At 43.5% G+C, this 126193-nt stretch overlaps 1 protein-coding gene and 2 long non-coding RNA genes across 3 annotated transcripts; 1 reads left to right on the forward strand and 2 right to left on the reverse strand.

Moving 5' to 3' along the window:
- Window positions 1-35284: 35284 nt before the first annotated feature.
- On the reverse strand, window positions 35285-106480 carry LOC127313777 (uncharacterized). The gene is made up of 4 exons (XR_007859201.2): window positions 106025-106480; window positions 81523-81587; window positions 81223-81369; window positions 35285-35619 (listed from the first exon to the last, which is right to left on the reverse strand). It is a non-coding gene; the product is annotated as an uncharacterized lncRNA (long non-coding RNA).
- Window positions 81365-82396, forward strand: LOC127313778 (uncharacterized). The gene is made up of 2 exons (XR_007859202.2): window positions 81365-81885; window positions 82023-82396. It is a non-coding gene; the product is annotated as an uncharacterized lncRNA (long non-coding RNA).
- Window positions 106481-106795: 315 nt separating the features above from the next.
- LOC127313779 (uncharacterized) lies at window positions 106796-108582 on the reverse strand. Its single transcript, XM_071824219.1, has 3 exons — window positions 108236-108582; window positions 107568-108039; window positions 106796-107492 (listed from the first exon to the last, which is right to left on the reverse strand). Exons 1-3 carry the CDS (start codon window positions 108580-108582, stop codon window positions 106857-106859), a joined length of 1455 nt encoding a protein of 484 aa, XP_071680320.1. The 3' UTR covers window positions 106796-106856.
- Window positions 108583-126193: the final 17611 nt, after the last annotated feature.

The following is a 126193-nucleotide window of genomic DNA, read 5'->3' on the forward strand; positions in this document are numbered from 1 at the left end:
TCAGGTTATCATCCGAACCCCCTCCAGTATTAAGTTGCTAACAACAGACAATTGCATTAAGTATTGCGCGTAATGTAATCAGTGACTATATCCTCGAACATAGCACTAATGTTTTATCCCTAGTGGCAATAGCACATCCATAATCTTAGAGATTTCTGTCACTTCCCCAGATTCACGGAGACATGAACCCACTATCGAGCATAAATACTCCCTCTTGGAGTTACAAGCATCTACTTGGCCAGAGCATCTATTAGTAACGGAGAGCATGCAAGATCATAAACAACACATAGACATAACTTTGATAATCAACATAACAAGTATTCTCTATTCATCGGATCCCAACAAACGCAACATATAGAATTACAGATAGATGATCTTGATCATGTTAGGCAGCTCACAAGATCCGACAATTAAGCACAATGGGGAGAAGACAACCATCTAGCTACTGCTATGGACCCATAGTCCAGGGGTAGACTACTCACTCATCACTCCGGAGGCGACCATGGCGGCGTAGAGTCCTCCGAGAGATGATTCCCCTCTCCGGCAGGGTGCCGGAGGCGATCTCCTGGATCCCCCGAGATGGGATCGGCGGCGGCGGCGTCTCTGGAAGGTTTTCCGTATCGTGGCTCTCGGTACTGGGGGTTTCGCAACGGAGGCTTTAAGTAGGCGGAAGGGCAGGTCAGGAGGCGGCACGAGGGGCCCACACCACAGGGCCGCGCGGCCAAGGGGTGTGATACGTCTCCGACGTATCGATAATTTCTTATGTTCCATGCCACATTATTGATGTTATCTACATGTTTTATGCACACTTTATGTCGTATTCGTGCATTTTCTGGAACTAACCTATTAACAAGATGCCGAAGTGCCAGTTGCTGTTTTCTACTGTTTTTGATTTCAGAAATCCTAGTAAGGAAATATTCTCGGAATTGGACGAAATCAACGCCCAGGGGCCTATTTTTCCACGAAGCTTCCAGAAGACCGAAGACGAAACGAAGTGGGGCCACGAGGCGCCCAGACTACAGGGCGGCGCGGCCTAGGGTTTGGCCGCGCGGCCCTGTCATCTGGGGCCCTCGTGTGGCCCCCTGACTTGCCCTTCCGCCTACTTAAAGCCTCCGTGATGAAATCCCCGATGCAGAGAGCCACGATACGGAAAACCTTCCCGGAGACGCCGCCAACGCCGATCCCATCTCGGGGGATCCGGAGATCGCCTCCGGCACCCTGCCGGAGAGGGAAATCATCTCCGGAGGACTCTACGCCGCCATGGTCGCCTCCGGTGTGATGTGTGAGTAGTCTACCCCTGGACTATGGGTCCATAGCAGTAGCTAGATGGTTGTCTTCTCCCCATTGTGCTATCATTGTCGGATCTTGTGAGCTGCCTAACATGATCAAGATCATCTATCTGTAATTCTATATGTTGCGTTTGTTGGGATCCGATGAATAGAGAATACTTGTTATGTTGATTATCAAAGTTATATCTATGTGTTGTTTATGATCTTGCATGCTCTCCGTTACTAGTAGATGCTCTGGCCAAGTAGATGCTTGTAACTCCAAGAGGGAGTATTTATGCTCGATAGTGGGTTCATGCCTGCATTGACACACAGGACGGTGTGAGAAAGTTCTAAGGTTGTGTTGTGCTGTTGCCACTAGGGATAAAACATTGATGCTATGTCTAAGGATGTAGTTGTTGATTACATTACGCACCATACTTAATGCAATTGTCTGTTGCTTTGCAACTTAATACTGGAAGGGGTTCGGATGATAACCTGAAGGTGGACTTTTTAGGCATAGATGCAGTTGGATGGCGGTCTATGTACTTTGTCGTAATGCCCAATTAAATCTCACTATACTCATCATGATATGTATGTGCATGGTCATGCTCTCTTTATTTGTCAATTGCCCAACTGTAATTTGTTCACCCAACATGCTGTTTATCTTATGGGAGAGACACCTCTAGTGAACTGTGGACCCCGGTCCAATTCTCTTTCTTGAAATACAATCTCTTGCCAATACTTGTTCTCTTGTTTTCTGCAAACAATCATCTTCCACACAATACGGTTAATCCTTTGTTACAGCAAGCCGGTGAGATTGACAACCTCACTGTTTCGTTGGGGCAAAGTACTTTGGTTGTGTTGTGCAGGTTCCACGTTGGCGCCGGAATCCCTGGTGTTGCGCCGCACTACATCCCGCCGCCATCAACCTTCGACGTGCTTCTTGACTCCTACTGGTTCGATAAACCTTGGTTTCTTGCGAGGAAACTTGCTGCTGTACGCATCACACCTTCCACTTGGGGTTCCCAACGAGCGTGTGCTTTACGCGTCATCAAGCTAAATTTCTGGCGCCGTTGCCGGGGAGATCAAGACACGCTGCAAGGGGAGTCTCCACTTCTCAATCTCTTTACTTTGTTTTTGTCTTGCTTAGTTTTATTTACTACTTTGTTTGCTGCACTAAATCAAAATACAAAAAAAATTAGTTGCTAGTTTTACTTTATTTGCTATCTTGTTTGCTATATCAAAAACACAAAAAATTAGTTACTTGCATTTACTTTATCTAGTTTGTTTTATTTACTGTTGCTAAAATGGCCAACGCTGAAAATACTAAGTTGTGTGACTTCACAACCACAAATAATAATGATTTCTTATGCACACCTATTGCTCCACCTACTACTACAGCAGAATTCTTTGAAATTAAACACCTTTCTTGAATCTTGTTATGCGAGAGCAATTTTAAGTGTTAGTTCGATGATGCTGCTGCCCATCTTAATAATTTTGTTGAACTATGTGAAATGCAAAAATATAAAGATGTAGATGGTGATATTATTAAACTAAAATTGTTCCCTTTCTCATTAAGAGGAAGAGCTAAAGATTGGTTGCTATCTCTGCCTAAGAATAGTATTGATTCATGGACTAAATGCAAGGATGCTTTTATTGGTAGATATTATCCCCCTGCTAAAATTATATCTTTGAGGAGTAGCATAATGAATTTTAAACAATTAGATACTGAACATGTTGCTCAAGCTTGGGAAAGAATGAAATCTCTGGTTAAAAATTGCCCAACCCATGGACTGACTACTTGGATGATCATCCAAACCTTCTATGCAGGACTAAATTTTCTTCACGGAATTTATTGGATTCAGCTGCTGGAGGTACCTTTATGTCCATCACTCTTGGTGAAGCAACAAAGCTTCTTGATAATATGATGATCAACTACTCTGAATGGCACACGGAAAGAGCTCCACAAGGTAAGAAGGTAAATTACTCGAAACCTCTTCCTTGAGTGATAAGATTGATGCTATTATGTCTATGCTTGTGAATGGTAGGCCTAATGTTAATTCTAATAATGTTCCGTTAGCGTCATTGGTTGCTCAAAAAGAATATGTTGATGTGAATTTCATTAAAAATAACAATCACAATGATTCTAGGCCATATCCTGCTAATGGTAACTCTTATGGTAGATATGTTTCACCTAATGAAGAAAAGATGCTAGAAATTGAAAGATCCACCAAGAGCTTTATGCAATCACAATATGAGCAAAATAAATTGTTTATTAAAACTATGAATGAGCAATCTACCTTGTTGAAGAATATAGGGAATCAACTTGAAAATCTGAATAGGGAGATCTCGGGGTTGCAAACTAAACTTGCTAATGCTGAAAACCGAATCCCATACATGTCTGCATCACAATCTTCTTTAATTAATAAAATGGCTGCTAAACCTGAGGATTTAGATGACAAAATTACTACTACAGCAAATGCCATCCAAGTTAGAATTAATGAGAATATAAGATTAATGGCTGAACTGCGTGCTAGGTGGGATAGAGAAGAAAATGAAAAACTAGCTAAAGTTTGGACTATTACCACCACTAGTAATGCTAATGCTACACATGTTGCTGCACCTCCTACTAATACTAATAAAAGAATTGGTGTTAGCAATGTTTCCACTTCTAATGCAAAGCGCGAAAAACTGCTAACTGCTAAAGCTATTTGAAACTGCTGTGATAAAGCTGCTGAAATTTTTTCCAACATTGGGGATGATGATCCCATTGCTTTAGATTATAATGGTTTGAATTTTGATGATTGCCACATCTCTGAAGTTATAAAGTTCTTGCAAAAACTTGCTAAAAGTCCTAATGCTAGTGCTATAAATTTGGCCTTTACACATCATATTACAAATGCTCTCATAAAAGCTAGAGAAGAGAAACTAGAGCGTGAAGCCTCTATTCCTAAAAAGCTAGAGGATGGTTGGGAGCCCATCATTAAGATGAAGGTTAAAGATTTTGATTGTAATGCTTTATGTGATCTTGGTGCAAGTATTTCTGTTATGCCTAAGAAAATTTATGATATGCTTGACTTGCCACCGCTGAAAAATTGTTATTTGGATGTTAATCTTGCTGATCATTCTACAAAGAAACCTTTGGGGAAAGTTGATAATGTTCGCATTACCGTTAACAATAACCTTGTCCCCGTTGATTTTGTTGTCTTGGATATTGAATGCAATGCATCTTGTCCCATTATATTGGGAAGACCTTTTCTTCGAACTGTTGGTGCTATTATTGATATGAAGGAAGGTAATATAAAATATCAATTTCCTCTCAAGAAAGGTATGGAACACTTCCCTAGAAAGAGAATGAAGTTACCTTTTGATTCTATTATGAGAACAAATTATGATGTTGACACTTCGTCTCTTGATAATACTTGATGCACACTTTCTGCGCCTAGCTGAAAGACGTTAAAGAAAAGCGCTTATGGGAGACAACCCATGTTTTTACCTACAGTACTTTGTTTTTATTTTGTGTCTTGGAAGTTGTTTACTACTGTAGCAACCTCTCCTTATCTTAGTTTTGTGTTTTGTTGTGCCAAGTAAAGCCGTTGATAGAAAAGTAAGTACTAGATTTGGATTACTGCGCAGTTCCAGATTTCTTTGCTGTCACGAATCTGGGTCCACCTCCCTGTAGGTAGCTCAGAAAATTAATACAATTTACGTGCATGATCCTCAGATATGTACGCAACTTTCATTCAATTTGAGCATTTTCATTTGAGCAAGTCTGGTGCAATTTTAAAATTCGTCAATACGAACTGTTCTGTTTTGACAGATTCTGCCTTTTATTTCGCATTGCCTCTTTTGCTATGTTGGATGAATTTCTTTGATCCACTAATGTCCAGTAGCATTATGCAATGTCCAGAAGTGTTAAGAATGATTGTGTCACCTCTGAATATGTTAATTTTTATTGTGCACTAACCCTCTAATGAGTTGTTTCGAGTTTGGTGTGGAGGAAGTTTTCAAGGATCAAGAGAGGAGTATGATGCAACATGATCAAGGAGAGTGAAAGCTCTAAGCTTGGGGATGCCCCGGTGGTTCACCCCTGCATATATTAAGAAGACTCAAGCGTCTAAGCTTGGGGATGCCCAAGGCATCCCCTTCTTCATCGACAACATTATCAGGTTCCTCCCCTGAAACTATATTTTTATTCCATCACATCTTATGTGCTTTTTCTTGGAGCGTCGGTTTGTTTTTGTTTTTTGTTTTGTTTGAATAAAATGGATCCTAGCATTCACTTTATGGGAGAGAGACACGCTCCGCTGTAGCATATGGACAAGTATGTCCTTAGTTTCTACTCATAGTATTCATGGCGAAGTTTCTCCTTCGTTAAATTGTTATATGGTTGGAATTGGAAAATGATACATGTAGTAATTGCTATTAATGTCTTGGGTAATGTGATACTTGGCAATTGTTGTGCTCATGATTAAGCTCTTGCATCATATGCTTGCACCCATTAATGAAGAAATACATAGAGCATGCTAAAATTTGGTTTGCATATTTGGTTTCTCTAAGGTCTAGATAATTTCTAGTATTGAGTTTGAACAACAAGGAAGACGGTGTAGAGTCTTATAATGTTTTCAATATGTCCTTTATGTGAGTTTTGCTGCACCGGTTCATCCTTGTGTTTGTTTCAAATAAGCCTTGCTAGCCTAAACCTTGTATCGAGAGGGAATACTTCTCATGCATCCAAAATACTTGAGCCAACCACTATGCCATTTGTGTCCACCATACCTACCTACTACATGGTATTTTCCGCCATTCCAAAGTAAATTGCTTGAGTGCTACCTTTAAAATTCCATCATCCACCTTTGCAATATATAGCTCATGGGACAAATAGCTTAAAAACTATTGTGGTATTGAATATGTAATTATGCACTTTATCTCTTATTAAGTTGCTTGTTGTGCGATAACCATGTTCACTGGGGACGCCATCAACTATTCATTGTTAAATTTCATGTGAGTTGCTATGCATGTCCGTCTTGTCTGAAGTAAGAGCGATCTACCACCTTATGGTTAAGCATGCATATTGTTAGAGAAGAACATTGGGCCGCTAACTAAAGCCATGATCCATGGTGGAAGTTTCAGTTTTGGACATATGTCCTCAAATCTCAAATGAGAAAATTATTAATTGTTGTTACATGCTTATGCATAAAAGAGGAGTCCATTATCTGTTGTCTATGTTATCCCGGTATGGATGTCTAAGTTGAAGAATAATCAATAGCGAGAAATCCAATGCGAGCTTTCTCCTTAGACCTTTGTACAGGCGGCATAGAGGTACCCCTTTGTGACACTTGGTCAAAACATGTACATTGTGATGATCCGGTAGTCCAAGCTAATTAGGACAAGGTGCGGGCACTATTAGTACACTATGCATGAGGCTTGCAACTTATAAGATATAATTTACATGATACATATGCTTTATTACTACCGTTGACAAAATTGTTTCATGTTTTCAAAATCAAAGCTCTAGCACAAATATAGCAATCGATGCTTTTTTCTCTATGGAGGACCATTCTTTTACTTTCAATGTTGAGTCAGTTCACCTATTTCTCTCCACCTCAAGAAGCAAACACTTGTGTGAACTGTGCATTGATTCCTACATACTTGCTTATTGCACTTATTATATTACTCTATGTTGACAATATCCATGAGATATACATGTTACAAGTTGAAAGCAACCGCTGAAACTTAATCTTCTTTTGTGTTGCTTCAATGCCTTTACTTTGAATTATTGCTTTATGAGTTAACTCTTATGCAAGACTTAATTGATGCTTGTCTTGAAGTGCTATTCATGAAAAGTCTTTGCTTTATGATTCACTTGTTTACTCATGTCATATACATTGTTTTGATCGCTGCATTCACTACATATGCTTTACAAATAGTATGATCAAGATTATGATGGCATGTCACTCCAGAAATTATCTGTGTTATCGTTTTACCTGCTCGGGACGAAAGTAGAACTAAGCTTAGGGATGCCGAGACGTCTCCGACGTATCGATAATTTCTTATGTTCCATGCCACATTATTGATGTTATCTACATGTTTTATGCACACTTTATGTCATATTCGTGCATTTTCTGGAACTAACCTATTAACAAGATGCCGAAGTGCCAGTTGTTGTTTTCTGCTGTTTTTGGTTTCAGAAATCCTAGTAAGGAAATATTCTCGGAATTGGACGAAATCAACACCCAGGGGCCTATTTTTCCACGAAGCTTCCAGAAGACCGAAGAGGAGACGAAGTGGGGCCACGAGGCGCCCAGACAACAGGGCGACGTGGCCTAGGGTTTGGCCGCGCGGCCCTGTCATCTGGGGCCCTCGTGTGGCCCCCTGACTTGCCCTTCCGCCTACTTAAAGCCTCCGTGACGAAATCCCCAGTACCGAGAGCCACGATACGGAAAACCTTCCAGAGACGCCGCCAACGCCGATCCCATCTCGGGGGATCCAGGAGATCGCCTCCGGCACCCTGCCGGAGAGGGGAATCATCTCCCGGAGGACTCTACGCCGCCATGGTCGCCTCCGGTGTGATGTGTGAGTAGTCTACCCCTGGACTATGGGTCCATAGCAGTAGCTAGATGGTTGTCTTCTCCCCATTGTGCTATCATTGTCGGATCTTGTGAGCTGCCTAACATGATCAAGATCATCTATCTGTAATTCTATATGTTGCGTTTGTTGGGATCCGATGAATAGAGAATACTTGTTATGTTGATTATCAAAGTTATATCTATGTGTTGTTTATGATCTTGCATGCTCTCCGTTACTAGTAGATGCTCTGGCCAAGTAGATGCTTGTAACTCCAAGAGGGAGTATTTATGCTCGATAGTGGGTTCATGCCTGCATTGACACACAGGACAAGTGACGAGAAAGTTCTAAGGTTGTGTTGTGCTGTTGCCACTAGGGATAAAACATTGATGCTATGTCTAAGGATGTAGTTGTTGATTACATTACGCACCATACTTAATGCAATTGTCTGTTGCTTTGCAACTTAATACTGGAAGGGGTTCGGATGATAACCTGAAGGTGGACTTTTTAGGCATAGATGCAGTTGGATGGCGGTCTATGTACTTTGTCGTAATGCCCAATTAAATCTCACTATACTCATCATGATATGTATGTGCATGGTCATGCTCTCTTTATTTGTCAATTGCCCAACTGTAATTTGTTCACCCAACATGCTGTTTATCTTATGGGAGAGACACCTCTAGTGAACTGTGGACCCCGGTCCAATTCTCTTTACTGAAATACACTCTCCTGCAATACTTGTTCTACTGTTTTCTGCAAACAATCATCTTCCACACAATACGGTTAATCCTTTGTTACAGCAAGCCGGTGAGATTGACAACCTCACTGTTTCGTTGGGGCAAAGTACTTTGGTTGTGTTGTGCAGGTTCCACGTTGGCGCCGGAATCCCTGGTGTTGCGCCGCACTACATCCCGCCGCCATCAACCTTCGACGTGCTTCTTGACTCCTACTGGTTCGATAAACCTTGGTTTCTTACTGAGGGAAACTTGCTGGTGTACGCATCACACCTTCCACTTGGGGTTCCCGACGAGCGTGTGCTTTACGCGTCATCAGGGTGGGCCGCGCCGCCCTAGGGTGTGGCCACCTCGTGGCCCCACTTCGTCTCCTCTTCGGTCTTCTGGAAGCTTCGTGGCAAAATAGGACCCTGGGCGTTGATTTCGTCCAATTCCGAGAATATTTCGTTACTAGGATTTCTGAAACCAAAAACAGCAGAAAACAAAGAATCGGCACTTCGGCATCTTGTTAATAGGTTAGTTCCAGAAAATGCACGAATATAACATAAAGTGTGCATAAAACATGTAGATAACATCAATAATGTGGCATGGAACATAAGAAATTATCGATACGTTGGAGACGTATCAGCATCCCCAAGCTTAGTTCTGCTCGTCCCGAGCAGGTAAAACGATAACAAAGATAATTTCTGGAGTGACATGCCATCATAACCTTGATCATACTATTTGTAAAGCATATGTAGTGAATGCAGCGATCAAAACAATGTATATGACATGAGTAAACAAGTGAATCATAAAGCAAAGACTTTTCATGAATAGCACTTCAAGACAAGCATCAATAAGTCTTGCATAAGAGTTAACTCATAAAGCAATAATTCATAGTAAAGGCATTGAAGCAACACAAAGGAAGATTAAGTTTCAGCGGTTGCTTTCAACTTGTAACATGTATATCTCATGGATAATTGTCAACATAGAGTAATATAATAAGTGCAATATGCAAGTATGTAGGAATCAATGCATAGTTCACACAAGTGTTTGCTTCTTGAGGTGGAGAGAAATAGGTGAACTGACTCAACAATGAAAGTAAAAGAATTGTCCTCCATAGAGGAAAAGCATCGATTGCTATATTTGTGCTAGAGCTTTGATTTTGAAAACATGAAACAATTTTGTCAACGGTAGTAATAAAGCATATGTATCATGTAAATTATATCTTACAAGTTGCAAGCCTCATGCATAGTATACTAATAGTGCCCGCACCTTGTCCTAATTAGCTTGGACTACCGGATCATCACAATGCACATGTTTTAACCAAGTGTCACAAAGGGGTACCTCTATGCCGCCTGTACAAAGGACAATGCACATGTTTTAACCAAGTGTCACAAAGGGGTACCTCTATGCCGCCTGTACAAAGGTCTAAGGAGAAAGCTCGCATTGGATTTCTCGCTATTGATTATTCTCAACTTAGACATCCATACCGGGACAACATAGACAACAGATAATGGACTCCTCTTTTATGCATAAGCATGTAACAACAATTAATAATTTTCTCATATGAGATTGAGGATATATGTCCAAAACTGAAACTTCCACCATGGATCATGGCTTTAGTTAGCGGCCCAATGTTCTTCTCTAACAATATGCATGCTTAACCATAAGGTGGTAGATCGCTCTTACTTCAGACAAGACGAACATGCATAGCAACTCACATGAAATTCAACAAAGAGTAGTTGATGGCGTCCCCAGTGAACATGGTTATCGCACAACAAGCAACTTAATAAGAGATAAAGTGCATAATTACATATTCAATACCACAATAGTTTTTAAGCTATTTGTCCCATGAGCTATATATTGCAAAGGTGAATGATGGAATTTTAAAGGTAGCACTCAAGCAATTTACTTTGGAATGGCGGAAAATACCATGTAGTAGGTAGGTATGGTGGACACAAATGGCATAGTGGTTGGCTCAAGTATTTTGGATGCATGAGAGGTATTCCCTCTCGATACAAGGTTTAGGCTAGCAAGGCTTATTTGAAACAAACACAAGGATGAACCGGTGCAGCAAAACTCACATAAAAGACATATTGTAAACATTATAAGACTCTACACCGTCTTCCTTGTTGTTCAAACTCAATACTAGAAATTATCTAGACCTTAGAGAGACCAAATATGCAAACCAAATTTTAGCATGCTCTATGTATTTCTTCATTAATGGGTGCAAAGCATATGATGCAAGAGCTTAAACATGAGCACAACAATTGCCAAGTATCACATTACCCAAGACATTTATAGCAATTACTACATGTATCATTTTCCAATTTCAACCATATAACAATTTAACGAAGAAGAAACTTCGCCATGAATACTATGATTAGAAACTAAGGACATACTTGTCCATATGCTACAGCGGAGCGTGTCTCTCTCCCATAAAGTGAATGCTAGGATCCATTTTATTCAAACAAAACAAAAAACAAAAACAAACCGACGCTCCAAGAAAAGCACATAAGATGTGATGGAATAAAAATATAGTTTCAGGGGAGGAACCTGATAATGTTGTCGATGAAGAAGGGGATGCCTTGGACATCCCCAAGCTTAGACGCTTGAGTCTTCTTAGAATATGCAGGGGTGAACCACCGGGGCATCCCCAAGCTTAGAGCTTTCACTCTCCTTGATCATGTTGCATCATACTCCTCTCTTGATCCTTGAAAACTTCCTCCACACCAAACTTAGAACAACTCATTAGAGGGTTAGCGACAATAAAAATTAACATGTTCAGAGGTGACACAATCATTCTTAACACTTCTGGACATTGCATAAAGCTACTGGACATTCATAGATCAAAGAAATTCATCCAACATAGCAAAAGAGGCAATGCGAAATAAAAGGCAGAATCTGTCAAAACAGAACAGTTCGTATTGACGAATTTTATCGAGGCACCAGACTTGCTCAAATGAAAATGCTCAAATTGAATGAAAGTTGCGTACATATCTGAGGATCACTCACGTAAATTGGCATAATTTTCTGAGTTACCTACAGAGAAAACAGCCCAGATTCGTGACAGCAAAGAAATCTGTTTCTGCGCAGTAATCCAAATCTAGTATGAACTTTACTATCAACGACTTTACTTGGCACAACAAAACACTAAACTAAGATAAGGAGAGGTTGCTACAGTAGTAAACAACTTCCAAAACACAAAATAAAAACAAAGTACTGTAGGTAAAAACCATGGGTTGTCTCCCATAAGCGCTTTTCTTTAACGCCTTTCAGCTAGGCGCAGAAAGTGTGTATCAAGTATTATCAAGAGACGAAGTGTCAACATCATAATTTGTTCTAATAATAGAATCAAAAGGTAACTTCATTCTCTTTCTAGGGAAGTGTTCCATACCTTTCTTGAGAGGAAATTGATATTTTATATTACCTTCCTTCATATCAATGATAGCACCAACAGTTCGAAGAAAAGGTCTTCCCAATATAATGGGACAAGATGCATTGCATTCAATATCCAAGACAACAAAATCAACGGGGACAAGGTTATTGTTAACGGTAATGCGAATATTATCAACTTTCCCCAAAGGTTTCTTTGTAGAATGATCAGCAAGATTAACATCCAAATAATAATTTTTCAGAGGTGGCAAGTCAAGCATATTATAGATTTTCTTAGGCATAACAGAAATACTTGCACCAAGATCACATAAAGCATTACAATCAAAATCTTTAACCTTCATCTTAATGATGGGCTCCCAACCATCCTCTAGCTTTTTAGGAATAGAGGCTTCGCGCTCTAGTTTCTCTTCTCTAGCTTTTATGAGAGCATTTGTAATATGTTGCGTGAAAGCCAAATTTATAGCACTAGCATTAGGACTTTTAGCAAGTTTTTGCAAGAACTTTATAACTTCAGAGATGTGGCAATCATCAAAATTCAAACCATTATAATCTAAAGCAATGGGATCATCATCCCCAATGTTGGAAAAAATTTCAGCAGCTTTATCACAGCTTTCAGCTTTTAGCGATTTAAGCTTTCTCGCTTTGCATTAGAAGTGGAAACATTGCTAACACCAATTATTTTATTATTAATAGTAGGAGGTGCAGCAACATGTGTAGCATTAACATTGCTTGTGGTGGTAATAGTCCAAACTTTAGCTACATTCTTCTCTTTAGCTAGTTTTTCATTTTCTTCTCTATCCCACCTAGCACGCAGTTCAGCCATTAATCTTATATTCTCATTAATTCTAACTTGAATGGCATTTGCTTTAGTAACAATTTTATTTTCAATATCCCTATTAGGCATAACTTTCGATTTCAAAAGATCAACATCAGCAGCAAGACTATCGACTTTAGAAGCAAGTATATCAATTTTCCCAAGCTTTTCTTCAACAGATTTGTTAAAAGCAGTTTGTGTACTAATAAATTCTTTAAGCATGGCTTCAAGTCCAGGGGGTGTGTTCCTATTATTGTTGTAAGAATTCCCATAAGAATTATCATAGCCGTTGCCATTATTATAAGGATATGGCCTATAGTTGTTACTAGAATTGTTCCGGTAAGCATTGTTGTTGAAATTATTATTTTTAATGAAGTTTACATCAACATGTTCTTCTTGTGCAACCAATGAAGCTAACGGAACATTATTAGGATCAACATTTGTCCTATCATTCACAAGCATAGACATAATAACATCAATCTTATCACTCAAGGAAGAGGTTTCTTCGACAGAATTTACCTTCTTACCTTGTGGAGCTCTTTCCGTGTGCCATTCAGAGTAGTTGATCATCATATTATCAAGAAGCTTTGTTGCTTCACCAAGAGTGATGGACATAAAGGTACCTCCAGCAGCTGAATCCAATAAATTCCGCGAAGAAAAATTTAGTCCTGCATAGAAGGTTTGGATGATCATCCAAGTAGTCAGTCCATGGGTTGGGCAATTTTTAACCAGAGATTTCATTCTTTCCCAAGCTTGAGCAACATGTTCAGTATCTAATTGTTTAAAATTCATTATGCTACTCCTCAAAGATATAATTTTAGCAGGGGGATAATATCTACCAATAAAAGCATCCTTGCATTTAGTCCATGAATCAATACTATTCTTAGGCAGAGATAGCAACCAATCTTTAGCTCTTCCTCTTAATGAGAAAGGGAACAATTTTAGTTTAATAATGTCACCATCTACATCCTTATACTTTTGCATTTCACATAGTTCAACAAAATTATTAAGATGGGCAGCAGCATCATCAGAACTAACACCAGAAAATTGCTCTCGCATAACAAGATTCAGTAAAGCAGGTTTAATTTCAAAGAATTCTGCTGTAGTAGCAGGTGGAGCAATAGGTGTGCATAAGAAATCATTATTATTTGTGGTTGTGAAGTCACACAACTTAGTATTTTCAGGGGTAGCCATTTTAGCAACAGTAAATCAAGCAAACTAGATAAAGTAAATGCAAGTAACTAATTTTTTTTTATTTTGATTTAGTGCAGCAAACAAAGTAGTAAATAAAACTAAGCAAGACAAAAACAAAGTAAAGAGATTGGGAAGTGGAGACTCCCCTTGCAGCGTGTCTTGATCTCCCCGGCAACGGCGCCAGAAAAAGAGCTTGATGGCTTGTAACTCACACGTTCGTTGAGAACCCCAAGAGGAAGGTATGATGCGCACAGCAGCAAGTTTTCCCTCAGAAAGAAACCAAGGTTTATCGAACCAGGAGGAGCCAAGAAGCATGTTGAAGGTTGATGGCGGCGGGATGTAGTGCGGCGCAACACCAGGGATTCCGGCGCCAACGTGGAACCTGCACAACACAACCAAAGTACTTTGCCCCAACGAAACAGTGAGGTTGTCAATCTCACTGGCTTGCTGTAACAAAGGATTAGATGTATAGTGTGGAAGATGATTGTTTGCAGAAAACAGTAGAGAACGATATTGCAAGAGATTGTATTTCAGTATAGAGAATTGGACCGGGGTCCACAGTTCACTAGAGGTGTCTCTCCCATAAGATAAACAGCATGTTGGGTGAACAAATTACAGTTGGGCAATTGACAAATAAAGAGGGCATGACCATGCACATACATATTATGATGAGTATAGTGAGATTTAATTGGGCATTACGACAAAGTACATAGACCGCCATCCAGCATGCATCTATGCCTAAAAAGTCCACCTTCAGGTTATCATCCGAACCCCCTCCAGTATTAAGTTGCTAACAACAGACAATTGCATTAAGTATTGCGCGTAATGTAATCAGTGACTATATCCTCGAACATAGCACTAATGTTTTATCCCTAGTGGCAACAGCACATCCATAATCTTAGAGATTTCTGTCACTTCCCCAGATTCACGGAGACATGAACCCACTATCGAGCATAAATACTCCCTCTTGGAGTTACAAGCATCTACTTGGCCAGAGCATCTATTAGTAACGGAGAGCATGCAAGATCATAAACAACACATAGACATAACTTTGATAATCAACATAACAAGTATTCTCTATTCATCGGATCCCAACAAACGCAACATATAGAATTACAGATAGATGATCTTGATCATGTTAGGCAGCTCACAAGATCCGACAATTAAGCACAATGGGGAGAAGACAACCATCTAGCTACTGCTATGGACCCATAGTCCAGGGGTAGACTACTCACTCATCACTCCGGAGGCGACCATGGTGGCGTAGAGTCCTCCGGGAGATGATTCCCCTCTCCGGCAGGGTGCCGGAGGCGATCTCCTGGATCCCCCGAGATGGGATCGCCGGCGGCGGCGTCTCTGGAAGGTTTTCCGTATCGTGGCTCTCGGTACTGGGGGTTTCGCAATGGAGGCTTTAAGTAGGCGGAAGGGCAGGTCAGGAGGCGGCACGAGGGGCCCACACCACAGGGCCGCGCGGCCAAGGGGTGGGTCGCGCCGCCCTAGGGTGTGGCCACCTCGTGGCCCCACTTCGTCTCCTCTTCGGTCTTCTGGAAGCTTCGTGGCAAAATAGGACCCTGGGCGTTGATTTCGTCCAATTCCGAGAATATTTCGTTACTAGGATTTCTGAAACCAAAAATAGCAAACTTGACAAGCGGCACTTCGGCATCTTGTTAATAGGTTAGTTCCAGAAAATGCACGAATATGACATAAAGTGTGCATAAAACATGTAGATAACATCAATAATGTGGCATGGAACATAAGAAATTATCGATACGTTGGAGACGTATCACGCATCATATTACCACTGTTTTCACATCACCCTTGTTGCTAGTACTTTTCCAGGTGCATCTAAATTGATAACTCCGCTGTCTAGGCTTATAAGTATTCTTTGGCTCCCCTTGTGTCGAATCAACAAATTTGGGTTTTACTTCCCTCGAAGACTGTTGCGATCACCTATACTTGTGGGTCACCAAGACTATTTTCTGGCGCCATTTCCGGGGAGCATAGCTCTACTTATAAGTTCACCTGGGGAGTACACTCCACCTCTCTCGCTGTTTTTATTTCATTTTGTTTTGTTTTGTTTATTTTTGTCTTGTTTTATTTTTCCTATATATCTGAAAATCCATAAAAATTTGAAAAATCGAAAAACTAAAAACTGTTGCTATGGAAGGACCTGCTTTATACTCTATGGAACTTGTAGAATTATTTATGAAGTATAGAGAATCATATAAGGGAAAAGTAATGAGTGGCATGTTGAAAAAGTTGGATACAATTGCTAAAATTTTGCTTAAACGACTCTAAACAGGATATGGAAGATAGAGATATATTAGGAATAGAGACTTGTAATTATACGGGACTGATGACCCACAAGTATAGGGGGTGTATCGTAGTATCTTCGATAAGTAAGAATGTCGATCCCAACGAGGAGCGGAAGGTGTTGACAAGCAGTTTCGATGAAGGATTCACTGTAAATGCTCACAGACAAGTATTCAGGGAGTTTTGATGTAACAGGTGAATAAAGTACGAGTAAGTAAAGTGCGAGAGTAACAATTGCAGTGAGTGGCCCAATCCTTTTTAGCACAAAGGACAAGCCGGTTTGTTTACTTATAATGACCAAACGTTCTCGAGGACACACGGGATTTTAGTCTAGTGCTTTCGCTACATACGGCTAATTAATCTTCATTGTTTTGATAAGTGTTGTGTAGGTGAACCTGTGCTAATGTACCGCCCTTCCTAGGACTAATACATACTTGTGATTATACCCCTTGCAAGCATCCGCAACTACAAGAAAGTAATTAAGATAAATCTAACCACAGCCTTAAACTCTGAGATCCTGCTATCCCTCCTGCATCGATATACCAACGGGGGCTTAGGTTTCTGTCACTCCGGCAATCCCGCAATTGGCAAACGAGTACAAGATGCATTCCCCTAGGCCCATAAAGGTGAAGTGTCGTGTAGTCGACGTTCACACGACACCACTAGAAGAATAACACTGCAACTTAAATATCATAACATTGAATATTACTCAACCATACTTCACTACTAACATTTAGACTTCACCCATGTCCTCAAGAACTAAACGAACTACTCACGAGACATCATATGGGACATGATCAGAGGTGATATGATGATGAATAACAATCTGAACATAAACCTTGGTTCAACGGTTTCACTCAATAGCATCAATAACAAGTAGAAATCAATACCGGGAGAGTTTCCCCTATCAAACAATCAAGATCAAACCCAAATTGCTACGGCGGTGACGATGTCCAGCGGTGGAGATGGCGGTGATGATGATGAAGATGATGATGATGGTGATGGAGATGATGTCCAACTTGATGGCGGTGATGATGGCGTCGATTTCCCCTCCGGGAGGGAATTTCCCCGGCGGATCTCAGCCCGCTGGAGAGCTCTTTTCTCTCTGGTATTCTCCGCCCCGCAGAGGCGGCTGTAACTCTTCGCGAGGTACCCTCTGGAGCTTAGGTCTTCGGGACGAAGGAGTTCGCGAAGAAAAGGAGGCGAGAGGGGGCTGTGGGCCCCCTCCTCACAGGGCGGCGCGGCCAGCCCTTGGGCCGCGCCGGCCTATGGGGTGGGCCCACCTCGGGTCCCCTCGGCTCCCCCTTCTGGCTCACTTCATCATCTGGAAAAATAGGATTTTTGGTATAATTTCCGTCAACTGTTGATCTTCCGAAATATTGCATTCTGACGGCGCTTTTTCCAGCAGAATCCTGGCTCCGGTGGTCGATCCTCCAATAATCATGAAACATGCAAAATAGATGAAATAACATAAGTATTATGTCCAAATATGAAATATATCAATGAATAACAGCAAATTATGATATAAAATAGTGATGCAAATTGGACGTATCAACTCCCCCCAAGCTTAGACTTCGCTTGTCCCCAAGCGAAACTTAACTCGGTAAACAGGACCACATGTTTATGGAGTGAAGAGTCGATCAATAAAATACGGACAAGAAGCATCATATTCATTCACACAAGACATTCTAGTAAACAACTTCCTCATATAACTCAACTTGAAACAAGTATAAGGTAATCACAAATAAAGGTGCATAAGAAATCATAGTTGGTGATGGCAAACTTCGTTCTTGGTCAGAGAACAATTAACAGGTTATACTTATTTTATTGAGCAGCGCTCTCATGTTAAATTTTATATGGCACAACTTGCATACTCAATCATAATAGTCTCCGCATGATCATTGATAACTTGCAAAGCTATATTCATTTAGATAAAACTTGTACTAAACAAGGAAAAGTAAAAGACATGATGAAGCAAATCACAATATAATGGTTTGATCACAACAACTCAAATGCTTGCTTGAGATGGAGGGAAATAGGTTTACTGACTCAACATAAAGTAAAAGACAGGCCCTTCGCAGAGGGAAGCAGGGATTAAATCATGTGCTAGAGGTTCTTCAGTTTTGAAATCATATAAAGAGAATAAAAGTAACATTTTGAGAGGTGTTTGTTGTTGTCAACGACTGGTAGCGGGTACTCTAACCCCCTCGCCAGACAAACCTTCAAAGAGCGGCTCCCATTTTATTTTTATTTCATATGGCACTCCTTCCAACCTTTCTTTCACAAACCATGGCTAACCGAATCCTCGGGTGCCTGCCAACAATCTCATACCATGAAGGAGTGCCTTTTTATTTTAGTTTTATTATGATGACACTCCCCCAACCTTTGCTTACACAAGCCATGGCTAACCGAATCCTTCGGGTGCCGTCCATCAATCACATACCATGGAGGAGTGTCTATTTAGTTTAATTAATTTGGGACTGGGAATCCCATTGTCAGCTCTTTTTGCAAAATTATTGGATAAGCGGATGAAGCCACTAGTCCATTGGTGAAAGTTGCCCAACAAGATTGAAAGATAAAACACCACATACTTCCTCATGAGCTATAAAATATTGACACAAATAAGAGATAGTAAATTTTGAATTGTTTAAAGGTAGCACACGAAGTATTTACTTGGAATGACAGAAAATACCATGTAGTAGGTAGTTATGGTGGACACAAATGGCATAGGTTTGGGTTTAGGTTTGGATGCACGAGAAGTATTCCCTCTCAGTACAGGTCTTTGTCTAGCAAGGTTAATTAGCAAGCATAAGAGTCGAGGGAAACAAACAAATATACATGTGATAGAAATAATCATGCATCTTCCTTGTAAGCACAAACAGTTTTAACTTCAGAATAATAAGCTATGAGCTAACAAGAAAGAAAGACAATGAAACAACTACATGTATTCCTCTTTTCTACTTAAACCTCAAAGTGTTGTTGCTATTGACCAATGCTAAGTTTGCCAAAACCAAATAGATTTATTCAATGCTCCCAAAGTGATACCAGTACTAAAATAAAGGTCAATCATATAATAGAGATTGCAAACTAAAATAAGATTGCAATATGTAAATGATAAGACTTCTCATTAATATTCCATAACGATAACTCACACCAAGGGATACATAGACAACCAACTAAAGGAGAGATACTTCCAAACTGCAACCCATCTTATATGATAACTTCCCTACTCATGATATGACACTACTTGACAGTAAAAAGTAAAAAGGTAGTGATGATGTGATACCGCGGCACTCCCCCAAGCTTGGAACAAACCAAGGGGAGGCCAATACCGATGATGAATTACTCCTTCGGCGATGGTGGTAATGAATTCCTGACAAGCTTCTCAACAAGCTCCTGAAGCTCATCAATCTTGTACGTGAGGTTGCGAATCATCTCCGAATTGTGCTCGACGCGGTTAAGAAGCATGTCCGACGGCGAGTCCCAACTTTTGGAGTTATTTCCCCACTCTTCACCCTCAGGCTTCATCCTTCCTGCAGTGTTAGAACGATCTATATCCCAATTGCTAGGCAATGCTGCCCTGGGAGTCCTTTCAATTTGACTATTGAAAATTAGATTGCGGAAGGGGTGGTGAGTGCCCGAGAAAGATGTCTTCGGAGCTAGGTAATGACGTGGAACCCTTCCTCCGGTGCGAATTCTTGCGCTCTTGTTTGCACTAAAAGGGTTGTCCACCACCTTGATGCTTGCAATGGTAGCACGCGGGTGTGCGCGCGAGTCTTCCTCCACCTCTTCTTCATCCTCTTCCTTGACGCTCTTGTCCACCTCTTTCCACTCGGGATCTTGAATATCTTCATCCGAAAGCTCCTTGCCCTTGTTCTTGGAGACCATGGTGCTTCTAGACTGAAAACAGATCCTGGCAGAAACAGCTCGAAACAAAACACGTCGAGAAAACGATATACGGACCTCCAGGGGTCCGGGGGATTATATAGCAAAAAATTTCACGACAAAAGGAAAGTACCAAGTCGAACCAGAGTCGGAAAGGGGCGACGAGGCGGCCAGCTCATAGGGCGGCGCGGCCTGGCTGGGGCCCGCGCCGGCCTATGGGGGCACGCCCTCGTGCGTCTCCTCCACTCCGTTTCGATCTCGTAATTTTTCATATTTTCCAAAAACAGCAAAAACATTGTTCGGAAAGTAAATTGCGAACTTTTCATTACCAGTACTGTTACCTATTCAAAGTCGAGTTCTGGCGGACTGTCAATTTGAACTTTAATGAAAGCCTCCGGCGTTTCCACTCGAATAATATCAACATCTACATTATAAGAATCACCTGAGATATAATGCTTGAGTCTTTGTCCATTCACCACTTGTGTGGCATTGCCTTGGAGAGAGCTAATTTTAATTGCTCCTGAACGATACACCTCCTCAACAACATATGGTCCTTCCCATTTCGAGAGCAGTTTCCCTGCAAAGAATCTGAGACGAGACCGATACAATAGGACTTTATCCCCAATATTAAATTCTCTTTTGATAATCCTTCTATCATGCCATTTTTTAACTTTCTCTTTAAAGAGTTTAGCATTTTCATAAGCTTCACTTCTCCATTCATCTAGAGAACTCAATTGCAACAACCTCTTATTACCGGCAAGTTTAGGATCTTTATTTAATTCTCTAACTGCCCAATAAGCTTTGTGCTCTAGTTCTAAAGGTAAATGACAAGCTTTTCCATAAACCATTTTATAAGGTGACATTCCCATGGGGTTTTTATAAGCAGTTCTATAAGCCCATAGTGCATCCTTCAATTTACTAGCCCAATTATTTCTAGTTTTATTAACAGTCTTTTCCAAGATAGATTTAATCTCTCTATTTGATAATTCTACTTGCCCACTAGTTTGAGGATGATAAGCGGAAGCAACTCCATGATTAATACCATATTTAGCAAGAGTTTTTCTAAAACCACCATGAATAAAATGAGAACCTCCATCAGTCATAATATATCTAGGAACTCCAAATCTAGGAAAAATAATATCTAAAAGCATTCTTAAAGAGGTCTCACCATCAGCACTTTTTGTAGGTATGGCTTCCACCCATTTAGTAACATAATCAACAGCAACAAGTATATGAGTGTTACCTTCTGAAGAGGGAAAAGGTCCCATGAAGTCAAATCCCCAACAATCGAACGGTTCAATAACAAGAGTATAATTCATAGGCATTTCATTGCGTCTGGAGATATTTCCAACCCTTTGACATTCATCACAAGATAAAATAAACTTCCTTGCATCTTTGAAGAGAGTCGGCCAATAAAAACCTGATTGTAGAACCTTTTGGGTGGTTCTATCTCCGGCGTGATGTCCTCCATAAGCACTACCATGACATTTACTCAATATCTCTTGTTGTTCATATTCGGGAACACATCTTCGCAGAATACCATCCACTCCTTCTTTATATAAGTGTGGGTCATCCCAGAAATAATGCCTCAAGTCATAAAAGAATTTTCTCCTTTGCTGGGCTGAAAAGGTTGGAGGCAAGTACTTGGAAACAATAAAGTTAGCATAATCAGCATACCAAGGACTGTCTCGCGAGCTCACCTTTATTACAGCCAATTGTTCATTTGGAAAACTATCATTAACAGGAACAGGATCATAAGCAATATTTTCCAATCTAGACAAGTTATCAGCAACAGGATTATCAGCACCTTTCCTGTCTACAATATGTAAATCAAATTCTTGCAACAGAAGTACCCATCTAATAAGCCTTGGCTTAGCATCTTTCTTTTGCATAAGGTATCTGATTGCAGCATGATCAGTATGAATAGTAACTTTTGAATCAACAATATAAGATCTAAACTTATCACAAGCAAAGACTACAGCTAACAATTCCTTTTCAGTAGTAGCATAATTTCTTTGAGCAGCATCAAGAGTTTTACTAGCATAATGAATAACATTCAATTTCTTATTTACTCATTTGTCCAAGAACAGCGCCTACAGCAAAATCACTAGCATCACACATAATTTCAAACGGTAAGTTCCAATCAGGAGGTTCAACTATAGGAGCAGTTGTTAAGGCTTTCTTTAGAGTTTCAAAAGCTTCCTTACAATCATCATCAAAAACAAAAGGTACATCTTTTTGAAGAAGATTAGTAAGAGGCTTTGAAATCTTGGAGAAATCTTTAATAAACCTCCTATAAAACCCAAAGATGACCAAGAACACTACGAATACCTTTAACATCCCTAGGATAGGGCATCTTCTCAATTGCTTCAACTTTAGCTCTATCAACTTCAATACCTCTCTCGGAAATTTTATGTCCCAATACAATTCCTTTATTAACCATAAAGTGGCATTTCTCCCAATTAAGAACAAGGTTAGTTTCTTCACATCTCTGCAAAACTTTATCAAGGTTCCGCAAGCAATTATCAAAAGAATTCCCATAGACAGAAAAATCATCCATGAATACCTCTACAATACTCTCGCAAAAGCCATGAAAAATAGCAGACATGCATCTTTGAAAAGTAGCAGGAGCATTACATAAACCAAAAGGCATACGTCTATAAGCATAAGTTCCATAGGGACAAGTGAAAGTGGTTTTCTCTTGATCCTTAGTTTTAACAGCAATTTGTGAAAACCCAGAATAACCATCAAGAAAGCAAAAATGAGTATTTTTAGATAACCTTTCTAACATTTGATCAATAAAAGGCAAAGGGTAATGATCTTTTTTAGTAACCTTATTAACTTTTCGATAATCAATGCACATTCTATACCCTACAACTACTCTTTGAGGTATGAGCTCATCATTATCATTAGGCACAACAGTCATTCCTCCTTTCTTAGGAACACAATGCACAGGACTAACCCATCTACTATCAGCAATAGGATATATAATACCAGCTTCAAGAAGTCTTAATACCTCATTTCTTACCACGTCCTTCATCTTAGGAATTAGACGACGCTGAGGTTCAACAACAGGCTTCGCATCAACTTCCATATTAATGGCGTGTTGGCAAATAGAGGGAGAAATCCCCTTCAAGTCATCAAGAGTGTAGCCAATAGCTCCTCGGTGCTTCTTCAGTATTTCCAATAGCCTTTCTTCTTCAAACTCTGAAAGCTTAGAACTAATAATAACAGGATATATTTTCTTATCATCAATATGAGCATATTTAAGATTATCAGGTAATGGTTTTAAATCAAAGACAGGATCTTCCTTTGGTGGCGGTGTTGTACCCAAATCTTCTACCGGTAAATCATGCTTAAGAATAGGTTGGCGAAGAAAAATTTCATCAAGCTCATCTCTTTCTTCCCTAAAAACTTCACTCTCACTATTCTCCAAATGTTGCTGCAAGGGATTATTAGGAGCAAGAACAATAGATGCGCACTGTTCAACTTTAAAATCATTATTAGGCAAATCAGCTTTATAAGGAGTTTTGGTAAATTTAGAGAAGTTAAACTCATAAGATTCACCAGCAAATTTAGTCAAAATTTTCTCTTTCTTGCAATCTATAATAGCTCCACAAGTATTTAGAAAAGGTCTACCAAAAATGATAGGACAATATTTACTAGCAGTAGAACCAAGTACCAAAAAGTCAGCATGATATTTAATATTACCGCATAGAACTTCCACATCTCGAACAATACCAATTGGAGAGATAGTTTCTCTATTAGCCAGCCGAATAACCACATCAATATCTTCAAGTTCACAAGAACCAATTTCGTGCATAATCTCCGTGTAAAGCTCATAAGGAATAGCACTAATACTTGCACCAATATCACATAAACCATAATAACAATGATCTCCAATTCTAACAGATACCATAGGAACACTAGCTTGCTTAGACTTATTAGGATGTGAAACAATATTAGAAGCATCTTCACAGAAAATAATATGACCATCCTCCACATTTTCAGTCACAAGATCTTTAACTATTGCAACAGCAGGTTCAACTTTTATTTCTTCTTCAGGTTCTATAGGTTTCTTTTCACTTTTATGAACCGCACTATTTATAACAGAGTACTCCTTCATTTTAGCAGGGAAAGGAGTTTTTTCAATATAAGCTTCAGGAATAACATGATCAATAGTTTCAACTACAACGCATTTATTAATAGATGAATCAATTTTATCTTTCTACGGTTCATGATACTTATCAAAATTCTTCTTAGGCAATTCATAATGAGAGGCAAAAGCTTTATAAAGATTTGCAGCAACTTGAGAATCAAGACCATAAGTAGCACTCATATTACGAAATTTATCAGTATCCATAAAAGCTTCAATGCATTTATAATCATAATTTATACCTGATTCTCTATCTTTGTCGTTCTCCCATCCTTCAGTATTTTCCTAGATCCGATTAAGAAGGTCCCTTTTAAACTCTTCCTTGTTGCGTGTGAATGATCCAGAACAAGAAGTATCCAGCAAGGTCTTGTCTTCAAAAGAAAGTCTTGCATAGAAATTATCGATAATAATATTACCAGGAAGCTCATGAATGGGGCATTTGAGCATTAAAGACTTCAATCTCCCCCACGCTTGGGCAATACTCTCTCCATCATGAGGCCAAAAATTATATATGCGGTTCCGATCCTTGTGAATTTCACTTGGAGGATAGAACTTAGAATAAAACCGGGGCACAATATCATTCCATTCAAGAGAATCCCCATTATCCAGTAATTTATACCAATGCGCCGCTTTACCAGACAGCGATATAGAGAATAGTTTCTTCCTCACTTCATCCTTAGCAATACCTGCACACTTGAATAAACCGCATAATTCATGCAAGAACAGTAAATGATCTCCAGGGTGGATAGTTCCATCCCCTGTATAACGGTTATCCACTACACGTTCAATAATTTTCATAGGTATTTTGTATGGTATCTCTTCCTCACCTGGCGCCTCATCCACTACCTTTGCAGTAGTAGCAGATTTCCCAAATAAACACTCGAGAGAAGATCTCTCCATAATGAATTATGGCTGCAGGCAGAAATAAAATCAGCACAAACAATAGAAGTTTCCCTTACCAATTCCACTTACCAATAGCGCTTCACTCCCCGGCAACGGCGCCAGAAAATAGTCTTGATGACCCACAAGTATAGGGGGTGTATCGTAGTATCTTCGATAAGTAAGAATGTCGATCCCAACGAGGAGCAGAAGGTGTTGACAAGCAGTTTCGATGAAGGATTCACTGTAAATGCTCACGAGACAAGTATTCGAGGAGTTTTGATGTAACAGGTGAATAAAGTACGAGTAAGTAAAGTGCGAGAGTAACAATTGCAGCGAGTGGCCCAATCCTTTTTAGCACAAAGGACAAGCCGGTTTGTTTACTTATAATGACCAAACGTTCTCGAGGACACACGGGATTTTAGTCTAGTGCTTTCGCTACATACGGCTAATTAATCTTCATTGTTTTGATAAGTGTTGTGTGGGTGAACCTGTGCTAATGTACCGCCCTTCCTAGGACTAATACATACTTGTGATTATACCCCTTGCAAGCATCCGCAACTACAAGAAAGTAATTAAGATAAATCTAACCACAACCTTAAACTCTGAGATCCTGCTATCCCTCCTGCATCGATATACCAACGGGGGCTTAGGTTTCTGTCACTCCGGCAACCCCGCAATTGGAAAACGAGTACAAGATGCATTCCCCTAGGCCCATAAAGGTGAAGTGTCGTGTAGTCGACGTTCACACGACACCACTAGAAGAATAACACCACAACTTAAATATCATAACATTGAATATTACTCAACCATACTTCAGTACTAACATTTAGACTTCACCCATGTCCTCAAGAACTAAACGAACTACTCACGAGACATCATATGGAACATGATCAGAGGTGATATGATGATGAATAACAATCTGAACATAAACCTTGGTTCAACGGTTTCACTCAATAGCATCAATAACAAGTAGAAATCAATACCGGGAGAGTTTCCCCTATCAAACAATCAAGATCAAACCCAAATTGCTACGGCGGTGACGATGTCCAGCGGTGGAGACGGCGGTGATGATGATGAAGTTGATGATGATGGTGATGGAGATGATGTCCAACTTGATGGCGGTGACGATGGCGTCGATTTCCCCCTCCGGGAGGGAATTTCCCCGGCGGATCTCAGCCCGCCGGAGAGCTCTTTTCTCTCTGGTGTCCTCCGCCCCGCAGAGGCGGCTGTAACTCTTCGCGAGGTACCCTCTGGAGCTTAGGTCTTCGGGACGAAGGAGTTCGCGAAGAAAAGGAGGCGAGAGGGGGCTGTGGGGCCCCTCCTCACAGGGCGGCGCGGCCAGCCCTTGGGCCGCGCCGGCCTATGGGGTGGGCCCACCTCGGGTCCCCTCGGCTCCCCCTTCTGGCTCACTTCATCATCTGGAAAAATAGGATTTTTGGTATAATTTCCGTCAACTGTTGATCTTCCGAAATATTGCATTCTGACGTCGCTTTTTCCAGCAGAATCTTGGCTCCGGTGCTCGATCCTCCAATAATCATGAAACATGCAAAATAGATGAAATAACATAAGTATTATGTCCAAATATGAAATATATCAATGAATAACAGCAAATTATGATATAAAATAGTGATGCAAATTGGACGTATCAGGGACGAACTCAAAGAGTCTCTCGCTGTTTGTAACTTATACATCACGAAACCCTCGGCTCCGCCTCCTATATAAGGGGTAGTCGAGGAAAAAAGAAAGCATCGATTAATTGTCAACATAACCCTAGTTTTTAGCAGTCGAGCACCTTTTCGGCTGAAACATTTGATATCTACTTGCCCTCTACTTTTCACAAAACCCTAGTCTACAACTTGTAGGCATTGACAAGTTAATACCTTGTCATTTACATAGACATACACCACTCTCAAAATTACATTTTCATACCTCTGATTCATTTAAAACAAAAAGCTCTAGCACATGAGTGATCCCGGCCTGTTTCCCTCTGCGAAGGGCCTTTCTTTTACTTTTATGTTGAGTCAGTAAACCTATTCCCCTCTATCTCAAGCAAGCATTTGAGTTGTTGTGATCCAACCATTTATGTGTTTTGATGTATTCAATCATATTTTTTACCCTTCCTTGTGTAGCATAATGCTTTTATCTGAATGAATATAACTTTGAAAGTTATCAATGACTGTAAAGAGACTGTAATGATTGATCATGTGATTTCTGCAATATAAGCTCTAATATAAAGACTCTGCTCGAAAGATAAGTACAATATGTTAATTGTTCTCTAACCAAGAACAAAAGTTTGTCATCACCAATTATGATTTTCTCTGTGCACCTTTATTAGTGACTCCCTTACTCATTGCAAGTTGAGTTATATAAGAGGAAGTTGCTGTCTATAATGACTTGTGTATTGGTAAGTGTGATGCTTCTTGTCCGTATTTTGTTTATCGACAGTTCACTCCATAAACCCGTGGTCTGGTTTACTAAGTTCAGCTTTCGCTTGGGGACACGCGAGGTCTAAGCTTGGGGGGAGTTGATACGTCTAAATTACATCACTATTTTATATCATAATTTACTGTTATTCACTAATATATTTCATATTTAGAGATGATACTTATATTATTTCATCGATTTTTGCATGTTTGATGATTATTGGAGAATTAACTGCCGGAGTTAGCATTTGCTGGAAAAAGGACCGTCAAGATACCATATTTCTGAAGGTCAGCAATTCCAGGAAAATGACCAGAAGTTCCTATTTTGCCTAACCCGGAGGAAGCCAAAAGGGGAGCCTGAGATGGGCTAGGAGGAGCCCACACCACCCCTAGGAGCGGGCCACCCCTGGACGCGCCTAGGCATGGTGTGGTGGCCCTGGACCACCAGTGACAACGTTCCTTCACGTATTTCATCCCCCGAGAACCCTAAACAGAGGGGGGGTGAACAGAGAAATATTCAGCCGCCACGACGGGGCGAAAAACCACAGAGAGAGAAAAGCTCTCCGACAGGCAGAAATCTGTTGGGGAAATTCCTTCCCGGAGGGGGGAAATTGTCGCCATCGTCACGATCATCGAGCTGGACTTCATCGGGATCATCATCACCATCATCTCCATCACCAGCACCATCATCTCCATCATCTCCACTCCGTCCCGTTGTAACATTTTGGGTTTGATCTTGTCTAGTTCATTGGGGAAACTTTCTTGGTGTTAATTACTCCTCTTAGTTGATGCTATTGAGTGAAACCATTGGATTAAAGTTTAGGGATTTCTATTTTCGTGCCCTCGATTCCTTAGTTGTGCTCAGTTTTCCCCAGCTCCTTAGTTTTTCCTCAGTTTTCCCCAAGACCTTGTCTGAAACCATCACAGATGCTGTAACGGCCGGTTGCCCGACGGTTGACCGTTATCTTCTGACTAGTGGGGCCACGTAGAGCCCGCAAAGACACGTCAGACCATCCATCTTTGTTTGACCGTAAGCATCGCTGTATCCCTGACCAAAACACGCACGAGTGGGGCTTCGGTATATCGAATGACAAGTGGGCCATGGCGCTGATACAAGGGGCAATACACGGGTAGGAATAGATTTTTAAATGGAGCTCTACAGCGATGGCACGGAGGAGGTGGCCTGCGGAGTGCCGAGATGAGATCGACGTCCACAAAGAACTGCATGAGGCGAGACCAGACGCATTAGATAGATATGAACTAGACGCGTTTAACCATGCAAAGAAGAGAAGAAATGGTCAACGACATCGACGACTACCTCAAAACTTTGACTGATCGTGTCCGACACGAACGCGAGCAATGTAGAGAAAACTAGTGTCTCTCCTTTCTGGCGTGTATAGATGGGTGCTAGAAGAGTGTGGTGGCGAAGGGAAAGACCTCGCGGTGGTCTGTGGCGTCCAACATAGCGGGGCGGCGTGGCCGTGCCCACATCGGCGTGGATGCATGTTCGGCATTGGCATCAGCATGTACATTCGGCATTGGCCTCGGTGGTATCTCTGGTGTGTCAGTGATCGAATGAGGGGACGGGATTGAGGGTGCATCCCGACGGTGACCTAGCAGTGGCATCGAGCATAGCCGTTCTGACCATGCCGATATCGGCATCGGCAAAGTTTGGAGGCTGTGGTGCTCGAATCAAGGAGGGATTTGTTTCTTGTACGCCAAAAGTGATTTGAAACAAGTTTCGTGTTGAAGGTTAGGTAACGAAAGTTTGTAACTAAGCCCAAAATTATACTAGCGCCATGGTGAGGTTCTTTTTGATAGAGCTATACGGTTGGGCAAACTTTTTTGACACTTTTTAGATAGGGTTCCTTGTTGTTACACGTATGGCATCATGTATGGCAAATTTGGGATCATTTGGAGATGTTCGAAAAAATCACTTTGCTTAAACGCATGCCGTTTCGTCTCACTGAAACCAGCTTTTCTAACAAGGTGATTTATTGTACCTCCTCTAAATGACCTCAAATTTCATACAGCTGATCTTCTATACATAGATAGATAGATTGTTTCGTTTTTATATTTTTCGAACTTTTTATTTCCCTTTATAATATCCAATTGATTTTCAGGTCAAAACCTCGAAAAACAGCATCATGTATGGCATCATTTTCGCCATAAATTTCAAATTTTGTGAAACTTTCCCTTTTAGATATTCCTTGTTGTTATAGATATGGCATAATGTATGCCAAATTTGGTTAGGTCTCCATGAAACCAGCTTTTGTAACAAGTTAGGTTTTTTCGACCTTCTCAAAAGGGATTTTTTTCTACCTTCTCTAAATGACCTCAAAAATCATACAGACGATCTTCTATACAAAGATAGGTAGATTGTTTCGTTTTTACATTTTTTGAACTTTTATTTCCCTTTATAATACCCATTTGTTTTTAGGTCAAAACCTCGAAAGTTAACATAACTAGATGGTGAACCCTTCCAAACTTCAAATACAGAGATAGATAGATTGGTTCGTTTATCATTTTTACCGTGAATAGTAATGGCTACAAGAAATCGGTGATGGTCTATCATTTTTTGCGTGAAAAGTAATGGATACAACAAATCGGTGATGGTTTATCATTTTTTGCGTGAAAATTAATGGCTACAACAAATCGGTGATGGTTTATCATTTGGGATTTTCGTGAAAATTAATGGCTACAACAAATCGGTGACGGTTTATCATTTTTTGCGTGAAAATTTATGGCTACAACAAATCGGTGATGGTTTATCATTTTTTGCGTGAAAAGTAATGCCTAAAAGAGTTTATAATTTTTAGCGCGTGAAAATAAATACAGAAAACCGCCCTTTAGCATACTTAGAGAGTGGAAGGTAACCGCCGACGAGAGAGAGAGGGTTATCCTGCCCGTTAGATCATACGATCAACGGTCGGCGGGCACGATCCGCGTGACATGGGCTAGACCAATCAGGGCAATGTTGCACGTGTGAGAGAATTTGTGGAGGGAGAGGGCAAAACTGAGTAGTATCAAGAAACCAAGGGTACCTATGTAATAAACAGACTAAGGGATTCAAATATGAGATTTAAAAAATGGAAAATGCGTGTTTTGTAGAATAAAACCCATCTTGGCCTATCTCAAACTATTTGCAATACAAATATACATGAGTGTGAGAATTGTGGCCTCATTTAGACAAAGTATGTTTTGGGGAAAGCTGTTTTGGGAAGGGCTTATTGTGGAAAACCATGCACCTTCATAGCTACTAGGTGATTTGAGAAGGCCTTTGAGAAGTGGCAATTTGTGGTAAAACTTGATTTATCTATGACTTATCTATGTTTTGAGAACTGACAATTTGTGGTGAAGACTCCATGAGTATGTGCCACTATTTTTTAGAATTTTTGCACATTAAATGACTCATTTAACTAGTTAATCCCATTTATTGACTGTCTGTTGACCAGCTACTTGAGGGTAAAACTGAGCATATTGCACTAGCCAGTATTAGCACTCAAGGGGAAAACTGAGCACACAAAAAATGCTAGTATAATGCTCGAGGTTATACCTGAGTATATCTAAATTTCCAGGGTTAGACTCGAGGACGCGTGTTGCGGTGCAGAAATGAAAGACGTGCAATATTTGACGCGTAGACGCCGGTCGCGGTGCAGAAGTCGAAGACGTGCAATCGTGGACGCGTGGCGCATTGCAGAAGTCCAAGACGTGCAGACGTGCAGCGGTGGACGCGTAGGACGCGGGTCGCATTAACCACCCCTTGCCTTTATAGACGCCTCCTCCCACTATCTCTGTCACTCTCACTCGCCTACGCAACGCCGCCTCTCTCACGTCCCATCATCTTCTCCAAAGCAAAAAACCCTCTCCCTCTCCCTCTCCTCTGCCGGCGAGATGGACAAGGAGAATGCCAATCCCATCGTCCACGGCGCCGTCGGCTCCAAGCGCGACGCCTCCCTCTTCGACGCCGTCCCCTCAACGGACGTCGCCGCCGCCTCCGCCGGTGCATCGGAGGCTGCTGCCGCCGGTCGCGGTCAGATCCCGCCGGGATGGGACCCCTACGAGCCGGTGCCGTACGTCCCGCCCCCGAACCGCTACGACACCTCCATAGAGGACCCATGGAACGAGGTAACTACGGTTTGCTTCCTTTTTGTTCCCCATTCCTTTTTGAACCCTATTTGTGCTGGTGTAGATGGATCTGTGGATGGATGAGTATTGGGCTAATATTTGCGCCGATTTTATTCCATTTTGCTTTGATCCCTCCTTGATTTCGTTCAAGATTTGGGTTTCGGCCGATCGGTTAATTTATGCAAGTAATAATGGGATCTCAATCAGTTAATTTATGCAAGTAATCATAGGATCTCAATCAGTTATTTTATGCACGAATCAAAAGATATCAACCGTTTAATTTTGCAAATAATCTGGAATGTGTTCAAGTTCAGATCTGGAATCTGTTTCTTTGCCTATGATGAATCGGTGGGCACAGATTTTTACAGGGAGGGTTCAGCGAACCATTTCTGTGTACAAATCTGTTGTGCATGAGCTTTGGTTCGCTTACACCGTCCCTGTAGACATATAATCGTGTCCACTCTAACTGAGGCTGCCTCTGTTTTTCCTAACTTTGTTATCATGCACGTTTGCAACTCATTCACTAATAAATTCCCGTTTGATATGGATCAGGTATGCGGCAGCGACGTCGGCAGCGACGGCGAGCACCATGACGTCAAGACTCGCCAGTCTTTGCGGAGGCTGCAGGTCGGCCAGGATGTCTCCTACCTCGACGTCGCCAAGGGTGTCTACAGGTGCCCCTTCTGCACTAGGAGGCTCGGCGGCACCGACTTCAACTGCGTCCTCACGCATGCCGAGAACATCGGCCACACCAACCCCAAGGTCGGCGCGTCGGTGAACCCCAACTCCTTCCGCGCCAAGCACTTGGTGCTCGGCATGCACCTCCGCAGCATCCAGCGGGTGGAGATCTCCGGCGGGCGCATGCCTCCGCTCAAGCCCAAGGCTCCCAAGGGGAGCAACAAGTGGAGGCAGAGGCGGATGGGGTAGGCGGAGTCTGGACGTGTCTTTCTTGCTGCCTCCTCCATTTTGTTGTTGGGATCCCTTTGTTGTTAGCTAGGGATCCCTCGTTGTTATGTTGTTAGTATGATGGTGATGTCTTCTTTGTGAAGAACCTCGAACCCTACTATGTTTGGCTGCTGAATGCAGCTTATTATCTATATTATCTATCCCTATTCTACTATATGACCTTGTGAATTTATCGTACATTCCCTGTAGATTTGCTTCTAGATTTAACTAAATACATATGGACTAGATGGAGTACTAGATTGGGCTCCCTACTAGATTTGCTGCCATATTGGGAAAACAACCAGGGCCAAAAGGCACAAATAATAATTGAAGAAAGACAGAAATGCAAGCTTCTCTAGATTTGATAGTAATTATGTGAAAAAAGGCAGAGAGAAGGAGGCAGAAAAGGTACTCTTAAAAGGGAAATGCCAATGGCCGAGAGAGACAAAACCCAGCTCCTGCTCACGAGCAACCAAACGCTATCTCGTCCTGTCCCACGCGGTCCCTTTCTACCAGCCCCACGCGACGCGGGCCCACACGACGCGGCCCCACACGTCAGCACGGAGCGGTCAACTTAACGGGAATCCTGCCGTCTGAGCTGCCTTCTGCGGGTTTCAAACAAGCACTTGGGGAAAACTGAGGAAAAACTAAGGAGCTGGGGAAAACTGAGCACAACTAAGGAACGGAGGGCACGAAAATAGAAATCCCTAAAGTTTATGTCCAGATTGTTATTCATCATTATATCACCTCTGATTATGATCCACATAATGTATTATGAGTAGTTCGTTTAGTTCTTGAGGACATGAGAGAAGTTAAGATGTTAGTAGTGGAACTATGTTGAGTAATATTTAATGGTTTGATACTTAAGTTGTGGTGTTATTCTTCTAGTGGTGTTATGTAAATGTTGACTACATGATACTTCACCTTTATTGGCCTAGTGGAATGCATCGTGTATTTGGCTACTAATTGTGGGATTGCTGGAGTAACAGAAACCTAAACCCCCGTTGGAAATCCAGTGCATGAGGGAGTGTAGGATCTCAACGTTTAAGGCTGTTGTTAGATTTATCTTAATTATTTTCTTGTAGTTGCGGATGTTTGCAAGGGGTATAATCACAAGTATGCATTAGTCCAAGTAGGGGTAGTGCATTAGCATAGGTTCACCACACAATACCTACCAAACTAATAAAGATTATTTAGCTGCGTGAAGCGAAGCACTTGACGAAATCCCCGTGTGTCCTCAGGAACGTTTAGACATCATAAGTAAAACAATCGGCTTGTCCTTCGCTCTAGAAAGGATTGGGCCACTTGCTGCAATTATTATTAATGTCTTTTATTTAATTGTACTTTATGTATTTGCGCTATCAAAAACTCCTGAAAACCTGTTTGCTAGTGTTTATAGTGAATCCTTGATCAAAACTGCTTGTCAACACATTCTGCTACTCGTTGGGTTCGACACTCTTATTTGTCGAAAGTACTACGATACACCCCCTATACTTGTGGGTCATCAATGTCAAGCTAGACGATAAAGCTTATAGTCGACTGGAGTGAGAACTTAATGATTGGCATGACACGTCAATCATTGTCCCGACATATTAATCATTAGCCTGACATACTTGACACGACGGTCACTAGTCAGGGGACTGGCGCATGACGGTTATTTCCATCACAACGAGTTGGTACGGGTGAGCTATAGGCCAGCACAAATCCATCATGGATCCGTGACTGTCAGCAAGCACGGCCATCTATGATACGAGATTCCCCGCAGAATTTCAAACCATCGTCATCACGTCTTCTTGACAGTTTTTGGACATTCACTGACGAAGTAAAATCGTCAGCGAAACCCGAACTAGTTGTAGTGGTTGCTGATTAGATACATGTGGATACCGTGGAGGTATTGCACGTGAGCCAGTTGATCGTGGGAGTAGTTTTAGGGATAATAAATCTCCTTGCGACTACACGAGTGTAGTTGTGGGGACCGACTTGTGACTACATCAGCCTTGTTATTGACAACTTTCTGCTAGCTCCATTTAAGAAGTATGATCCATCATCTCTCTCCTCGCATATGATACTGGTTATGTGCTATAGTTTTGTTTTTGGTATAGCGCGTTCCCCATCGCCTCAAACATTTGCTCCTCCTCGCTAACTTAACACTCAACCTCCTACCCTCTGCCCTGCGATGGCTGGATCGAACAAAGAAAATGATGATTCTGAGCTGTTTCAGAAGGTGTTTTCTGAAGGTCCCCTTGAAGACTCGTAACCAAATGCAACGTCATCACCGCCGCGAGCCTCGTCGGTTCGTCCAAAAAAAAATTGACTCTGCAAATGATAGTGCAACTCTATCTGTTTCTCTCTTGTTTGGCCATTCTTACCCGACGAAGGTAGCACGACACACCTCCAGCTGCTCGTTGCTTGCGGTGAGCTGAAGCGTCCAGATGCCACCGTCCCACCTCGAGTATAACATTGTGTTCAAATAATGTTAGTAGCAGTAGGAAATACTGTCAGTAGCCTTGGTCAATTTTTTTTTTTTAAACTTGGTCAAAAAAAATACTGTCAGTAGCAGTTGTAAGTCGTTCAGACAAAGCAATATACTGTAAATATTTGTGCAAGCAACCAATATTGATTTGGATGATATAAACATCACTCAGAAATCTGAAAAACAAATTCATGATAAAGATAATACTGATTTGCATGATAAACAATAAAGATCAATTTAGCTGCGAATAGTGCCGTATCAAAATATAACAATGTGTTCTCAAGTACTCCTGCTGTTCACGTGGTAGAAATCAATATGGTCGTCTAGCTGGGCATTACAGATATCTGCCTTGACCTTCATCTCTGTTTCCCTGAATAGTTTCTCAGTAAGCATCTTGGCAAACCTCTGTCTACATGACAACAGCCAAATCTTCCTCACATCATCTTGCCAAAACTCTATCTACAGACACAGAATGCTTCATTATGATATAATACACGTATCATGTAACCAAAAGGGATAACTTTGAGATAAAAATTGAAAGAACTAACAAGTGTAGATCATATAGCAAAGACAATCATAAATGCCTACTCTAATACGGAGTATAATCTAAACACACAATTTCTTTTGCAATCACTCTATGAACCCTAGCCTACAGAGTACACGAAAATGTAATATGAATATATGCAATAAAGAACAGCCTTATTTATAAGTATTCATGCATAGCAGGAGTGCAGCATATAACTTATTGCTGATGGAAAAAACGTAGATGATCAACTGTCAAAATGAAAAATGGACCAAATAACATAAATGTAAGAATGTTCCTAGTGCGAAATAGCTCAGATTACCGTAATGTGTAATGACCAGTGATATAGCTCACACGTTTATTTGATTATAAAACGTGTTTAATTCGATTATAACAATGAACCAAATAATATAGACTCTCTAGTCCCGGTTCATCTCACGAATCGGTGAGACGAACCAGGATCAAAGGTCCTCCACCACGAGCCCCCTAGCCACACCACGTGGCAGCGCCTTTGGTCCCGGTGTATATTTGAACCGGGATCAAAGGGTTGATTGTGTGGGTACATAATAAATCATTTTGCAAGTAAATAGCAGCACAAAATTATACCCTATATAAAAACCAGCTGATTTTGTGCTCTCCCGCTGATTCAGGCACTGTTCATGTGCTAATTTCGCTCACCATTTCCAGTTATTGCTTGACACTTAGGCTTTCTTAAGATTGTTTCCTTATCTTTCTGCGTAACTGCAAGCTTTTGAATTTTTTTTGGATGTTTATTTCTCCGCTGGTTTTCGGTTGCCGATCACCCGAACGTCCCAGGAAAGAGAACTAAAGGATCTGTCTAGCGGGGGAGCCTAGCTAGCGGTCGACCGCCGCATCATTTCTAACAGGGCCGCGTTTCCGAGAACGGAAATCAAATCAGTTTTGCCTATTTCCAATAATTTATTCGCAGCCAGGAGAGAATCGAACCCACGACTTTGTGCCCCCGCGCGCCGATGCGAGACAGAACTGACCATCAGACTACCCACCACTTCGTGTCCTACTAGGAGACGGACAAAGTTTGTACTATATTCAACAGCGCAGCAATAGTAAATCATGAACTTACTCAAAATTTAAATAACGTAGCAAATGAACCTCATGTAAGATGCAGACCATGCAAGCAATATTAGACTGGAATTAATTATATCGGGGTGAATCTATTCTAATTATAAAAATAAAACATTCTATTTTGAAAATAACTTTGATTTAAAATTTGTTTCACCAATAAATCGGTCAAAACAAGATCTTTAAAACTAGCATCCATGTTAAGATATTTCAACAATTTTTTCGACCGAAAATTTATCATCCCTCTGCACATTATTGATGAACGGTAAATGTGAAAAATTACTAACTCCAAAATTTAATTTTATTTAGAATATTAACTACTTTTTTATTTCACAATTTATGAACCGTAAATGTGAAAAAATACCGACCTAAATAACTCCGCTAAGAATAGAGATTTTCATATTTTAGAAACATTTAGCTCACAATTTATCAACCCCTCCACCCGTTATTTATTAATGGTAAATGTGAAAAGTTATCAGCCTCTACCCATTATTTATCAACAGTAAGATATGAAAAGTTATCGGTCTGAAAAGCTTATTTTATTTAGAATATCATTGGGACATTTTTAGCTCCCAAATTTATGAACCCTTTACCAGTTAATTTTCAACGGCAAATGTGAAAACTTATCAATCCGAGAAACTAATTTAAGTTAGAATATTATGAGAACATTTTTAGCTCACAATTTATCAACCGCACTTCCCATTATTTATCATGGTAAATGTGAAAAGTTATCGACCAGAAAAACTAATTTTATTTAGAATAATTTTGAAAATATTTTTAGCTCATAATTTATCAATCCCTCTATTCATTATTTATCAACGGTAAATGTGAAATGTTATCAACTCGAAAACATAATTTAGTTAGAATAATTTTGGGAACATTTTTAGCTCACAATTTATCAACCGCTATGTTCGTTATTTAGCAATGGGAAATGTGAAGAGTTATCAACCCAAAAATTTAATATTATTTAGAATATTTAAGAAACATTTTAGCTCACAATTTATCAACCCCTCCGCTCGTTATTTATCAATGGTAAATATGAAAAGTTATCGACCCAAAAAGCTAATTTTTTAGAATATTGTGAGGATCTTTTTAGCTCACAATTTATCACCCGCCCTACCCATTATTTACCAACGGTAAATGTGAAATGTTATCGAGCCGAAAAACTAAGTTTATTTAGAATAATTTTGGGAATATTTTTAGCTCACAATTTATCAACCCCTCTGTTCGTTATTTATCAACGGTAAATGTGAAAAGTCATCGACCCGAAAATTTAATTTTATTTAGAATAATTGTGGGAACATTTTTAGCTCACAACTTATCAACAGATATGTTCGTTATTTAGCAATGGTAAATATGAAGATTTATCAACCCAAACATTTAATTTTATTTAGAATATTTTAAAAACATTTTAGCTCACAACTTATCAACCCCACGCTTGTTATTTATCAATGGTAAATATGAAAAGTTATCGATCTGAAAAGCTATTTTTTAGAATATTGTGAGGAAATTTTTAGCTCACAATTGGTCAAACCCTCTTCCAATTATTTATCAACGGTAAAATATGAAAAGTTACCGACTCCAGATTATCAACCCTGTGAATACTATTTCCCCAAGAACATGAGAAACCTTGATAAAAAATATTTAATTTAATTAGCAAGTGGTAGTTCATTTGAGTTGCAAGTGATTTCCTCCCACCCGTCATTTTCCCCTAGAAGAACCACTGTCCTGAAAAAGGGAATAAAAGAAGATGGTCCAAAAAACATAAATTTTGATACAAAAGTAACAAAAAAAGGAAGCTCAAAAAGTTTAAAGGGAATTGAGAAAAATGAATTGTTAAAAGGGAATTGAAAAGTGATATTTATTTGAGTTGCAAGTGGTAGTTTATTTGAGTTGCAAGTGGTTTTCCCACCCTTTATTTTCCTCTCTATTCGTTATTTATCAACGGTAAATATGAAATGTTATCAACTCGAAAACCTAATTTAGTTAGAATAATTTTGGGAACATTTTTAGCTCACAATTTATCAACCGCTATGTTCGTTATTTAGCAATGTAAAACGTGAAGAGTTATCAACCCAAAAATTTAATATTATTTAGAATATTTAAGAAACATTTTAGCTCATAATTTATCAACCCCTCCGCTCGTTATTTATTAATGGTAAATATGAAAAGTTATCGACCCAAAAAGCTAATTTTTTAGAATATTGTGTGAATCTTTTTAGCTCACAATTTATCAGCCGCCCTACCCATTATTTACCAACGGTAAATGTGAAATTTTATCGACCCGAAAACTAAGTTTATTTAGAATAATTTTGGGAATATTTTTAGCTTACAATTTATCAACCCCTCTGTTCGTTATTTATCAATGGTAAATATGAAAAGTCATCGGCCCGAAAATCTAATTTTATTTAGAATAATTGTGGGAACATTTTTAGCTCACAATTTATCAACCGATCTATTCATTATTTAGCAATGGTAAATATGAAGATTTATCAACCCAAACATTTAATTTTATTTAGAATATTTTAGAAACATTTTAGCTCACAATTTATCAACCCCTCGCTTGTTATTTATCAATGGTAAATATGAAAAGTTATCGACCTGAAAAGCTATTTTTTAGAATATTGTGAGGAAATTTTTAGCTCACAATTGGTCAAACCCTCTTCCAATTATTTATCAACGGTAAAATATGAAAAGTTACCGACTCCAAATTATCAACCCTATGAATACTATTTCCCCAAGAACATGAGAAACCTTGATAAAAAATATTTAATTTAATTAGCAAGTGGTAGTTCATTTGAGTTGCAAGTGATTTCGTCCCACCCGTTATTTTCCCCTAGAAGAACCACTGTCCCGAAAAAGGGAATAAAAGAAGATGGTCCAAAAAACACAAATTTTGATACAAAAGTAACAAAAAAGGAAGCTCAAAAAGTTTAAAGGGAATTGAGAAAAATGAATTGATAAAAGGGAATTGATAAAAGGGAATTGAAAAGTGTTATTTATTTGAGTTGCAAGCGGTAGTTTATTTGAGTTGCAAGTGGTTTTCCCACCCTTTATTTTCCCCTCTAAAAACCACTACCCGAAAAAGAGAACTATAAAAAAATAATCCAAAAACATGAATCTTGATACTAAAATAACACCTCCTAATATAACAGAATAGTAGAGTTTAACAATAAAAGGGAATTGTAAAATAGAAAATTCAAAAGGTTTGATCACTATAAAATAATACGTAATTGATAAAAATCTAGCAAAACTAACTTGAATTTATTTTGAAGCTATATAATCAAATTCAATAACCAACAAAACAAAGGGAAAAGGTCAAAAGGGAATTGAACTAGCAACGAACGGCCCAACTACCTCCTGGCCCATCTCCCACACGGACACACAAACGTTGAGCCATCGATCCATCCCGAAAAAACAAAGAGAACGCCATCGTTCTCAGGCCACGCCTCTCTCTCTCTCTCTCCCAACTGCTTCGCCAGGAAGCTCCTCTCGCCGGCGGGCCGTCCTCCAGCACCACGCCACGTCCACCTCCAAGATCCCTCGTGTCTCCGCGGCCATGTACCTCCAGATTCGGCTCGGAAGCTCTGTATACCAGCATACCTGACGAGATCTCGATCTCACAACACCATCACACGAGGCCATTTCCTGGCGCCGGCGAATGGAATCAATTGCTGGACAGCCCCTCCAGCGAGTTGGTGATCTGCGTCGTTAACTCATCGAGTAGAGCGGGGCGCAAGCCTTCCATCCTCTACTCCCGAACTAAAAGGGGAAAGTATCCCGACAGAAAACGACAAAACGGAAAGAGGCGTACCGCTTCGCGTGAGCGCTTCGCGCGCGGTCGACTGCGAAGTAGGGGATTCGCTCTCTAGCACCGATTTCCAAATCGCTTTGACCATCCCGACCTTTCTGGAAAACCGTAGTGCCACTTTGTCTCCCCTGCAACTCCTCCTCGTGCACCTCTCTTTTTTCCCCGATTCCCCATCCCGATCTCCACCTCCGCCTCCACCTCCATCTGTCCTCCGCCCCTCTCCTCCTTAGCCCCCCTTCCCCGAGCGGGCAGCCTCAAGTACCCCTCTCCGCCGCCGGACCAGAAGGGATGAATAGCATCGGAGGGAGCTGCGGGACAGCCGCGGCGCCGGCAGGGAGAAGGAGGCTGCACGAGGGCTACTTACGGCTTTGGTCTCACAATATCGGTGCTACTGCGATCCAGGACGACCGTCATGGCGTTGAAGCTGGCTTTAGGACAAGGGTTGTTCAAGATCAGACGAAGGAGGTCTTTGTGGGGCGGCCTTCCCATGTTTTATTTCCTCCAGGTGATATCTGGCTATGCTACATGTGGATCTGGTGAGTTTTGTTAGGTTTGTTACTAGACTTTGACTGATTCCATGTGGCATATGCAAACTTTGTTTGGTGATTTCAAAACTAGAGAATGGTGAAATACAACGGTAAATATCGAAAGCACAGACTCCACCACAGAGATGTCGAGTACCTTTCACCAGATTTACTACCGTGGTTTCAGTTCTCCTTCTCCACAGCATATCAAAGGTTTTTTCCTATTGCTATTTTTGTTGCTACCAATTGTTGAGCGCATTGGGCTTCATGTGCAGGTTAATTTGAATAGGGTACACCAGTTTGTGCAAGATGTATCATTTATTCCTAATGACTGATCCAAGGCCTCAAGTTTGTACGAAGATAACCATGAAATTAAATTAATAAAAGTGATCCAATCTTCTGCTAAGTGTGGAAACTCCTCCCCATTGGCTAGTTCTGGTCTTGCCGAATCTACTAATCTAGGGATGTCAATGTTGGGGGATGACCCCCGGTATGCCAAAGGCATGCCAAACCGGATGGTTTGAGCCATCAAGATACCGGTTTAATGTTTATACCGGAGCACAAAGATAAGAGTTTGGCTAAGTAAAGCTAAGCCGGTATCCCAAGAGGGGTATACCGGAACCGGATAAAGAAGACACCGGCCTACCGGTAAGAAGAGCATGTTGGCAGGACTGGTCAAAGATTCTCTTCAGAGCTAGAGAACAAAGATGAGCTAAGCAAAGTGGCTTTAAACGAAGCCCTGGCGCCAAAGAGGAAGATGACGCTGAAAGAAGCCGGAGGACGTCAGCCTCCCTGATTAAAGAAGACCCCGGCGTCATCTATGATTAAAGTTACTTTGTAAAGTAGTTTGTCCAGTCAAAGATGCCATTAGGGTTTCTTGCTCTGTAAGCTACCCTCTCCCCTATATAAGGAGAGGGGGCACACCCGTATCGAGGACGGTCGATCTCTAGATGAACCTTGTATCCAAAAACCTGTATCCTGTTGAGATCAATGAAGAGAGTGATCTAGAGCAGAGTTCTTCCTTGTGTGTTTCTTCTTGTATCACTGCCTTTGGCTGAGTTCTTGAGGAAAGCATCCGGAAGTTCATCCCATCTAATCACAAACCCTCCCCCGAATCCTCTTGCGCCCATTCGGCCCCAACTTAAGCCATCCCATGGCATCTGCTCGTTCACCACGACGAAAGTTGGCGCCCACCGTGGGGCATGAAGTGGCGCTTGCTGGAGTTCACATTCGGGCGGGCATCCTCGACGTCGCCGGCCAGCGTACGGTGTCCGCGCTGGTGCAGCGCATCTACGCCATGGACTTCATCAACGACAACGCAGGCTGCTTCGCCAACGGCGGCATCTTCCCCAAGAACGGCCGCATCATCGAGTTCGGCAGCCACCACGTCTACTTCGGCACTGTCCCTGTGCGCCAGCGCCCCTCACCGGTGCTGGTGGCGCCGGATCCGCCAAGGTGGCTACATGCTGGCCGCGCACCCGGCAGCGTGGAGGTGATGATGGCAGGCGCGGTCGGCACCGGCAAGGAAGCTGTGGAAGAAGGCGCTGGGCGTGCGGCATCAACCCGTGCGGCCAAGCCACCGCTGGAGCACGACGCAGGCGCTGCGGGAGCATCATCCGCGCTACCGGAGACACCGCTCCAAGCGGCGATGAGCGTCCTCGCCACGCCCATCGCGCAGAACATTGACCCGGCAGCGGCTCAGGCGGAGCTGGAGGCGCAGCGCCAGAAGCTGCTCGAGAACGGCAAGGACGTCGTTAGGGCGCAGCGCGAGCTGAACCTAACCATACGTGAGTATAACGCTGCCCATGTTTTGCTTCTGTTAGCGCTCATGCTGCTAGGATGCCGGAAAACAGGCTCAAGGCTCGCAATCTAGATCAGGATTTGCGTAAGGAAATTCTTGCCGGCAAAAGTACCTCTGCATCTGTGAGCATCGTAGAGAAACCTAAGTACAGTAGCCCGGATAAAACCATAAAAGCTGCTAAGGCTGCGGTAGAGCTGTGTGAATCGCTTTCCGGGGACGCTCTGGCAAAACAACAAGAGCGTGTCCGGGAGCTGCTTGAGACTATCGAGCAGCAAAACGCTGAGCAGCTTGCTAAGCTGAACAAGGCTGTGGCTTCAAAATCCGCGCGTTCAACAAAGAATGCCGGTAGCAAGTCCCATGGGCAGGCCTCATCTCCCCATCCGGACAGAAGAAGAGAAAAAGAGATGAATGCGCAGCAGATGACTGTGTATGATCCGGTTCTTGCCGGAAAACAACAAGCCGGGCAACACGATGCCGGTAGAAAAAGCCAAGGGGCAGACAGAGGCTACGCCAAAGGAGGCTATGCCGGAAACAATCATACCGGTAGACACGAAACTGGGCAAAATTATCGAGCGGCAAGGGCAGCATATGATGAGGAGGAAATGGATCCCACAAGGTACCGGCAGGCAAGGGCCGCGGTACCGGAGCATGATGACGAAGTTGATTCAACAAGACTGGCAGCATACCGGAACCCATTGGGAGAACGCCTGGGAGAAAGATACCTGCCAGAAAGGGATGCGAGGCACCGTCTGGATAGAGTATACTTGTCGGAAATGATCGAGGCAGAAGGTCCTCCGGGCCAAAAGTGTTTTGGTCCAAGGATCATGAAAGAGGGACCACCGGTTCGCAACTTCCAGTTGCCCCGTGACACAAAAACGTATGATGGCACCACTAAGCCGGAAGACTGGCTCGCGGATTACGTGACCGTGGTATATGTCGCCGGTGGCGGAGGAACCGTAGCTGGAGGAGGAAACCGGCGTTGGGCCGTGAGAATCATACCATCATTCTTGGTGGGACCGGCTCGAATTTGGCTGAACAACTTGCCGGCAGGGATGATGACCCACAAGTATAGGGGGTGTATCGTAGTATCTTCAATAAGTAAGAATGTCGATCCCAACGAGGAGCAGAAGGTGTTGACAAGCAGTTTCGATGAAGGATTCACTGTAAATGCTCACAGACAAGTATTCAGGGGGGTTTGATGTAACAGTTGAATAAAGTACGAGTAAGTAAAGTGCGAGAGTAATAATTGCAGCGAGTGGCCCAATCCTTTTTAGCACAAAGGACAAGCCGGTTTGTTTACTTATAATGACCAAACGTTCTCGAGGACACACGGGATTTTAGTCTAATGCTTTCGCTACATACGGCTAAATAATCTTCATTGTTATGATAAGTGTTGTGTGGGTGAACCTATGCTAATGTACCGCCCTTCCTAGGACTAATACATACTTGTGATTATACCCCTTGCAAGCATCCGCAACTACAAGAAAGTAATTAAGAATAAATCTAACCACAGCCTTAAACTCTGAGATCCTACTATCCCTCCTGCATCGATATACCAACGAGGGTTTAGGTTTCTGTCACTCCGGCAACCCCGCAATTAGCAAACGAATACAAGATGCATTTCCCTAGGCCCATAAATGGTGAAGTGTCATGTAGTCGACGTTCACATGACACCACTAGAAGAATAACACCACAACTTAAATATCATACCATTGAATATTACTCAACCATAGTTCACTACTAACATTTAGACTTCACCCATGTCCTCAAGAACTAAACGAACTACTCACGAGACATCATATGGAACATGATCAGAGGTGATATGATGATGAATAACAATCTGAACATAAACTTGGTTCAATGGTTTTACTCAATAGCATCAACAACAAGTAGAGATCGATACCAGGAGAGTTTCCCCTATCAAACAATCAAGATCAAACCCAAATTGCTACGGTGATGACGGTGTCCAGCGGTGGAGACGGTGGTGATGATGGTGTAGATGATGATGATGGTGATGGAGATGATGTCCAGCTCGATGACGGTGACGATGGCGTCGATTTCCCCCTCCCGGAGGGAATTTCCCAGTTCATTCCGCCGCCGGAGAGCTCTTTTCTCTCTGGTGTTCTCCGCCCCGCGAGGCGGGCGTAACTCTTCGCGAGGTACCCTACGTGGCTTAGGTTTTCGGGACGAAGGATTTCGCGAAGAAAAGGAGGCGAAAGGGTCGTGGGCCCCCCAAACCACATGGCGGCGCGGCCGGAGCCATGGGCCGCGCCGCCTAGGGTGTGGGCCCACCACCTGGGTCCTCCTGGCTCCTCCTTCTGGCTTCCTTCGTCATCTTGAAAAATAGGATTTTTGGTATAATTTCCTTCCACAGTTGATCTTCCGAAATATTGCGTTCTGACGGTGCTTTTTCCAGCAGAATCCTGGCTCCGGTGCTTGATCCTCCAATAATGATGAAACATGCAAAATAGATGAAATAACATAAGTATTGTGTCCCAATATGAAATATATCAATGAATAACAGCAAATTATGATATAAAATAGTGATGCAAATTGGACGTATCAACTCCCCCCAAGCTTAGACTTCGCTTGTCCCCAAGCGAAACTGAGCTCGATAGACAGGACCACATGTTTATGGAGAGAAGAGTCGATAAATAAAATACGGACAAGAAGCATCATATTCATTCACACAAGACATTATAGTAAACAACCTCTTATAACTCAACTTGAAACAAGTATAAGGAAATCACAAGTAAAGGTGCATAAGAAATCATAATTGGTGATGGCAAACTTCGTTCTTGGTCGGAGAACAATTAACGGATTATACTTATCTCATTGAGCAGCGCTCTCATGTTAAAGTTTATAAGGCACAACTTGCATACTCAATCATAATGGTCTCTTCATAATCATTGATAACGTGCAAAGCTATATTCATTCAGATAAAACTTGTACTAAACAAGGAAGAATAAAAGACATGATGAAGCAAATCACAATATAATGGTTTGATCACAACTACTCAAATGCTTGCTTGAGATGGAGGGAAATAGGTTTACTGACTCAACATAAAGTAAAAGACAGGCCCTTCGCAGAGGGAAGCAGGGATTAAATCATGTGCTAGAGCTTTTTCAGTTTTGCAATCATATAAAGAGAATAAAAGTAACATTTTGAGGGGTGTTTGTTGTTGTCAACGACTGGTAGCGGGTACTCTAACCCCCTTGCCAGACAACCTTCAAAGAGCGGCTCCCATATTATTTTCATTTTGTGTGGCACTCCTTCCAACCTTTCTTTCACAAACCATGGCTAACCGAATCCTCGGGTGCCTGCCAACAATCTCATACCATGAAGGAGTGCCTTTTTATCTTAGCTTTATTATGATGTTGACACTCCCCCCAACCTTTGCTTACACAAGCCATGGCTAACCGAATCCTCGGGTGCCGTCCATCAATCACATACCATGGAGGAGTGTCTATTTAGTTTAATTAATTTGGGACTGGGAATCCCATTGCCAGCTCTTTTTGCAAAATTATTGGATAAGCGGATGAAGCCACTAGTCCATTGGTGGAAGTTGCCCAACAAGATTGAAAGATAAAACACCACATACTTCCTCATGAGCTATGAAACATTGGCACAAATAAGAGATACTAAGTTTTGAATTGTTTAAAGGTAGCACATAAAGTATTTACTTGGAATGGCAGAAAATACCATGTAGTAGGTAGGTATGGTGGACACAAATGGCATAGGTTTGGGTTAAGGTTTGGATGCACGAGAAGTATTCCCTCTCGGATCTGAGTCTTTGGCTAGCAAGGTTAATTAGCAAGCATAAGAGTCGAGGGAAACAAACAAATATACATATGATAGAAACAATCATGCATCTTCCTTGTAAGCACAAACAATCTTAACTTCAGAATAATAAGCTATGAGCTAACAAGAAAGACAATGAAACATCTACATGTATTTCTCTTTTTTACTTAAACCTCAAAGTGTTGTTGCTATTGACCGATGCTAAGTTTGCCAAAACCAAATAGATTTATTCAATGCTCCCAAAGTGATACCAATACTAACAACAAAGTAAATCATATAATAGAGATTGCAAACTAGAATAAGATGTGCAATATGTAAATGATAAAACTTCTCATTAATATTCCATAACGATAACTCACACCAAGGGATACATAGATAACCAACTAAAGGAGAGATACTTCCAAACGCAACCCATCTTATATGATAACTTCCCTACTCATGATATGACACTACTTGACAATAAAAGTAAAAGGTAGTGATAATGTGATACCGCGGCACTCCCCCAAGCTTGGGACAAACCAAGGGGATGCCAATACCGATGATGAATTACTCCTGCGGCGATGGTGGTGAAGAATTCCTGACAAGCTTCTCAATAAGCTCCTGAAGCTCATCAATCCTGTATATGAGATTGCGAATCATCTCTGAATTGTGCTCGACACGGTTAAGGAGTCTGTCCGACGGCGAGTCCCAGCTCTTGGAGTTATTTCCCCACTCTTCAGCCTTAGGCTCCTTCTCTCCTGCAGTGTTAGAACGATCTATATCCCACTGGCTAGGCAATGCTGCCTTTGGAGTCCCCTCAATTTGATTATTGAAAATTAGATTGTGGAAGGGATGGTGAATGCCTGATAGAGATGTTTTCGAAGGTAGGTAATGACGTGGAACCCCTCCTCCAGTGCGAATTCTTGCGCTCTTGTTTGCACTAAAAGGGTTGTCCACCACCTTGATGCTTGCGATGGTAGCACGCGGGTGTGCGCGCGAATCTTCCTCCTCCTCTTCTTCATCCTCTTCCTTGACGTCCTTGTCTTCCTCTTTCCACCCAAGATCTCGATCATCTTCATCCGGAAACTCCTTGCCCTTGTTCTTGGAGACCATGGTGCTTCTAGACCGAAAACAGATCCTGGCAGAAACAGCTCGAAACAAAACACGTCGAGAACACGATATACGGACCTCCAGGGGTCCGGGGGATTATATAGCAAAAATTTTCACGACAAACGGAAAGTACCAGATCGAACCAGAGTCGGAAAGGGGCGACGGGGCGGCCAAACCATAGGGCGGCGCGGGCCCAGGCCAGGCCGCGCCGGCCTATGGTGCCACGCCCTCGTGCGTCCTTTCCACTCCGTTTCGAACTCGTAATTTTTCATATTTTCCAAAAACAGCGAAAATATTGTTCGGAAAGTAAATTGCGTACTTTTCATTACCAGTACTGTTACCTATTCAAAGTTGAGTTCTGGCGGACTGTCAATTTGCCCTTTGATGAAAGCCTCCGGTGTTTCCACTTGAATAATATCAACATCAACATTATAGGAATCACCTGAGATATAATGCTTGAGTCTTTGTCCATTCACCACTTGCGTAGCATTGCCTTGGAGAGAGCTAATTTTGATTGCTCTTGAACGATACACCTCCTCGACAACATATGGTCCTTCCCATTTCGAGAGTAATTTTCCTGCAAAGAATCTGAGACGAGACCGATACAATAGGACTTTATCCCCAATATTAAATTCTCTTTTGATGATCCTTCTATCATGCCATTTTTTAACTTTCTCTTTAAAGAGTTTAGCATTTTCATAAGCTTCACTTCTCCATTCATCTAGAGAACTTAATTGCAACAACCTCTTATCACCGGCAAGTTTAGGATCTTTATTTAATTCTCTAACAGCCCAATAAGCTTTGTGCTCTAGTTCTAAAGGTAAATGACAAGCTTTCCCATAAACCATTTTATAAGGTGACATTCCCATGGGATTTTTATAAGCAGTTCTATAAGCCCATAGTGCATCCTTCAATTTACTAGACCAATTCTTTCTAGTTTTATTAACGGTCTTTCCCAAAATAGATTTAATCTCTCTATTTGATAATTCTACTTGACCACTAGTTTGAGGATGATAAGCGGAAGCAATTCTATGATTAATACCATACCTAGCAAGAGTTTTTCTAAAACCTCCATGAATAAAATGAGAACCTCCATCAGTCATAATATATCTAGGCACTCCAAATCTAGGAAAAATAATATCTAAAAGCATTCTTAAAGAGGTCTCACCATCAGCACTTTTTGTAGGTATAGCTTCCACCCATTTAGTAACATAATCACAGCAACAAGTATATGAGTGTTACCTTCTGAAGACGGAAAAGGTCCCATGAAGTCAAATCCCCAACAATCAAATGGTTCAATAACAAGAGTATAATTCATAGGCATTTCATTACGTCTGGAGATATTACCAACCCTTTGGCATTCATCACAAGATAAAATAAACTTTCTCACATCCTTGAAGAGAGTTGGCCAATAAAAACCTGATTGTAGAACCTTTTGCGCGGTTCTTTCTCCGGCGTGATGTCCTCCATAAGCACTACCATGACATTTACTCAATATCTCTTGTTGTTCATATTCGGGAACACATCTTCGCATAATACCATCCACTCCTTCTTTATATAAGTGTGGGTCATCCCAGAAATAATGCCTCAAGTCATAAAAGAATTTGCTCCTTTGCTGAGCTGAAAAGGTTGGAGGCAAGTACTTGGAAACAATAAAGTTAGCATAATCAGCATACCAAGGACTGTCTCGCGAGCTCACCTTTATTACAGCCAATTGTTCATTTGGAAAACTATCATTAACAGGAACAGGATCATAAGCAATATTTTCCAATCTAGACAAATTATCAGCAACAGGATTATCAGCACCTTTCCTATCTACAATATGTAAATCAAATTCTTGCAAAAGAAGTACCCATCTAATAAGCCTCGGCTTAGCATCTTTCTTTGTCATAAGGTATCTAATTGCAGCATGATCAGTATGAATAGTAACTTTTGAATCAACAATATAAGATCTAAATTTATCACAAGCAAAGACTACAGCTAATAATTCTTTTTTAGTTGTAGCATAATTTCTTTGAGCAGCATCAAGAGTTTTACTAGCATAATGAATAACATTCAGTTTTTTATCTACTCGCTGTCCAAGAAATAGCGCCTACAAAGAAAATCACTAGCATCACACATAATTTCAAATGGTAAGTTCCAATCAGGAGGTTCAACTATAGGAGCAGCTTGTTAAGGCTTTCTTAAGAGTTTCAAAAGCTTCCTTACAATCATCATCAAAAACAAATGGTACATCTTTTTGAAGAAGATTAGTAAGAGGCTTTGAAATCTTGGAGAAATCTTTAATAAATCTCCTATAAAACCCAGCATGACCAAGAACACTACGAATACCTTTAACATCCCTCGGATAGGGCATCTTCTCAATTGCTTCAACTTTAGCTCTATCAACTTCAATACCTCTCTCAGAAATTTTATGTCCCAATACAATTCCTTCATTAACCATAAAATGGCATTTCTCCCAATTAAGAACAAGGTTAGTTTCTTCACATCTCTGCAAAACTTTATCAAGGTTTCGCAAGCAACTATCAAAAGAATTCCCATAGACGGAAAAATCATCCATGAATACCTCTACAATACTTTTACAAAAACCATGAAAAATAGCAGACATGCATCTTTGAAAAGTAGCAGGAGCATTACATAAACCAAAAGGCATGCGTCTATAAGCATAAGTTCCATAGGGACAAGTAAAAGTGGTTTTCTCTTGATCTTTAGCTTTAACAGCAATTTGTGAAAACCCAGAATAACCATCAAGAAAGCAAAAATGAGTATTTTTAGACAATCTTTCTAGCATTTGATCAATAAATGGTAAAGGGTAATGATCTTTCTTAGTAACTTTATTAACTTTTCGAAAATCAATGCACATTCTATACCCTACAACTACTCTTTGAGGGATGAGCTCATCATTATCATTAGGCACAACAATCATTCCTCCTTTCTTGGGAACGCAATGCACAGGACTAACCCATCTACTATCAGCAATAGGATATATAATACCTGCTTCAAGAAGTCTTAATACCTCATTCCTTACCACTTCCTTCATCTTCGGAATTAGACGACGCTGATGTTCAACAACAGGCTTTGCATCATCTTCCATATTAATAGCATGTTGGCAAATAGAAGGAGAAATCCCTTTTAAATCATCAAGAGTGTAGCCAATAGCTCCTCGGTGCTTCTTCAATATTTCCAATAACCTTTCTTCTTCAATCTCTGAAAGCTTAGAACTAATAATAACAGGATATATTTTCTTATCATCAATATGAGCATATTTAAGATTATCAGGCAAAGGCTTTAAATCAAAAACAGGATCTTCCTTAGGTGGCGGTGTTGTACCCAGATCTTCCACCGGTAAATCATGCTTGAGAATAGGTTGGCGGAGAAAAATTTCCTCAAGCTCATCTCTTTCTTTCCTAAAAACTTCACTCTCGCTATCCTCCAAATGTTGCTGCAAAGGATTGTTAGGAACAAGAACAATAGATGCACATTGCTCCATTTTAAAATCATTACTAGGCAAGTCAGCTTTATAAGGAGTTTTGGCAAATTTAGAGAAGTTAAACTCATAAGATTCACCAGCAAATTTAGTCAAAATTTTCTCTTTCTTGCAATCTATAATAGCTCCACAAGTATTTAGAAAAGGTCTACCAAAAATAATAGGACAATAATCACTAGCAGCAGAACCAAGTACCAAAAAGTCAGCAGGATATTTAATCTTACCGCATAAAACTTCCACATCTCGAACAATACCAATTGGAGAAATAGTTTCTCTATTAGCCAGCTGAATAACCACATCAATATCTTCAAGTTCACAAGAATCAATTTCGTGCATAATCTCCGTGTAAAGCTCATAAGGAATAGCACTAACACTTGCACCAATATCACATAATTCATAATAGCAATGATCACCAATTCTAACAGATAGCATAGGAACACTAGCTTGTTTGGGTTTATTAGGATGTGAAACAATATTAGAAGCATCTTCACAGAAAATAATATGACCATCCTCCACATTTTCAGTCACAAGATCTTTAACTATTGCAACAAGAGTTCAACTTTTATTTGTTCTTCAGGTTCTACAGGTTTCTTTTCACTTTTATGAACCGCACTATTTATAACAGAGTACTCCTTCATTTTAGCAGGGAAAGGAGTTTTTTCAATATAAGCTTCAGGAATAACATGATCAGCAGTTTCAACTACAACGCATTTATTAATAGATGAATCAATTTTATCTTTATACGGTTCATGATACTTATCAAAATTCTTCTTTGGCAATTCATAATGAGAGGCAAAAGCTTTATAAAGATTTACAACAACTTGAGAATCAAGACCATATGTAGCACTCATATTACGAAATTTATCAGTATCCATAAAAGCTTCAATGCATTTATAATCATAAATTATACCTGATTCTCTATCCTTGTCGTTCTCCCAACCTTCAGTATTTTCTTGGATCCGATCAAGAAGGTCCCTTTTAAACTCTTCTTTGTTGCGTGTAAATGATCCAGAACAAGAAGTATCCAGCAAGGTCTTGTCTTGAAAAGAAAGTCTTGCGTAGAAATTATCAATAATAACATTACCAGGAAGCTCATGAATGGGGCATTTGAGCATTAAAGACTTCAATCTCCCCCAAGCTTGGGCAATACTCTCTCCATCATGAGGCCAAAAATTATATATGCGATTCCGATCCTTGTGAATTTCACTTGGAGGATAGAACTTAGAATAAAACCGGGGCACAATATCATTCCATTCAAGAGAATCCCCATTATCCAGTAATTTATACCAATGCGCCGCTTTACCAGACAGCGATAAAGAGAATAGTTTCTTCCTCACTTCATCCATAGCAATACCTGCACATTTGAATAAACCGCATAATTCATGCAAAAACAAGAATGATCACCGGGATGGACAGGTTCCATCCCCTTCATAGCGGTTATCCATAACACGTTCAATAATTTTCATAGGTATTTTATATGGTATTACTTCCTCACCTGGCGCCTCATCCACTACCGTTGCAGTAGTAGTAGATTTCCCAAATAAAAATTGAAGAGAAGATCTCTCCATAATGACTTATAGCAGCAGGCAGAAATAAAATCAGCACAACAGTAAAGGTTTTCCTTACCAATTCCACTTACCAATAGCGCTTCACTCCCCGGCAATGGCGCCAGAAAATAGTCTTGATGACCCACAAGTATAGGGGGTGTATCGTAGTATCTTCGATAAGTAAGAATGTCGATCCCAACGAGGAGCAGAAGGTGTTGACAAGCAGTTTCGATGAAGGATTCACTGTAAATGCTCACATACAAGTATTTAGGGGGGTTTGATGTAACAGTTGAATAAAGTACGAGTAAGTAAAGTGCGAGAGTAATAATTGCAGCGAGTGGCCCAATCCTTTTTAGCACAAAGGACAAGCCGGTTTGTTTACTTATAATGACCAAACGTTCTCGAGGACACACGGGATTTTAGTCTAATGCTTTCGCTACATACGGCTAAATAATCTTCATTGTTATGATAAGTGTTGTGTGGGTGAACCTATGCTAATGTACCGCCCTTCCTAGGACTAATACATACTTGTGATTATACCCCTTGCAAGCATCCGCAACTACAAGAAAGTAATTAAGAATAAATCTAACCACAGCCTTAAACTCTGAGATCCTGCTATCCCTCCTGCATCGATATACCAACGGGGGTTTAGGTTTCTGTCACTCCGGCAACCCCGCAATTAGCAAACGAATACAAGATGCATTCCCCTAGGCCCATAAATGGTGAAGTGTCATGTAGTCGACGTTCACATGACACCACTAGAAGAATAACACCACAACTTAAATATCATACCATTGAATATTACTCAACCATAGTTCACTACTAACATTTAGACTTCACCCATGTCCTCAAGAACTAAACGAACTACTCACGAGACATCATATGGAACATGATCAGAGGTGATATGATGATGAATAACAATCTGAACATAAACTTGGTTCAATGGTTTTACTCAATAGCATCAACAACAAGTAGAGATCGATACCGGGAGAGTTTCCCCTATCAAACAATCAAGATCAAACCCAAATTGCTACGGTGATGACGGTGTCCAGCGGTGGAGACGGTGGTGATGATGGTGTAGATGATGATGATGGTGATGGAGATGATGTCCAGCTCGATGACGGTGACGATGGCGTCGATTTCCCCCTCCCGGAGGGAATTTCCGCGGCGGATTCCTGCCGGCCGGAGAGCTCTTTTCTCTCTGGTGTTCTCCGCCCCGCAGAGGCGGCTGTAACTCTTCGCGAGGTACCCTCTGTGGCTTAGGTTTTCGGGACGAAGGATTTCGCGAAGAAAAGGAGGCGAAAGGGGTCGTGGGCCCCCCAAACCACATGGCGGCGCGGCCAGGCCATGGGCCGCGCCGCCCTAGGGTGTGGGCCCACCACAGGTCCTCCTGGCTCCTCCTTCGGCTTCCTTCGTCATCTTGAAAAATAGGATTTTTGGTATAATTTCCTTCCACAGTTGATCTTCCGAAATATTGCGTTCGACGGTGCTTTTTCCGACGAGAATCCTGGCTCCGGTGCTTGATCCTCCAATAATGATGAAACATGCAAAATAGATGAAATAACATAAGTATTGTGTCCCAATATGAAATATATCAATGAATAACAGCAAATTATGATATAAAATAGTGATGCAAATTGGACGTATCAAGGGAGCATAAACGGTTGGTTGGACTTTGAGGAAGCTTTTGTGAGTAACTTCAGCAGCACGTACCGGAGGCCAAACAGGCCGAAACAGCTCGCCCTGTGCGTACAGCGCCCAAATGAAACAGACCGGGATTATCTGGCCCGGTGGAACACCACAAGGAATTCCTGTGAAGGAGTGATAGAGGCGCAACCTGACACGCGTACAGCACGCGACCGTTGGGAACCCCAAGTGGAAGGTGTGATGCGTACAGCAGTAAGTTTCCCTCAGTTAGAAACCAAGGTTTATCGAACCAGTAGGAGTCAAGAAGCACGTTGAAGGTTGATGGCGGCGAGATGTAGTGCGGCGCAACACCAGGGATTCCGGCGCCAACGTGGAACCTGCACAAACAACCAAAGTACTTTGCCCCAACGAAACAGTGAGGTTGTCAATCTCACCGCTTGCTATAACAAAGGATTAGATGTATAGTGTGGATGATGATTGTTTGCAGAAAACAGTAGAACAAGTATTGCAGTAGATTGTATTCGGTGTAAAAGAATGGACCGGGGTCCACAGTTCACTAGAGGTGTCTCTCCCATAAGATAAATATCATGTTGGGTGAACAAATTACAGTTGGGCAATTGACAAATAGAGAGGGCATGGCAATGCACATACATGATATGATGAGTATTGTGAGATTTAATTGGGCATTACGACAAAGTACATAGACCGCTATCCAACATGCATCTATGCCTAAAAAGTCCACCTTCAGGTTATCATCCGAACCCCTTCCAGTATTAAGTTGAAAACAACAGACAATTGCATTAAGTATGGTGCGTAATGTAATCAATAACTACATCCTCGGACATAGCATCAATGTTTTATCCCTAGTGGCAACAGCACATCCACAACCTTAGAACTTTCTGTCACTGTCCCAGATTTAATGGAGGCATGAACCCACTATCGAGCATAAATACTCCCTCTTGGAGTTAAGAGTAAAAACTTGGCCAGAGCCTCTACTAATAACAGAGAGCATGCAAGATCATAAACAACACATAGATAATAGATTGATAATCAACATAACATAGTATTCTCTATCCATCGGATCCCAACAAACACAACATATAGCATTACAGATAGATGATCTTGATCATGTTAGGCAGCTCACAAGACCCGACAATGAAGCACAATTAGGAGAAGACGACCATCTAGCTACTGCTATGGACCCATAGTCCAGGGGTGAACTACTCACTCATCACTCCGGAGGCGACCATGGCGGTGAAGAGTCCTCCGGGAGATGATTCCCCTCTCCGGCAGGGTGCCGGAGGCGATCTCCTGAATCCCCCGAGATGGGATTGGCGGCGGCGGCGTATCTGGAAGGTTTTCCGTATCGTGGCTCTCGGTACTGGGGGTTTCGCGACGAAGGCTTTAAGTAGGCGGAGGAGATAGGTCAGGGGGCGACGCGAGGGGCCCACACACTAGGCTGGCGTGGCCAAGGGCCAGGCCGCGCCGCCCTAGTGTGTCGCCAGCTCGTGGCCCCACTTCGTATCATCTTCGGTCTTCTGGAAGCTTCGTGTGAAAATAGGCCCCTGGGCGTTGATTTCGTCCAATTCCGAGAATATTTCCTTACTAGGATTTCTGAAACCAAAAACAGCAGAAAACAGCAACTGGCTCTTCGGCATCTCGTTAATAGGTTAGTGCCGGAAAATGCATAAATATGACATAAAGTATGCATAAAACATGTAGATATCATCAATAATGTGGCATGGAACATAAGAAATTATCGATACGTTGGAGACGTATCAGCATCCCCAAGCTTAGTTTCTGCTCGTCCCGAGCAGGTAAACGATAACAAAGATAATTTCTGGAGTGACATGCCATCATAACCTTGATCATACTATTGTAAGCATATGTAATGAATGCAGCGATCAAAACAATGGTAATGACATGAGTAAACAAATGAATCATATAGCAAAGATTTTTCATGAATAGTACTTCAAGACAGGCATCAATAAGTCTTGCATAAGAGTTAACTCATAAAGCAATAATTTCACAGTAGAGGTATTGAAGCAACACAAAGGAAGATTAAGTTTCAGCGGTTGCTTTCAACTTGTAACATGTATATCTCATGGATATTGTCAATGTAAAGTAATATAACAAGTGCAATATGCAAGTATGTAGGAATCAATGCATTGTTCACACAAGTGTTTGCTTCTTGAGATGGAGAGAAATAGGTGAACTGACTCAACATAAAAGTAAAAGAAAGGCCCTTCGCAGAGGGAAGCATCGATTGCTATATTTGTGCTAGAGCTTTGGTTTTGAAAACAAGAAACAATTTTGTCAACGGTAGTAATAAAGCATATGTGTTATGTAAATTATATCCTACAAGTTGCAAGCCTCATGCATAGTATACTAATAGTGCCCGCACCTTGTCCTAATTGGCTCGGATTACCTGGATTATCATTGCAATGCATATGTTTTAACCAAGTGTCACAAATGGGTACCTCTATGCCGCCTGTACAAAGGTCTAAGGAGAAAGCTCGCATCGGATTTCTCGCTATTGATTATTCTCAACTTAGACATCCATACCGGGACAACATAGACAACAGATAATGGACTCCTCTTTTTTGCATAAGCATTCAACAATTATTAATTTTCTCATATGAGATTGAGGATATTTGTCCAAAACTGAAACTTCCACCATGGATCATGGCTTTAGTTAGCGGCCCAATGTTCTTCTCTAACATTATGCATGCTCTAACCATTCTAGCGGTAAATCTCCCTTACTTCAGACAAGACGGACATGCATAGCAACTCACATGATATTCAACAAAGAGTAGTTGATGGCGTCCCCAGGAACATGGTTATCGCACAACAAGCAACTTAATAAGAGATAAAGTGCATAAGTACATATTCAATACCACAATAGTTTTTAGGCTATTTGTCCCATGAGCTATATATTGCAAAGGTAGAGGATAGAAATTTAAAGGTAGCACTCAAGCAATTTACTTTGGAATGACGGAGAAATACCATGTAGTAGGTAGGTATGGTGGACACAAATGGCATAGTGGTTGGCTCAAGGATTTTGGATGCATGAGAAGTATTCCCTCTCGATAGAAGGTTTAGGCTAGCAAGGTTATTTGAAACAAACACAAGGATGAACCGGTGCAGCAAAACTCACATAAAAGACATATTGTAAACATTATAAGACTCTACACCGTCTTCCTTGTTGTTCAAAACACTTTACTAGAAATTATCTAGACCTTAGAGAGACCAATTATGCAAACCAAATTTTAGCAAGCTCTATGTATTTCTTCTTTAATAGGTGCAAAGTATATGATGCAAGAGCTTAAACATGAGCCAAACAATTGCCAAGTATCACATTATCCAAGACATTATAGCAATTACTACATGTATCATTTCCCGATTCCAACCATATAACAATTTAACGAAGAAGATTCAACCTTCGCCATGAATACTATGAGTAAAGCCTAAGGACATATTTGTCCATATGCAACAGCGGAGCGTGTCTCTCTCCCACACAAAGAATGCTAGGATCCATTTTATTCAAACAAAACAAAAACAAAAACAAACCGACGCTCCAAGCAAAGTACATAAGATGTGATGGAATAAAAATATAGTTTCACTAGAGGAACCTGATAATGTTGTCGATGAAGAAGGGGATGCCTTGGGCATCCCCAAGCTTAGACGCTTGAGTCTTCTTGAAATATGCAGGGGTGAACCACCGGGGCATCCCCAAGCTTAGAGCTTTCACTCTCCTTGATCATATTGTATCATCTCTCTCTCTCTTGATCCTTGAAAACTTCCTCCACACCAAACTCAAAACAACTCATTAGAGGGTTAGTGCACAATCAAAATTTACATGTTCAGATGTGACACAATCATTCTTAACACTTCTGGACATTGCACAAAGCTACTGAAAGTCAATGGAATCGAAAAATCCATCAAGCATAGCAAAACAGGCAATGCGAAATAAAAGGCAGAATCTGTCAAAACAGAACAGTTCGTAAAGACGAATTTTATTGAGGCACCAGACTTGCTCAAATGAAAATGCTCGAATTGAATGAAAGTTGCGTACATATCTGAGGATCACTCACGTAAATTGGCATAATTTTCTGAGTTACCTACAGAGAATTAGACCCAGATTCGTGACAGCAAAGAAATCTGTTTCTGCGCAGTAATCCAAATCTAATATGAACCTTACTATCAACGACTTTACTTGGCACAACAATGCACAAAACTAAGATAAGGAGAGGTTGCTACAGTAGTAACAACTTCCAAGACTCAAATATAAAATAAAGGTACTGTAGTAAAAACATGGGTTGTCTCCCATAAGCGCTTTTCTTTAACGCCTTTCAGCTAGGCGCAGAAAGTGTGTATCAAGTATTATCAAAAGATGAAGCATCAACATCATAATTTGTTCTAATGATAGAATCAAAAGGTAACTTCATTCTCTTTCTAGGGAAGTGTTCCATACCTTTCTTGAGAGGAAATTGATATCTAATATTACCTTCCTTCATATCAATAATAGCACCAACAGTTCGAAGAAAAGGTGTTCCCAATATAATGGGACAAGATGCATTGCATTCAATATCCAAGACAACAAAATCAACGGGGACAAGGTTATTGTTAACGGTAATGCGAACATTATCAACTCTCCCCAAATGTTTCTTTGTAGAATTATCAGCGAGATTAACATCCAAATAACAATTTTGCAATGGTGGCAAGTCAAGCATATTATAGATCTTTCTAGGCATAACGGAAATACTTGCACCAAGATCACATAAAGCATTACAATCAAAGTCATTGACCTTCATCTTAATGATGGGCTCCCAACCATCCTCTAGCTTCCTAGGAATAGAAGTTTCGCGATTTAATTTCTCTTCTCTAGCTTTTATGAGAGCATTTGTAATATGTTTCGTGAAAGCCAAATTTATAGCACTAGCATTAGGACTCTTAGCAAGTTTTTGTAAGAACTTTTTAACTTCAGAGATGTGGCAATCATCAAAATCCAAACCATTATAATCTAAAGCAATGGGATTATTGTCCCCAATGTTGGAAAAAATTTCAGCAGTTTTATCACAGGCAGTTTCAGCAGTTTCAGACAGTTTTTCACGCTTTGCATTAGAAGTGGAAACATTGCTAACACCAATTCTTTTACCATTAATAGTAGGAGGTGCAGCAACATGTGGATCATTAGCATTACTAGTGGTGGTAATAGTCCAAACTTTAGCTATATTATCTTCTTTAGCATTTTCTTCTTTTTCCCACCTAGCACGCAATTCGGCCATCAATCTTATATTCTCATTAATTCTAACTTGGATGGCATTTGCTGTAGTAACAATTTTATTATTATAATTTTCATTAGGCATAACTTTTGATTTCAAAAGATCAACATCAGCAGCAAGACTATCGACTTTAGAAGCAAGTATATCAATTTTCCCAAGCTTTTCTTCAACAGATTTGTTAAAAGCAGTTTGTGTACTAATAAATTCTTTAAGCATAGCTTCAAGTCCAGGGGGTGTGTTCCTATTATTGTTGTAAGAATTCTCATAAGAATTACCATAGCTGTTGCCATTATTATAAGGATATGGCCTATAGTTGTTACTAGAATTGTTCCGGTAAGCATTGTTGTTGAAATTATTATTTTTAATGTAGTTTACATCAACATGTTGTTCTTGAGCAACCAATGAAGCTAACGGAACATTATTAGGATCAACATTAGTACTATCATTCACAAGCATAGACATAATAGCATCAATCTTATCACTCAAGGAAGAGGTTTCTTCGACAGAATTTACCTTCTTACCTTGTGGAGCTCTTTCCGTGTGCCATTCAGAGTAATTAATCATCATATTATCAAGAAACTTTGTTGCTTCGCCAAGAGTGATGGACATAAAGGTACCTCCAGCAGCTGAATCCAATAGGTTCCGCGAAGAAAAATTCAGTCCTGCATAAAAGATTTGGATGATCATCCAAGTAGTCAGTCCATGGGTTGGGCAATTTTTAACCAAAGATTTCATTCTTTCCCAAGCTTGGGCAACATGCTCATTATCCAATTGTTTAAAATTCATTATGCTACTCCTCAAAGATATAATTTTAGCAGGAGTATAATATCTACCAATAAAAGCATCCTTGCATTTAGTCCACGAATCAATACTATTCTTAGGTAGAGATAGCAACCAATGTTTAGCTCTTCCTCTTAATGAGAAAGGAAACAATTTTAATTTTATAATGTCACCATCTACATCCTTATACTTTTGCATTTCACATAGTTCAACAAAGTTATTGAGATGGGCAGCAGCATCATCAGAACTAACACCAGAAAATTGCTCTCGCATAACAAGATTCAGTAAAGCAGGTTTAATTTCAAAGAATTCTGCTGTAGTAGCAGGTGGAGCAATAGGTGTGCATAAGAAATTATTATTATTTGTGGTTATGAAGTCACACAACTTAGTATTTTCAGGAGTACCCATTTTAGCAACAGTAAATAAAGCAAACTAGATAAAGTAAATGCAAGTAACTATTTTTTTTGTGTTTTTAATATAGCAAACAAGATAGCAAATAAAGTAAAACTAGCAACTAATTTTTTTTGTATTTTGATTTAGTGCAGCAAACAAAGTAGTAAATAAAATAAAGCAAGACAAAAACAAAGTAAAGAGATTGAGATGTGGAGACTCCCCTTGCAGCGTGTCTTGATCTCCCCGGCAACGGCGCCAGAAATTTAGCTTGACACGCGTACAACACGCGACCGTTGGGAACCCCAAGTGGAAGGTGTGATGCGTACAGCAGTAAGTTTCCCTCAGTTAGAAACCAAGGTTTATCGAACCAGTAGGAGTCAAGAAGCACGTTGAAGGTTGATGGCGGCGAGATGTAGTGCGGCGCAACACCAGGGATTCCGGCGCCAACGTGGAACCTGCACAACACAACCAAAGTACTTTGCCCAAACGAAACAGTGAGGTTGTCAATCTCACCGGCTTGGTGTAACAAAGGATTAGATGTATAGTGTGGATGATGATTGTTTGCAGAAAACAGTAGAACAAGTATTGCTGTAGATTGTATTCGATGTAAAAGAATGGACAGGGGTCCACAGTTCACTAGAGGTGTCTCTCCCATAAGATAAATATCATGTTGGGTGAACAAATTACAGTTGGGCAATTGACAAATAGAGAGGGCATGACAATGCACATACATGATATGATGAGTATTGTGAGATTTAATTGGGCATTACGACAAAGTACATAGACAGCTATCCAGCATGCATCTATGCCTAAAAAGTCCACCTTCAGGTTATCAGCCGAACCCCTTCCAGTATTAAGTTGAAAACAACAGACAATTGCATTAAGTATGGTGCGTAATGTAATCAATAACTACATCCTCGGACATAGCATCAATGTTTTATCCCTAGTGGCAACAGCACATCCACAACCTTAGAACTTTTACATCCTTTGTCCCATTTAATGGAGGCATGAACCCACTATCGAGCATAAATACTCCCTCTTGGAGTTAAGAGTAAAAACTTGGCCAGAGCCTCTACTAATAACGGAGAGCATGCAAGATCATAAACAACACATAGATAATAGATTGATAATCAACATAACATAGTATTCTCTATCCATCGGATCCCAACAAACACAACATATAGCATTACAGATAGATGATCTTGATCATGTTAGGCAGCTCACAAGACCCGACAATGAAGCACAATTAGGAGAAGACGACCATCTAGCTACTGCTATGGACCCATAGTCCAGGGGTGAACTACTCACTCATCACTCCGGAGGCGACCATGGTGGTGAAGAGTCCTCCGGAGATGATTCCCCTCTCCGGCAGGGTGCCGGAGGCGATCTCCTGAATCCCCCGAGATGGGATTGGCGGCGGCGGCGTATCTGGAAGGTTTTCCGTATCGTGGCTCTCGGTACTGGGGGTTTCGCGACGAAGGCTTTAAGTAGGCGGAGGAGATAGGTCAGGGGGCGACGCGAGGGGCCCACACACTAGGCCGGCGCGGCCAAGGGCCAGGCCGCGCCACCCTAGTGTGTCGCCAGCTCGTGGCCCCACTTCGTATCATCTTCGGTCTTCTGGAAGCTTCGTGTGAAAATAGGCCCCTGGGCGTTGATTTCGTCCAATTCCGAGAATATTTCCTTACTAGGATTTCTGAAACCAAAAACAGCAGAAAAAAGAATCGCTCTTCGGCATCTCGTTAATAGGTTAGTGCCGGAAAATGCATAAATATGACATAAAGTATGCATAAAACATGTAGATATCATCAATAATGTGGCATGGAACATAAGAAATTATCGATACGTTGGAGACGTATCACAAGCCATTGCTTGGTTTAGCAGTGGGTGCAGAAGAGGTTCGCCGTTGTGGCAAAAGCTGCAGCGGAACATGCCGACAACGCTGGCGGAAATGATACATGTGGCGGATAACTATGCATTGGGAGACCCGATGCAACCGGCAGTTCAAGCCGAGCCGGAACAATCAAACCCGCCTCAGCAACGCCAAGAACTTCACCTGGATAACCGGAACAACAAAAGAAGGGAAGATTTCCCGGATCGAAGGTACGGTCCACAGCAAGTTGCTGCTGTACAAGAGAACTCTGAGGCCAGCGGCAGTCAGAGGCAAAGAACCGGATCGTAGCCATGGGCGGGTTCTAAGAAACAGTGGATCGAAAAGAAACCCTGGGGCCAGAAAAAGAACTGGCAAGAACCTGTGAAGTACACCATGGAAGCCGCCATGGATCAACCTTGCCGGTGGCACACACCAAATCCGGCTCACCCGTCAAATCATCTGACGAAGGATTGTACTTGGACCAAGTACTTGATGCTTAAGGGAGCAGTAAAAGATGCGCAAGCACAAGGGTTGCGGTGACCCAGCGTACCACTGCATGGTGTAGTACACAAGTCGTTGACATAACATAAGTGAAACACCGTTCCACCCATATTACATCTATCAGAGTGGTACAACAGAAACATATGCGAGTCCAAGGTATGTCTATAGAAGTACACACGAACTGTTTACATAAAATCCACACAGCCTCCTACTTTACAGTGAGGTAAAACTTCAAATAAAGCTCCAGAAGAACGACTCGTAGTCTATCTTATTGCTAACTCCAGTTTAATAGCTAACTAGCTTGCTATAGAAATCTAGCTACTTAGGTGCTATGATTAGGGAAAGGTTCCCTTCGATTACTAGTCTAGGTTTCCATAATAGCTGATGCAAAAGTTGACTCCATTGACTTCTTTGTTTGGATTCTTCATCTTGTTGCAGTTGACTCCTTTGTCTTCGAGTTCCACGGTAGTTTCTCCTTCGGTGCATTGCTCTAAGAAGGGGTTCAAACGAGATAGAATGAGTACGAGCGTACTCAGCAAGTTCATATTAGGAAATATGTGTATCATGCACTAGCTACAGCCATAGACTAGAAAGTCATAGGCCAATGCAAGTTTTCATAAGCATTTCTTCAAAAGGTTTATTTTATTCTGAAAACTATGCCCGTCAGTCTTCACAGGTTGACTAGAACTTCGTGGAGTTCCTTTCCTGCCGCGTTCGCAGTTCCCTTCCCGGAACAGGGAGTGACAGTCACAATTCTTGATACCCTCTGCAGAGGTGCGTTACTTTACCCCACAAGAGATCTTAACCATGTTGCCGGCCGAGAGTATGTCCCCGTCCACACTTCCTTTGGTGTGAGGCCCAGTATAAGATCCAAGCCAATCACTGCCTTCTCCGCGACTGCAAACCCACCCTTTTGTCCACCCGCACACCTCCAGTAGACTTTCCCCCGATAATACGGCTTTACTCATGGTGTACTTTGGACAATCCTTCATAGATCGGAAGAGATTAACATCACCAATGGATGGGGATTTAAAAGGATTTCCCAACCTATTGCGGCAGTGCCTCCAGCACCCCACCGTCTCTCCGATCCGTTGGCGTGCAGAAGGGAAAAGATACAGCTGACTTCCCCAGAGCCATTATAGATCTTATGGATAACGCGATATGTACGGCGCTAGAATCACTGGATGGCATTGGTAATTAATCCTAGGGTGATATAACCCATTGCAATGGAACCTCCACCATATCAACACATACCATGGTTCCATTGCCCACCACATAGTCATATTCATAATTGTAAAATAATATTTGCTTTTCAATGCATGAGTGATAAGTATAGTACTTTGCATATAGTTTGATAAAAATAATCAAATGACATGAGCAAGCGATGAACTTGCCTTTCTTGACTGCAAGATTATGCAGGCAAAAGCTTCGATATGTGATAACTCCAAATTCTGAAATACCATCATCGTCCGGTAAGGACAATGTTTAAAGAACTGGCAAAGATGCTATAATGCATAGTATGAGATGCAATCGTCCCGAGCGTAACCTAACCTCAATGATTTAGGATGTATGAGTTGTAAAGATTTCTTTAGGTTGGTTGCACTTTTAGAATGGTTCTCAAACAAAGTTCTTATTAGGGTTTGGTTATATTAGCATCAAAATCAAGTGATATAAGACATCATAACAATCATACACATAAAGAATAGTAGTGGAATAATATGTGAAGAACAGTTGTCAATTTTAAGTTCTACAGGACATGGTTGATGATTATTTATATTATACTTCAAAAGAATAACTTTTGAAGAACATGTTGATTTAGAAATAGTAAGTACTTTAAATAGGAACTAGGGCTTCTATGGTTTGATTAATATTTGTACTTCAAAAGAATAACTTTTGAAGAACAGGTTAATAAGAATAAGAACTACTATACATAGGAGTTATGTAACTCTAGGGTTTACTATTGGGTTCATTTAATTTCACTAATAGGAACTAGTTGATTCTTAACTTGGAATGGGTTTCTATATAGCAAGTATTGGTAGGTTTATTGCTATGGTTTCTTCTAAGCATCATATCAAAGGATGGTTATCAAGGTGTTGCTATGAGTTAGGGTTTACTATGACTTCATATTTGCTTTACCAAATAATCTCTAATAGTTTCTAAGCTAAGTGGTTTATCATTTCCTATGTAAGGTTTAGTTGGATAGGAACATGTGATGTGATTTACTACAAGATTGGTATTAGGGTTCATCACTATGGTTCTACTAGGGTTTGATGATTGAGGTTGATTTCAATGGTGTGGTATATAGGAGTGGTGATTAATGGTACTAACATATTAACAAGTTAGGATTTGCTCCTAAGTGATACTAGGGAATCATATAGATTTTAATTAAGAATAGGAACATGAAATGATAATCTCATGTGACTTGGTTTTATGTTGGTGGATCATGATTTGTATTTGTTGGTCATATAATAAGGTTCTCTAGGTAAGGTGATATTCACATGATCACATGTGATAAGCAACTAGGGTTTTAGAGTTACTACTAAAGTGTAATGATCACATGGATTAAATCCCTAGGGTTTTAGGTTTGCAACTATTATGGATGAACACATGAAATAATGAGATCAATGTCTTACTTAAATTAAAACTAGGGTTTCTAAATTATGGTACAACTCCTAGAATGCTGATTAATAATAATAGAGTTGTGGTTACTAATTACTTGAATCAAAAATTAGTAATGGTTTAACATTTTATTAATTTTTACAAGATTTAATAATTAGGGTAACTCCTATTTTGGTTTAATTAAGAATCAGGGTTTAATAATTGTTATTAGGGTTTAAAATAATTAACTTGTTAACTAAAGATGTTTAAGTAAATAAGTTTTGGATTTACCAAATAATATTGGCTTATAATATTTTCTTGAGTTATTACTTATTTAAAGAAAATAGAAAATAGTAATTTGCAAATTAGGGTTTATGAATTACCACTAATAATTAAGTTAATGTAAATATGGTAAATAAAATTAATCCTAACATTTTACTTAGTTACTGAACAGTTAAAAATTTAATTTTTATAACTTCACTAATTATTGAATTCAAATGGTATTTTAAATAATTGAAAAGGCATAATTAAAGAAGTTAAAAATAAATGGATTTTTATTTTATCACACATTTTTGTTTTATATTTTATTTGAATAGAGTTTATTTTTGTGAGCATTTTGATATATTATTTAGATTTTTCTGAGTTGAAATGAAATTTCTATGATTTTGCAAAGTTTCAGGGATTTTCTGGAATTTGAAATAAATGCCAAATGCTCAAGGTACCCGAGACAGAGTCTACCCTGGTCACTGACTGGTGGAGCCGTTGACTGGGTCACTTGCCACGCGGGCAAAGACCAGTCAACAAATGCTGAGGTGGCGGTGCCACGTCGATCTCGCCGGAGAGAACGCCGGTGACGCTCCGGCGAGCGACGGAACGGCCGCTAGGAACCCCGAGAGACAACGTAATTAGGCGCGTTCGAACCAGGGTCCAATGCTGAGCATGTGAGCGTCAACACCACCACTCAAAGGTCACCGGAGCATCGCCGGTGAACTCGTCTGCGGCGGCGCGACTCGGCCAAAATGGAAAACGAGGCTAGGATGCATGCTAGGAAGCGAGATCTGGCTCTATAGACGCGCAAACTCAGCGTGAAGCTTCCCAGATGCTCGACGGAGTCTGCCGGAGACGAAGACGACGACAAGCTCCACTTTTCTGCGGGAGGCCGACGAAAGGGAACGGACGATTGGCGATGATTGAGACCTCCTCTCCTCGATTCCTTCCACGAGAATGCTCCCAGAGACACGGCGCTTCTCCTCGACCACGCGGCTGAGGCGGGGGTGGTCTTAATCGGCGGCTAGCCGGAGAACTGGTCGGCAATGGTGGGGTTCCAGTGATATATGGAGAGGGTTAGAGATGCAATGGATGGGCGGCGAAGCTTTAGGGTTTTCAGGGGAAGCTCTTGGCATATTTATAGAGCTTGAGGCGATCAGGATTGACGACGCGACGGCGGCGTCTGGCCGAGATGCACGGCAATGGCGGCGTTAGTTCTGGGCGCGAATCTTGACGTAGTTGGATAGGACGGACGCGAGAGGAGTTGGGCACGGTTCTGAGATGGCATGCGACGTCCAGGTCGTCCTTATCGCCGCCGGGGTCGTGGCCTACTGGCGCAGGCGTGCTGTCGAGCTCGGAGAGATTGACGACGACGACTCTCCTTTGCACGAATTTTAAAGCGAACGAAACGGTATCTGGCTTGGGCTGGGCTGGTGCTGGGCTTCAACGTGGGCTGCTGCGGTCCAGGTAAGCCAGGTAAGCTTCTTCTCTTCTTTTCTATTTTCTGTTTTTATTTCCTGGTTTCTATTTTATGAATTGAATTCAAATTTTGATTCTGTTTTATTTTACAGGTTCTAAAATACTTGAGTATCAAGATAATTTGATAATCATGCCTACTGCATGGTTTTGTTATTTTAAACAAATAGTTTGGTTAGGATTTAATTGAGATCTTGTGAGGCTTAAGTAAATTAGAAATGGTTAGTTATTTATTTTAAATTCCCTTTTTAAATTTAGAAACTAGATCTATTGAAGTGGTTTGAAAATTTATGACCAGTGCTTGGTAAACATGTCATTAAGTTTTGTTATTACTTAACAATATTTATTGTCCCCATGTATTTGATATCATGGTTAAAGTTTAAATTAAATGGTGTTGAGAATGGAATGGTTCATGATTTTATGTGGAGATTTGTTTCTAAGGGTTTAACAACATGGTTGGATCAACTCTATATTCATTACTCGTGCTCAGCACTTCTATCTTGGATGTGTACTTGTGATCTATGATACACAAGTTAGGGAACAATATTTTAGGTGGATTGGATCCTATGTGAAGAGGTTTAGGGTTTTGATAATGCTTCACTAATTGAAGTATAAATAGGCATGAGGTATGGCAGGGTTCTAATTATAATCCAAGTTAATCCATGGGTTGGAATTCAAATGTAGTTTAGGTTTAAGTAGTGATCACCAATGTGATACACAACTAGGATTAGAATATGAGCATAATGTCTCACTAATGGAACATGGCTCTCATCTACAAGATTAAAGGTAGGTTTAAACAAGTAGAATTTAATACTACTTTAATATTCCCTAGGATAGACATGGATATGGTTAGCATCTATAATCTCTCTCACTTCTAAATGTCTTGTAATAGCCTAAGGTCCTACTCAAGATATGATGATATGATCCTCTAAATATATGGTTTGCCTAGGAATACTACCTTCTAATCTTCTGTAGCTTGTTCTTCAGGAATTCTGATAAACCTGCATCTTGTGGTATGCCTCCACCTCCTAGCTTCTTCATCTTGATCCTAGCTAATTCACATGGAAGGTCTCAAGTGTTTGGTTTCCTTGTAGCATGGTACAAGGTGTCCAAATGGATGAAGGGTGTGGCTCTATTTATAGGCTTGGGCAAGCTCTAGTATCATGACACATAGGTGGTGACTCTTGTGTTGGTTTGATGAGTAAGGTGCTTGGTTGTCATGCCCTCATCCATAGCAATCCTTTGAGCATGAGGTGGCAAAGCTTGGGGTTCAAGTCATGTAGATATTTTCATCCCATGTGGCATAGAGATTATCCTCTCATATGATTTATTTTTGGATAGCCAAGTGGCATTTGCTACTAAATATCTTGTGGATGGTTTTATTATTGTTGATGAGTCACTATATCATATTGGATTGGATTTATATTATAATATTGGTGAAAAGGTTAAAATTGAAGGTTATTCCTCAAATTTGGATAGTTGTTGTTTGATTTCACCAAGGCATGGTCATATGAGTTTCAAAGTACTCATAGTTAATTTTATTCAAATAGTTTGAACTATAATTCGTAATGTAAATGGATTTAGTTTTATGATATTCCATATATTTAATAATTTATGATTTAGATAAGAATGTGTGGCTTTTATGCACTTTAGACCCTGTGGTTTACCTTATTTATAAGTGAATTTAAATTACACACAAAGGTAGTTGCTAACTTTTAAGTGTTAATAAGTTAGGGTTTGATTCTTAAAGAATGTGTTGTTGTAAATATAATTCCATTTGATCTAATCCATAGATCAAATCATTTCTACCCAAAACAAGGTTTTAACAAAGATCACAGTGAAGTTTATAGCGCTTGACTTGATGATCTACTTCAATTCCAGCAAGTCAAGTGAAACTTCAGTTACTGTGGTAAGTTTTATTTGAAAGCGCGAAAATTCCCCGGATTTTCTATGCATGAATGCAATGCACACTTTGGTGTTCTCTCATTTTATTGCCTCTAAACCTGGGATATTACAAGGGTGCCCCACCATGCAACCACCATCTCAAGATATGCTACGACAGCATCAACTACCACCACCATCGCCGCTTACCGGGGCAAATGCTCTACCGGTACAGCCTCAGCAAAACCGGCAACAACAGTACCAGCAAGTTAACCAGGTGGGAGAAGGCAATGACCAACCGCCTCCACCGGCACCTTTGGGCCGGAATGTTTACCATGACCCAGATATGTGCTGCGTTGTGTTCGTCACTGAGCCAACCGACAGACAGAGCCTGCATTGCCGTTCTATGGAAGTGAACGCGGTGATGCCGGCGGTACCAAAATACATGCTGTGGTCAGATCAAGAGATCTCTTGGTCGTTCAAGGATCACCCCAAGATAATGCCTAACCCGGGTGGCTATGCTCTTGTATTGGACCCAATCATGCAAGGGCCAAACGCTCGAGTCAAATTCAGCAAGGTGCTGATAGACAATGGGAGCAGCATAAACATCATGTACCGGCACACCATGAATATGCTGGGCATAACAGAAAACATGCTTCAGCCAACTCGTATAACTTTCCATGGAATCGTTCCGGGCCTGTCCTGCGCACCGGTTGGAAAAGTCTGGGTGGATGTGTCGTTTGGAGGACGTGACAATTGCCGGGTTGAAAACCTTGAGTTCGAAGTGGTGGACTTAGATAGTCCTTACCACGCGTTGCTGGGAAGACCGGCATTGGCTGCTTTCATGGCTTCAACTCACACGGCTTATCTCAAGATGAAGATGCCGGCACCTCGTGGACCCTTAACTGTGGTGGGAAACTACAAAGTCTCACTGGAAACCGCTTCAGCCGGATCAAACCTGGCAGAATCGCTGGTGATTGCAGAGGAAAAAAGGAGAATGCAAACTGCAGTTGCGCTGGCTCAGTCCTCACAGCTGAGCTTAGCGGCAATGAGTGCTAACTTGGGCACACCGACATTCAAGCCGACAAAAGAAACAAAGGACATTGTGCTGGACCCGGCTTACCCTGAGCGCACCGTTCGTATCGGTGCCGGCATGAATGAGGCATAGGAAAGCGTGCTCGTCAGCTTCCTCCGTGAGAATCGGAATATTTTTGCCTGGTCTACTGATGACTTGGTAGGTGTTCCGAGGGAGCTGGCTGAGCACTCTTTAAATGTCCGGAAGGATGCGAAGCCGGTGAGGCAGCCGCTGCGCCGGTTTGCTGAAGACAGGAGAAAGATCATTGGAGAAGAGGTGACAAAGTTGCTGGTTGCCGGCGTCATCGTGGAAGTACTGCACACTGAGTGGCTAGCCAATCCGGTGCTGGTCGAAAAGAAGAAATAAGAGAACCTGGAAGCAAAAGCTCCAAAGGTGTGGCGCATGTGCATCGATTACACCAACTTGAACAAAGCTTGCCCGAAAGACCCTTTCCCTTTACCCCGGATCGATCAGGTGATTGATACCACTGCTGGTTGTGAACTGTTGTCTTTCCTGGATGCTTATTCCGGTTTCCACCGAATCCCCCTGAAAAAGGAAGATCAAATAAAAACTGCGTTCATCACCCCGCACGGGGCTTATTGCTATGTCACTATGCCTTTTGGTTTGCGCAACGCTGGTGCAACGTACCAGCGCTGTATGCAAAAATGCTTGTTCGATCAAATAGGAAAGAATGTGCAAGTCTATGTGGACGATGTCGTAGTAAAAACTAAGGTAAAAGAAACCTTAATTGATGACCTCCGGCAAACATTTGATAACTTGAGAAGATTCCGGATGAAACTCAATCCGGCAAAATGCACTTTTGGTGTCCCTGCCGGCAAACTGCTAGGCTTTCTCGTGTCAAGCCGGGGCATTGAGGTTAATCCGGTAAAAATCCGGGCAATCGAAAGAATGACTATACCGCGCGATCTCAAGGAGGTGCAAAAGTTTACCGGAAGCTTGGCATCGCTAAGCCGGTTCATAAGCAGGTTGGGAGAAAAAGCTCTGCCACTCTATGCTCTCATGAAAAAATCCGATACGTTCGTTAAATGCGGACCCCTCAGTATTGGACGCGGCGTTTAAAGAGCTAAAAACAATGCTGGCCACAACGCCTATATTGGCTTCACCTCTAGAAAGGGAGCCTATGCTATTATACATAGCTGCAACAAACCAGGTTGTGAGTGTAGTGGTTGTGGTTGAAAGAGAAGAGGAAGGAAAAACCGTCCAGAGGCCGGTATACTACCCGAGCGAGGTGCTCTCCCTCTCAAAACAAAACTACCCTCACTTCCAGAAAATGACTTATGGCGTGTTCATGGCCGCCACAAAGCTTAAGCATTACTTTGAGGAGCACCCCATGAAAGTGGTGAGCGAGGCACCCATTTCCGATATTATGTGCAACAAAGATGCAAGCGGAAGGATTACAAAGTGGGCAATCCAGATATCACCATATGTACCGGTGTACGAAAGAAGGGATGCCATAAAATCACAAGCTTTGGCTGATTTCCTTGTTGATTGGGCGGAAATGCAATACAAGCCGCCGGATGAAAAAATTGAATACTGGAAGATGCACTTTGATGGATCCAAACTCAAAGAGGGTCTAGGTGCCGGTGTGGTGCTTACCTCACCTAAGGGAGATCATCTCCGGTATGTTTTGCAAGTACATTTCAGGGCATCAAACAATATCGCTGAGTACGAGGCTCTGATTCATGGGCTTAAGGTCGCAAAAGAAATCGGTGCGCACCGGATCATTTGCTACGGAGATTCAGATCTTCTGGTGCAACAATGTTCCGGAGATTGGGACGCAAAAGATGCCAACATGGCCTCGTACCGATTTCACGTGCAAAAGATTGCCGGCTTCTTTGAGGGCTGTGAATTTCACCATGTGCCACGAGCGGAAAATGAGGCCGCGGATGCTTTGTCCAAGCTGGGCTCATCTAGGCAAGAAATTCCTCCCGGAATAGCCTTGGCACACTTAAGAGTACCATCGATCAAACCAAGCCCGGAATCGGAATCAATTTTCGTACCGGAATCACATGTGGTACCCATGGATATCGATGAAGGGAACCCGGGGATTGTTCCGGCAAACTCGGGGACTGTTCCGGTAAGTTCGGGGACTGCTGCGTCCATACCGGAAGAAACAATGCAGGTGGATAACATGGAGATAGACGTACCGGTATTTCTGGTTCGAGAGGCACCATCCTGGGTTAAACCTATTAAGGAATTCCTGATCAACGGCACCTTGCCGGATGACGAAAATGAATCCAGAAGGATCCAGAGGAGGTCCAAAGCATACACCATCATCAATGGCAAGGTGTACAAGAGAAGTGTTACCGGTGTCCTTCAAAGATGTGTGGAACCGGGAGAGGGAAAAGAAATGCTTGAGGAGATTCACCAAGGAGAATGTGGGCACCATGCTTCATCAAGGGCGCTAGTTGCAAAGGTATTCCGGCATGGGTTCTATTGGCCCACTGCTTTGGAAAATGCTGAGGATTTGGTAAGAAAGTGCAATGGGTGCCAGAGGTACGCCAAGCAAAATCATACCCCAGCATCCGGTTTAAAAACCATACCGCTAACTTGGCCATTTGCTGTTTGGTGCCTTGACATGGTTGGCCCATTCAAAACTGCAAGGGGAAATATGACTCACATCTTGGTTATGGTGGACAAATTCACCAAATGGCTAGAAGTGAAACCTATCGCAAAGTGTGATGGGCGCACAGCGGTGAAGTTCTTAAAAGATGTTATCTTGCGGTATGGCTACCCGCATAGCATCATCACTGACAATGGAACCAATTTTGCTCAAGGTGAGTTCAAAAGATTTTGTGAGGATAACAACATTCGGTTAGATTTGTGCTCAGTGGCACACCCACAAGGCAATGGCCAGGTGGAAAGAACAAATGCTTTGGTACTCTCCGGTATCAAACCGAGGCTCATCGAGGCGGTGGAAAAATCACCGGGGTGTTGGCTCGATGAGTTACCATTAGTGCTATGGAGCATAAGAACAACTCCAAACCGGTCCACCGGATATACTCCATTCTTTATGGTTTACGGAGCAGAAGCGGTCATACCAACCGACATTTTCCATGACTCACCAAGAGTACAGCTCTATACCGAGCAAGAGGTAAAAGAGGCCAGAAAAAACGATGTGGACTTGCTAGAAGAAGCAAGAGAATTGGTATTGGCAAGAACAGCCATTTACCAGCAAAACCTCAGACGCTATCACAGCCGGAAGGTTAACCCGAGAGTATTCCGGGAGGGAGATCTGGTGCTACGCCTAGTGCAGCGCACTGAAGGCCGGCATAAGCTTTCACCCCCATGGGAAGGACCCTTCATTGTGAGCAAAGCTCTCCATAATGATGCCTATTACTTGATCGATGCACAGGAATGGAAAAAAGGAAAGGCAGACAGGTCCGGAGAGGAGAGCAAGCGTCCATGGAACGTAGCCCTTTTGCGTCCCTTCTACTCTTGAAGTTGTGGTGTACGAAGTTCCTTTTTTACCTTATATGCTATGAATAAAAGATGTCGGGACCTCGAATGAATCTCGGGGACTACCTCTACCTAAATTGCATGCAATATGTTTATTTTTTCAGTTTACCGGTTGCTTAGTGAAAAATTTTTCTTTCCGGTTTAGTAGCGTGCTAAACCTACCGGAGTCTTCGACTCTGCTGCTGTCCGCAACCCGGCTTCATGGCAAGCAAGATAAACCGGTAGCAATTAAGCACGTGAACTGCGAAAAGAGAGAGTGGGAACGAACAATCCGGAAAAGTTTAACTAACCCCGGTTAAACCGGTTTTTTGTGAAAATTTCGAGTTATTTCTAAGTTCAAGAAAGTGCTTGCTTGGTAAAAGAACTTTGTGCTCATACGCCAAAGAACGCCCAGAGAAGGCAGGCAGAGCCAAAGCAAAAGAGCCAAGTGTGCATCGAATTGAATGCGGAAACAATTCCGGAATCTTTGCGGTGCAAGATAAAAACAACACAACAAGCAAAATGCTAAGACAATAGACAAACACAACTTAATAGGCTACCGGTATAGCATACCGGCATACGTCGTTGTAGCACAACCAAAAGGGCAATTAAGTTTTATATTACATCATAGACCCCGGCATACCGGGGTAGAATTTGACGAGCATTGTTTTAAAGTCGAGCAGGACAAGCAAACATATCACAGGAAATATCTAGGCAGCAGGGGCATCAGGAGGAGCATCACCAGCGTTAGGGCCTTCCGGAGGCGCGTCACCAGCTCCGACACCCACATCTTCTTCATCTTCCTCCTCATCGCTCAGATAATCCTTGACGTCTGGAGGAGCGGGGATGAAGGTGCGCATCTCGGCGTACTCAACAATCCTGTAAGCTCGATCCTGCCGCTTAGCGGTGAGGACCGGATCCAGGTCAGTAGGAGCTTGCTCGCGCACGCCAATGAGGGCGTCTAGGTCCAAGTCTGGGTACCAGGAGCAGGCGACGCGTAGCGCCGAGTCCGCTCCGGCACGAGCTGCTGAACATTGCCACTCCCGAATCCTCCGACCGGCACCTTTCAGGCGGTCGTTGGTGAGCGACAAGTTAGCCGGCACCTCCTCCCCGGGCCAGAGTATCTTGAAGATCTGGATGGCTACCTCGGGAACGTCGGAGAGGTTCCGGTCCACAGCGCGCATGTGGGAAACCCGCGCATTCAGCGCGAACAAGTGGTCATAGGGGTCCCAGGGCGCATCCAGGTTCTTGTATGCCTGTGCGACTCGGCGCTCTCCGACCTTCTTCTGCGCGTATGCCTGGGAATCCGGAAAGAGTCCTACAAGACAAAGGAAAAAATCTAAGCACATGCTACCGGAAGAGATAACCTTATAAGCAAAAATCGGAAAAGAGAGAAGGAAAAACTTACGGAAGGCGAGCGCGTCAGTTTGCGTGACCAGAAGGTCATATTCCTTCTGCTCTGCCTCCAAACGTGCGGCCTGGTCCTCGGCTGCTTTCCGCGCCTTGGCTGCCTCCTCCAACTCAGCCTGCAACACCACAGTGGAGTTGCTGGCATCCTCCAACGCCTCGTTCAACTTGGCTTCAGCGGTGGCCTGGGCGGCCTTCAGCGCCTTGCTATGCTCGAGCCCGAGCTGGATGAGCTGGTCCTTCAGCTCCTTGGAGATGGTCTTCTGAGCGTTCAGAGCCTCGTGGTGCTGCCGGATGAGCTGATCTTTTTCATCTGGAGCCCGGAAAGAGAATGTTAGCGAGATTGTACTGGTAAAATGAAGAGGAAGCAAGTCAACCGGAAAAGAGGAAGCGGTACCTTGGAGTGCGGCGAGCTGAATCCTGAGGGCCTCAATGGAAGCTTCCGGGATAGCTGTTAAGCAGAGAATCATAAGTACTAAGAAAAAGAAAATCTTTCGGTAAGAAGATGCCGGAGGCACAGAAGCTTACCTTGGCACTTGCTGTGCGCCTCAACAAGGTCCCGGTGCTCCCAGAGAAGCTCCTCAAAGAGGATCTTCCGGGCGTCGGCCGTGCTCTGTTCAAGAAGAAGTGTTAACTAAGTTTCGCGCTAAGAGCTATGTTCTTAACCCGAAACTCGGGGACTGGCTATGCCGGTTTTGCGCGTTTCTATCTAAGTTTCGCGCTAAGAGCTATGTTCTTAACCCAAAACTCGGGGACTGGCTATGCCGGTTTTGCGCGTTTCTATCTAAGTTTCGCGCTAAGAGCTATGCTCTCAACACGAAACTCGGGGACTGGGAAGATAGACAAGATCCGAGAAAAGAGAAACCGGCATAAGTTTAAAAATCAAAGGGAAGATAGACAAGATCCGGAAAAAGAGAAACCAGCATGAATTGGAAAAAGTTTAGTGAGACTTACCATCATGTTGTTCGTGGCGTCGTACCACGCGCTATCCAGCTCCTTCACGGCGCGGCGCAGCCGCATGAAGTGCTCCTCCGAGCACCGAGGGCCAGCGGGGTCGGGCGCCGGAAGCCGGTCCTTTCCCAGGCCGCGGGTTGCCTCGGACACATCCGCGGCATTCCACTTTTCAGCGTAGGGCAGCAGATGCCCCAGCTCGCGGCCTTCGCGCTTGAACTCGGTTATCCGTCCGAGCAGGCCGGTGGCCTTCTCGCCGGCTGCGATAGCAGCGCGGGCGGCATGCAGCACCAAGGACTGTGGGTCGGCGGTTGAAGTACCGGAAGCCGTGGCCTTCCCCTTGATGATCTTCAGGGTTGTTGGCGGCGGCGTTGGCTTGGCTCCGGTTGGCTCGGCGCTGGGAGCTTCCGGCGGTGGCGCAGGCGAAGTCTTGGGCGAAGGAGGAGCGTCAGGCGCGTCCTGACCCAAGTTAGAGCTGGCCGGCGCGGAGGAGTCCGGCGCGGATTTGGAGGGGGAAGACTCCTTGGTCTTCTTCTTCTTCTTTCTTTTCGGGACGGGAGGAACCAGAGGTTCCGCCCGCCCGACAGCTTCTTCATCGGCGCCGATGTTGCTGGCGCCGGTATCTTCTTTCTCTGGAGGGGAGACGAGGTCCTCCTCCGCGCGGTGATCAGGAGGTGTAGGGGCCGCGCGCCCCGCACTTGAGGTGCCTCCCAGAGGGGAGGCAGAAACATTGCCGGCACCAGATGGTGCCGGGCTTGACTGAGGAGGAGGGGTTGAGGTCCTTGCGGTTCCCTCAGAGCCCTCAGGCCTTGGGCCGAGCTTGAGCGCAGGGCTGAACGAGAGAAAGAGAAAGGATTGGACAAAACAACCGGAAGAGAAGTTGGCAAAAACAAAACAAACTGAGAAATGAAAGCTTACCCGGAAGAGACCGGCATCTGCTTGCCCTTGTAGCGCCTCTTGCCCGCTACTTTCCCCGCAAAGGCTTCCGTCCGGAAGCGCTTGGCGGAAGGAGCTTGGCTCGAGCCGGCATCAGATGCCGGAGCCTTGTTCTTCTGGCCCTGGGGCACGAGCTTCTCCAGGAACTCGCGACCGGCCTCAGCCCGCAGGGGAGCAACGTGCTCATGGACCTGCGGTTTGGTGCCGGCTGAGGGAGCATCTACAGAGGAAGAATAACAGTAAAGTATAAGAGACCAGAAAAGAGAGCTACCTCAAGCACTGTGAGATCGTCGGTGGAACCGGGAGCTTCAGAGGAGTTACCGGGGCACGAGGTGTGCGTCCGGCCCATCTTCAGATCGGTCCAATGGATGTAGGGGTCCGGGTCCACCGCGTCTAGAGGGCGCTTCCGGCAAGGGCCTCGCCGATCCGCTTCGATGCGGGGGAAGCGGTCTTTGGCCTGAAACAAAAGAAAAGAAGGTTAGCCGCAACATAAGAGTTACCGGTAAGCCGACCCGAGTTGCGTAATCTCTTACTTCTTGGGTCGGAGGGTTAGTGGAACTGAGAGGCAGGAAGCCCCATTCCCAGTCATCCGGCATGGCAGTCTGGCAGATCTACCTAGCATTGAGGACTATATCCTCCTTGCTGAGAGGAAGGCCGGTGATCTTGGTAGGATCGCCGGGACCGTACATCTCGCTCATCTTGTGAGCCCAGCGCTTAAGAGGAAGCACCCGGCGTGAAATGAAGGCGCGGATGATGTCGTCGGAGCAGATGTTGGTCTCCTTCATCAGCTTCTCCATGAAGCGTACTACCCGGTTCGTTTTGATATGATTCGTCCCCGGATAGAAGCTCCAGTTGATCTTTCGGGGCGGCGCCGGATTAAAAGCCGGCAGATTAATGAGATCTGCGGCGCCGTCGTTCTTCACGTAGAAGAAGGTCCCTTGCCATAACCGGCATGACTCGAGACCAGAGAATTTGAAGAAGGGGCTCCCTTGGCGGGAGCCGATGATGCAAGACCCGCATTGTACGGGGGGTTTGGGTTTAGGAATTTCCTTGCCCTGAACGGAATTAATCCGAAGAGCAAAGAAGCGGGCAAACGTCTCACGAGTGGGACGAATGCCGATGTAGGCCTCCATAAAGGTGGCATAACAAGAGAGATAGAAAACGGCGTTGCCGGGAAGATGGTGAGGCTGGAGTTGGTAAAAATCGAGAAAACTGCGGAAGAAATCGGAAGCAGGAAAGCCGAAGCCACGCTCGAAGTGAGCAAGAAAGACTACGTACTCACCGGGCCGGAGTACCGGTTCGATCTCATCACCGGGAAGCCGGCAGGATACTCCTTCCGGTATCCTTCTGGACCGGTAAAGCCAGTCGATCTCGTGTTGGGTGACATCGGAGCCTATCCAGGCTCCGCGTGTGATACCGGAAAGATCTACTCGGGAGGTTCGGTTAGAGCTACCGGCCTCTTGATTGTCGCTGGCATCGGCATCCATCCGGGCAAGGTCGGCAGTTAGCCCGTCGGAAGATTTGCTATGGTGACTACTAGAAGATGACGCGGAGGAAGACTCTTCGCTAGACATGAGAATCGACCCGAAAAAACAGAATCCCCAAGATCTACCCATGCGAAGATCTACGAGTAAGAGCAAAAGCAAAAGAAAAGAGGAAGTAAATATTCTACCGGCCTAAGATCTGGAAAGCAAGGAAAAGAGGGGTAATAGCGAGTTGAGCCTAACCTGAGGCGGCGGAGTTGCTGGGGAGGAAGTTCGCCGGTGGAGCGGCGAGCTCGCAGCGGCCGAGGAAGTCCGGCGACGGAGAGGCGAAGAAGAGCTTGACGAAGCACCAATGCCGCGGCCGCGAGGGAAACACCGCGAGGATTCTCCGCGTGGCGAAGCTCGACAAGGACCGGCGGAGCAGCGGCGGAGGTTCGCCGGGCGGCGAAGCTCGGGCGGCGAACGGAAGCGGCGAAGACGCGAGAGGGCGAAGAGCTCTGTGCGCGAGGAGGTTGGAAATGCGAAGGAAGGAAGAAGAAGGAGCGGTTTCCCCTTATAAAGGAAGAGGAGGTAGTGGGCCGGAAACCGCTAGGCCGCGGCAGTTCGCTCCGTGGGCCGCCACGTGGCACAACGATACACGCGCGGAAAACGGAAAGCCACACGGATCCGGAACGGCGGCCAGGATCCGGTGTGCCGCAGTTATTGCGGGCGCAGAAGCCGAAGGGAAGTGACCCCTGACACTGGCGTGTCAGGTACAGTGCGCATGTCACTGACAGGCACTGTACCCGAGAAATTCTCGACTTCGCCGAGGAGAGGTTTAATGACTAAGATACCGGAGAATAAGATACCGGAAAATACCTTGCAAAGAGAGAAGACGTGAGTCCGGGGAAAGATGCCGGATCCAGGCTAACCACTGGAAAGATTAAACCGGTACCTCAAGATATGAGAACCTGGCATGGTCTGTTGGATAGAATCCACCAGACTATACCAGCTTCGGGGACTAATGTTGGGGGGATGACCCCCGGTATGCCAAAGGCATGCCAAACCGGATGGTTTGAGCCATCAAGATACCGGTTTAATGTTTATACCGGAGCACAAAGATAAGAGTTTGGCTAAGTAAAGCTAAGCCGGTATCCCAAGAGGGGTATACCGGAACCGGATAAAGAAGACACCGGCCTACCGGTAAGAAGAGCATGTCGGCAGGACTGGTCAAAGATTCTCTTCAGAGCTAGAGGACAAAGATGAGCTAAGCAAAGTGGCTTTAAACGAAGCCCTGGCGCCAAAGAGAAAGATGACGCTGAAAGAAGCCGGAGGACATCAGCCTCCCTGATTAAAGAAGACCCCGGCGTCATCTATGATTAAAGTTACTTTGTAAAGTAGTTTGTCCAGTCAAAGATGCCATTAGGGTTTCTTGCTCTGTAAGCCACCCTCTCCCCTATATAAGGAGAGGGGGCACACCCGTATCGAGGACGGTCGATCTCTAGATGAACCTTGTATCCAAAAACCTGTATCCTGTTGAGATCAATGAAGAGAGTGATCTAGAGCAGAGTTCTTCCTTGTGTGTTTCTTCTTGTATCACTGCCTTCGGCTGAGTTCTTGAGGAAAGCATCCGAAAGTTCATCCCATCTAATCACAAACCCTCCCCCGAATCCTCTTGCGCCCATTCGGCCCCAACTTAAACCATCCCATGGCATCTGCTCGTTCACCATGACGACAGTCAATGTTATTATATACAGTGTCATGATCTTATTTTATCAGGGGAGATTTTATCATAGTAATCGCCAAGTTTCTGCATTTATGCGCTATTAGTGTTGTTGTTCAGATAATTGTGATTTACAGTAAAGTGGGTAACCATCTGATATTGATATATGAAACTAGGAATTTTAATCATTTAAGCGTATGTAGTTCCTTTTCCACACGTAATTGGGAATCTATCATGAAACTATTGGAAGATTGTTTTACTATGAAGTTAGTGATCATGGGTCTTTGTTCCTATTTTCCAACTCCATTGGCTTGCTGCTACTGCATTTTACAATTGAATTTTCCTTTTCAAGCTTAGTATTTCTTTGCCTTTTGCCTTACACTTCTTTCTTGATTTGGTTCTATCTACTGGCTTATGTGCTGATTTAGGTTATTTGTTCAGTGTTTTTTTTTTCCTTCTTCTATTTACTTTTACCTGCAATTAATTTGAATCCGTCCGGTGGCTTATGTGTAGGTTTAGGTTAGTCACTCCAATATGTTGATTGTCCGCATTCTCCATGCTGCAATTTCTACCAGTGTTCATGGCTATTGGAACTAACTGAAGATATTATGTTGAAGAAACCTGGGAGAGTAGGAATGCAAGCAATCACAGTGAAAGATTTATTACCTCAAGGGTCTCAGAGGAATGTTGCTGCGCGCATATCCCAGATCTGGGAGAACGGTTCTAGAATAAAATGTCTCTGAAATAGGGTTCATTGTTGTGGACAACCTGGTACCTTCTGAACATTCAGATACTTGATCCCTCCATGATTACCTACACATGAGGTCCATGAGTTAGCATGGCCTTATCATCAAATTATTTATCAATACTTACTCATCCTTTAGATAACAAAAACTATAACAGTATATATCATCTAAGCTCATTTCGTTACCTATCAGTGTTTGCTCTACTCTCAAAACACTTTACCTTTCAATAGATTGCAGCATTACTTGCTAGCTGAATATTTGCATCCTTGATTTTGGCATCATCACCTGCACACAAAATACACGCGATTAGCTTGGCCTGCATGCTCTATTTTTTGTTTTTCTTTGACACAACACAACTAGCAGTGATTTTCAGCCTATAGTGCCACTAATTGTCAGAAGAGCTGGTGGTTGTTTACACAGGATGTACACTAAGGCTAGGTCGCATGGATAAATTCAAGAAGAAACTGAAGAAGGGCTCGATCTACAGGCTCGAATCTTTCATGGTTGTCGCTGCCCAGCCCAAATACACGACACCAGATGACCGTACAAAATAAGAATTACTCAGAACACAAAAATCGTTGAGGTTGTACCAGAACCTGAAAACTTTACTCTGTATAAACAATGTAGAATAATCCACACATACACGGAAGAGGTACATACTAACCTGAAAGATTGTTTACAGACAGATGACATAATATATTTTGATGTTTTTTCTACCAGGACATGGGTTTGACAACCTGATTCACTCATCTACAAATATGGCCATCACTTAAAGCGCAAGCTCATATAACAAAACACTATTTTGACAGTTGCTGCCAAGGTTGCACATACAACGCATGACCAGAACAAGCATAGGAGTAAAGAAGGCAGCTAGGAGGCTGCATACATTACACACAAGGCTTCTTATGAGACAACCAGTTTGTCAACTTTTGGCATCTAGGCCGCGATGTAAATGTAAGCTATCTTATGCAATGCTCGGATGATAACTAGAACTTTATGTATAATTAGCCAGCTTAGTCAGCACTGCAGTAGCAGTCTATTACATGTACCTCAAGACTATCTTATGTGATGCTACTAAAATAGTTTCTCTTTCAGGCTTCTGACATTCAGCACCTAGAAGAATTTTATGTATGCTTATTTATCTTACTAGCATTGTAGTACCAGTCTACTATCCATCTATCATCTCCATGCTGGACCTCTCTCTAGGGTCTAGGCCCTATATGCTCCTCTGAGCCTCTTCGCCCGCTCCCAGGCAAAGCAGATGCAGGTGCACGCCCACCGTGTCCCAGCTTTGCAGTACTCAAAGTTCATGGACTCCGCACCCTAGTGCAAATTTGGGCTAGGTAGGTGAGGGGAGCTGCTGCGCGAGGTAGGTCTAGGTTTCCGTCCGCGCCGCCGCCGCCAGGCGCCGCGCCGGCGTCAGATCCTCCCCACTCCGGTCATGGACTCCACCGCCTCCCACCCGCCGGGTTTCTCGCGTCGCTGGGAGCCGGAGGGAAGCCCGGAGTCGTGTTCGTCGGCGTCGCTGAGGAGGGCGGACCACGTCTCGGGGCTGGGGCTCTCGTCGCCATCGTCGGACGGTGTAATAACCCAGAACATAGGAACAACGAAGGGTAGGTTTAGAAATGGGATGTGCATTTCATCGCAAAACGGGGGAAATTTTCGCGCCTTATTGCAACTAAACCTAAGAGGGATCGAGGTTCTCTCTCATTTTGCACTTAGGGTTAGGCATTGTGAGTTAGGGAAATTTCGACATGATCTCTTTTGTATCTTGTTGATTTGGGGAATTGATTTCATTTGACAAGTGTCAATACATTTAACAATAAGTATTGAACAATATGAAAATGGAATTCATAATTTAAAAACACAACTCATGAATTCAAATCACTTTGAATTTCAAAGTGAATCACAAATACAATATTTATTCCAGAATATAAATGTCACATAATCACAAGCTCATAAACAAAAACTTGGGCTTTATTGATAACAACACAGATTACAAAGTCTTTACAATATTCTTGATACAAGAATTGATAAATAAGAAACAGAAATGAAAATGAAGATTACAAGTTTATCCCTAAACTAAAACCTAGACTATATGACTTGGAGAATGTCTTCTGGCCATGTCCATCTTCACAAACCTGCAATAATCAAGCACCAACACTAGCCAGAATATAAGTGTTAGCTCAAGATTCAGTTTAGACAGTTAGCAAGTGACACAATATTCAGTTTGGACAGAACCAAGTCACAGCACACTTGTGCTTGTCCAAAACCAGGGACAGCACAAGATAAGGGCAGCAGCAGACCAAACCTGAGCACACACCAGGGCTCAAGTTTCAGCATATGAGAGCACACAGCTCAAGTGTGCTGGGCAGCAACAGCAAGGCCATGCAAAAGCATAGTCACCAAGCATGCCAGGCTTGTGTGTCAATGCGAGGGAGAGAAGTAGGGATCATATAAAAGGAGCACAAACCCTAAAACCGGTGACCGGTCGACCGAGATAAGATCACCAGGTAAGGGTGAAGCAAGAGCAGCTCAGTTCATCCAGTTCTTGAGCAAGAACAAAGCCAACACACACAACCACTTAAGCAACCAGAGATCATGGTGACCTAGAAGATCATCCAAGCTCTGGAGGTGAAGGGCTGTGAACAAACCAAGTCTGCATCAACAAAGCATTACTTTCTAGGAGCTGGAACAAGGTATACCTAGTTCCTGGAAGAGATCCAATGGATCTAATCCATCATATGCATAAGCATGGGATGAGCAGATGCTCATATGGGTAGATCATCACTTGGTTTTCACCAAGGATTACTGCCAATCAAAAGCTACTAAAGACAGAAACCATCCAGGATACAAATCATGTGCACGAAGCTAGAAAGCATGCACAGATGCACACTAACAAGATCATATGCACAGATAGCACCAGTAGATAGCATAGATTAGCAGCTAAGACTACACAGAAGATCCTAAGCAAGCAACCATCAGAAACCCTAGAATTCTTCACAGGCAAGCATATTGGCATTCATAGTTACTATGATTCCCTAATATGCAAGCAAAGTTGAGTAGCCCACAAGACCCAACCAAATAAGAGCAAGCCAAATAGATCACATCACTATCCGAGAAATGGATTCGAGTTTAATTGCTTGTAAAAGAATCATGAACAGCAAACTCATATACAAGCAAGACATTTAAATCATCACTGCATAAGCAGTTCATCAGAATTTAAGTAATACAAGCATGAATTTATCACAGATCCATGCTAAGCATGACAGCAGCATACTGTTAAGCCATACAACTTAATTCATAGCCACTAGAGCAAGTCTAGATAGCTAGAAATGCAACAGCACAGGGATGCTTGAGCATCAGCATCACCAGATAAGTGAACCATATAGCCACAGTGTTAGCCGATGAAACAATCATCGACAATCAATTGATCAAATTGATCAATCATAGCAAGCCAAGCTACAGAGAGATTTGCCAGCAAGCAAGAAATGATCCAATGGATCATTGGCTTGCAGAATTAGTACTGAATCATATCACAGGCACCTCTGGCACACACACAAGTGTCACAGATGCAACACAAGTACACCTAGACAAGCAAGTATGATAAACCAGTAAGCATAGCAAGCCCAGAAGCATGAACAGCAAGGTATATCAAGCCATAAGCAAGCACAGCATAGCATGGCAAGTGTAGAGCAAGCTAGGAGTAGCAGAGAAGCAAGCATAGCATGAACGACAAGCAAATCGACATGTGCCGGTACCGATGGCGGTAATCTGACCAGAAGCTTGCAGTCAACCGCAGCACAGTAAGATTGCGCAGCAGGAGCATGCCTCTAGATGATCACAAGATCACCAGAGAGTGACATAGCATGAGGAGGAAGAAGCACAGTAACAAGGGGAGGCGCACAGAAGAGAAGGAGAGAAGCAGAAGACCTTACCCGCGCCTGGAGGCAGAAGCTATGGCATGGCGAGGCAGTGCCCGCGCGGCCATAGCAGCTGCAAAGCCAGGAAGTCGCGGCGTTACGCCGGCGAACACCACCACGGCAGCACAGCATGGAGACGACGGCACGGGCGCTGCGAGCGACACCGCGCCGGGTCGGTCTCGGAGGCGCTCACGTCGATGGCGAGGGCGAGCTCGTCGGAGCTTCACAATCGCCGAGGCGATTCTCCGAGAGATCCGAGATCGATGGCGATCCGCCAGGAGAGGATGAGAAGGGAAAAACGGCGCGGACAGATCGATAGATCTGCTCGCGGCGGTTCCGAATCGATAGGTGGCTACGGCGGAGGAGCTCGGCGATGGCCGGAGCAGGGCGGCGGCCATGGCGGCAACGCCATCGCCACGGGGTCGCCAGAGGCTAGGGTTAGATCGAGTGAGGAGAGGGCCGAGTGAGAGTGAGTGAGGTGGGCCGCTTGCGCCACCGAACCCAAAAAGGGGCCAGCCTATTTGGGCCGTCCCTGGTTTTGAGTTATTGGGCTGGGCCCAATAGGGGTCCAGAGGGGTATTTTGGTCTTTTACATTTAATAAAAGATCAAAACTTTACCAAATTTTAATAAATCATAAACAACTCTAAAAATCCAATAAAAATTGGATTTATGAATGAAAAATAAATCTTAACAAGAATAAAATATGAAATGGAATTTATGAAACAAATTCAAAATAATGAATTTTCAGAATTTAAATAATAACTTGGAATTTTAAATTATTATTTCCTTGTATTTTAAATTCAAGGAAAAATCTCCAATAAGTTCAAATACTTATTTTCAAATATTTCAAAAGGAAAGTCTATAATTCCAAGTCATTTCTTTTGAAAAAGGGTATTTTTCCCAGAAAAATACTATATTCCTTTTATTCCAAAAACTATAGAGATAACTCTATTTCAAATTATTTTTGGAATGATTAAGGTAATTATCAAGTAAAATCATTTTACTTTGAAATGTTGTACTTTGTGTGAATTACAATGATTAATACTTGTAAATTAATTGTAAATTACCGTCAAAGACATAAATCTTAAATACAACCCTAAATTGTAATAACTCATTGGGGTAAAGGGATTCAACATAAAATAATTCATCCATGATTGCATTATTTGGATTTTTATAACATTGTCCTTACCGGACAATGATGCTTCTTACAGAACCCGAGGTCCAGGTTCCATCAACTGCATTGAAGCTTGCACTATCTCGCAGTCCACAGGCAAGTTCACCCTTGCTCATGTCAATTTGATTATTTTCTACTACTTTAATGCAAAGCTATATACTTATCATTCCTGCATCGCAAATGAAATGTTATTTTCCAACTATGAATATGACTATGTGGCTGGCAATGGAACCATGGTATGTGTTGATATGGTGGAGGTTCCATTGCAAAGGGTTATATCACCCTAGGATTAATTACCAATGCCGTCCAGTGATTCTAGCGCCGTACAAACCGCGTTGACCATGAGATCTATAATGGCTCTGGAAAAGCCAGCTGTATCTTTTCCCTTACGCACGCCAACGGATCGGAGAGACGGTGGGGTCTTTGGAAGGCTTCTTACCGCAATAGGTTGGGAAATCCTTTTAAATCCCCATCCATTGGTGATGTTAATCTCTTCCGATCTATGAGGGATTGTCCGGAGTACACCATGAGTAAAGCCGTATTATCGGGGGAAAGTCTACTGGAGGTGTACGGTCGGACAAAAGGGTGGGTTTGCAGTCGCGGAGAAGGCGGTGTGGGCTTGGATCTTTATACCTGGCCTCACACCTAAGGAAGTGTGAACGGGGGCAAGTCCCTGCGGATGGCGAAAAGGGTGAGATCTCTTGTGGGAAAAGTAACGCACCTCTGCAGAGTGTATCAAATTGTGGCTGTCACTCCTTTGTTCGGAAGGGAAGCTATGACGAACGCGAGGAAAGGAACTCCACGAAGTTCTGGTCAACCTGTGAAGACTGACGGGCATAGTTTTCATAATAAAAGCAACCTTTTGAAGAAATGTTTTCAAAACATGCATTGACCTGCGATTTCCTGATCAATGGTCGTAGCTAGTGCATCAAACACCTTTTATTCTTTTAGAACTTGCTGAGTACCTCTGTACTCACTTTCTTTCGACACCCTTGCTAGACTGTGATCCTGAAGCGGAGGCTATCAACGATGGAGCACCAGAAGGAAGCTACGAGTTGGTCTACGATGAACCTGATCTTACCGGCGGAGTGGAAGGCGTAGACTATGGGATAGTCTACGGACCAGATGACTCGGAGGTGGAGGAGTAGTGACATACCCTAGTATCTTAGAGCCGAGCAACGTAGAACTTACCTAAATAAGTTGTTGAGCTCTTAATATTTGTTATGAGTTGTAATCGTACTTAAGTAGTATCTTAGGGTGTTCTCATAGGACCTGTGAGAATACCAACTTGTTAAGACAATGTTGTAATAAAGTATGGAGTGTTTTGACCTGCAATGTTTACGTTGTACCACTCTGAGGGATATGGCAATTTGTGAGGAAGCCCCTTCACAAAGATCATATCAACGACTTGTATACTACAACATGCGGTGGTATCTTTGGGTCACCGCAGTGGTATCAGAGCAAATGTTGCGACCTTAGGTTGGAAAAACCTAGTATAGGGAAGAAACCTGTAGGAGTCTAGTAGAAATAGTAAAGGATTCTCTAGAAATATGGTGATTATTCACTTGAGAATAGCAAAACCATATATTTTAGTGCGATAATTCTTTATTATAGCTATTATGATGCATTACCACTACTAATATTCTGCTTTTGTATACAGCCATAATGGCGAACACTTTTCCTAAGAGGACTTTGAGGAAGGTTGAGGGTTGGCTCGGTGATTATGATGGACCAATAACAGCTCTCCTGTGTGGGATCTTTGAAGGAACTTCATTGCGATCCACGGATACCCGTTATCAAGTATACTTACTATGATGGGGAAATCCTAGCCAAGTGCGAGTATCGGTCCAACTACGGAAAAACTGCTGATGAGTCGTATAATGCCATACGGAGAAGCCAAAACTATCACCACAGCCTACCATATGGGCCTATTCAAGGCAATCCTTGAGATAAGGCAGCACAAGTCGATCGAACTGCTATGTTCAGAGTTTTCTCATATACCTCATGCCGAGGAAGATGAGGATCCCACTCTTAATCATTTGGTGTTAGCACACAGAAGTCCTGAAGCTGCAGCACAGCACATGGATAGCTGTAAGTCTTTATTGACCACGATGTACCTTTTACACATGAAGATGAGAGGTGAGATTGACCACATGCTAGCTGAGTTCACGGACCCTGATAAAGTCCAAACTCGGATGCGTGATTTGAGGGCACAACCACAACATACTACACCCTTCTTTAACCCAGATAGCGATGTAGATTTGAGTGACCAGTGGTTCAAGAGAAATCTACCTACAAGAGATCCACTTACACCTAACTTTGTCCCGCACTATCCACACGTGTCAGCATCGTATGATACTGGATACGGGGGAGACCATTCATGGAACATAAACTGCTCGGAGTCGCCGATCGAGAACTCGACGGGTTGGCGTTTCGGGGAACCTTTCGGTGATGAGGAGGAGCCAATTCCATGTGATACAGGAGATGAGAGTGATGCGGTTAACCAGAATGTTAACCAAAGCTTTGAGCAGAAAGAGAAAGACACCAACTCCATTTCTCTAGATTTGGAGATGGGATTACCCAAAACATCCCAGTACGTCGTAGGTGAGAGTTCTGGAACAAAGAAAAAGAAGAAGAAGAAGATGAGGGGTCAAGTTAATAGGAATCCTCCATGGATGACTGGGGAAGAGGAGATGTATTCCACTGGGGATATGTATGAGTCTTTATCTAGTTACTTTGGCATGACAGATCTCTGTCTCGGCACTTCGTCCGATTCAGACTACATACCTACGGGAAGAACTTTCATTCCGGACGGTCTTCGGAGGACCGACCGTTGTACCGGATGGACCCCAGGGATGTACGCGGAGGCGAATGAAGACGATGAGGAGTAGGGCTCCAATGAAGAATAAAGTAATCTAGGTGGTATTGTAATAGAACGTATTTTAAATTCCCGTTGGCTTGGGCTTTGAGCCAAATAAGTGGTTTATATGTACCACATGTAATATAAGTTTGTGAGTGTGTTATGTATTATACGGTGTATATACATAATAAATGTTTGTGTTGGATTTGCTTCTTGATTTCATTGTGTGACTAGTTCTGGGCATTGAGTTGAGCTCAGAAAGCATTTGCATGGTGTAATTATGAGTAATCGCTCTTTGTTACAGGACTAGGGGGAAATGGCGTTAGTAGAAACCGAAGAGGCTCGCAGAGAGCGGGAAGCCAGAGAGAAAGAGGAAGCAGATGCAGCAGCTAGAGCAGAAAACGCACCACCACCACCACACCCAATGTTGCACCCAGACTTCCAACAGTATATGAGGTCAATGGAGGAGGATAGGAGGCGTTACCAGGAAAGCCAGAGCAAAAACATGCAGGATTTCTTTACCCATGTCATTAATGATAGGGGTAATGAAGGCAAGGGAGTAACACTATCGGACTTCCAAAATGCAAGACCACTACCATTTACATCAGCTCCAGAACCAATGGACGCTGAAGATTGGCTCATGGATACGGAACGGAAGTTGAAGACCGTTGGATGCAACGATGAGGAGAAGATTAGATACACCACTTATTTGTTGTCAGGACCAGCGGCATCATGGTGGGAGAATGCGGTAGCGATACACCCTCGGATAAGGTATTCACACAGGAGGAGTTCAAGAAGAAGTTTCGGGATGCTCATGTTCCGGACAGCGTGGTGGAGTGAAGAAGAGGGAGTTTGAAGAGCGAGACAGAATCTGCACCAATCATGCAGTATGTTCGGGATTTCAATAGGTTAGCCAGGTATGCACCTGAGGATGTAGATACAGAGGAGAAGCGGAAGAAGCGGTTTATGAAAGGCATGAATCCATACATGAAGATGCAACTGAGATTGGCACGGACTGCCGAATTCCAGGAACTGATTGACTCGGCAATCACTTTCGAGGATGACTACAGGCAAGTCCAAGAGGACAGGAGGAAGAGAGCTCGTATAGAGCCAAGGAAGTACCCAATCAGTAAACCATTACCTGATCGGAGTTTCAAACCCCGATACCGACCTACTACGGTAATCAATACAACCGGGAGGTCGAGTCGAACCCAATTAATCGGATCATCTGCAACGGTTGTGGCACGAGAGGTCATTTGCGAAGGATTGTCAGAAACCCAGAATCATTTGTTATGGTTGTGGAAAGGAAGGACACATTAAGCCGGATTGTCCTAACAAGGCGTCCTGGAGCGGACAGAGCTCTGGAGGACGAGGTGGAAACAACAACAACAACAAAAATCGCAACAACAACAACAACAACAACCACAACTACAACTACAACAACAAGAAGGGAAAGCCTTATGGAAAGCTGAATTGCACATCTTTGGAACAAGCGGAAGAGTCGGATCAAACAGTCTTAGGTACGCTCAGCATTCTTACTCATCCTGGCAAAGTATTATTTGATCTTTGGAGCAACCACATCATTTCTTGCATTGGAATTTGTGGAAAAATTCGGGCTTAGATGTTCTAAGTTAGAAACCCCTATAACTGTTCTATCCGCGGGGGGGACGATCTTAGTAACCCACGTGAAAGAAGCACAAGTCCTAACCATATGTGACTGTGTGTATTTCGCGGACCTATTCATCATACCCATGAAGGACTTATCAGTCATCCTAGGGATGGATTGGTTGACAGAAAATGGAGCGGTGATTAACTGTGGAGACAAAACAGTATCACTTCGCAACTCCATCGGAGGTAGAATAGTGTTCCAAGGAGATAGGTACAGTGAGTTGGAGATTGGATTGGAACTCAATAGCTTGAAGGAAGTGAGAATTGAAGATATTCCTGTAGTAAATGAGTTTAAGGATGTATTTCCTAAGGAACTACCGGGTATGCCACCCGATAGAGAGATAGAATTCACAATCGATCGATTCCGAACACAGCACCAATAGCACAACCACCATATAAGATGGGGCCAAAGGAGTTAGTGGAACTAAAAGCTCGAGATAGATGAAGCTGGAGCAGAAGGGATTTATTCAAGAAAGTGTGTCACCATGGGGTACACCAGTTATTTTTGTGGATAAAAGAGATGGAGGAAAGAGAATGTGTGGAGATTACAGAAATTTGAACAATGTAACTATCAAGAACAAGTATCCTTTACCTAGAATTCAAGATCTTTTTGATCAAGTTCAAGGAGCAGGAGTCTTCTCGAAGATAGATTTAAGGTCAGGATACCATCAAATCAAGATTAAGAAGGAGGATGTACCAAAAACAGCATTCGTATCAAGGTATGGACACCATGAATACTTGGTTGTACCATTTGGACTAACAAATGCACCAGCAATTTTCATGAATTTGATGAACAAGATATTCATGAAGTACTTGGACAAGTTTGTGATAGTGTTCATAGATGATATTCTAATCTATTCCAAAGATAAAGAAGAACATGCCAAACATTTGAAGATAGTTCTGCAAACTTTGAGGGAACATCAGCTATATGCGAAGTTCAGCAAGTGCAAGTTTTGGTTAGATAGTGTTGAATTTCTTGGACGTGTGATAACCAAAGAAGGCATAGCGGTGAATCCAAGCAAGGTTCAGTCCGTATTGGAATGGAAATCACCTAAAAACGCTAAGGAGATACGAGGATTTCTTGGTATGGCAGGTTACTATCGGAGATTCATAGAGGGATTTTCGAAGATTGCAGGACCAATGACCAAGTTACTCAAGAAAAATACTCCATTTGTGTGGACTGATGAGTGTGAAGCCAGCTTCCAAACACTCAAAGATAAGTTAACCACAGCACTAGTATTGGCAGTTCCTGAACCTAGAAAGGATTATACGTGTATTGTGATGCTTCCAAGAATGGACTTGGATGTGTTCTTATGCAAGATCGGAAGGTAATAGCTTATGGATCAAGACAGTTGAAACCACATGAACACAACTACCCAGTACATGATCTCGAGTTAGCGGCAGTTGTGTATGCTTTGAAGAGTTGGAGACAATTTCTATATGGATCCAAGTGTGAGTTATACACCGATCACAAGAGTTTGAAATATTTCTTCACTCAGAAAGAATTAAACATGAGACAGAAGAGATGGTTGGAGTTGATTAAGGATTACGACCTTAAGATCAACTATACCCCGAACAAAAGCTAATGTAGTAGCAGATGCTTTAAGTAGGAAGAGTACGGAGAATCAACCTACGGAATGGGAAATTCCAAAGGAACTTCGGAAAGAGTTAGAAGATGCTCAGATCTTGTTTATTCAAGGTGATGTCAAGGGAAGTATAGCAACCATGAGGATTATGGATGAGATGTACTCAGACTTGAAATATGAGATTATCCGAAAGCAAGCGGATGATTTGTTCATTCAAGAGGAGATCAAAAGAATTGGTGAAGGAAGACCATCGGAATTCCATCTAGGGGATTTTGATTCATTATACTTCCAGAAAAGGATCTGTGTACCAGATGATTAAGAAGTGAAGTCAATCATATTAAAAGAAGCACATGAAACCCCTTATTCCATACACCCGGGAAGTACGAAGATGTATATGGATTTGAAGGAGATGTTCTGGTGGAACAACATGAAAAGAGAAATAGCACAATATGTCTCGGAATGTCATACATGTCAATGAGTGAAGGCGAGCATCGAGTCTGCGGGATTACTCAAACCACTAGAGATACCGGAATGGAAATGGGATGAAATCGGAATGGATTTTGTTACTGGTTTACCAATGACTAGTAAGAGGAAGGATATGATATGGGTAATAGTGGACAGACTTACCAAGAGTGCTCATTTCATAGCCGTAAACACAAAAGATACTGCAGAAAAGCTTGTGGATATATATGTGAAGGAAATTGTGAGTAAGCATGGAGTACCAAAGAAGATAGTCTCGAGATAGAGGTTCGATTTTCACATCAGCATTACGGAAACAATTACAAGAATCTTTGGGATCCAAGTTGGATTTCAGTCTGACATATCATCCACAAACCGGAGGACAAACCGAAAGAACCAATCGGATACTAGAAGACATGCTTAGAGCTTGTGCTCTTAACTTTGGAGGCTCATGGGAGGACCATTTACCTTTAGCGGAGTTCTCATATAACAATAGTTATCGAGTAGTATCCGAGATGGCACCGCATTTAAGCATTGTACGGAAGGAAGTGTAGATCACCAATTTGTTGGTTTGAAACCGGAGAAAACAAGGAGTTTACACCAGACTACATCAAGGAGAGACAAGACGTCATCGAGGTGATCCGGGATAAACTCAAGATAGCTCAGAGTCGTCAGAAGAGTTACGCCGACTTAAAGAGAAGAGATTGGGAACCAAAAGTGGGAGACATGGTTTATCGAAGGTTAGCCCAATGAAAGGACTTAAGAGGTTCGGAGTGAAAGGAAAGTTAAGTCCTCGATATATTGGACCATTTAAGATAATCAGTCAGAATCGAGGAACAGCTTTTGAGTTGGAGTTACCGGCACAACTAAGTCAAGTTCATAATGTATTTCATGTATCACAACTCAGAAAGTGTTTGAAGGCACCGGATGATCCTATCACATATGAAGAAATTGAATTGCAATCTGATCTAACCTATGTGGAAAGGCCTGAAAAAGATCTTAGAAGTACAATGGAAGAAGTTAAGAAACGGGGCAATCAAATATTGTAAAGTGCAATGGCAACATCATCCTGAGCGAGAAGCCACTTGGGAGACGGAAGAAGAACTCGGGAAGTCTTACCCGAGATGTTCAAGTACCAATCTTAACTTCGGGACGAAGTTTCATTAAGGGGAGAGGCTGTAATAACCCAGAACATAGGAACAACGAAGGGTAGGTTTAGAAATGGGATGTGCATTTCATCGCAAAACGGGGGAAATTTTCGCGCCTTATTGCAACTAAACCTAAGAGGGATCGAGGTTCTCTCTCATTTTGCACTTAGGGTTAGGCATTGTGAGTTAGGGAAATTTCGACATGATCTCTTTTGTATCTTGTTGATTTGGGGAATTGATTTCATTTGACAAGTGTCAATACATTTAACAATAAGTATTGAACAATATGAAAATGGAATTCATAATTTAAAAACACAACTCATGAATTCAAATCACTTTGAATTTCAAAGTGAATCACAAATACAATATTTATTCCAGAATATAAATGTCACATAATCACAAGCTCATAAACAAAAACTTGGGCTTTATTGATAACAACAGATTACAAAGTCTTTACAATATTCTTGATACAAGAATTGATAAATAAGAAACGAGAAATGAAAATGAAGATTACAAGTTTATCCCTAAACTAAAACCTAGACTATATGACTTGGAGAATGTCTTACGGCCATGTCCATCTTCACAAACCTGCAATAATCAAGCACCAACACTAGCGAATATAAGTGTTAGCTCAAGATTCAGTTTAGACAGGTTAGCAAGTGACACAATATTCAGTTTGGACAGAACCAAGTCACAAGACACTTGTGCTTGTCCAAAACCAGGGACAGCACAAGATAAGGGCAGCAACAGACCAAACACGAGCACACACCGGGCTCAAGTTTCAGCATATGAGAGCACACAGCTCAAGTGTCTTGGGCAAGCAAGAAGGCCATGCAAAAGCATAGTCACCAAGCATGCCAGGCTTGTGTGTCAATGCGAGGAGAGAAGTAGGGATCATATAAAAGGAGCACAAACCCTAAAACCAAGTGACCGATCGACCAGATAAGATCACCGGGTAAGGGTGAAGCAAGAGCAGCTCGGTTCATCCAGTTCTTGAGCAAGAACAAAGCCAACACACACAACCACTTAAGCAACCGAGAGATCATGGTGACCTAGAAGATCATCCAAGCTCACGGAGGTGAAGGGCTGTGAACAAACCAAGTCTGCATCAACAAAGCATTACTTTCTAGGAGGCTGGAACAAGGTATACCTAGTTCTGGAAGAGATCCAATGGATCTAATCCATCATATGCATAAGCATGGGATGAGCAGATGCTCATATGGGTAGATCATCACTTGGTTTTCACCAAGGATTACGCCAATCAAAAGCTACTAAGACAGAAACCATCCAGGATACAAATCATGTGCACGAAGCTAGAAAGCATGCACGGATGCACACTAACAAGATCATATGCACTGAGATAGCACCAGTAGATAGCATAGATTAGCAGCTAAGACTACACGAGAAGATCCTAAGCAAGCAACCATCGGGAAACCCTAGAATTCTTCACGGGCAAGCATATTGGCATTCAGATTTACTATGATTCCCTAATATGCAAGCAAAGTTGAGTAGCCCACAAGACCCAACCAAATAAGAGCAAGCCAAATAGATCACATCACTATCCAGAAATGGATTCAGAGTTTAATTGCTTGTAAAAGAATCATGAACAACAAACTCATATACAAGCAAGACATTTAAATCATCACTTGCATAAGCGGTTCATCGAAATTTAAGTAATACAAGCATGAATTTATCACGAGATCCATGCTAAGCATGACAAGAAGACATCTTTGTTAAGCCATACAACTTAATTCATAGCCACTAGAGCAAGTCTAGATAGCTAGAAATGCAATGGCCACAGGGATGCTTGAGCATCAGCATCACCGAGATAAGTGAACCATATAGCCACGGTGTTAGCCAAGAAACAATCAATCGACAATCAATTGATCAAATTGATCAATCATAGCAAGCCAAGCTACACAGAGAGATTTGCCAACAAGCAAGAAATGATCCAATGGATCATTGGCTTGCAGAATTAATCTTGAATCATATCACGGGCACCTACGGCACACACACAAGTGTCACGGATGCAACACAAGTACACCTAGACAAGCAAGTATGATAAACCGGTAAGCATAGCAAGCCCGAAGCATGAACGAGCAAGGTATATCAAGCCATAAGCAAGCACAGCATAGCATGGCAAGTGTAGAGCAAGCTAGGAGTAAGCGGAGAAGCAAGCATAGCATGAACAGCAAGCAAATCGACATGTGCCGTACCGATGGCGGTAATCGACCGAAGCTTGCGGTAAACCGAAGCACGGTAAGATTGCGCGGCGGATAGCATGACTCTAGATGATCACAAGATCACCGAGAGAGTGACATAGCATGAGGAGGAAGAAGCACAGTAACAAGGGGAGGCGCACAGAAGAGAAGGAGGAGAAGCAGAAGACCTTACCCGCGCCTGGAGGCAGAAGCTATGGCATGGCGAGGCAGTGCCCGCGCGGCCATAGCAAACAGCAAAGCGAAGTCGCCGGCGTTACGCCAGAACACCACCACAGAAGACAAAGCATGGAGACGACGGCACAGCGCTGCGGCGGCACCCGCGCCGGGTCGGTCTCGGAGGCGCTCACGTCGATGGCGAGGCGAGAGCTCGTCGGAGCTTCACAATCGCCGAGGCGATTCTCCGGGGAAGATCCGAGATCGATGGCGATCCGCCAGGAGAGGATGAGAAGGGAAAAACGGCGCGGACAGATCGATAGATCTGCTCGCGGCGGTTCCGAATCGATAGGTGGCTACGGCGGAGGAGCTCGGCGATGGCCGGAGCAGGGCGGCGGCCATGGCGGCAACGCCATCGCCACGGGGTCGCCAGAGGCTAGGGTTAGATCGAGTGAGGAGAGGGCCGAGTGAGAGTGAGTGAGGTGGGCCGCTTCCGCAGCCACCGGGAACCCAAAAGGGGCCACCTATTTGGGCCGTCCACAGGTTTGAGTTATTGGGCCGGGCCCAATAGGGGTCCAGAGGGGTATTTTGGTCTTTTACATTTAATAAAAGATCAAAACTTTACCAAATTTTAATAAATCATAAACAACTCTAAAAATCCAATAAAAATTGGATTTATGAATGAAAAATAAATCTTAACAAGAATAAAATATGAAATGGAATTTATGAAACAAATTCAAAATAATGAATTTTCAGAATTTAAATAATAACTTGGAATTTTAAATTATTATTTCCTTGTATTTTAAATTCAAGGAAAAATCTCCAATAAGTTCAAATACTTATTTTCAAATATTTCAAAAGGAAAGTCTATAATTCCAAGTCATTTCTTTTGAAAAAGGGTATTTTTCCCAGAAAAATACTATATTCCTTTTTATTCCAAAAACTATAGAGATAACTCTATTTCAAATTATTTTTGGAATGATTAAGGTAATTATCAAGTAAAATCATTTTACTTTGAAATGTTGTACTTTGTGTGAATTACAATGATTAATACTTGTAAATTAATTGTAAATTACCGTCAAAGACATAAATCTTAAATACAACCCTAAATTGTAATAACTCATTGGGGTAAAGGGATTCAACATAAAATAATTCATCCATGATTGCATTATTTGGATTTTTATAACATTGTCCTTAGGACAATGATGCTTCTTCTGAGAACCCGAGGTCCAGGTTCCATCAACTGCATTGAACTGCACTATCTCGCAGTCCACAGGCAAGTTCACCCTTGCTCATGTCAATTTGATTATTTTCTACTACTTTAATGCAAAGCTATATACTTATCATTCCTGCATCGCAAATGAAATGTTATTTTCCAACTATGAATATGACTATGTGGCTGGCAATGGAACCATGGTATGTGTTGATATGGTGGAGGTTCCATTGCAAAGGGTTATATCACCCTAGGATTAATTACCAATGCCGTCCAGTGATTCTAGCGCCGTACAAACCGCGTTGACCATGAGATCTATAATGGCTCTGGAAAAGCCAGTGTATCTTTTCCCTTACGCACGCCAACGGATCGGAGAGACGGTGGGGTCTTTGAGGCACTGCCGCAATAGGTTGGGAAATCCTTTTAAATCCCCATCCATTGGTGATGTTAATCTCTTCCGATCTATGAGGGATTGTCCGGAGTACACCATGAGTAAAGCCGTATTATCGGGGGAAAGTCTACTGGAGGTGTACGGTCGGACAAAAGGGTGGGTTTGCAGTCGCGGAGAAGGCGGTGTGGGCTTGGATCTTTATACCTGGCCTCACACCTAAGGAAGTGTGAACGGGGGCAAGTCCCTGCGGATGGCGAAAAGGGTGAGATCTCTTGTGGGAAAAGTAACGCACCTCTGCAGAGTGTATCAAATTGTGGCTGTCACTCCTGTTAGGGAAGGGAAGCTATGACGCAGCAGGAAAGGAACTCCACGAAGTTCTGGTCAACTCGTGAAGACTGACGGGCATAGTGTTCTTAATAAAAGCAACCTTTTGATGACATGTTTTCAAGACATGCATTGACCTGCGATTTCCTGATCAATGGTCGTAGCTAGTGCATCAAACACCTTTTATTCTTTTAGAACTTGCTGAGTACCTCTGTACTCACTTTCTTTCGACACCCTTGCTAGACTGTGATCCTGAAGCGGAGGCTATCAACGATGGAGCACCAGAAGGAAGCTACGAGTTGGTCTACGATGAACCTGATCTTACCGGCGGAGTGGAAGGCGTAGACTATGGGATAGTCTACGGACCAGATGACTCGGAGGTGGAGGAGTAGTGACATACCCTAGTATCTTAGAGCCGAGCAACGTAGAACTTACCTAAATAAGTTGTTGAGCTCTTAATATTTGTTATGAGTTGTAATCGTACTTAAGTAGTATCTTAGGGTGTTCTCATAGGACCTGTGAGAATACCAACTTGTTAAGACAATGTTGTAATAAAGTATGGAGTGTTTTGACCTGCAATGTTTCTGTTGTACCACTCTGAGGGATATGGCAATTTGTGAGGAAGCCCCTTCACAAAGATCATATCAACGACTTGTATACTACAACATGCAGTGGTATGCTGGGTCACCGCAGACGGGAGTGTCGCGCCGCGGCCGGGGGCGAGGGAGCTGGAGAAGGAGGTGGCGCCGCCGGAGGGGCGGGTGCGTGCTCAGGACAGGCTGGTCTGGGAGCTGCCTAAACCATCCAAGGGCAAGCTCTGGACCCGGAGAATCGAGGCGAGGAACGAGGGCGGCGCTGCTGGCTGGGGCGCGCCGGCGCCGGAGATGAGAGGCCTGTGCTTCCGCTGCTACCAGCCGGGGCATCGCAAGCGGGAGTGCACCAACGCGGAGGTGTGTATGAGATGTTGGCAAAAGGAGCACCCCGCCATGGATTGCAAGAGGCCGAGGAGTCCGTCGACGGAGGAGGAGTTGCGGCAGCTGGCGCTCCCCAAGCTCGCTCGCCGCAGGTCGCCGGAGAGGGAGCCGCTGGGGCGCCAGGTCGGTGGAGGCAGGAGGGCTCCGTCGCCACCCTTGCCGCCGCCGCCCCCGCGTGCGCAGTCACCACCCCTGCCGCCTCCGCCCCCGCCCCCGCAGCAGGTGGTTTCGAGGCTCCCACCCATGGAGGAAGGGCCGCCGATCGCCGTCGTGCCGGAGTGGGCGCCTGTGCGCGCCGCAGATTCTGTGGAGGAGGCGGAGCCGTTGCTCTGCGTGGTGAGGCGGACAGCGGCTATGTGTGACCTGGAGCAGAGGCTCCAGTTCGCCATGGTCGCCACCGTCGGTGGGAGGCGGCCGGAGGTCTCCGGCGAGCAAGTGCTGGCTGCGTTGAGGTGGCGCGGTGTGCCGGAGGGAGCGTGTTCGGTGCACAGTTTCGCGCCTGAGGACTTTCTCGTCGTTTTCGAGTCCAGAGAGCTGCGGGATCATGTCGCCGCGATGCCGCCCGTGTTGGTTGCCGGCGCGCCGCTGTCTTTCCGGCCGTGGAACCGCCAGGCGCAGGCACAGTTGGTTCCGCTGCAGAGCAAGGTGTCCCTGGTGCTGGAGGGGCTGCCGCCGCACGCTTGGGACGTGGCTGTCGTGGAGGATCTCTTGGGCAGAAGTTGTGCCGTCGACACCGTGGCGCCGGAGACGAAGGCGCGCAGTGACATGGCGCTCTTCAAGCTCACTGCGTGGACCTCGGATTTGGAGGCGATTCCGGTTGCGCGGAGGCTCGCTGTGCCAGAGCCGGTGGCCGCCGGGGGCGCGCGGGCGGCGTCGGCCAGGACGGCGGCTGAGGTGGTCAGAGCTGGTGGCGTCGATGTGGAAGGGATCAAGACCTTGCAGTACACGGTGCTCATCCATCTGGTGCGTGTGGAGGAGGAGGCGTCTGAGGTGTCGAGGCGCGGCTTGAGCTTGCATGGCAGTGGGCAAGATCAGCGGGAGTTGGGCAGGCGAGACGGTGATGGCGGTGAGGGAGGCCGTGGCGGAGGAGCGCGGCGCTCATCCAGGGAGTTTGCTTGGAGACGTGGGGTGCCTGATCAACGGCGAGGGCCGGGTGGTGCCTCCCTACCTGGTTTCGCGTCTGCATGCTCGGCGGTGGCGCCAGCGCCGGAGAAGAGGGCGGCGCTGCCAGCTGTGGCCAGTCCCGCGCCGCTCACTGTCCAAACTGCTGAGGTGGGCGAGATTCAAAAGGTGGGGCCGAGCCCTGGTCAAAAGGTATGGCGGGTCAAAGCTGCCAAAGCCACTGCGCCTGTTGAGGGAGGACCAGTGCGTGCAGAGCTGGCCTCTGCGAAAGAGAAGGAGCTGCCGAGTCTCCTGTTGGCAAAGGAGGTGGGCGGGAAGGATCTGGTGCAAGCCGACGAAGCACGGGGAGAAGAAAGTTTGCTTGCAGAAGGGACAAGGGGGGACAGGCCGGTGGAGCTGGGCGACGTGGCGGCAGTGGATTCGAGGGTGGTGGAGCCGTTGGTGTGGGCGGACGCTTCCGAATCCCTGCCTGGCGCGGATCCTGAGGAGGGTGGTCCATGCGGGCCGACAAGAGGAGAGGGTGATTTGCGGCTAAACAGGAGTCCCGCCCTCGCATCCGAATCTCTCGGGGGGCTCGCCGATGGGATTTCGCCTGCTGGGTTGGGATCCGCGGAGGGTGAGCGGGATCCTCTGCGCCTCGACGAGTACGTGTGCATCTCGGTGTCTAACCAGGTGCGCCAGATGGTCGCTTCGGGAGAGAAGGTGGGCTCTGAGGTGGTGGAGTCTCTCGGCCCAGCAGAGGAGAGTTGGGCTCGGTCTAGTGTCCAGGGAGATTGCAGCGTGAGCTATACGGGGCCAAACAGCCAGATGCAGTTGGTTCCCAGATGCTTGGGCCATCAGCTAGAGATCGCGTCGGAGGTTTTACCGATCGAGACAGGTTTGGCTCCTACGGGAGATGGCGGCACGCAGGATACTGCGCCAGAGGAGGTGGCTGGGCCAGAGGAGGTGGCGGAGCCTTGTCAGGGCGAGTGTGCGGAGCTGGTCCGGGTCAAGAGCTTTTGTGCCTCGATCCTCAAAACCCTAGCTCCACCCCTTTTGAGCGAGTTCGAGAGGACCACCGGGCTTCGAGCAGATGCGGAGCCGTTCACGCCCAAGAGAGTGACGAGGAGATCGGTTGCGGCGAAGGTTGGCACGCAAGTCAAGATGGCGTCAGCGGCTGAGAGCTCTTTGCTTAAGGCTCTGGGGTTTTGCCCGGAGAACCTTGCGGTTAGTGAGGATGATCTGAGGAGCTTCAAGGAGTTCTTCGATTCACCGATCAGGGAGGCCCACTTGCGAGTCCTTGCAGCCATCTTTGGCAAGGAGTTGCCCACGAGCTTCGAGAGAGAGGCGCACTGCCTGAGGGCTCAGCCGGTGCAGTAGACCGTAGGGGTGGGAGGAGAGTTGCCAGTTTTTTTATGGATTGTATGTTTGAGATTATGTGCTGGAATGTTCGCGGTTTGAACGATCCAGCCAAGCGTGATGCGGTGAGGGAGTTCGTTGCTAGTCTTAGAGTTAGTATCATATGTCTCCAGGAGACTAAGCTTAATGTAATTGATGACTTTCTAGTTATGCAATGTTTGGGACCATCGTTTGATGGTTATGTGTATGTGCCTGCGGTTGAGACGAGAGGAGGGATCCTCCTTGCGTGGAACAAATCCTATGTGAACATTGAGAGAGCGAGCCTTGATACCTATGCGATTACCGGGGAAGTTATCCCCAGAGATAACAATAGGTGGTGGCTTACCACAGTTTATGGGCCGCAAACGCATGAGGACAAACTGAGTTTTCTGCATGAGCTAGCTGACAGGAGGAGTCTTTGTCCGGGGCCGTGGCTATTACTTGGAGACTTCAACATGATCATGTATGCGGAGGAGAAAAGCAATGATCGGCTGGATAGACTCATGATGGCGAGATTTAGACAGTTCGCTCTGGAGCATGAGATTAAGGATCTCTACCTGCATGGTAGGAGGTTCACGTGGAGTAATGAGCGGGAGACCCCTACCCTTACGCGTATTGACCGAGCCATAGTTTCTGTGGATTGGGATCTCATGCACCCGGACGCTTTCCTACAGGCCTTGTCTTCATCGGTGTCGGATCACGCCCCGATTCACCTTTCGCTGAGTGCGGCATTCAAGCCAAAGAGGAGGTTTAAATTTGAGGCCTTTTGGCTGAACCTTGAGGGGTTCGAGGAGGCGATGAAGGAGGCTTGGGTGTGTGACCCGAGCATTGTGGACCCTTTTAGACAACTTGACGCCCTGTTCCGCAATGCGGCGGAGTCTTTACAAGCTTGGAGTGAGAAGAGAGTGGGTAATATCAAGCTCAAGTTGGCTATGGCGAACACCCTGATCCTGAGGCTGGATGTGGCGCAGGAGTCGAGAGCCCTATCTCAGGCGGAGGGATGGTTGAGGAGAACGTTGAAGCATGCGGTACTTGGGATGGCATCCTTAGAACGCACCATGGCCCGTCAGAGATCTAGAGTGCGTTGGCTCCAAGAGGGAGATGCAAACACCAAGCTTTTCCATCTAGTGGCCAATGGGCGGAAGACGAAGAATTTCATCGCTGCAGTTCGCATTGGAGAGGAGTTGGTAACGGCGCAGGAGAGAAAGAACGAAGTTTTTACCGAGGCTTATGAGAGTCTCATTGGGCGCATCCAGAACCGAGAGCATACCATTAACTTGGAGGCTCTAAACATCCCAGTCGCGGACCTTGAAGAGCTGGACGCCATGTTCACCGAGGAGGAGGTTTGGAATACGATACGTGAGATGCCGAGTGATAGGGCGCCGGGTCCGGATGGGTTCACTGGCGCCTTTTACCAGAGGACTTGGCCAATCATCAAAAACGACATTCTCGCCGGCATCATGAAGCTTGGTGTGGGAGATGGGAGGGGCTTTGCCAGGTTAAACCGAGCGTTAATCACCTTGATACCTAAAAAGCCGGAGGCGTCGGAGATCAAAGACTTTAGACCCATCAGCCTAGTGCATAGTTTTGCAAAGCTTTTCTCGAAGATCATTGCGAATAGGCTCCGGCCTAGATTGGGAGAGCTTGTGAGCATGAACCAATCCGCTTTCATTAAGCGCCGGAGTTTGCATGACAACTTTATGTTAGTGAGGCAAGTGGCCAGAAAGACCAACACGAGGAGGCACACTGGAGTCCTCCTAAAGCTTGACATTGCGCGTGCTTTTGACTCTATTTCTTGGAGTTTCCTTTTTGAGGTGCTGATGAGAATGGGCTTTGGAGAGCGATTCCTGAAGTGGGTAGCGCTGCTGCTCTATACCTCCAACACTAGGGTGATGGTGAATGGAGTGCCAGGAGGCCGCATATATCATGGGAGGGGTTTGAGACAAGGGGACCCCACGTCCCCCATGCTTTTTGTGGCGGCAATGGAGGCTCTAACCGTGATGGTAGTCAAGGCCGTGGAGGAGGGTCTGTTTGGGGACTTGGCCGCCATTTCACCCATGAAGAGGGTTTCGGTGTATGCGGATGATGTTGTTCTATTCCTCAAGCCGAGCTTAGGGGAGCTATGGGCCGCGAAACACATCTTGGGTCTCTTCGGAGAGGCGTCAGGGCTCCATGTGAACTTCCGAAAGACTACCGCCACGCTTATCCGCGGTACACAGGTGGAGGAGGAGAGGATGGCTACAATTTTGGGATGTGAGCTGGCGGCGTTCCCTATCAGATATCTGGGTCTTCAGCTGGCCCTTCGCCCCCTCACTAAGGCGGAGTGGCAACCGCTGGTGGACCAGGTTATCAAAAGTGTCCCGGGATGGCAGAGAGGGCTCATTAGTAGAGGGTAGGCTGGTCCTGATAAATTCTGTGGTGGCAGCGAGAGCGGTGCACCAAATGGTGGTCGCGGAGGCCCCTGTCTGGATGCTTGATGAGATTAACAAGTGGATGAGGGCTTTTTTCTGGGCCGGCAAGGAGGATGTACAGGGAGGACAATGCCTCGTGGCATGGAGGAGCATCTGTAAGCCAAAGGAGCTAGGAGGACTGGGGATCAAGGACCTCAGGCTACAGGGCCTCGCCCTTAGATTGAGAAGGCACTGGCTCAGACGTACGGACCCGGAGAGGCCCTGGCAAGGACTGCCGGGGCCTAAGGACCCGGAGGCGGATGGAGCTTTCCAGAGCCTGGCGCAGTTCTCTGTGGGAGATGGACGTCTGATTTTCTTTTGGACGGACAGATGGATTGGCGGATACACTGCCGAGGAGCTTGCTCCGGATGTTTTTGCCAGGGTGCCTACCCGGAGGAGGAATGGCAGGCGGGTGGCGGAGGCTCTGCATGAGGATGGATGGATAGACGATATTCAAGGGGAGATGTCCGCGGAGCTCTGGACGCAATGTTTGAGCTTATGGGAGGCGGTGGAAGGGGTGGAGAGAGATGGTACGAGGCCCGATAAAATCTCTTGGAAAGGAGTGGAATCGGGGTTATACACAACTAAGGGCTCCTATAAGATGCTATGTATGGGAGGCATTCGCTGGAGCATGAGTGGACCGGTGTGGGGTTCTTTCTCCCCCATGAAGTGTAAGGTGTTTGCATGGCTGACCCTCAGATACAGGTTGTGGACCTCGGATCGGCGAGCAAGGCATGGACTCCAGGAGCATCCGGATACGTGCTACACATGTCTACAAGAGGAGGATAGCATCGACCATATCTTTACTAAATGCCCGTATGCGAGAAAGGTGTGGTGCAGGGTTCTAAGGAGTGCAAACCTTCGGATCGCAGACCCGGGGTTCACGGGGAACCTTCAGCGCTGGTGGACGGAGGCTCGCAAGCGAGTGCGGAGGAGCGACAGGAAGCGTTTTGATTCTATGGTTATTAGCTCGTGTGGACCCTATGGAAGCAAAGGAACGCCAGGGCGTTTGGAAATGAGAGGGAGCTGAAGACGGTGGACCAGATGTTAGTACAGATTAGAGATGAGTTCCACCTCTGGGAGAGGGCTAAGAGAGGAGGGAGGCTAGATATAGCGAGAGAGTAGCCCTAGGCGGAGGGAGGTGGTGTGCGTGGGTTGTGGCACTCTGGTGCTCTCTTGTAATTGTTTTGCTTCTTCTTCTATAAAGATAAGGCACGTGTTTCGCGTGTTCTCGAAAAAAAAATACCAGTCTACTAAATATGATTCCTCTACTCTTCTCTTTTTTCAAGTGCTACAGACTTTGGCACGTCCACTTCAGAAACACATCGCTTTAATAAGGCTAAAATTGAATGACACTGTCATTCCATAGACTTGTGAAACGAGAAAGAGTTCATCCCATTTCCGTTAGTTACTTTGTTGCTGCTGGCTGTGAATGTTCAGCTTTTTTTTTTCTATTCTGCTTTCATATTCCACCAAACTACTGAAGCCATTTGTGTGCGTTTACTTCCTTTCCCTTTTCTTCCTGCTCTCTTCTTGAGGCTCAAACTAATTTTTGTTACTTTACTGTTTATGTCTACACATATTTACTTTATTTTGGGTATCACAAGTTTAATGTGGAAAAAATAAAGACACATGATTTTTTTTTTGCTTCCAGTAGCATGAGAAGGAAGAACATACCGATCGGCCGATTTACTGACAAAATTGGTGCTCACCGAAAATAGCATCCCGGCACATCTCCTTCCAGCCTTGAGCCCTGGCGTCAGTTGCCACCCTTCGAAGGCCTGCCCAAACAGTAGTGCAAGTAGCTGCCCAGACGAGCCAGAGTGTGGCGCTGCTTGCCATCCCCAGCAGCTCTGCTTCGGTCACTGTAGATTATGCACGACGGTCAGCAATCGTCGTCGCATCGCCGTACTGGCGTTTGCCGTTCCAGCCTCGCCAACTGTAATCTCGCCTACAATGACGACGACTGACCGGTGGACATTGGGGATGGTCCATGCTGGTCAGATGGCCTCCCCAGGCACGGCGGCCTCCCGCATGAGTTCGCCGCCAACACGGCCGCGCCCAGCCTTCTGAGCGACCTCCTGGTCAATTCTACAGCCGATGCTCCACATGTGGAAGCAATCGCTTATGGCGATGTGAGGGCATCTCCAATCGCGCGACCCAAACGGACGCGCTGGGCCGTCCGTTTTGGGCCGTTTGCGTACCCGAGCGGACGCGCGGACGGAGCCCCGCGTCCGCGCGTCCGTTTGGGTCGCAGGCTGCGCCCAACGCAGCGGCCACCCATTTGGCCATTTGGCCTATTTCTTTGGAAAATAGGTCCTCTGGCCACAGATCCTTATAAACAATGTCTAACAAATATAGAATAATATCTCGTAAACATAGAAGAATATATAATAAACATAAAATATTATCAAATAGCATAAAATATTATCAAATGTACCATGATAAATCAAATAAAATGTGCCATAGTTTGAGAAAAATATAAAAATTACAATTGAGATTGTCTAACTCAATTTGGGCGCTCGAGGATCTCCTTCTGTCTCTTCTCGAACCAAGCTCTCTTTGCCTCGCTCATGTTGGTCAAGTCGGCGTTCATGATGAGGTTGTCCTCGGCTTGGCGTTTGAGCTCAACTTCCTTCGCCTTCAGCTCCACCTCTTTGGCCCTTGCCATTGCTATGAGCTCAAGTTCTCTCTCTTTGAGCTCAAGTTCTTTAGCTTTGGTCTTGGCCTTGACCTCTTCAATCTCAAGCTTCTTCTGCTGGACATCAAAGAATTTCTTCCTGTCCTCTTCTTTCTCCCGGCGCCTCCTCTCATCCCTCTTGTCCGTGGACACCTCTCTGTCCGCATGCATCTCCTTCAAAGTGCCGTACAATAGCATGGACGAAGCATCACGCTTCATGTCGGCTTTGGTTGACTTGTGGCCGCGTGGACGACTTGCACGAGAAGCGGAGCTACCGCAAGGCTGCCCACCATCAAGGTCAATGACAGTGGCATCTTTGGCGGGATTGTTGCCAGTCAAGGTCGCCATGTACCCCTCGTACCCCTCCTGGAACTTGGGGGTGCCGTGGAGTTCCTTCCAACAATGAGGGAAGGCAAAGGTCTTCTCTCCATTGTTGACTTTGTAGAATTCCAAAGCTCGCCACACCTAGAGCAAAGTGAGACAACAACGATAAACAGATGTGCAAACATCGGATGAATAAGTTGAGGTTAAGAATCATACCAAGTCCTTCACACCCATGCCACTAACGGGGAGCCGCTTCGCGTGATCATACGCCGCCTGGAACTTGTTGCATTCCGTTTGAATTGCTCCCCACCTCTTTTGGAGCGATATTTCGCTGCGGTCGCTCTCAAATGGCTCCTGTCCATATTTGCGATGTTCATGGAAGTATTCATAGATCCGGCGCCAGAATGCGGTCCCCTTCTGCTCGGCACCCGTCAACACATCTTGCCCGATGGTCAACCATCCATCGACGAGCACCTTGTCCTCCTTCTCCGTGTAGTTGCCGGTTCGTTTGCTTACCCGGCGGGCTCGAGCTTGTGCAGCTGCGGCTTGTGTGAGGGCCTCACCGAACAACGGCTCCTCCGCGATGTTTATGCTGCCGGGACCGGCAGTTGTGCCCTCCTGTGTGTCAATGGGAGGTGCCTGGGGAGCCTCTTTGTGTCGAAGGATATGGCAGGGTCGTCGGCATTGTCTGCGCGAAAGACGGAGGGGCCTGCACGGTGGACGGTGACTGCGCGCGCGCGGCCGACATATCGTCGAACAGGTTGCGTGCACCGGCCATCGCAGCTGCTTCCAGGTTCTTCGGGCCTTTGGAGTTCGCCGGCGCACGGTTAAGGTCAATGGACGAAGGTGACAGCCCCGTCATGGACTCGCCCTCCTCCGGTGACCCATCCCGTGACAGGTACGCCTGCCGCCCAGAATGCGCCCCCATTTCGTGCCCAAACGGGGCAGTCGGTGGGGCAGTTGACCTTGGAGGAAGGGGCCGGGTCACGGACGAGGCCGAGCTCCCCCCCGAGGCCGCGCCGGTGCCGGGGATGATCATGTGCTGGCTGAGCGCAGCGTGGCCGTAAAAGAGCATGGCCTGCGCCTGCTGCTCTTGAAGGAGAGTGGTCTTCGCGACCGTTTGGAGTTCGAGGAGCTGCTCCGCTGCCCGCACCCGCTCCTCCTCGGCGGCGGCCTTCTTCTTCCGCAGATCACACGCCCTGCGCCGCACCCCCCGCTTCTTGCTCTCCATCGCCCTCTGCTCCGCGGTCAGGTCGGGCTTCGCCTTCTTCGTCGGCGGCCCGGGCTCCACGACCACCGGAGCGTCCAGTTCAGGAGCCGCCTCCACGGCAGGAGCGGCAACGGCCGCGGGCAGTGCGTCCTCTCGGATGGTGGCGGTGGTGGCAGTGGCGGCGGCAGTCGCTTCGTCGGCCATCTCTAGGTTTTGGGAGTACAGTGGAGTGTTTCTGTTTTGGGAGGCAGACAGGCGGGCCAGGGGCGGACAAGGGGAGGACGCGAGCGACCAGCCTTTCGCGTCCGCGGGCACGCAAACTCGTCCAAGATTTGGGCCGGGTTTGGGTCGTCCCGGACGCCGCGGCCATCCGTTTTAGGGACGGGTCCGCGCGCTGGGCCGCGTTTTTGTCCGTTTCGACCCATCCGGACGCGCGGGCGCGGGATGGGTCGCCCGGTTGGAGATGCCCTGACTACTGCTGCCTTTCTGCGCCTCCGTCCACCGCACTACCCGGCATGCGGACGGGATCATACACTCAAATTGGCTATGATTTTTTGAGGGGCATTGGAGCATGCTCACCTGCATAAGTTAGAATCAGTGGAGCTGCGGGAGGAGAGTGAGAAAGGGGATCTAGAGGAGAAAAAGAATCTTGGCGTACCTTCTGTAGCAGTGCAGCCCGCGTGTCAGGTGCCGTGTTTTGTCCTCTGCTTCTTCTCTTTTGGTAAACTAGCAGGGTGGCCCGCGAATTCGCGGGGCTAGACAATGTTTGGGAGGAAGTTTTAGGGACAATATATTTTGTTGTATTTATTCAATATTAATATACACATATATTATTTTAATTAAAACTTTAATCCAATAATTTTGATCACTAAATTTATTATCTAACACTGAATGATAGTTTTTTCTCCCATCCGTTACTTTATACTAAAGTCCGGCTTGTATATTAACTGCCCCATTTTGTTTTGCTCCGATTGTTTGCTTTGCTAAAATAGTGACGTCTCTTATTTGAATATTAAGCATGTGGTATATAGTTCATGTACATTCATCACATTATCTGGAGGCACATGCATTCACCACATGTTAGAGAACATAACCGAACCTATTTGAGTCAATTTGATGCATTGGCCAGGCCGTTTGAACATTTAGTTTATGTAACTGGGCCCTAAAGAAACTCAGCTGAGCACCAACTGATGCAAACCGCTAGTATGATCTATTTAATAGTTTGAACTATTGATGATAAAGCACCAATGCTCCGGATACACTAACAATAGTGGCACGAATGACCCGATTTCCTTTTCCAAAACATATAATTTCATCGACTATCTGAACTTGCTTCATTGCTGTTGAAAGAATGGCTATCCTCATTATCGGGTTGGATCTAATCACAGTGATAGCAGACCTGAAACAAAATGAAAAAAACATATAATTAGCTCATGTGATTAGCACCAAGGTTCTTCTATTTCTAGAAAACATGTGAATGCTCCAGCAGAAATCTGAACTTCCCATTCATCTCACTTCCATAACAGCCAGACAAAACATTATAAGCACAAACAAAATTTCTCATTTGCATCAAGCATCTGTCTAGATTCGTGTTAATCATTGGTGGTCAAAACATACTCACACTGTACCAGCCTCCTCTCGGCATGCAGAGGCAAGCAGCGCCAGCTCCACCCGCCCGAGGTGCAGCTGCACCAGCTCGGTCTTGCCTCATTGCGACAATGCGGGAGGCAACCACAGCAGCAACAGAGCTCCACTTGGCCAGGCCCTCGCTGGCCTTTTTCTTCAGTGCGTGGGTCAGCGCTGAGCCGGCCAACAACAACGGCAAAACTATGTTGACCTTTGTTATAAGCAGCATTTTTTTAATTGCGGTTGGTAATCCTATTTTTTCATAGTCTATACAAATCTGTGACATTACCATGAGCATGCTCTGTGAGTACGAAATAGAAAATTACCGTAATTGCATAAATACATTACCTCAATTGACCAAGCCCCTATTGGTAGGATTGAAAATTTGCGTAACTCTGAAACTTCCCATGTTCCTGCACCTTTTTTATGTATATGATGACCTAGAAAATGGGTACTGTACTGGGACCTGGTTTAGAATATTCAGTAAATACATCCACTTCACAACTACAATTTCACGATAACAAATTACATGAATGTACTTGCCTGCTAAGAATAAATCTTCCATTGCTTTGTATAATTGTATTTTAACTGTATCAGATCGTGGGTTAGTAGTAATATAGAGTCGTAATAATTTAGAATTAACATGCACAATTTTTTCTATCTCTGAGATTTCAAACCGATGATAAAAAAAACCAGGGTAATGTACCTATTATATAGCAGTATGTTCCACCACAAATCACTGAAAATCTATTAAGATGGTACAACAGTACATAAAGTCCAACAACGCCATGGTATGAAGAAAGAAATTCATATAAAGAAACCTGCAACAGATTAAATATGTTAGCATACTTTTATATATCAAAGTTTTCTACTCCCTCAGACTTCAATGAATGGAAAATAGTTCCCAAGAGAAGTGATACGAATATGGAATTTTTTTCATGAAGCGCTGCTGCGCAAGGGTCGCCGGCATCGATGAATTGATGGCCTTGTGCAATTAATAGGAGCCGTACGACGTGTAATCAGCTTATATACCCAATATAGCTTCCTCAAGTTAATCCGTGTGAAAGAAGAGGCTGATGTACGACACCGTTGATGATCTACCGTTGCTGACATATATCTCTTTTACATCTAGATTTACTTCGTCAGACTTAGCTTTCTCTACCCTGCTGTAACCGGTCGGGGATGTTGACACATCGCATGCAGCTCGGCCATGGATTGCAGATTAGCAGCTCCATGCAAACCTCCAGAGTACATCTGTGTTGATGGATCTGTGATTCAACTTGTGCAGTTTCAAACAAATAAAAGTTATTTGTATCATCTTGCATATACTCACCTAATTTCTGCTTCATACTACGTCCGGCACCTAATCGTGCTGCCGCTCGCCGCCGGCGATTGATCATTCTAAAAAATCCACAGAATTTGATGTACCTCCTTTCTTAAATCCATCGGCGAACTTTTGTTCTACTGAAAGTAATTTGTATCTAATAGAAAAAAATACTCACCTAATCCGATCCATGAAGCTAAGCTGCTGGTTCTGCTTGGTACTTTGCTGATTGTCGTGTCGATCGTCCGGCACCCATGCGCGCATTCCGTGTTGATTAATCGTGTTGCCTCTCGCAAGCGGCGATCGGCCTCCGTTGAGAATCAAGAGAATTATCATCCAAACCAATATTAACTAAAAAAATGAACAGAACAGGCAATTAACTAAATTTGACGAATACATATAGACAAATTATATCAAAGGTGTCCTTGTTATACAAAGGAACGTATGTGAATAACTTACGGATGCTTTACCCAAACTCCCAATTTTTCGATCTGCTGTGTTTATTTAATCGCATTGATGCCTCTAAAGGTCACCTTTTTTTCATCCACGTGGAGGAAGCAGTCGGACACGCGGTGGATCAATGGTGGTCACCGTGATCAAAAGAAACAAAAAATTCTTGTCTAGCTGAGAAACAAAATACATCTCAATCGGATTGGTAATTCCTGAGCCCTTACGTGAGAATGGCATCATCATAGCAGAGTACAGAGAATCGTGTAGCATTGCTTTGGAGGACTGAAAGAGCTTGGCGTTGGAGAAGCGGACTTGGATGGCTGCCGCCGGTACGGCTTGTTACTCGCTGGTAGAGCGTCTCATACATACGGTGGGCAACGGAATTGTTGTTGCCTGGTAGATTTGTTGCTCGAGGTAGACCCATGGCACCTTGTGTGATAGTCAGCTTCAGCTTCGTTGTGAGAGATGGCCGGCTTTCCCACCGTCGGCATCTGCTACATACTACCTGCCGGCTCAAATAGCTGTTGTGCTAATGACGGCGTATCTGGGGAGACAAAAACACGTTTTAGGTATAGATGGTGCATCGACATATTTCTTTTTCCTGTTGGAGTTTCCGTTCAGATTTTGCTTGATCGATTTGAGTTGTTCAAACAGATTTGTTGTTGAGATATAGTCGTGAAGGAGAACGATAGTGTATATCCGCTGTTTGAGATCAACATCGGCCAGACGTGAGAAAGTTAATCAATGCCGTCGTATCAACATCGGCCAGACGTGAGAAAGTTAATCAATGCCGTCGTTTTGCTTTTTATTATTTCTAGCTAATCTAAACCATCGGTTGTTTCTTGTTTAATCTGAACCATCAGTTGTTTGTTGTTTTAATAATATAATAGATTTTCATGTCGTGTGTGCTTAGTAGACGGATGAGCATCCAAACTTGTTTTTTTGATCAGATGAGTCTTATTATTGTATGTGTGCTAAATTAATCCCCCCTGACATGTATATGTGTCTGTATTTAGTTGATCACAAAATAAAAACGAAATGTTGGTCCAAAATAGAAGTAAACATGTTGGCAATTCTCTTTTGTTATTCCATTAAATCTTCCAAGGAACAAACTACCCTGGAAAATATATCGACTCCAAATGGTAACTAAAATGAATCCTTATACAAATTTACTGAATATATTGTTGTTTAGACGTCGGCACATACAGAGTTTAAGTACACATCATGTATTGTTTTGGGATAATGAATTATTTTGCGCAATAGAATACATGGTATTTTGACTATAAGAAAATTGAACTTCAGAAGTATTTTGTATTATTGCATTCCCATACTAAATACAATGTAGTTCAAAACATGAAAACTAGGATAACCTATACCATGGATTATGTATTCAAACCTAAATAATATTAATACAACCTACCGACTCAACTCTCCTATCACCGGTATTGTTCCATGGACACGGGCGCGGCGTGCCGCCGCGCCATGGCTTCCTAGTCTTCCTTTAGACTTAGTGAAGTAATTGCACAAACAAATCAGACAGAACAAAAGCTAACAATGGTAGTAGCTGCAATTTTTAGTTACTTTTATTATTCTGTCACTTCTTTTTCTGCCAATTCTCAGAATCCTAGTCTAGCAAACAAAGACTTGATTTGAATTTTGGGCGTCATTAAACATGTGATTTGCTACACACAAGAGCATACAGATTTAGACTTTACTGGACTCATTTGTTTTCAGGACACAAGGTTAGTCAATATGAAGGAAATGTCAGGCACCACAGCAACTACACAATTGTGAGGTGATTGGAAACTACACAATTTAGTAGAACATAGGGATGGAGTATATTTCAGCTACCAAATATATGCTGCACATAGGTTGGGTGATTAGGAGGGTGGTTGTACGCCCAGCCCGCCAGAGTTCAAACCCTAGGTTTGACATCTGTGTGTCTCATAAAGGCGTGGGAGGCGACGTTCCCGTCGACGACGAGGCTCCTGTGGTGACTTCGTCAATTTCAAGATCCAATCCGCCGACTCAGTCTTCCGAATGTGCTCATAGGGGTAGGGTGTGTGTGTGAGCGTTCATAGGGGTGAGTGTATGCGCGCGTATGTGAGCGTCTGCGTTTGTACTGTGTTTCTCAAAAAAAAAAAAAATCCACACAAACAACATGTGGAACGGATGTGTCAACTTGGTTGCATAGGAGACGGTGACATGAGTATCAACAAGGGGCTAAGAGCAAGTACAATAAATCCTAGTCAGCTGGCAATAAGAATTAAAATAGTATATTATTGCTTAGCTGGAGGAGAGAGAGGAGGAGAGAGAAGGAGAGTGGGATTTTGTGCAAGAGCCAACTCTAGAACGTGCTCCTAGGCATTTTGTGAGAGTGAAAAGTGGGCCATACATTGAAAAAGTAATACATTTTTATAGCTCACTATTGTATATATTGAATCTAAGTTGGCTATAAATGACATGACAGTTGGCTTATAGCCAGCAACTGGCTACACTATTGGAATTGCTCAAAAAGGTCGTTAACAAAATATGTGACACCTCTGTGGGTGCCTCCGGAGATAGATAGAGAGAGAAAGAGAGAGAAAGAGAGATGATGATAGAACCCTAGAAATATTTCCGTGGGAGGGGAGAGGAGAGAAATTGATAGGGGCAGCCAGATCCATCGACTATGAGGCCACATCCAGCGCCCACGATGATCCCGCCCTCCACGACTCCACATCTTGGCAGTGAGCCCGACGATCCAATCCCCATGACGACCACGTCGTGGTGATAGACAAAGGTGGGAATGGAGGGCGGGGGATGGATCGAAAAGGCCGGGAGCCGATGGCGCCGCAGCCACTGCGGGTCACAAGCACGAGTTGATCGGGAAATCTGGCTCGGGGCGGCGGGAGGGAGGAGCTAGGGATTCTTGCTGGGGGCGGCCGAGAGAGAAGGTGGGTTCTTGGGCTAAGGAGGAATCGATGGGGGCGGCAGCGGGAGGAGCACGATGAAAGTGGGAGGGAAGATAGGGTTTGGTCTCGGAAGGGGTCAAGGGAGAGATATATTGGCCGATCTTAAATTTGGAGGTCGCACGGTCGTTTCCGGAGTTTCCCTCCACCCCTCATTTCCTTAGCTACAGTGGCTGCAGGTAGGGCCAAGCCTCTTCGTGACCCCACGTCCCAATCTTTCAAGTTAGGAAAATGGGTGGTAGCCTCGGTTCTGCAGGCTCACGGAGAGTATCTCTAGCAGACACCCTAAACCCCGAACCCTAAATACGCGTATCAAGGCCACCCCAAACGCGTTTTGCAGGTTGAAAAAAAGTTCGCGCAGCCCACATGCGCCAAACACGGCCCGCATGTTATGCGGGCCGCGTTTGGTGTGTCTGGGCTACAAGATGGTTTTTCAGCCCGCAAACAAAAACCGGAAACATAGGGTTTATGCAAATTATCTGATAATTTTCAAATGTAGCAACATAAATCATGCAAACAGATTGTTTAATGTACTCAATCATACATGAAACACGACACTAAAAGAGGATCAAACATCACATCATCAAGGAGGAGCAGGATCAAGCGTCATGTCGGTTGTCGGTGCATCCACACGGCCGCCACCACACGTTGTAGCATCATCACCTCGGGCATTCATGACACCACGTGCTGCTTCCCTCTTTCACGTCAAGATCCCCATCTTCGCATGATTCCACCACTCAAGACGGAACTCATCCATCTCAATCGGGTTCATCATCATAGTCGCATTCTCCGCCGCAATGAGCTCCGCCATGGCCCAGTTCTCCTCAGCGCGTGCTCTCCTCTCCTTGTTGTCGGCCTTGCGCTCAGCATCCTCCTGGAGCATGCTCCATTTTGCTTTCTTCTCTTTGTTCTTCGTCTCCATCATCTTCTTCTTTGCATCCAACACTACTAGGAAAAGGCCTATAGCTGCATGAATTATTGCCGGTGCACCAAAAAAGATGTCCGCCGGTGCTAAATACTACCAGCGCACCATGTTTCGGGCGCGCCGGTGATACCACAATACCGCCGGGGCAGGAAAGTTTTAGCGCACCAAGGATAAGGTTCGAATAGGTCCTGGACAGACAAAAAGACTGTGCTCCCCTTCCCGCCGGCGCGCCTCTATGGTGGTGCGCTGGTGGTAAATATTTACCACCGGCACACCACTGAGACGCATCGGCGGTAAGGTGAGCATAGCTTTTTCTCTCCACACCCGCACCCCCCCCCCCCCCCCGATGCCCATATGTTTTGTCATCTAGTTTTAAGAGAAATTGAAAAACATGAATTTTGATATATTATGCAAAATGGCGTCATGTTTCGGTAAGACGGGATTTCTGGTTGCATACGACCTCTGATGAAAAACTTTTTTATATCAAAATGTATGTACGCAAAATTTCCTATCCGAAATAAGATGAACACATACGACTAGAAACACAAAACGTTTACGACCATACCAAACACACAAGCTTAGAAGAGAAAAGTCATTTGCGAAGGCCGTCATATTCACACACGGTTGGATAAAAAAAACCGAGTCCGCTCTTTTGTCGTATCGCCTACCTTGCATAGTGACGGTTGGATTTATCGTGCGGCAGGCCATTTCAGCCGTGTGTGACGGCCCTATCTGTACTAGTGATTAATCATATGCACTAGCAAGAGAACAAGTAGTATTTATGAATTACTAGGAAAATATTTTATTTGTGAAATAGGATATAATATATATCAAATTAAAATATTTTTGATGTATACCAACAAAATAATGTGCGGGAAATATTACTGATACATTGATTACGAGAGAATATGTAGTCCACCAATATTTACAAATGGCTAATGGATTTTTGTTGGAAAACAGTCTAATGAGAGATTGTGTAACACAGAAAATTGGTAGCGGGTTATCTGGTATAAATAATATTTTACACTGAACTGGTAATTTTGGTAAGCTATAGCCTAGATAAATCGAAATATTATTAGGGGATCATTCCATTCATTTATATATTCTCAAGACATACTGCCAGGATCTTCAATAAACAAAATATGCAACTCTATTTAATAAGTACATGATATACATATCCAATGATTTTTCAAAATTTACTAGGATAACATTAATGTGCGCGATCTTGGAAAAAGATATAGATCAGACGAGAATGCACATAATAAATTTATAGTCAAGATCTACCAATATACTCCGTATTAATTAACAATTAGGTGCAAAAGATTGATCATGATAAATAAATATACGAAGGAATAGATAGTTAGCTTATTTAGAGCACACTATATAAACTCAAGGAGACACAACTATAGAACCTAAGGGTTGTGTTTCTTCTGACCATGAGGACTTTCAATAAATCTACATGGGTACTATTCACAACGGCGTTGTTGGTTATATCAAACATTACGCCTACATGTGATGCAGGTAGGAACCTAAATATTTAAATTCATTAGGACATACAATTTCATAAGTGTATTTTCAGCTATTTGTGGTGTTCTGATGTTGTTGCACGACAATTGTTTTTCTTCACAGGTAGTGTACAGGTTTGCTTGGGGATGCCAAACTGCACACTTAGTGAGTGCAAGCTGATTTGTGCAAGGCAAGTAGGTTTTAAGTTAGAAAACAGCTCATGTGATTCTGCGAGGTCAAACTGTTGCTGCCACAAGGATTTCCCTAAATAAAGTTGATGTAAACCTATGCAAGAAAGGGAAAATAACTATATGTATTTCCTTGTGATATTACAGATTTCATGAAATAAATTGCAACCATACATGGTGTATGCTTGGAATGAACAATCAACACACAGTGATTATGCCAAGTGATTTAATGATCCACGATCACATGGAACTAACATACATGTTAGATACTGGATACCGCATCAATACCATATGTTGTGCACATTAGCCATAATTTTTTTTCTCACTGATCTTTTTGCAAGGCTAGTTATTTTACTTGAGACACTTCATGATATGTAAGCCTTATCTTGTTCTTTACAATGGGGAAAATAATGAGATGTGATTATGATTTTATAGCTGTAGACAAATCTCTTTAAGATAAACAAATGGCCCATGCTACTTTGGCATTTAATTTTTATCCTTAAGTGTCTAAGGCTTCTTTGAGGCACCTCTTCATAGTAATGTTAGGAGGGGAAGCGGACTTTTGGCTCTCGGGTGCAACGCACCCGCATAGACTAAAAAAATTATAGTAATTTAAATTTTTTTAAAAAATTGAATCTTCCTGGATATCAAAGATGATCAAGTTTGTACTCGTAAAAAAAGTTTGGAAACAAAATGATTCCCATGGTCTCCAGGGCAAAAAAAAAAAATATGACAAATATAAAGTGAATAGTACCTGGTCATGGGGTGTTTCGAGTTTGTTTTTTTACCCAGGATACAATAAAAGTAATTTCCTAGGGAAATATTTTGTTTCAAGTACAATACCTGATAATCATTGATTCCCAAAAAAGTTTGAATTTTTAAAAACTTTTCTTATTTTTATTTTTATTTTTTCAAGTATAGGGGTGCGTTGCACCCGAGAGCCAATCTGTATTTCCCTCCCTGTTAGGAGGTGTCTACATTATTATTATTATTATTATTTAGTAGATCAAAGATGGAATCTTTGACCAGGACTATCCCAGTTATAAAAATATGATTGTCCTTCTTGTTTCTAACTAAGGCTTTGGTGTCCTTGCTAGTCATGATCATCTTCTTACCAGTGACGAACAAGGACATAACATCATCAAGAATGAGAGTGTTGAGGTTGGTTTTCTTGAATGGTGAAGATTATGTATGTTTGAGGAATTCTTGTTGCCTTCTAAAACATGTAACCAACTCATGCATCTTGCTTTATTCCTCCCAGCATTCGAAATACAACAGCTTAGTTTCCCGCGCCGTAGTCACCATGTCCCGTCGTCCTCTAGATTTCGCTGTCGTCATCGGCGGCGGAGGACCAGCCGGAGTACGAGGAGTAGGATCTAGGTTCGTGTTCCATGGGTGGGAGGGACCGCTCTTCCTCTCTCACCAAAGATTCTTGGTAATCCCCACCCACCGGAGATGCCTTCCCAACATGGGGACGTTGCGCCTTCGGGCGTTGCTAGACGCTAGAGATGCGAGCTATATCAAAGTGTCTATCTACCTTAGAGGTGGTGTGTGCCATGAGGGCAAAGATGTGAGGCCTTATCGAGTGCGGACGACAAAGCTGCCTCGTTCCTGACGCTTTCTTGACACGCTGAGGAAGGCGGAGATACTATATGCATCTAACAGAATACCGCGAGGCAACCTTGGAACAAACACACAACCATTTATTTATCACCAGCTGAGTTAGGGAAAAGCAACATAAATAGTGGAAGTACAAAACATCAAAAATATGTTGCACACGATTCCTAGGGGAAAGAACGTGTAGGATGACATCCACTACGATGATGACTTCTCTATAGCCAATCGTTTGCGATGCATTTCTCAAGGTCCTAAAAAAAATTTGATGTCACCGCGAAGTAGCCAGGCACGCGGTGGAATTTTTTGGGACGTCGGTGAGCTTTCCCACCGCAATTGAAAAGGGTCTTCCGTGTGCGACAGTGTCTTAAGATATGTTGCATGCTCTCGAATAAATCCATCTACGATAGTCTATTTCTTAGGGTGAAAAATAATGTTTCAAATGTACCTAAAAATTGCTTAAAGGTAACTCAAATCTGTTTGAATATGAAGATGGACAAGAAATATTTTTAGGCTGTGTATATGGTTCAGTTGACTGAGATTTTCTTAAGTCTTAATCAACTTAAAAATGTGAAATTGTAGCTTTAAAAAAAATGCAACTGAAACGAGTTGCACTTTCCTATAAAAAAGTGCAATTACGCTATTCTACCAGAAAAGTGGAACTATGCAATTGATGTACTTTTTTGAGGTGATTGAGGCATAAGAAATTCTTAGAGGCATAGCAAATCCGATGTTGACATTGGAAATAGATTTTCTTAGTCCGGAAGCAAATTGCGTGGCATTGTATAGTTGATCATGTTCACCGTAATTTATGGAAACTAATTTTCATCATATGGAAGCAAATTACGTGGCAAATATGATTTGATCCACCGTAATTTATGGAAACAGATTTTCTTCACACGGAAGCAAATTGCTAGGCAACAATTTCCTCAATGAATACGTCACTTAAAATTTGGACTACCCACAAAGGGAATATTATATGTAGTATCATGCATTTTATGCATGTAAAATACTCATGTAGGCAATGCAATTAAGGATGAGAGAGAGGATACTATGATAAATATCATAGGTAGATACCGTATCATAGCATATACTACTAGAAAAATTTAATGTCAAGTAAATCTTGTACTACATATATTTGCATTGAGATTCTACGGATCAATTAATATAAGAAGACTATGATACTAGTATATGATACAATGCATTGTGAAGATAGTAACATGCCGTAGTATCATACGCATGATACTTCTATATGACACTATGTATTGTGACTAGTCTTAAATATTGGCTGATCCTTTATTTAGCAAGTTCTGATTTCGCATTAATTGACTTGTATTCCAGGAGTTTTTTTTTTCTGAAATGGGGGAAAATCGCCCCAGCTTCTGCACCCAAGGGATGCATACGGCTTTTTTATTAGATTATTCGCAACATCTTACAAGAGTAATATAAAAGATCAAACTCGAAGCCACCTCGCTAAACCTATAGAGGGATAAAGGGGTGACAATACACCAACTCACATCATCCAAACCACCAAATGCCTTCCCAAGCCGTCCAATAGCAGGTGAGAAGCACATCCAGTCAAGCAGACTCTCAGCACACGCCAACACATACGCCACAGAAATCGCTACCGCCGTCTTCCTCGTACCCATCTTCAAGAGGGATCACCACATTGACCTTGCCAGACCTTTCGTAGATGTGACCATGATGCCAGACAACTCCACCATCATGCTCGTGTCCTACGGTCCGCGCCCGTCTTCGATACCCTGCAGCTCCACGCCGCCGAGAATCATCAACGTCAACGTGGTAGATGAACACCACTTCACCAAAGATCCACCTCCATCCAGCCGCTGCTCCAAAAATGATGCCCCAAGAGGTAGAACGACGCATGAATCGCCATCATCATCCGATCCGGGAGACCCAGATCTAGGGTTTCCCCCAGAGCAGCACGAGTGAGCAGCCGCAGACTGCGACGATGATGCCTTCAAGAAAGAAGCGACGCTTAACGCCACCATCACCCGCCAATCGTGGCACGGTTTTCACCGACAACCGCTAGTCTCCAACTCGGCAAGAGCCAGCGTAGAGGCCAGCAAAGATGATGCCTTCGCAAGGGAACAATGCCAATAGCCGCCACCCTCATCCGCCAAGAACGATGTCAAGGCGCGGTTTTTACCGGTGGCCCCTTCACCGCTAGCTCGTCATTGACTAGATCTTCATCGCCGGAGTAGACGGATTTCGTGATCCGCCACCCCGGCAACCAGCTGACCACCTCCGGCGAAGGAGGAGGCCGCCACCACCATGCCAAGGACAGTCGCCCATGGCGTCCTCGTGCCTCGGAACGAACCCAGAAACCTGCACGAAGCTTGCATCGTTGTGACCGCAGCAGCAAGATCACAGCCCTCCCGAGCCCGCTAGGACCCAGATCGGACCCGAACCACCGCCACCGCCCGCCAAACGATGGAGATCCTCTCCCTCCTCTGGTCGCCGCCACTCCATGGCACCTCCATCGATAGCCCGATGCGGATCGCCACCGCCGGAGACGTGAACCCGCGCCCCCACGAATGTCGTGGCCGAGGAACTCCGCCACCGCCATGCCTGCAGGGCTTTGCCCGGCGGCGCCTCAGGCGGCGGCGGCGGGAGGAGGGGAGCCGTTGGGGAGGAGGAGGAGGGGAGTCGCTGGGGGGGGGAGGGCGCGCGCGCGGCGCCGCGCGGGTGCGGGAGAAGATGGGGTGCGGATTTCGGATTTATTGATTCGGTCATTATTCTTTTTATATGCACCTTGGCGTCCTATAAATAGCACAAGGCCTCGAGTCCATGACATCTCACGGACGTGTGCTAGTGTGTCCAGATCATCGATCAAAACTACATACAGCTTTGGGGAAATATGAATATGAGAAGTTAGCAACAATTCTGTTGTTTGTGCCCCATTTCGTTGCTACGTTCTGTAAGTGATTTATTTCTACCCCATCTCGTTCATATTGCCTGCACTATATATATGTCCTAACTATATTGTTGTGTACGCTATTATATATGCAGAATGAAGATTAAGGAATGCAGAATAAGGAACATCCATGATGTTGGGTTCATTGACCCACACATCGTTAATGGATATGTGTTAGAAAAATTCCCCGCCGATGTGGAGGAAGACCTGTGGCAGTTTCTTACAAAGCAGGAACTCAAAAGTGATATTCTATTTCCTTACCATTTTGGGTGAGGGTTTCTGTCTTGAGCACATCCTCTTTTGTTTACTCCATGCATGGTATGTGGCCGGCTAATCAATGAGTTATGCATGACTGATTTGCCACCAACTGCCCTAAAGTAATAGTAGCAGTTGGTGGCAAATCAATGGTAATTTGAAAGTGAAAAGAAAACATTATGTAAAGCATCTCCGGATCGAGTATATATTGTGAAACACAAATGTCCACACATGAGCAATCCAAGACACCTAGGCAGAAACATCACAAAAGCTTACGTGTGAGCAAACTGCAAAATATAAGTAAGGATGCAATCAAGCCTTACTTCTTCGGACACCAACACCACAAACTTGCAGATTCCTAGCTAGAGAGTGGATTTGTTGCCACCCGGTGGCAATGCCCCCCCGGTGGCTGTCGTCCGATGAGTTGGTGGAGATTCGTTCTGTGCTGCGAGATCTCCACCGCGATGCAATTAGTACGTGCTCGGTCGCACTGTAAACTGATTTATATCCTAATTAAACGCCTGAAGTGCTAGGGACCTGCAGCAATGCAGCGCAAGACCCGGCCAGCTGACCGCTTATGTCAGCTCTTACACATGAAAAAGTGAGCCGGAAAAATTGCATGTTAACTGCGCCGTAGTGATGCCATGCATGCATGTACAGCTATGCTAGGATGATGAGCACTTCATGCATGCTTCGATGTGCTGTTCATTTCGCCAGAACTTAGAGCGATGATGTGACTTTTGTTAGGAGTATGTGATGCTGCATGTATGGTAGTTTCTTTTATGCCCTGGTGTGTGTATATACCCAAACAACCAGGACGAAGCTAACCTAGTAAAACTCGTACTTATACCTGGCCGTATACAGAATCGAAGCTGACTTAAACATTACTCCTAACGGCAAGGCTCTTGCTACTTTACCAACATAGGAATCCTAGCCAAATTAGTACTCAAATCAACAAGGGCACAACTCCACGTATACTAGCTAGGACTAGAACAACCCGGACGAGACACATAGACAGTGCTTATGCTTTAGGTGCATTCATAGCTTACCAACGTGGTACCAGAAGAAAATCACGTTTTATAATTTTCTTTGCTTACCATGGGCATGTATGGTCGGGCCAACAAAAAATTAAGTACTGATCCTATCGCTCACATGTTGGACAGTATTCCTGAGCAAAACAACCAAAATAGTCTCACTCCTCTTTTCTGCACACAACCGATGGTATTCGCTCAGACATGTGCATGCCTCGCTGACACGCTCGAGTTTGGCATTTTCTGGGAGGCGCTTAAGTAGCTTGATGTCTGCCACCCTGCTATGTGAGCGTGCACGAGTTAACACTGCTGCATGCTACATCACGGTCAGAAAATTTGCAGGGCCTGTTGCTAATTAGAGATGTCCTTTGACAGTTCCATTGCATTGCAACACGAATCTCTAAGTTTGATCGGACGGCAGCTCAGAGGGGCTATTGCCACCGGGTGGCAACACCATATTTTGCTTCCTAGCTAAGAGAAACACCTTCTGTACCAAACATTCAGGATCAGGATCCCTCTATGCTTGTCCGACTACATGATCTTCGACTGCCATAAGAAAGCCACAGCTCTTAAAGAATTAGTAAGTGTTGAATTACTACTCGTCCCTAAGAAAATAGCAGCATTCCTTGAAATCCAAAGTGGCAAAGCAATTGCCCAAATATTATCCACCGTAAGAAATTATGATGCATTCCTAGCATCACACCAATACCATACATTGGCTAATACCAAACTCCATGGACCGTTGATTCCCGCGGTTACCAAATCCGAATTAATAATCTTGCTGCAAAAAGAAGTATTTACAGTCTTTGTAAGCTATAAATAAAATAAGTCATACATTCTTTCAGCATAAAGTGACCAAACATTAGCAGGATCAATTTATACGGAGCACACAAAATTGAGTGTTTGTACTCTCTAACTTGCTTAGTCCTTTCTGGCATAGGGATCCTATTATGGGTAGGATGGACTTATGCTATAGGATGGTTACTACTTACATATAAAAAATTGAAGGTCTCTTCCACAAATGGAAGGAAGGGCCCAACATGTAATTACAGGCCACGATATATTTTCAAACCATTGTTATACATAATAATGTAACGAACTACATATTCACATATGAAGTTAAATTTAGTAAAATGTAACTGATGGTTTGTCAATAAAAAATACAACTGCTTTAGAAGTCAAGAAAATGCATACTCAGAAATGAGTCCCTATGTAGGAAAATTAGAAGAATCCTTAGTACTAAGAAACATCACGGCAAATGCATCCAAAATAATGCCATTAGATAAACTTTCAGCTGCATGATGGTTCTGGAGATGAAAACCTCATATGATTTGCATATAAAAAGTACACTTGGTGCATCATTGACCATTGAATCTTTTGTCTGTAGGTAAAAAATATGATGGCAACCGACCACGAATACACAAACATGCAGCACAATCATATCAGTACTATATGAAAATGCATGTATATATGGTTCAGATAATTTTGCAAAACCCTAAATAATAATAATGTAACACCTTTTACAGATCAAATTTAAAAGAAAATATGATGGTGATGGAGAAAGTGATAGGGAGCAGTATATTAAGTTGGTCTGGTTGTACTGGTTAGGGAGTGATATAGAGTATCTTAATTAATTACTCAGTTGCAGCTTTGACTAATCGAAGCTTACTACCACCTGAAAAAGACGTTGCAAATTGTTTATGAAAGAGAAATGAAATTAGACTTTAATCATTACTTAAATGGTAGTGCATATATTATATGAAAGAGCATAATTTTGTAGTTTATAATTATGAAAATCACATCCCGAAGATTACATTTGTACATACCTGAAGTTGTACACCATAGTCCTGCCAGAGAACCTAGATACTTATTTTCATTGATATTATAGACATGAGAACACTGCATATACAGATTAACATTCTCAAGATATAGTATTATAGTTCACCACCATGGCATAGAGTAATTACGTTAGATAAGTTTCTTGCAGAAAATTTCAGGAAATTAATTGTTTGGTGTATTTAGTTACGTCTCCTAAATGTGGGCAGGTTGTTTCTATGATTAATTAGATAGTATGTAGTATGGTATGTACAGGAAAATAAATGGAAGATTTAGGAAACAAAGAGCGAAACTAATTCCGTGGCCATTAACCACACGTAAGTTATTTGAAATAAAGTTTACTGTGAAAGGAAGGAAAGGACACATCAAAATATAATCAGTCAAATAGGTTTTCTTGCATAATTACATACAACTAAATAAATGGTTCACATGAATGAACTGGTGAGAGAACATAATTTCATCTCTGCAACAGAACTAAGCAAATAGGAGTACATATTTAGAACCAATGCCTTTTTGAGCCTATAAATGAAATAAAGAACTGGTGGTTATGAAAACAGAAACTATTCCATGCATATCACAATAGAATGAGAAAGGGCCAAAGAAAGGTACCATCTCCTACTGTGGGCTTCCTCTGCTGGTCCAGTACTCGGCGCACCGCCTTGCCGACTGCGTTGTTGACGGTCTAGTTGTTATTTGGGTGGCAGCAGGGGTAACTTCCTGATCTGACGTAGGCATCAGCACTGCTGGTCGTGTAGCAATCACCTAGCGGTGGCAGACCACCGGCATGATCAGGAGCAACCATCGGCGAGAAGCTGTTGGGTTCTTTAGTACTGCAGATAAGGAATCCAAATAGGAGAAACATTCAGTTACTTAATATTGATGCGTGGTAATTAAAAACTGAATAAAAAAGTGGTAATTTAGATAAGATGACCTCATGATCAAAATAATCAACACCAAGGAGTTGTTGGGTTGTCTTCTCTTTAAGCTA

Source organism: Lolium perenne, chromosome 7 (assembly GCF_019359855.2).
Source record: "Lolium perenne isolate Kyuss_39 chromosome 7, Kyuss_2.0, whole genome shotgun sequence".
NCBI classification, from domain to species: domain Eukaryota; kingdom Viridiplantae; phylum Streptophyta; class Magnoliopsida; order Poales; family Poaceae; genus Lolium; species Lolium perenne.

Coding starts and splice junctions, on each gene's coding strand:
- LOC127313779 (XM_071824219.1), bottom strand. CDS start 108,582: ATGGAGAGCAAGAAGCGGGGGGTGCGGCGCAGGGCGTGTGATCTGCGG. Junction 108,040..108,235: donor GCGTACCTGTCACGGGATGG/GTCACCGGAGGA, acceptor TCTTTCGCGCAG/ACAATGCCGACGACCCTGCC. Junction 107,493..107,567: donor GCATGGGTGTGAAGGACTTG/GTATGATTCTTA, acceptor ACTTTGCTCTAG/GTGTGGCGAGCTTTGGAATT.